Source organism: Chinchilla lanigera, unplaced genomic scaffold, assembly GCF_000276665.1.
Source record: "Chinchilla lanigera isolate Chin_1 unplaced genomic scaffold, ChiLan1.0 scaffold00117, whole genome shotgun sequence".
Classification (NCBI taxonomy): domain Eukaryota; kingdom Metazoa; phylum Chordata; class Mammalia; order Rodentia; family Chinchillidae; genus Chinchilla; species Chinchilla lanigera.
Genome location: NW_004955518.1, coordinates 2,076,619 through 2,204,352, shown reverse-complemented (window position 1 = coordinate 2,204,352; position 127,734 = coordinate 2,076,619). Strand labels below are relative to the sequence as shown.

Below are 127,734 nucleotides of genomic sequence, written 5' to 3'. Positions count from 1 at the left end.
ATATCTATATCTATATCTATATCTATATCTATATTTGCTACTGGGAATTGAACTCAGGACCTTGAGCTTGCCAGGCAGGCACTTGTGCCACTGAACTATATTCCCCTGCTCCTTTACATGTTTTTAATCATATGACCCAGAAATCCTACCCCTGAATTTCCAAACATTGAATAATTTTGAGTAGGGCAACAATAAGAACAGATTTGGTTTAAAAGGAATAGTTAGCAGCACTGAGGATGATAGCTCTGCATATTTAATCTTCATAAATATTAATTTTTATTGTTGGAGAATAGCCCATCACACTTAAATATTATAGCTGAACAATTATTTCCTTATTGTGTATGTCAAGTAATGTTAGATATTTTGTTATTGAACAGAATTCTGAGTGAACTTCAAGCCCGAAACAGTTGTGTTTTTGTTGAGTTCCTTAAAATGAACTCCTAAGACTGGAATCACTGAGTTCTTAAATATTTTTATGCTTTGCTGCCAAGTGCTGCTCTGTTTGCCTAAGGGTTGTACCCATTAACAATAAGGTGCATATTATAAATTACTTTTCATAGATGAGAAAAGAGATGATCAGGCTAGTGAATCAGATAACACAGGTAGGCAAACAAACTGGAGTGATCTGAGATTGGTAGCTATAGTTAACTTGTTACCTTGACCTGTTCTTAGTCTAGTGGTTCTTTATCTCCTGCTTTGCCTATGTCAAACACATTGTTTTTCTTTTTATCCACATTTGTCTTTACTCAGAACCCTGCTCTGTGCCATAGTCTCTGCTGGAGGCTAAAAATACAAAATAAAAAATGAATAGCTCTTTTTAAAGAGTTTCCGGTCTAGGGACTTCATAAGTCCTTCCTGTCTGTCTTATAGATAAAGATAAAATTTCAAGTGAACAGACTGAGCAAGAAAAGCAAGGGGAAAAAGTGTTAAAAACATCTTGAACTATGGCTTGGATAACAATTTTGACCCAGCTTCTAGGACCATGCTGAGAGACAGCCAGGGAATTGCACCCCACACTGCACCAACATTTGGCTGCATCAGCCATGTGCATGGAGGTCTGGAATTAAGTAATCCATCTCAGTGGGGAAACACGAAGAGATTCAGTGTGAGTTTAGGGAGGAGAAAGGATACAGAAGTGCTCAGGGGGAGAATGACAGGTTGGAGCAATAGCTGGGGGAGTATGATGGAAGCATTTTGAATTGAATACATTTTATTGTAAGTGGCTCACATTTCTTGAGTTCTTTCTGTGTGGTTGTCATTGTTCTAGGTGCTGGAGGAAAGTGAAGGAAAAGCTGGGGGCTAGAGATAGGTCACTCAAAAATAATCTGGTACATATCAGTACAGGTAAGGCAGGTGGTAGAGTGGGGATGCATGTGCCTTTTAATGCAATCCAGCTGTTTCTGTCCCTCACACTACCTTTTTTTTTAATTTTAAAGAGTAAAAGAAGGATAACATAATAATAGGGGGGGTTACCAAATTACAGACAAAGTGGTAGGAAACTATCAATGGTTATTGTTTTACATATTGTTATCTACAAGATAGTTTCTCAGGAAAACAAATAGACAAATAATAGTGAGTTACAGACAAAAGAGGTAGGAGATTCTCAATAGTTGTTGTACTACACTTTGGTATCTTCAAAGTGGCTTCTAAAGAAAATAAATAGAGCTATACATGAGTGACCTGTTGAATAATCATTAACTTTTCTCAATGGTTGTTGTAGGAAACACGTAATAATAGGCATGCATCCACTTATGAAATAGGATAGGAACAATACAAACATTACAGAGTTATGGCTAGATTAGTAGGAAAATATCAATGGTTGCTGTAATACATGGTGGTATCTTCAAAGTGGTTTCTCAGGAAGACAGAGATACGCAAGAAGGATATAACAAGTAGTTACAGCCTAAGGGTTGTCAAAAATCAAATGAGCCATCTGGGGCGAAAGCCATTTTTTATAGTGTTTTCTCTCCAGCCTCCCATCGCATTGGGACCCCACAACCAGTTAGTGTCCTGTCCCCAACTGTCAGCACAGGCAGCAGGAATCCTGCTGCACACTTCTCCGGAGCTCCACCACAGCCTGTACTGTCAGGGGAAGAATGGTTTCCAGGGAGTCTCTGCAGGTATTGTGCAAGGTCTTCCTGGTTTACAGCTTCCGAGTGGCTCTCATGACCCCAGTCCACAGGACCTCTGACTCCTCAGGCTTAGTCTGCATTCTCATGTTCTCCGGGTCCTTGTTCAACAGCTGCTCCTCCTCTGACTCTGGACCTTTCTGGTTCTCAATGGCAGGAGCAAGAGTGACCCGTTGCATGGTATATATTCCCAGGGGTTTCTCCATGTTTGAATGATTCACACACGTCCGTGGGTGGGCATTTGCAGCCGGTGCATGGTGGGCCAATTGTGTCATTGTTTCTCTGTGTCATGGTTGTTCTCAATTGAGCGGTGGCAGCCGCCTGGGCCTGAGGGCCAGTGTGCAACAGCGCTTGCCCCGCGTGGCTACCCCTGCGCTGGGGGCCCTCCTTTCGGGCGCTTACGAGGCAGGGAGTGAGCTGGTTGGAAGACTGGCACTCCCCGCCCGAGGCTCCCCGTGTGCCTGGCTCGTCTTTCAGGGCGCTCCCTCACACTATCTTGATACTCTCTTTTTCTGCTGTTCTGCCCACTATACCCCTGAGCCTCCAAATACCAAGCTAGCACTGTGGTGTCATCCCAGCCCCTCCCACCCAGAGGTATCTTATCTGGGCCTGAGCCCCTGCTTTGGAATCATAAGCACAAGCATTTGCAGACCCTGGTCAGGTCGGCCAAGTGAGTGAAGAAAATTGTTGCAGGAATCCAAGGTGATGCTAATGATGCCCATGGAGTGGGCATTAAAAGGTGGCTCAAGATTCCAGGAGGAATGGGAAAACCAGTTTTTATTTGAACTCTCACAATATTAAAATATGGAGATCCAGTGAATTTAAACATTTTTTAATGTTTTTTAAAAATTTGTTTTTAGTTTGTACTGGCCAAATAAAATACCATGGGCTGATTTCACTGGGGGTGGGGGTGGGGCTCTCATTTGTGCCATGCAGAGCCATGCTCCTCTTTCTGTCTTTTTCAAAACCTCTCTTTCCTAAATTCTGTTCCCTTAGGACCCAGGGAGATGACTGGCAAGCTAATTCAATTCTAAGGGAAAACTGATCTACAAAAATGTTCTACCTTCCTTTTGACAAACTGTAGACTTCATAACTAATGTTACGAGTTAACACATGGGGGTGGGTATATCAGTGGAGCTTGGGAGATGCCATAGCTGTGAGTCTTGAGACAGAGGACTCTTTGGAGCCATGGTAATCTGTTGGTCTGGGATCCCTCGTCCTATGGAAGCCTTCCTTTTGTAACTCCAGCACATACATTCATCCTTCCTCTCCTAATCCCAAACACACTCTGTTTTAGAGTAACACCACTGAGTGAATGATTCCTGAGAAAGCATTATTTTATCATCCCAAATAATTTGAAATGAGCTGTTGAGGAGCGGTCAGAGTTTTCCATCAATATGGAGTATCAAGATGAGTGGGGCAAAGGCAGAGTCTTGTCCTTTTCTGGCCAGAAGAAAAAGGAGAGAAAGTACATCTGAAAAAAGCCGCTTTGGTCTCTTCGCCTACTGCTGGAAAAAAGGAAAGTACAGTACGAACCCACAGATGATGATGGGCTTGTGGAAAATAAATAAAATGCTGAGAATGGTCTTGGTGAATGCCAAATACATAACCCCGCCTGCCAAAGAAATGTTTCCAAGAATTTTGTGGGGGAAGAAGGAGGAGTAATGCAGTAACATCAATATCCATGTCTGAAGAGGCAGGAAATACTTTCAGAAAATTAAATTTCAAATCGATATGGATGATTTTAATATTCAGGTGGTTGGACAGAATAAACCCTGGATAAATTTAAAAATTTTGCTTTCTAATATCCATCTTTCCTTCCAGGGAGCAAAATATAAGAACTCTAGAATTTAAATCCAAAGAATTTAGTACTTGGTATGCTGGAAATATCCACTAGCAAATACTTTATTTTAGACTCTAATAAAGATAGTTTGACATATTTACATGGGAGAAAAAAAAGACATCTTTTTATCATTTCACATCTGGCATAGGAAATGCATTTCTTTAGACTTGATGCATTAGGAATGCTTCAACATTTATTTTGCAAAAGGGAAAAATGTACTTTTCTCTCTTAATGTCTGCTTGCTTTGAGAAATCCTTCTTCCCTTCACACACACATAGGAGGCATATATGTAGGGAACATACAGTTTCCAAATTATATCTCCATCCAGATGAATTGCAAAATGGATAATTCAGTTCTCCTGGAAACGGTCAGTCATTCCAATTCAGGGACCAGCTCCAGCAGGGCAGTGCCCTTTCAGAAGTCTGAGTCCAAGCTCCAAATGGCTCCAAAGCATTTAGAAGCTGATGACCCCACACTCTTTCATACTTCCTCTGGTCCCAGAAGTGGCAGTTACATTCTATAGCACTGCTTTTGTTATTCAGGCTTCCCCATTTGCCTTTCAAAGCCCCCTACCCCTGTTTATAACCATTTCCCTATATTAATTTTTCTCTGTTAAAATTGCTAGTGGGGGTTCTGTTTTCTGACCATAACCTGGCAGATACAATACCCTTTGTGGGTTGCTTGATTTTCTATGTGTGAGGGAAATGGTTGGTTCAGAATACGTTTGTCTGCAGAATACTGAATTAAAATCAGAAAGACTTAAATTTGTGTTCTGGCTCTTTCACTTTCTAGCTGAGAAATCTTGGCCAAAATTCTTGGCTTCTTTGAGATTCTACTTTTCTTATTTGTGAGGTGGGATTAACAAGGTTTATATTGTATGGTTACATGTAGTTGAATGAGATAATGTCTAAAAAGTGCCTGGCACCTAACGAATCTTCCAGAGATGTTGGCTATCATATTACCTGCATGTGTCAGAAATACGTTTGCATCTGTCTCTGTCTCATAGATTCCTTTGCTCTTTACTGTTGGGCTTATGAGCTCCTTTGAGCATGCCTAGACTCTAATATCAGGCTCTTGGTTTCACTTACTGTGTTTATTTAGATAAGACTGCAGTTTGGGTGTACAGATTAGCATGAACTAAAATGACTTAAGAATAAAGAAGTCAGCGTTTTGAGTATGAAAGGAGTTGGCTTTAAACTGCGTAATGAAACAGGATGAAAAATAAGACCTGCATTGAGGCACAACACTGGGACACTTCATGGCATAGTGCTTACCATTGTTCACTGCTCACTCTTATGTGGATGAGCTTCAGACTTTAGAATTGCATTTATAAGATGCTATGATATCCTTGGGAGTGAAGGAATGTGAATTAGAAATGAAGCAAATAAGGGCTGACTGGGACCATTTGACTAAAATTTAGTCAAACTTCATTGGAAGCTACTCCTATGTTTAAAGACTCATTCAGTGTCAAAGAATATGATCTGTCAGTAACCAACTATGATGGTTAAACTTGATTGTCAACTTGATTGGTATGAGAGACATCTAGGAGCCATTCTGTGTGTGTCTGGGTTGATGAAGTGGGGGGATCTGGTCTTTGGTCTCTTTCTTTCTTGCTTTTCCCTTGCTCTATGCTTCCTGTCCACCATGAGGTGAGTATCTTTCCTCCACTATGCCTTTCTGCCATGATGTTTCTGCCACAGAGCTGGCCTACCTTCAACAGAACCTCTGAAACCGTAACCCCAAATAAACCTTTTCTTCTTTAAACTGTGTATGTCAGGTATTTTGTTCCAGCAATGAAAAGCTGACTAACATACCAACCATTCTCTAGGCATCTGTGTCAGTAAGGAAGCATTCAGCAGGGCCTGCCAGAATTAAAGGCAAACAAAAACTGGTCTTAGGCCATGATAGATTTCCATTATAATAGGGAGACCAAATTAATAGATCCAAAACAAATATAGTATCTGTGCATGTGATTCTCCTAAGTTCTAGAATTTGATTCCTGAATTGACAGGCACAGAGCCTGGAGCATAGTAATACTGTTGAGAAGTATTGTTTAGAAATTGTTGTGAATGATCCCTCCCATTCTCTTTCCATTCAACCACAGCTGATCCCAATGCCTTGCTGCTACTGTGGGCACACTCCTATCAACACACACAGGCTCAATCTGCTTGGGTCCCGATGACTTCTAGTTCACCATCAAAGTTTATTATCTATACTTTCTTAAAACCCTGGTTTATTTATATTTCTACTTGTGTTTAATACTATGTTGGTTGAAAATTGTATCAGCCTAGATCCACTAAGAGTAGGATTGACTATTGTGAGTTTTGCAGTAGACTCAGACTGGCTAGGGATCTTCAGAGGGGGTTGGGGGAGGCTCCAAGTTTTCTTTAGGGCTTCTGAGTCTCAGTCATTTCTACTGGTGTCATCTTTTTCCATTCTGTTAGACAATGGACATATAATAAATGTGTACCATATAATAATTAGAATGAACTTTAATATATGCATTCTATATAATATACTGTACAATGTATGTTGTATAATGAAAGAATTCAATTATTTACAAGTGTGATGGGATCTTAGTTATATCTGATCTGGAGTTCAGAGTATGTTTGTCTGCAGTATAGATGGGCCATTGACTAGCTAACCTTCCCTCCCTTTTCCCCTCCCATGTGTATCTGTTTCATGAAAACTTTTGTACACATCGTGTTTGTTTCTGGAAGTAAGACTGAAGAAATTTAATGTGTAAGGATCTCAGAGAAATGAGAAAAATATGGATGATGAGAACTGCAGCAATGTCTGCATCTTCAACTTTTTAGTTTGAAAAATTTGAACTCTTTTTGAAGTCACAAGAATAGTATACCATATAATTGTCACATGAATTTATAAATATTAAGTTTGCAATACTTGATTCCTCTCTCTCTAAGTTTTGCTGAATTGCTTTAGAGTTAGTGGTAGGCATCACATTCTTTCTTTCATCTCTAAGTACTTCATCATTTAAGTCTTAAAAGAGAGACGTTATTCTGTATAACTGCAATATAATTTTTATACTACAATTTCTATTTTTATATAACAATATTATTTAATATGCAATTTATGTTCAAATGTCCTTGATGTTTACATTAATGTCTTATTTGTGGGTATTTTTTAAATGCTAAGATTGAACACAGGCCCATTCACTGCATTTAGTTACTATGTCTTATTAGCTTCCTTTGGTATAGAGAGCAATTCTCCAGATTTACGTTTTATTACATTTTCTGAAGGATCCAGGCTAGTTACTGAAGTCTTCAAGTTGAATTTTTCTGGTTGTCCTCTCACTTAGATTCAGGTTCAGCATTTGTGTGAGACTGGACCCTAAGCCTGCTCAGGGTAGGTGGCAGACATGGATAGGGGAGGCCTTTTTGATCAGATATTTCAACCTGGCTTTGGCATGGAAAGGATCAAGTGGGGTTGGTGTGGTTGGCCAGCTCTGAAACTTTAGAAGTTGAGATGTGACAAGGTTCGGTGACTCAGAGCAACCCGGGGATCAGAACCTGCATTGACTATCAAGAGCTTACAAAAGCCCAGGAAGAGGCATAGAAGGGTAGTATAGGTCTTACCACCATGTGGCAGCACTTTTGAAATGGATGTATCTTTAAAATTTTTGTCTTACAAATTCCAGAATCACTTAGAAAGAATTTAATTGGGTAAGAAAGTGTGTGTGTGTGTGTGTGTGTGTGTGTGCATGTGTGTGTGCTTGATGGTGCCCTCCAAAGTGAAGGTTCCTGTACTCTCTCCCTAAATAAACCCTTGTGAATTTCAATAGTTAGGCGAGTGTTCAGCATTTATAATCTGAGATGAGGATAAGGCATAAGTAGATGAGAAAAAAATGAACAACAGAAAAAAACACTAACATTTCCATTTTCCTGACTGCTATAGAGGCCACTGCTGGGGGAGTGGAAATGGAGGTGGAGCTGAAAGTCTATCAGCCCGGGAGGGAGAAATTATGAAACACTTTATAGTCAGAGATCTTAAGTTTATTTTTAGCAGAATTTTTATCATTAGTGGTTTATGAAAAAACAGGAAAGGCGAGCACTCTTCCTCCTAGAAAAGAGATTTCCAGTTCCTGAAATTTTGGGAAGTGTGTGGGAGGCCAAGAGCCTTGTGTCCCTAAAAAAGATACAGGTCACCTTTGCCCTGTTTTCTCCTGACTTTACCTCTCGGTGTTCTGAGCACTCACTGCTTCCTGAGTATGGAAACATATGAAACAGAACTTGCTTGAGGATACAGAGGAGGCAATTTTTGTTGTTTTGTGGAAAGGGCCTCCTTTGGGGGCATTAGGTGAGGCAGATGCAGGCTTGGTTTGTGGACTGCAAAGCCTTTTGATCTTAAATCAGCTCTTTGATCCTGACATGACACAGGCCAGACAGACTGTAGCTGGTGGTTTGGATTAATCATTTACTCACGCTGACCAAATCCTACCCAGTGGGCATGGAAAGCATCAACAAAATATTTCAAAGCAGAAAATTATTTTAATTAACTTTTTTCAAATGAAGTATTGATGCATTTGACTTGTAAAGCATTTTACTGTTTACAAAATATTTTTACACCTCCTACTTGACCATCACACCCCAAATCCAGAACTTCCACCGGGGCTCTCAGCCGGGGGTGTTTGTGAAGAGAACAGACTTTGCTCTTCAGCCTGGGAGCAGTTCTTCATTCACCTGTACAAGGATTTGCTTGGAGGCTTGGGCAGCTGTGGACCTAGAGAGGAAAACACCTCTGTTTTGTCCCCATTTTATGAAAATAAACGTTTTCATGTGGTGTGGGAGAAAGTTGCTTTATTCTGTTGTGAAGCCACTTGAGAGGAACAAAACTGCCCCAAGAGGGTTTATTTTTTGATCAAAAGGTAGTACAACCACATTAAGAGGACTTTCTACATAGCCCTCGAGTTTGGGATGACAGATTTCCAAAGGTCAGGGGGCTATAGATCCTACCTGCATGCACATGTGTGTTTGTGTGTATGTGTGTGTGTGGGCATGTGTGTGTATGTGTACATTTACTTGGGCAGCTATTAGGCAGCAACACTGGATGATCCTCCTTAAAAGACAGCACATTTCAACGTGTCACTCACAAAAAATCTTCAGGATGGAATGACAGACTCTGCCTAAAATTTCAGCTAATTTTGGGCTTTCTTTATTACTTATAAGAGAGACAGTTTCTCCCTTAGCATGTGTGAAATCCTTAAAAGGTGAGCTGGTGAGAGAGGAGCTTCAGGATAGGGTCCTTCTGAGAACAGTGCAGGATGAAACCCTGCAGCTGCCAGCTGAGATTGACCTGATCGGACCTGCTTAGTTCTTCTCCACTGGAGTCGAATCAAAAATTACTTATGCCACTTTACATGTTCCCGGGGATGTTCTAGAGTTAGCCCATTACAACCTGTCTTCCCTGCAAATTTGTGCCCACACCCAAAGTAAAAAGCATGTGGAATTATACAGTGGACACAAAATATCAAGTCTTGAAGGCAAGTTTGTCCACACTGAAATGGAGATTGGAAAATCTAGAAAACTCAGAAGGTAATGTGGTAGAGGTGGGGGCTTTGGCCAGAGGTGTGTATGAGATGGCTGTGCAGAGGTAAGGGGCTTCTGGAGCCATGTGCCCCCAACCTCCCCCAACGTATGGTTAGAGATGCAGAGACAGCCACCGGGGCACAAGTCCAAGCTGCCTCAGATACGTTGCCTTAAGAAATGAGGGCTCTGGCTGTTGCCCTGCTCACATTCTGAATTGTCATTTAGGTTGGTCCCAAGGTCAGTCATTTAACAGACACCCCTGACCTTCCCCTGTTCTTTCCCTGGTTGCACATAAGTTCCTGCCCAAATACCCACCTTTTCTTTTATCCTTGTTGCCTGGTTCTATCAATAAATACCCACAGAGGCTTCAGTTTGGGGCTATCCTTATCAGACTTTCTCATGCTGAGGGGTCTAAGGTAAGGGGGGCCTTCTCAGGGTCTGGACTGGACACTGACTCCAGGTAATCCTTTGTTGTACCTTTTGAACCATGCCACAGTCATAAACTGTGGCAGTAGAACCTGAAGAACCAACCAGTTCGGTAAAACATGAAATAAAATGCACCCATGTTCCTAGCAACTTTATTCAAAAAACCAGAAAAGATGGAAACAACCTAAATGTTCATCAACATATGAATGGATAAAGTTGATATAGACATACAATGGGATAGGATGGAATATTATTCAACCTTTAAAAGGAAGGGAATTTTGACATCTATTACAATGTGGATGAACTGTGAGGACATTATTTTAAGTGAACTAAATAGGTCACAAAAGTAAAAATACTGTATGAGTATATATATATTTGGTACTTGGAATAATCAAACTCATAAACACAGAAAGTAGAAGAGTAGCTGCCAAAGACTAGCAGGTGGGGAGGACAGTTAGCGCTTAACAGGTGTAGAGTTCAGATTTTACAAGATGAAAATGTTCTGGAGACTAATTGCACAACAATATGAACATGCTAAATATTATTGAACTGTACATTTAAAATGATTAAGATGGCCAGTTATGCACATTTCACCACAATTAAAAAATGAAAAAACAGCAAGAAAAAAAAGCCGGTTATAAAAACAATTCACTGATTAACAGAGGTTTATAAACTGATATCTTAGACTTCCTGGGGACACAGTCATATGTGGTCCACCTCAGCAGGGTCAGGGGAGGTGACTTCAAGCTAGACAGAGCAGTTGCCCTGGGGAGGGTTTGCTGAGGAAGGAGTTGGGCTGTTTTCTGACCCTTGCCTTCCTGGGAATTTCTCCCTCCCTCTTCAGCTTATGGAGGAAAACTCACTGTGAAAGGATTCATCATTACGTTGTAAATGCTGATACGATCTGGAAGGTACTGCCTCCTCAAGGTTTCTGGAGAACAGGGGCGGGTCTGCGTCTCCTTGGTCACAGAAATTTATGTGAGTTCATGGACAGATGGGGATTTCTTACAGGGTGGGTGGCTGACCTAACAGAACGTTTCTCAACTGAGAGTCAGAGGATCTTTATGCAAATTTTATAATTTTATGGTGTCCTAAAACTTATAATGTAAGTTTAACAAATTATAAATCTAATTTAATAGCAACTACATGATCAGTTTATCGGTAGTATACACTGGGACGATTTCTGCATTTTCTTTTTATCGTCTGCACTCTAGTGAAGGGCAAATAACACCCAGAAGCTTAGCATGAGTGGAGGTGTAGCTTGAGTGGAGTTAAACTGAGGAAGGAGGTTGGGGATTTGAGTTACTCCACTGTACACTATCAGTGTGGGGAGCCACACTCAGAAATGCCAATGCGGCAAAATTGCTAGCATTACATGCGCATTGCAATCCATTTCAACAAAAATAACATCACTGAAGCTACCAACTTCACATGGTCAAATTGAATTTTATTGACTTTTAAAGTTTTGTTTCCATGTAATTGGTGAGTTTGTGCTGATCTTCAATTTGCGTCAGAGATATGTGTGATGACCTATGTTTGTGTCAGTATGTTTTAAAGTAGCGATTTTAAAAAAGGGTAATTTGTGAATACCGAAGGTCCAGCATGTCTTTTCTCTAAAAGATACCACCACTCGCTGGGTAAGAAACCCTGATAGTTACAGGAGGGGGCCAACAGGATCTCTCTCTCTCTCTCTCTCTCTCTCTCTCATCTATCTATCTATCTATCTATCTATCTAATATCTGTCATCTAGCTATCAGCTATGGTCAGGTCTTCAAGGAGATCTTTAATTAGAAATATATGAGACTAATAACATTTCTTACTGAGAATAACTGAAGACACAGTCAGGATTTTTTTCATTGTCTTCAGCATTAATTCATAAAAATCTATAAATATAAGAATATCTTAATGTCTGGTTTGATAAAAAATCTAGCATGCTGACTTTTAAGTTCCTCTTTCAGGCTGGGCTGAGACATACGCCTTTCTTGTCCTTCCTGCTCACTTCTGAGGTTGACCATTTCTTTTGCCCAGGATGCTTGCTTTAGGTACAAAAATTCCTAGACTGAACATAAGTAAACACTCAGATTTCACGTTAAGTGGAATTCTGGATAGGCAGATTTGGTTGAAATTGGCAGTGGTAGCATACATTCTGCAAACTATTGCCTTCTGATTTTGCTTGTGATCCAAGACTTCCTCTGCATATCTGTTGGGTTTCTCAGCTCTCCTCTCCTTGCCTGCCAGGCTGTGCTCCCTGTTACATTGGGGACCCCGCCTGAGCATAGGAGCAATGTTTGGGACTCTGGGCAGGGAGGCACTTCCTGAGCAGGAGGCCAGTTGAAACTGTATTCCCACTTGGAGCAGAAACTTGGGCATCCAGATACTTTCCTTGTGCAACTACTGGAAATGGGAGCTATTTTTGATTAGCTTTCTGTGACTTTGGTCGTGAGGGCATGATGTCTCCCTCCTCTACATTTGGTTAGTATTTGCTAGATACCATCTATATGACAGCTACTGCTCCAGGTTTTGTCAGTCTAAAAAGAACAAAATACAGCATTTGCTCTTCACTAGTTTGAGGTCTCCTTGGAGAAGACGCATACATCTAAATAGGCTGTAGAGCACTGTAATAAATGCTCAGAGGTACCGTCTAAACACCGTATCTATCGTAAAGCTTCCTGCAGATGGAGGAACCCCCTTCCTCTTTCTCTTCCTCTCTTTCTCTCTCATCCCTTTCATCCTTTTTCATTCATCCCTTTCTCTCCTTTCTTTCTTTTTCTTCCTCTGTCCCTCCTCCTTCTCTCCCTCCTTTCCTTTTTTCTTTAACTTTACAATTAACATACCATACAATCCATCAATTAGTGTACAGTTCAATGGTTTTTAGTATATCTCCAGAGTTGTACAACCATCATCAAATTAATTTGAACATAGCTTCACCACCATAAAAAGAAATCCTATACCCTTGAGGGGTCATCCCTCAAGTCCATATTCTCTTGATCTGAAACATCCACTATTTTACTCTCGTCTCTATGGATTTACCTATCTGGAAATCTCACAGAGGTGGAACCGTACTTCTGGATTCCAATCGGGCATCTTCAGAGCTGGAAGTGTTTACTTTACTATTAAGTAAAAAGCTGAATGAAATTTAAAACAATCAACAGTTCCTTTTAGATACATTCGAGAAGTGGGATTGCAGGGCAAGCCACTGCCCCTGAAATTGGAGAGAAAGACAAGGAGATACAGAAAGTCACAATTTACTAGAGTAGAGAAACTCACGAGAAGAAGCCCCCATGGCAAACTGCAGAGGTAGGAAAACCTAAGCTATAACCACCAAATTACTGCTGGTTCAGTGCAGATAATTTTGGGCCAGGGATATAAGTGGCTGCCTGGCAAGCACAAGGTCATGAGTTTGATTCCTGGTACCCACTCCCCCCCAAAAAAATCTGTGGATAATTTTGAGAGAGAAACACTCCAGAAGAACCTTGACGTGAGGGGGTATTTTTCTGAGTTTTAACCCAGAGGCTCAGTGAACAGTGGAGAAAAATCTCTTCTCCTTTCCAGCATGAGTAGGAAAGAAATTGTTTCAAAGTAACAGAACATTCTGTTCTTTCAACCAGGAGAAGAAATTAGTCTGAGGAGAAATTGTTTCACTGAAGCCTCAATTATTGCCATATCATAAGAGCCTAACTGAACTGGAGGTGAGAAAAATTGCATGCATCCTGTGCCATGTAAGGGGATGGCAGGTGTCTTAGTTATCTTTCCTTACTGCTGAGACAAAATACTTGACATCCAGAATTAAGGAAGGAAAGGTTTATTTAGCTCACAGTTTGTGGAGGTTTCCGTCCATACTCGGCCAGCTCCAAGGCAGGATGGCACATGGCAGAGGGCAACAATTCATGGCTTCATGGCAGTGGAAGACAGAAACAGCAACAAGAGCAAAAGGGAGGAGCAGCAGTGGGAGAGAGCGAGCCTCTTTCCCACCCTTACGTTGTATGCAAACTATGTGCCCCAGGGCCGGTGTAGCTCTCACACCCATAATCCCAGCATTGGACCATGGATCAATCATAAACTCTAGAAGCCCTCCCCGTGACTACATGAGGCTTTGGGGGGGATGTTCAGATGCAAACCATGACAGAAGGTGAGGAGAGTATGTGGTCACTCCCAGTGCAGAGGCACAGGCTCACTGCAACAACAAATTATCACAGTACCAGAGAACACACCCGACTCACCCTCATCACATCATTTAATGCATATTTACAGCACTTTCTTTGACCCAGAACATCTTGTCTAGCTATAGAGAGAATTAAGTTATAAAGTAGAGAAAATTAAGTTATAAAGGAAAGTATTAAGGCATAGTGAAATTCAAGAAAGTTTGAAGAGTCAGAGCAAGCTCAGCACTAGACACAGATGTTGGAACTCTCAGATTGGGAATTTAAAACAACTATGATTGACAGCATAAGGGCCCTAATGGGTAAGTAAAGAGTATGGAAGAACAGATGGACAATTTACAGAAGAAACAAAGATAAGTGCAAGAGATAAGAAACACTGTAACAAAAATGAAGAACATTTTAAGAGACTGGACATTTGTTATGGTTTGTGTCCGCATGTCCCCCCCAAATCCTCATGTAGTCATGAGGGCTTCTAGATTTATGATTGATCCATAGTCCAATGCTGGGATTATGGGTTTGAGTGCTGTACCTACCCATGGGGCAGATAGTTTGCATATGCAAGGGAGAGAAAGAGGCTGCTTGCTGCCACTCTTGCCTTTTGCTCTTGTTGCTTTTGCTATCTTCTGCCCCCGTGAACTATTGCCCTCTGCCATGTGCCATCCTGCCTTGGGGCCAGCTGAGTATGGACTGAAACCTCCACAAACTGTAAGCTAAATACACCTTTCCTTCCTTAATTTTGGGCATCAGGTATTTTGTCTCAGCAACAAGAGAAAAGTAACCAAGACAATATTGCTCAGGAAAGAATTGTTGAGTTGGACGACAACTCAATACAAATTTCCAAACTTGAATAATAAGAGTAAAAAAGAAAACCATAACAGACTATCTGATGGATCAACCATAAAAGTGCAACATATAGATGCAAACATATAATATGGCCTGTTGTGACAGGCTTTTTCCACCTACCATCATATAATTGCTTAGCAGCTGCAGAACGGGCAACAGTTCCATGTCCTCTAAACTTCCAAAGAGATAGTGAGCTCACAGAGAGAAAAAGAAAAGCAGAGTGGTAGAGTATTTGAGGATGTTGAAAAGATGAGGTTTTAAAAAGGTATAAGGCTTCATTTAAAGAAATTTTCTTTCTTGGACTGTGGTTCGCTCCCTAGGTATAAATATTTCTCTCCTCAAAAGCCTTCCTTTTGTTCTGAGTAGTGAATAATTCACCTAGCGCACTGTGGCCTACTGTTCAGGGCTTTCTATATGGGTTGGTAGAGATAATTCTTCCCTTTCCCACTGTTGTGATGGCTTCAGTTCCATTAAAACCAACTTTGGCGTCTCCATTCCTGCTTCTTTATGAGCCTGCGCTTGACAGTGCATAGACGTAAAACTGCTTCACCTCTAGAACAGACTTGGTGGGCTGGCAAGTGATGGTAGCTGTGCCTTGCACTGTTTTCCTAAGTGCAGCTAAGTTTGCACTGGCAAAGTCCATAGAGAGGCTCTTTTCCATTTTGCTGAGTTACTGTGCAGAGGAGCTGAGATCTTGGAAGGTCTGGTTTCTCTCTCTGTGGGCCCGGTTGGCACAGGCTCAAAGACTGCATCAGCTGGTGTGAGCAGCCTGGTCCGTTCTGCCCTTCTCTCTCAGTGCTTATGGGCCCAGAGACAGAGTCTCACAAAGTCTGGCAGCCATTTCGGGCTTCAGTCTAGCAATTCTCTCTCTTTTTCTACATGAAGATTTGATTTTGGATATGCTTGAAAAATGACATGGTTAGCTTCAATCATCTTAAAGTTCAATGTTAAAATAAAACTGGATAGGCGGTAGTTGAATCACACTATTGTCGTTAAACTACTTGTCACCTAATATTACATACGTTTAAGGATGGGTTTACTCAGTAATTTTATGAGGCACGTAGATGCCACAGCACTCTTTCCATTTGTCCTCTTCTTTAATGATGTGTGTCATTATTCACCTCTGCTAGATAGTATTTTAAGAACTTGTCATGTGTAAATCTGCTTTCTCTCTTTCTCTTTTTTCTCTCTTTCTCTCTTTTCTCTTCTTTCTCTGCATCACTCACTCTTATTTATCAAAATATATTTATAAAATATATTTAAATATATAATAAATATATTTATTTAAATATATATTTAAATATATAATAAATATATTTATTGAAACTTCTCCAATATTTCCGATCATCAATTTACACGTTTTGTGAAAGAAACATGGTAACATATACCTTATGAAAGGTATTGTGAGGATGTGTGCATGGGGAGTTCCTGATTCAAGGTTTGTCTGTACCTTAAGGGGACTACGTGTGATGTGATTCATTTGAGAGCACCTGGCCAGTAACTTAGCTGGAAAGGTTGCCTTATCTATTCATTCATTCATTCTGTCATTCACTCATTTGCTTATTCATTCAGTGCCAACCACTAGGTGCATGACAGTGGGAAGGTGCTGGGGATACAACTGTTATGAATTAGATCCTATCCTGTTCCTGCCAGTTTGGTGGAGGTGCTGCCTACAAGCAACAGTTACAATCAAGTGTGGATGAGTACGCATTGGGGAAAGTACTGGTGGTCTGGGAGCGTTTGGAGAATCTGCTGACTTGGCTGGTAGAGTCAAGGAAAATAAAGGCTCCAATGATGATAAGGCAGAAGGCAGGTGAAGGTGAAGCCAAGTAAACTAGCATCACTCACAAATAGAGGTGGAAGAGATGGGGACTATTACTATGTGTAGTTTTCTGGGTATGGCTAGAGGAGTGATTTGAGGGAATTATAAAAATAAATGCAACATGGGGAGATGGAGAGATAACGAGCTGTTGTGCCCGGAAATGTTCTCTTCCCCTCCCTTCCTTCAGAGGCTGATCCCTTTGACTTTGTTTTCACCAAAGGTAGAACACTGAGGCTTTTGCATTTAGAGCTAGAAATTGTAATACATTCTTCATTAGAAATGACATGTTAAATAGTAGTTTTATATACTTAGGACAATGCTGTAAGTAATACCTTCAAGTGCATTTTACTTAAACATATAAAATATAGGAAAATGAAGGACACTCCTGTCTTTTCCTAGGGGTCCTTTTTGCGAGGCAGAGCACTATAAATCTAGATGGGGCATCAGAGCCTGCGGGTGGCTTTGCTTACGTTTAAATCTGAATGTTTTGTTTGATGAGGCTGCATGGTGTTCCCATGGCTCCATCACTCCCTGCTATTTAATATCTGGCTGACTTCCTCATACTGATGTTACTTACTTGGCCCTGGGAGTAACTGGACTTGGAAACCCTTCTGTAGGTTACAGATAGTGTCATTGTTTCTGACTGATTCATCGTCAGGTCCATGTTAGTTCATATACAAGTCAAGCATGCTAGCTGAGGTGGGGTCTGGAAGTGTTCTCTCACTTTCCACCAAACCATGCTTTTTTTCTTCTCTGAATCTTTTTCTTTCTTCCTTTTATTTTGCCTTCTTGGGACTCTCCTTTGCTACCACAATTAAACTCAATTCAGCAAAAGCACATAGGACATCTGCCGTGAGTCTGGCCCTCGGGACAGTGGCTACTTTCAGGGATATATCAGTCTAATCAAAGGCAGCAGGATACAGACAAGAAATGAAGTCAGTTCTATTGTGTGGGACAGATACCCTGATGGGTCCAAAAGGAAGCCAGGAGGAGTACCTAGGCCGGTGACGGTGAACCCTCTAGAGCTTTCAGTGATACAAATAGCCTGCTGTGACATGCATGCCATTGGTTTGCCACCACTGACCAAGGCCATGTGGGAGTAAGGACAAAACAGGCAGGAATTAACCAGAAATGTAGGTACATTCCAGTCAAAGAAAAATACGGGAGCAAAGGATCAGAATGGTGCCTTCAGGCAGTTACAGGATTGAGCACACAGCTTGGGGAGTGGGGCAGAAAGAAAGGGGCCAGAGTGGTGAGAGCTGAGGATGAGAAGGCTTCCACCTTCCCTGTTTGTGTGGCATGTAGGGTGGTGTTGGGCACCTCCTGGCAGCACTCCAAGTTGAGATGGGTACTGACCCCTACCCCTTAGGAGGTCTGTATTTTTCAAAGGTTTCCTTAGAGGAAAGAGTCCCAAGAGAGTAGAGGGCTGACTCTGCACTGGCAGGAAAAATGGATTAAATGCAGGCCAAACCTAAAATAACTCCTGGAGGTTGACCAGATGGAAATTAGATTACTGGTCTGTGTGGGTGTAGCTCTCCGGAGGCCAGTAAAATGATGAGAACAAGGCAGTGATCCATTTAGGGGGCCGGGAGCCAGTGTTTCAAAAGAATATCTTTGAGCCACATCTTTAAAAACATTCAAAGTGCAAAGCAATTTTGAGTGCCTGGGTGTGTGAGTTGGGGAGGCAGTACTACTTACTGGTAGACAGGTATCAGAAAGATTATTGACCTACCTATTTAAAATATTGATCTCTGGACATGTTTGTGAAGTAACAAACCAGAGGCAGCTTTCTGATCTTCCCAAGCTGGGAAGAATCCAGTCATGTTCCTTAGGTAACTGTCATTAGACCTAGGCCATTAGGAAAATGTCTTAGAGAGGAGCCCACTGGTGGTCTTCTCTCTTGTCTATCTGTCTGTCCTTAGTCCTTCTGTGGAAGGCTACTTGTTTAAGAATCCCCAGGGCCAGGTGCCATGTCAACATGTGAGGTCTGTGTGGTTTGGTTTTCTTCTCTCCTCACTGGGTTGTTTGGGGAACTGGGTTCAGGGAAAAGATTGCAGCTATTCAGACAGCAAAGTGTCCCTGAATCCCCAGGGCAGCCTGAGGGCAGGAGTGTCTGGTTTCTTCCTGTCAAAGCCACAGGGAACAAGGGCTGCAGGATGAGTGCGCACCTCAGCCTCCTGAGGAGCCAGCTTCAGGCTGGGAGATTTAGATTTTGTGTAAACAGGAGAGAGGATTTCATAAGCTTCTCGGAAACGTGTGGACAGTTGTAACATTTGTCATCTGCTACCAAATTTGGCCTTTTCATCTTCTTTGCACAGGATATAATGGCAATGGGGCACAAACTCTGGGATGAATTTAGATAAACAGCTTGGTTGCTGAGGATATTTACCTGATATGGGTCCAAGATACATGAAGGGTTTTGAGTGTGACTCAAGACAATTTCACTTAAAATGTCAAGAATAGAAAAAACTCAGCAGTATTGCTGATCACTCTCTTTTTTCCTTTCCTACATTTGTAATTTTTATTATGCTCAGTAAACTGCTGGAAGTGATAATATTTCTGTTGTTTGAGCTTTTACAAAGTGTGTAAGCTGATCCCCACATTTGGGTACTATTGTGGAATGCTTCAGTGTCACTCATAAAAGACTTAATGGATTCCCTACCACCCCCTCTTCCTGGGCAGGTGGAGTCAATCTTTCCCACTTTGAATTTCCAGAGCCCAGAGCACTTGTCTTGTCTTGTGTACGCCTTTGGCACTAGCTGCTCATAGCACATTATTCATCCATGAGTCAGCCCTCCCTTGGCTGTATTTACCCCTGTTAGGGACGTCACTCACTGACTTCTGTATTCTCAGTGTGAACACAGTGCCTGACGCATGGTAGGTACTTATTGCATTCTACTTCTAAGAGATGTTATTATTATTATTTTTTTGGCATCCAAATGACAGTGGGATAGAGAATAAGCCTCAAAGATAGGTAGTTGATAGGGGGATGGGCAAAGGATTTAGAAGCCAAAGATTCTTTTTTTATTTACTAGGTATTTCTGTCACCTTAGGCAATCATCACTTTGACCTTTTGTTATTCATGAAGTGATGACATTGTTTTCCTTCTAGATTTTTGGGAAGGGATTAAAAGACGCAATAGATATGGAAGTGCTCTTTCAACTGTGATGAGCTCTATGAACAGAAGCGTTGTCTTTAGTGATAATGAGCCTCTGAACCCAAAAGTTGGGACAGTCACATTCTTGTGTAGTTTGCTCATTCTTTCTGAATGACTCTGAGCAAGTAAATTACTTGGCCTCTGCAATGGATTTCTTGTGTCAAAGGAGACCAACAGTCCTATTTTCAGGGTCATGGTGAGGATCAAACTATAATACACATGAATAGGGCTTGAAGATTATTGAGGTTTGTAAACAGGAGCCATGATTCTAGATAAGGAAGGCATGGATTTGCCCAAGGTCTCTTTTCTGCCTGGCTTCCTTGCCTTTGTCTTGCCACCCACCCTGGGGATGCACACGCATGTGCTCTTGTGGAGGGCAAGATGGGCAGAGCCTCCAGTTCGCAGCAATAGCAGCCTTGCCCCTGCTTTGCATGAACCCAGGGATCTGACTGTTGGCTGATTCTGCTACCATGCGGGAGGGCATGTGGTGAAGCCACCGCTGCTGAGCTCACACCTTTCGGGGCAATGCACCCAGGTACCTAAACCCTAAACAGACATACTCTAAGCAGATACACATTTTTTATCTATCTGGACCCAGAGTGGGCATCAATAATGTTTGTCACCTGTTTTTTCATATATTAGGGATTGAATCTAAAGCCTTCACAATGAACTACATCCCTTCTATTTTTTGTTTTTTGAAGTTTAGACAATATCTCACTGAGCTGCTCAGTTACCCAGATTGGGTGGGTTGGAATTTCCAATCCTCCTGCCTCGGCCTCCCAAAGTACCAGGATTACGGGCATGAGCCACCACACCTGGCATGAGTTGTTTGTTACTCTTTAATTAATCATCATCTTTTTCTGTGAGTTGGATAATACACAGTTTAAATGTAATATTATATAGCTGGAGAATATATAAAATAGATTTCTAAACTGTGCACTGAAAATAAAGCACTTTGGAGCATGATCAAAACATCCAGGTCATGAAATTTCCTAACATTATGTTGCTGCATTAAGTTTTGTCAAGAAAGATTAACAAGCCAGCACACAGAGCTGCTGCATCAGGATGATGTATTTGATGCTATTTTGTTCTCAGTGCTGTTACAGAATGCAGTTTGGAAAGATCCTGTTGACTTGTATTCCTTGTATCCCACTTATTTCTTTCTAAGAAGGTAGACAGGTCTTTTGGAGTGTGAACTTCTAGGGAAGAAAAGAGAGGTAAGCGCTTTTGGGGTGTCAGATGGGAGCCTGGGGGGCTGGTAGGAGTTGAGAGCATACTGAGTCACAGTACCCTCATCATTTCTCTGTCGACACCCCAGGTTAGCAGCAAGATTTGAATAAAAATGGTCACATCGAGTTCCCAGAGCCACTGAAGCCCAGGGAATGGGGCTCCTGGCCCCAGGAACAATTTGATTCCTCTGCTCCAGCACAGTCTGTGGATCTGTGGTCACCAGCGTTTCAAGAGACATTGTCAGCAGTTTGTATGGCCCTGGCAGGCTTGGAGGCTGCAGGAGGTCCTGAGATTGGACCTTGGAACCATTGCTTGTGAGAATAAATGTGTCGTTTCTTGGACAGCTGAACATGAGGCTGCACACTTAGCCTCACTTCACTGGCAGTGTTTACTTCAGAAATAACAATTTCCAAGGGGCTCTACAGGGTCAGATGACACCCAGCTTGGTTAGCAGCACCTGCATTTTCAGGACTGTAGGGCCTTCAAGAGCTGACAGTGGAACAAGCGAGCGGCAAGTTTCAGAAGTGGGTGTGGTGGAGTGTGGAGGGGCCGGTGACTCACCTGAGCTAGGGCTTTAGTTTGTTCCCCCTCCCCAACCCCACTTCCGCTCAGTGAGAATCCTTGAACACTCTGGAGAGTGTGGCAGTGACAAACCACCGGGAAGGTGCTGTGCTAAATGTGTTACACACTTCAGCTCGTCTGCTCCCCACAGCAATCCCAGGAGGCAGGGACGGTTTTCAGGCTCCCACCTGCGTAGAGAAGTATAGAGATCCCCAAATCACACAGCTACTAAGACACCAAGCTAGGAGTGAGCCGGGGAGCCTGGCTTCAGAATGATGCCCTTAGCAACCACCTTCTTCCCTCACAACCTGTGGGTCAGATGTGGGGTGACACTTTGCATGTTCTTCTGTGGTTGTTAAGAGGTAAAGTGTCTTTTTAGGATAAATTTGTACAAGTACGAGGACAAAGGGGGATTTCTGGAGGATCTTGGTTGTTTCATTTCTGCTGAATGTGATTCTTTTTCCTAGAACATTTGATTAATCTGGATTTTACCTCAACAAATCACTTTCAGTAATTGAGGCAATCTTGAAGTGGATCAGAGAAAATAACAAACCAAAGCTGGTCGGGCCTGTGGGGCTTGTCTTTGGAAACACGGGGAGTGGCAGGATGAAATCATAAAAACATTTTCTTTGCCTTCTGGTAAAAGCACCGGATTCTGGCAGAGCAGATGTGGCAAACAGAGCGAATGGTTTCACCTGGCCCTTTCCATTTAAATGAAATTTGACTGGGGTTTTAGAGAGTATTATTACATCCTGGGGGAATTCCTGTCTGGATGTAAACAGAGCTTACTGTTTGTTTATAGGCAAATGCCCAAAAGATCATCACAGGAGAGAGTTTAGAGGACACAGTGATAATGGCATTTTTAAAAATAAGGACTTTATTGTACATATGAGAACTTTCTATGTAGCACTACTTTCTGATTTTGAAGATGACTTTTTTTGTACTTTCAACTCATAGTTACATCACAGAGGGATCATATAAAATAGATATATTTGTGCTCTATGTGGGTTTAAATTTTGTTGTCACAAAGAGAAAATGACATCCAAGGGACTAGCATCTTCCTTGGTCAGAAGTCTTCTAACCATCCCATCCTTCCTTAGGGGATTGCCACAGGGCTGTTTGTTTCAATTAAAATAGGTCTCAGTCATCTGGGTGGCCCTAACAATCCTTTTATCTTCAATATCTGGCCATTACTTTACATTTATGATCCATCTTGGTTGGACTTGGGCTTCTGCCTCTCTATTGCAAAGCCATCCATTTGTCTATATGTCATCCATCCATCCATCCATCCATCCATCCGTCCGTCCGTCCATCTGTCCACCCATCCTTCTCTTATGTACTATCTATTCCCTGCCTTCTCTATAACAGGCTCCCTCAGTGCCCCGGACTTTCCCATTCTGCTCTCATCTTGAAGGCTGGAGATTCCCAATAGTTCCTTCTCTCACCATGCACTGCTGTGCAGCACACTCTGAGGTCACCCTCAGGATCATTTCCCAGGACTCCTACGTTGACCAGTTTGAGTCTGTTGTCCTGCTGAATTGCTGAATGGCAGTTCTTACCCAGCAAATGCTTGGTTCTGAGTTCGTAGCACAGGATAGGAGGAGAGAAAGCTATGGGGCAAGGGAAACCGAAGTCCCATCTCTGCCCCTGTTTTTCTTGTGGGACAGGAGGTTCCCTCATATCACACTCAACCTTGTATGCCTTACTGGGAAAGCTTTGGTAATTTTACATACAAAAAGAAGGAGAAGGAGAAGGAGAAGGAAGAGGAGGAGAAGACGGGGAGGAGACGTCAAGAAGACGTCAAGAAGAAGAAGAAAGAAGAGGAGGAGGAGGAGGAGGAAAAAGTCTTTGGGAATCCTCATAATATCCTTTCTCTTTGCCTTTAGACTTTAGAACAAAGTACATCTTGACATTCTCAGCAGGCCAGTGGTGTCTTTTCACCAGTTAACATAATCCTTCTAGTGGCTGTAAGTCTCAGCAGCACTGTCCATCCAGTTTTAATGGCAGATAAGCTGAGGAGTCGGGCCAACAAGTGGTCTCTGGGAAAACACACTGGATGGTTGTTTAGAGGACCCCTCAACGTGTGTGAACCTGAGTGGGCCCGATGCTGAAGTGCTTCCATCCTCAGTGACCTTGCCCTGAATGGTGCTCTCTTTCATGTGACATGGAGAAGCTGACTTTGCCTTTATCTTGGGTTCTGAGTTATGTGACAGTTTTACAGATCAAAACTTGAATGAAAGCTGCTGAATTGAAAATCTCTGCCCATGGACCTAAACCTGAGTGCATACGAGGCCTCTTTTGCTGGACACAGCTGTCTTGCTGCATCATCTCTGACCCACTGCCCTAGACAATTTGGCCTTGAGTTCAGAGCTAGCATCGATAGGGTGTGGCCATCTATCAGGCCAGAAACCATGGAAGCTTCCCTAGTGGGGACCCCTCTACTTGCACTGCCCAGACTATAACTGGTCAAATGCAAGCACCTTACAAAACTTAGGGAGCCTCATGATTATTCTTTCCATTGCCCAGATAACAAGGCTACCTTGAAGGCAATTTGGCTTTTGTCCCTGGCTTGTGACTGTGTCCCGCTCATAATGGCTGACATTATGACATCCCTACTAGCAATCTTGGTGGAGGGAGACCCACTGTGTCTTGTAGGTGGCACTTCCTAAGTTTCTTATCATTATGGCCAGAGGATTCCAACATTCCACACTCTGTCTTTCTCCCATGTCCTTACATACAATTGTGAGTCTTCTAACAAGGGAGACACATTCTGAGAGCTGCACTGTTAGGTGACTTCATAGTTTTGCAGACGTCATAGAATATACTATACAAACTATTTGTGACTTCATTAAGTTATATAAGCTTATACATTCCTTGACTAAATTGCTATGTGGTGCATGATTGTACTTTATTCCTTCTTAATACACTTCCTACTCAAGGTCGTTGACTCAATAAATATCCACTGAACTAAGTGGGCGTTTCTCTGGATTCCAAAACTAGCCTATAGCCCAGCATTTTCAGCCTTTTGGCTTAGACCACCTGCACCACACTTGTCCTTTCAGCCAACACGCAATTCTATTTCTTGGAGGTCTGCTCTTACTATTCTCCCTTTCCGCCCTTCCCCTTTTCTTCCTGCACTCTTCCCCCCACAACCCGATGCAGCCTCTGCCAGCCTCCTTTCTAACTCTATTACTTCTTGAAGAGGCAAGGATAGCATTTGCTCCTCTGGGCATTCAGCGGCTGGAGCACTGTCTCTTTGTAGTAGGTGCTCAGTAAATGGATAAATGCATGCTTGTCTTCAAGGCATTTTACAAGTCACACATTGGTGAAGGCTTGGCTAAGAAACTATTTCTGGAACAGGGATGACAAATCAGAGAAGTTCAGTGTGATTTTAATTTTAACATGAACTTAAGGGTCTAGATTGAGTAAACAAGATAAAAAGGTAAAATATTGAACCTCAGAAATGCTAATTTTGTCAATATTTAAAATTTTTAAATTCCATACAATTTTACCCACAGAGAGAAATAAAAAATGTTGCTGTGAGACAGCTACGAATTTCACTTTGTCTCCAGGGTAACAAAGTGAATAATATTTCAGAGAGAAGAAGAGGAATTGGACAGATTCCCACAGACTAGGTCCAGTGTTCCAACTGAAAGTCATTTAAGAACCAAAACAAGCTAAACTTTCCAAAACAGGAGGACAGGTATCAAAACCAGATTCAAAGGAAATGAGACAGAGTCCCTGTGCGTAATCCTCCTGGTGGAGACTGAGAAGAACATGGTGAAATATTGGAAATTTTATGTGTTCAGCTCTGAGACATTGCAGCACAGACTTTTTGGTGTTTACAGCAAGGAAGAACTAGCTGGTGAAAGATGTACGCCTAAGCCATGTCCTGAGGCCAGTAGCAAAATGTGATCAGCCCTGTGGAGTGTAAAGGAATATGGTCACAGGCTTTCTCTGAAAGGGGCTTGTGGAAAACAGAGCTGCTCTGAGGATTGCATCTCACCTCCCCATTGTTCTCTGGCTTGGAGTGTTCTCATTTCAGCTCCATCAGGAGCAAATTTCAGGTCTGATTCTTGGCATGGTTGTTTGCCTCCCGATTCTGGCGTTTTGCAAATCAGCCTGTTGTCATGGGGACAGCCATTTAGACAATTCATTTGAACAAGGCCTTGTTAAGTGGGCAGAAGAGGACGCAAGGAAGTATCGACTTCAGCACAGGAGAGCCTCACTGTGTCACTGCCCAGTAAATAGCCATATCTGGCCGTCACAGGCAGGGCTCTGACCTCCATCCCCTCACCCCTCCCTCCTCTCAGGATACCTGTGCTCGTTGCTTCATATGTGCCCATGAGATGCAACTTCAGCAGTGCTGGGTCTGGCTTCCTAGACTTTTAGCATCATCCCACAGTGCTGGGTTCCTTTGGCCAGCATGCTTCTCACAAAAGGCCGTGACAGTTGCCTCCACACAGACAGTTGTCTTCTACATATTTACAGTGTAGAAGATGTGAGCTTCTTTTACCCACTATCAATAGTATCAATTTTGCAATCTCTAACTGCCCTAGTGTCTTAGCTACTTTTCTTATTGCTGAGACAAAATACCCAACACCCAAATTTAAAGGAGGAAAGGTTTATTTAGCTCACAGTTTGTAGTGGTTTCAGTTCATAGTCGGCTGGCTCCAAGGCAGGGTGGGATTGCAGAGAGCAAACAGTTCATGGGAGACAAAGTAGCAAAGCAACAAGGGACCACCACAGCTCTGTCTATCCCTTGTATTTTATCCAGGCTACTTCAAGCAGGTAGCACTCACACCCTTCATCCTAGTACCCTTGATCCTAACATTGCACCATGAATCAACCCCCGCATCACACACTCTAGATTGAGCCACCTCTAAAAAAGCCCCGCCTATGATTGCACGAGGCTTTGGGGGAGCATCTAGACACAAGTTATAGCATCTGGCTTCTTAGAGCAGTCCCATCTGTAGAAGGACCCATGAGGCAAGCCTAGCACCCCAGACATGGGGTTGGTGAACAGATGCAAGTCTAAAGTACAGCAAAGGTATAAGAGCCATGGAGGCAGCCATAGCTCTCCTCAAAGGGCCCATGCCTGTAATCAATGTGAAGCTGTTCGCAGAGCCTTGCTCTGAGAAGGAAATAAAACACTATGCAAAGATTTGGAGGTAAGTGGTCACGTGCAGCACAGAGAATAGCATCTAGTAGAGCAGTAGGATGGGGCTGTTTAGCAGCTGCCAAATGGCCCTGGAGGCCAAGAGTGTTGCATATCTCGATAGCCACCCAAGGCCTTGCCCTGGTCCTCTGCAGTATAAATGTATTGATTTTCAGGATGACACCAACACAACATCAAGAAATCTAAATATGCAGATGTTCCTCGGTCCATAATGAGGTTATGTCTTGATAAATCCATTGTAAATGCCGGTATCTATGTGAAAATGCTTTCAGTACACCTACCTTACTGAACATCACAGCTTAGCAACACAGTGCACTCTGGAGTGCTGGTTGTTTCCCTTCATAATCACAGGGCTGACAGGAAGCTAGAGCTCCCTGCCTTCGGCCGACATTAACAAAGAGCATAGTAACACCCTTTGCTGACCTAAGAGGTGGCAGTTAGTGTGGGTTTTCAGTTTGATTCATGTAGGAGCCACTCAGGCTTGTGGAGCACACTTCTCCATGTGTGTAGATGGGTCACGGAGGTGTGACCTTGGGTACTGTACATGGTCCTGGCTCCTTCCTTTCTGGCTCCTCCCCTGTCCTGCTTCCCACTGCCAGAAACTAAGCATCTTTGCACTGTAACACCTTCCTACCATGATGATTCTGCCTTGGAGGCAGCTGACCATAGGCTGAATTCTCTGAAACAGTGAGCCAAGTGAGATCTTTCCTCCTTTAAACTGGGGGTGTCAAGTGTTTTGTTCAAGTGATGAGAAGGCTGACTAATACAGAGAAGATCATGTTCAAATTTTGAAATACAATTTCTACTGTCTGTATATTGCTTTTACACCACCACGAAGTAAAAAAGTCATAAGTCAAACTACCATAAGCCAAAGTCACACAGCTCCTGGTCACACAGCTAGGAATCAGCACAGCCAGGGATTAAACCCAGGCTGTCTGGCTCCAGAGTTTGTAATTCCTAATTAGCATACCATCAGGGGTGGAAGGACAACACCCTAAAGAGGAGATGCTTGAGTGTAACTCCTCCCCTAGGCTATGTGTCCTGGATCCATCCATCATCCCTGGTCAGGGCGGGGGCCAGCAAGTGGGGCTGACTTTGCGAAGGGCTGAAGGATAACTGAAATAGGAGGTTTGCCAAGCTGAGAACAGGCATAGACTTGAACCTTCTGCCTCTCCCAACGCCAAGTAATGAAATAAGTGGCCACATTCTTGGCCTGTTCCCAATATCCTGCTTTCTAGTTGGACAAAGACTAGGGTCTCTTGATTTAGGATAACAAGATCAAGGGAGAAGGCAAATTCTATTAAGTCACCTGAGTCCTTTTGGTACCACTGTGCAGGACCATATGGCTAGGAAGCCATTTTAGTACATGGGGGGTCTGTGTGTGATAATGCCCCTTCCTCTTCTTGGGGAACATTTATTCAGTAGTCATCAGGGAGGCCCAGCATGCTAGTTGTCCTACAACTCCAATGCGTTGTCCTGCTATTGAGGTTTCCATCTGGACATTGACAGATGCCAGCCATTCCTAGGGGTACATCTGCTGCTTCTGATTGGCTGCCTCAACCACAGGATGGAGTGAGGATGTGGAAGAGTGGAGATATGCTGGGCTGGCAGGAACGTTTTCCCGCTACTGTATATACAGGCAGTATGGAGGTTGGGAGTCGTACGGACAACAGGGATTCAGTCTTGGTCACTGGATTACTTTAGGGAAGGAACTTCATCTTTCCCAGCTCTAACTTCGTCGCTTACAGAGTGTGACCAATACATCACAAGTTCTTTGGGCTAACATAAGGTGCTCACCATACAGGAAGGGCTCAGCAACTTGAGCTTTCCCCCCAGATACTGTGCTGTTACTGAAGGAAATCCTTCCACTGGGTTAGCTGATGTCATTGTTCTTAGGTGAGTTTTTGATTTGCCTCTGGTTGTGAATCTTTTAAAATCAGAGATGCTTTCATGCTTCTGGGTGAAAGAGACAGTGCTGGGCAAAGAAGACGCAACACCAGAGTTTCCGAATAGACACAGGACGGTGAAGACTACCAAGTGGCAGATATAAACTGCAGTGATTTAAAAGGAAAGAAGAGAATAACATGGGGAAAATAATTGCATAAAAGCTCATTCCATTGTGCTATAGTAAGGTTTGGGGGAGTTTTCAAATTAATGTTTTAAGTCAAGTTCTCAAAGTACAATCTCAACAAAGACTTACTGTCTCCTAGAAAGATTCTACAAAGTGAAACCAGGGAACTGGAAGATCACCTAATAGGAAATAATCACCTGCTAGCAAAACAAGGAACATCTCACAGACTCAGAAACACATTGCAGTCCAGATTCTGCTGGGGTCAATGTTGCCTTACCAGACCTGTCACAGGTGACGAAGGGGGTTAGCAGGAGGAAGAGAATTTAAAGTTGTCTTACTGTTTGTCTCTGCAGAGCTTCATCTTCAGAGACAACTTTCTCGCCAAATTTTTAGTGAAAAGGAGCAGCGATACATATGCTCTTCCTCCCTTACGGGAACATGACTTTGATTGCAGAGACACGGGAAAACATGAAACAAGCATCCAAATGGAATCCACCAGGGTGAAGGATTGCTACTGGCTGAGGAAGAAGGCTAGAAAGTCACCTGTGGAGATGAAGATTTAATCTACTATTGATTTTAGAGGAAAGAAATTGCCTTTGTAGCCAAGTGTTCTGCTGTGCAGAAATCTCTAATTTCATATCTGGCCAGGACCAGTCCCCCAACCCCAGCCACCCGACGTGTAAGAGTCTGTGCTGTGTTCTGTTTACCCAAGGCAGTGCTGTGACAGGGAGCCTCAGGTTTGTCTCTTGCAGGCCAGGTTTGGCAAGGTGTTCTACAGTACTATGCCCTGCTCTCACAGATGATCTTTAACAATAAGCAAGAACTCCAGGTTTGCACCTTTGATACAAAGGGATTTAAAAATAACCCTACCTGGGATCAAACATAAACAGGGTAACTATTGCTCAGCTGTCCCTCTTCTGTTCTGTTTTCCTTTTAAGCCATGAAGAAAATGACATTCAACACCAGAGCTGCCTCTTGTGTCATCTTCCTCTGTGAGCACAAACACCCTTTGCCGCCCAATCACCTGAGAATAGCATGGCTGCCACCTGAACTGTGCCAGGCAAGGGACAGTTGGATTGGCTGAGACTGGGGCCCAGCCAGCCCTCCAATCACAGAAGAAGAAAGCTCTCAGATAAACACCACATGATTTAGTTCCATCTGAGCTAGGAGACATGGTTTTTACAGATACTAATTGTGGCAGCAGCTTGGCATGTATATTAGCGCAGTAAACCTCACGCGTGTCCAGCCCCAGGCTGGCACCTGTGCTATTCTCCTCCCTTTCTTTTCTCTTTCCTTGATATCTCAGTCTCGCTACTTACAGTGACTTCTCCCTCTTCTTTCTGGTGAGTTTATAAACCTCACCATCTGGGCCCATTGATTCCGGTCAATGAACAGATAGAATTTGCGTGTATATATGTGTGGACATATGTGGATATGTTCGAGTGTTCTGTCCTCTGGAATGGCATGACAATTAAGGATAGAAATGGCAGAAGGCCTCATTTATGACAGACAGTGTGGAAATGTATGTGCGAAAGCAATCCAGGTGATTCCCTGCTTTCAAATAGCTGATGATTGGTGGTATGGGTTAAGAAAGATAAGAAAAGGGACAAAAGAAATTTATGTGAACAACTAGCCTTGAGAAAGCATCAGCAGAATGAGGTACAGGCTGTGTGTAATGAGGCAGTAGATGTTTTAATTCTGACAGGAGATCTAGACAGAATCATATTTCCTTCAAGATTACTTTCAGTTTCACCTAAAAACAGAACACTTAGTACTAAATATTAAATGTAATTATGAGTAAGTGAACTCATAATTGCATTTAGTACTTATTTAAGATATCTTAGAGCTAAGTAGTTGCAGAGATTGTTCAATGACTTGGTTATTTTTGCATGCTTTTTCTTTCCTTCATTGTCATTCTGTGTTGCTGGATTCTTGTTCCCATGCTTTGTGGTCTCAAGATGGCTGCTATAGTTCCAGTCATCATATGAGTATCCCAAGCTTAAAGGAAGGAGCAAAGACAAGATAGCTCCTTTTCATTAAGCTGTAGATTTATATTTTTTAAGAAAAGAAAATCTTTCCTGTATTCATCAAGAATCTTTTCTTTTCCTTCTTTTTTTTTTTTTTGTCTTTTTGAGGCAGGGTCTAACTATGCAGTTCAGGCTGGCCTTGAGCTCACTTTGCAGCCCAGGCTGGTCTCAAACTCACAGCGATCCTCCTACCTCACCTTCCCAAGTACTGGAATTATAGGCGAGCGCCACCAGGCCCAGCAAGAATCTTTTCTTTATATTTTTGTGCTTGTCTGTTCAGGTTGCTATAACAAAATACTTTAGACTGCAAAATTTATAAACTACAGAAATGTACCACTGGGAAGGGAAGCTTGGAACTCCAAAGTCCAGGTGAGGGCAGTTTTAGTATCTGATAGGGGCCTGTTTCCTGGTTCATAGACTATGTCTTCTTGCTGTAGCCTGGTGCAGGGGAAGGGTAGGGCAGCTCTGTAGGACTTCTTTTACAAAGGCACTAATGCTATGCATGAGAACTCTGTCCTCAGGAACTAATCACCTCCCAGGCAGCCCACCTTCTAGTGGCATCAGCTCAGTGATTAAGCTGCAACATATGATTTGGAGGTGGCACTCACACTCATTACACAGTAGTGGAACACATCCATCCCGGGCGGGGGGTGGGGTCAGCCTATTGCAACTGAGATTCTGTGAGCAGGGTGAGAAGCAGTCTCAGAAAGGTCAGTCAGGGACTTCTGTCCAAACCTTCCTCCAGTACTTGCAAGACAGAATTCTTTCCCCACCTGACCCTGCGACGACCCTGGTAAGCATCCTGTACGGCCACTGGCCTTGCAGGGGGCCCTGCAGGAACCTTCAACTCTGTCACCACGACACGACACCGCTTCCTCCACTCTGGCTTCTGTGCGGAATTTCCATCTGACAGGCCTGGGCTCATCCCGCCCTCGATGTGCCATTCCACGGCATTGTGCCCTTGAGCAAGTTATTAACTCCCTACCCACCACACACCAGTAAACACACACAGAACAATTTGTATTTACAGACTCATTGTGAGGACTAAACAATGACTGCAAAACACCTAGCAGCACGTCTGGCCCAGAGAGTTGCTCAATGCATGGCAGTTTTAACAACTGGCATTTATTGAGTACTTACTGTATGCTTGACATATGGTAAGGAAATGAATTTGTAATTTCCTACAAATAAACTCATTTAATCTTCACAACAACTCAGTGAGACTCAGATTGGCTTTAGCTTATTTAACAACTCAGGGAATGAGAGAGAAAAGTAAACTCATCCAAGGTCTCAGATACAGTGAGAGGCAGAATTAAGATGGGAGCCAGGCACTAGCCCAAAGCCTGGTCAATTGGCCGCTGTGCAAGTTTGCCTTCCACATGCAATGTTACTCTCCCGGAAGTGGGCTTGTGCCCAGCAAGGACAAATGCTTCCTGGTAGGCAATGGACGGTGGACAACAGGCAGTGGGAGTAACCCCAGCCGGTGTGGCCATGGGAACGGCCAGCTCTCCAAAGGGAGCAGGCTCTGTCCCGTCTGAGCGGCAGCCGTAGGAAAGGCCACAGATGAAGTGAGGCTCTGCCCTACTCCAGGGTTTCTGCCCACCACTGTGGTTTGGTGGCGCTCAGCTGTACTTACAGCAACCCATCCCAGTGTAAAGGGACCACGCAGGAGCACCAGTGCCTGGAAGCCTTCTGATTCCTGCGAAGCTCTTATAGATTATTTTCCAGGTGGGGACCATTGAGATGTTGAAAAAACTCACTGCTGAAACCCAACAACATGAAGTCATTTCGATATTCTTCCTGGAGTTCAGCTTTTCAAAGGAAGTAAGACAGAATGCGCTGCCACTTTTCCTTTGGCTTCCAAAAAGCCCGCACAAGTTGTATCAAATGATTTCCACTGACAGACAGGAAACAGCATCGCAAATTCAGAAGCTCTGTGGAGCCCAGAGCTACAGCCCCTTTTGGTTTGAGATTCCCCCCTCCTTGCCAAAAAAAAGCGCAAGGAAGGAATAGGGAATGAAACTGAATCCTTGCTTCACTGACGGTCCTAAGTTTAAGTAGTTTCAATTTGATTTTTTCTTGGTGACATTCTTTCCTAGTGGAACCATAGATCCAAACACCAATGACTGCATTAGAAGCCATTTCATGAAACAGATGAATCTCAAAGCACGCTGGGAAGGTCTTTTCGAGGACACAATATTTTAATTTTACTTTTCGTGGGGTTGCTCCAGTGTCTGTGGCAGGAGGAGGAGGCTGGTGGGGTAGGAACATGCAGGTGTTTGCCAGTGGTGCTCTAAGGAGATGAACTCTGCACACCCTCACCCTTTGTTTTTGTGTCATTGCCTTTGGATTTTCTCAATTATATCAAAGTGGATATTACAGAAAGACTTGCTCCGCACTGGGTAAAGAATGAGAACCCATAAAAAGGAGCCAGAGAGTGCAGTTACAAGGCTGAGCGTGCGGGCCTGCCTCAGAAGCAGTCTGCACTTCACACAGGATGGGTAGAGCGCGGGTATTTTTTTAGGCCAGGCTTCAAATGTCGCTTCCTTCTGTCCATCTGAATATCGCTGAGACAATGACAGCTTCGCCACTGTAAAAGCATCTTCTTTCACAATATGTCAGAATAACATTGGATGGAACTAAGATGAGGGAGGGTTTGTTTATTTTTTTCCTGGTTTTACAAAAGAAACAAATGCGGGTTCTGAGGGCCCAAATGACTTGTGGAGGAAGGGCTATGGCTGCTGTCTTTGGAATGTACATGTGTCAGGCCGCAGAGCCTTTTCCCCTATAAAGGTTTGTGTGGCAGGAACTGCAGACACACATTGTTTCGGGCACCAACTTGTTGCCTCCATACAGTCTGGGTTTGTTGGACTCTGCTGAGCTTTGGGGATATGCAGGTTGATCAGGAGGGCTGCAGTATGTCTATACACTGGAGTCATGGTGATAGAATTTAAATCCTTGGAGGTGCTTTAGAGGTTTACCCAGCCAGTTATCACAAATGAGGAAAATGAAACTCATACAATTTGACTCACTGACCCAAGCCCATGCCACTAATGCAGCAGACACTGGAACCCAGACCCGTCTCCAGTTTCCCCACCAAGGTACTTTTCTCTGTTGCTTACAGCCTAGCATTTTGGTTTATTTCTGTGGCTGTAATCTGTGGGCCAAACAAGTGATGAAGAGGACGCCAGAGACTGAATGACGGTGAGGGGCAGGGATTTGGGGTTGGTGAGACCTGAGCTTGCACTGCGTCTCACTTGTGAGGTGGCTGCAGCCAAGGACACGTTCAAAGAAAGAGGAGGGGGGTGCAGTGGGTTGTGCCAGCGACACCGCACCTTTCTCTCAAGACAGGGGAATTTATACTGGAAGTAGTGTGTGAAAGTCTCCTGCTTCCATTTCACGGGCCAGGTCAGGTGGTTTGTCCTTGGTTAGCTGGAAGAGAAAGGGACATATTTGGCCTCTCCAGTAGGAGGCAGTGAGGCCAGATTGAGTCCAGAGTTTCAGGGAGCAGGAAGGTGGGACCGAGGCCTCCACATGGCCTATAGGTTGGAACAGACTGTGCAGAGAAGCAGGAGAGCAATGAGAGGAGACTGGCTTGAGTCCTTCACCTGGTGTAACTCTCCCCTACCTGAGCGCTCTGCCTTCATTCCCCAGGGCCACCTGGGAAATAATAGTAAGAGTGTCTCTAAGAGCATGAAGAGATTTGGGAAAGAGAGAACCAGGTCATGGTTATTGAAAGTGCTTGAGTGAAATACAAAAGCTTTTCTAAAATGCAAAGTGGTTTTGCACCATCCCCCACATATCTCACCTTGGCGTCTCCTGCTCCTTAGGAACCAGGTAAGAGCGGTTCAGACTGCCCTTTCTTGGCTCACCAGACCCGTCACATTAGAAGGGATTGTGTTCTGTGGTTATGCTGGCTCACAGCTGCATTTCTGCTGCATTGCTCCACTCAAGGACCACATCCCAGCCTGGGGAGGCTCCTGGTGTCCCCACTTGACCCGGACATCCATCTCAGAGTCTTTCCTCTCTTTCCACCAACCTTGCCAAGCTCCAGGTATATTCACTTTACGAAGAGGTGAGTCAAGAGCCAGGCTCACTGACATGAAAGCCAGGGAAAGTTCAATGGAAGAAAACAAACTGTGTGAGAATTATTTCTTTGAGTTGCAGTTCCCTTTTGAGGCAAGCTGGGTTTGTGTTACAAAGACTCTGTCTGTGCCGCTGTTTGTTGACTCCGGGTTTCTAAAGCAGGATGGCTGTTTCACATGTTTGTTAAGTAAGAGCAGGGAAGGACACTCTCAAACCAGGAAGCAACCTCTCAATGATCTGTGAACTTCTGGGAAAGTCTGAGGAGTGGCAAGTTATCTAGGATTTTACAAGGCATTTTCTTCTTGAATCTTTCACTTTCTCATGTGAAAGTTTTTCTTGCTGTTATCTTTATGGAGAGGACAGGAATTGGTGTGGAAGTCTAGTCACCTCCCCTGGGGTCAGTGAGATTTTGCTGAATATATGTAATATTTAAAGATTTGCCTACAACTTGTATTATTTGTTCCTACCACCCTACCCACCTACTAGGATTCTTTGCAGACTGCATGTTCTGCATTTCTGAGGTTGCCATGGTGATAGAAACTCTAAGATCTTGGGCCATAAATCAGTACACTAAATATTTTCTTTTGTCTGGGGTGGGGGACTTCTCTGGGTCTGGAACATACCCACATACCAAATGTGGCTCAGTTTTCTTATGCAAAGAGTGGAATTGTCAACATTCAGATTACTCTGTACTCTGAAGATTCTCTGATGGGCAATTTCTGGGCAGCAAACACTTCCTGGCCCCAGCCCTAGGATCTCTGGCTGAAACTGTGGAAGGTCCTGAAAGCACATGGAGCACTGAGATAATTTCATTGCCCATGGAAAATACCTGTTTTTATTCCTTGTTACTGTCTTTGATGGTTTGATCAATCTCACATTCTGGTGGACTGAGCAACTTGGTTGAAAATAACAGTATGTAATGTAGCAACCATTGTTAATTCCTATCATTTTGTTTTGAGGTCATGTATCATTTTTGCTGTTTGTATGTTGTTTAAATTTTGTCTTCATTGTTGTTTTGTTAGTTTTTTATCTTTAAAATAGAAAAAAAGAAAATACCTGTTTAGGACCAAAGTGGAAAAGAAGCTGCCTGTGTCAGTCCTGTCTCACTGATTACTTAATCCATCTATCCATTTTATCCATCTAAAAGCCCTGATATAGTTCAGTTTTTTTAAATACTTTCACCTGTGTGACTGTTTCTGCCTCTGAGCTATAACGGGAGATCCCTTCTCAAAGGAATCAGAAGTGGAGACAGTAGTTTGGGTTTGATAGCTCATCTTCCTGTGGTGGTAGCAGAGGGTGACAAGGAGAAATCAAGCTGGGCCACAAGGAAAGTGGAAAAAGCCATTCAAGATGTTCATTACTGTGTGTGAAAAGTCAAGCTGATTCGTAGAAAGTTGCTTTGTTTGATCTATTTGAAGGGTATGTGGAATAGCCCCTTCATTCAAATGATACCCCCAAATAATTTCCATCCATGTGTGATGTGAAACAGATCTCTGCATGACGTGCTTCCTCAAAAAGGAAGAACAGTCCCTCCCACCCCAATCCCATTATGTAGATGAAGGCACTGAGTTTTAAGAAGGCACTTGTTTACCCAGAAGAACAGGAGCGGAAAGAACCACTTACATCATTTTAAGACATGACTGTTGTCCCCACTGGTGTCCTCCTGCCTGAATGGCGCATTGAGGAGGGGTAACACAGCTACACTGATCCTCTTGTGGGTGTTTTATTGAGTGGCCCAGGCCACACCGTTAAAATAGCAGAAGGGACATCTCTCCTTTCCATCTTTCCAGAATAAGTTCTTTCTGCTACACCCCACCCACAATGAACTATGTACCATTCTTCAAACATGGCCTTTTCTGAGCTGTTTTTGTGTCTTTGAGTATTTATTCTGTCTGGAATTCCCTCCCTCATTTCTTCCTTTCTGTGCGCCTACTCACTTACCCTTCTCCGCAGTCACCCTTCCAGGAAGCCTGTGTTGACGGCTTGGCCATTTTGCGATAGCTTAGGCTTCACTCCTTGTAGCTCATCACCTGAATGTCATCAACATCTGATCAGTGTCTTCATCTCCCCAGTCCTGCATGAGGACGGCAGCCTGGGCCTTTTATTCCACAGACTTGTGTCTCAACAGTGCTCGACAAGTACGGTATGCTCATCTAATTCATTACTGGGTGATCCATCCTAACACTCTCAGAGCTCAGACAGGGGACAACAGCTCTTGTCTTACAGAACCTTGTATTAACCCCTCTGGTGATGCCAAACTTCTGGAGGGAGATGTAAGGAGCTTGCTGAAACAAATCCAAGGTGCTGGGTTTACTAAAGAGACCTGAGTCTGCCAGAGCTTTATATTCAGATTCTATTCATGGCTGATTACCCATGTGTATCAGGCCCTCTCCATCTGCCATGCCAGAATGAAATAGGTGTTAATATCTTTGCTCTCTATTTGAGGAACTGAAGCAAAGAGAGATTATGAGCATGGCTCACAATCCCAGACCTCCACAAAACAGGAAAGCCAGAGTTAGATCTCTGTCAACTAAAGTTCAGGGTGGTGCTCTTGATCGCGAGTCATATTGACTCTAATACACTTGTCAGAGCATACATTTAAGAGCTATCGTGATGGTGGAGAGGGCTGGGTGAGGGAGGCTCCACTTAACCAGAACAGCCTTTTTATCTCTAGGCTTAAACTAAGGCTTGGAGGACACCTGGGCTAGTACTGCATACTCAGGTAATCCTTTTGGAAAGGTATCTATGAGCCTCCTGGAGCAGGAGATCTGCAGAATCTACAAACAGCAGTGTTGCTACTGAAGATTAGAAATGATGAGCTACACACACACACACACACACACACACACACACACACACACACACACACAGGAATCCACGCCCCCAAACTCCCCTGACCTTTTACTGAGGACGAGGCGATTGCTAAGGGTAAGTCCTATGTGGGGCCTGGTAAGATGCTGCAGTGACTCGAAAAGAACTCTAGTGAGAGCAAGCCCCAGGGGCCAAATGCTCACCTCCTGCCCTGGGTCACTCAGAGTTCTGGGCAGCAGTCTGAGGCTGAAGGGGAGAGGCTTCCAGCTGTTCCACATGAACCCAGGCAATGGTCAGAGTCTGTGATTTGTCTGGGTTTTGTAGCCCTTGAGGGCTGCATTGCTTGCTGCAGACCAAAGAGCTGCCGGGAGGCCTCCGAAATGCTGGAGAACAAAGAGGCAATAAACACACGCTGAAACCTTTTACCAACTGGCTCTGCCCCAAACCAAAATGAGAAATGAATTGCTGGGGCAAACACGTGTGTGTGTGTGTGTGTGTGTGTGTGTGTGTGTGTGTGTAAGTGTGCTAAATTGCTGGGAAAGAAAACCCTGTGTTAGATAGGAATGTTCAGTTTGGACCATTGAAAACTGTGAGCAAATGAATATAATAGCAAATTTAATTTCTACAGCTGGGTCTACTGAAAAAATTGACCCGACAGGCTGTGAAGCCTGGGCACCTCAAGTTTCACAAGTACAAGTGTTTGCTCAGTTTAAGAATGTTTGAGTAGGGTTGTTCATTCTGCTCCTGAGTGGAATCCTGGCATCATTTCATGGTCAGCATTTATTGAGCATCACTTATGAACTAGGCAAGTGGATCTGATCTTATGGATATTATCTATTATTTTAAAAACAGTGCTACTGGCTTGCTCTTCTTGTCCTCATTTTAAAGAGGAAGAAATTGGTGTTCACATTGCATAAGTCATTTGTTCCAAATCACACTGCTGGAATTTGAATTCAGGTCTTCCAGATTCTTAAAATCCATGCTATTTTTTGCAAATATTTATCATTACTAAAGCAGTCTCAGGTCAGATAAATGTTTATGTGAATACAACTATTTTCTGAATGCATTTTTAAATTTATGATTCTAAATTTTAATTAATGCATATTAGTTATGAAGAATAAGAATAGTAAGTTTCCTTTTGGCATTCTCACATATTGATACATTGAATTTTCACCAAGAATTTCAGGTGCATGTGATGTTATCCAAACACAAGTCCACAAGTCAGGGGTTCTATCCAATTTCTGGTGCTCAATTCCTTTTTCTGTATTCTCTTTGGTAAATAAATATGCTAATGCTCCCTTACCCTCTACGTATTAAGGCTCAGTGAATTCATGTCTATAAGTTGCTTCCAATATCCTAGGCACAAAATATTCATATAGTTTCTAATTGTTGTTTTGTTTATTAAATTTACTAACATTCACTGTTTAAGAAGACTGAGAAGATTAAACCAATAATCTTCAGAACAAATCTGTATTCTTTTCAGGATAAGTTCACTGGGCATAGAGATGTTAAAGGACTTGCCTCAACTCACATACTAGATTGTTCTCCAAGATTCGTGCTTGGTTCATTGTTAAGTCCTTCATTCCTTCAACTGATATTTGTTGGCTGGAATGTTTGGGTGCCAGCTACACACTCAGGCTGCAGCAGTGAACAAAGCCGTGGCAGGTCCCTGTGCCTGTGAGCTCAGTAGGGGGTGACTTCCAAAGTGTAGCTGTCATGTTTAGCACAACATCAATCCTTCTGAAGCTCCTGGCTGGAAAAGTCACATCTCCCACCTGGTAGCAAATGTGGGGCTTGACTTTAGTAAACTGGTTCCACAGAAATGGGATGTTGAATTGTTCTGTTTCACACCTTATGCACATACATATATATGAAGGGATGTTTGAGAGCCATGCTCTCCTTCAAGATGATGAAGCTATTGATCCTTGCTAATTGTTTCCTCTTTTACAAGGTAGAAACTGTCCGTTTCAAGGGTGGAGGCCAGCTCTAGGTGGGCACACCCTGGCGTGATTCTCCTGTGCACACTGCAGCCTGCTTGGCTCCTCCCAGATTCATGCTGCTGTGGTTTGAGTGCATTTAGTGAAAGAAGGGGACAGTGGGGAGAATCTCCAAGCACCCAAAGGCCCCTCTCCCTTTGATGTTAGCTCCAGACAGTTTTACAGTCATAACAATGCAGACCATGCACAAGCCTCTTTCCTTATTCCCAGCTCCTCAAAGAAATGATTTATTTAAATGTTTGCCAAATGCTGAATGAATAAGAAAAATGCCCCAAGAACAAGACTCATACTAACTAGACTTTGATCATGACTTTAAAAATAAGTAGGTGGGATCTCAGTCTGGGACTTGGCATCTCTGAGCCCCCATATTCTTGTCTTAGAAAAGGCAAGACAAGTTCTCAGGCCTACTGTAATGCAGGCCACTGGAGGTGATCTCTCTCGCACCAATTCTTAGTGAAACCCATGGAGAATTTCTATAGAGTGCGAGAGGCTGAAGGCTCTTTGGTTCAGAAAGAAGAGAATTTCATTATTGTTATTATTATTCTTGATTATAGAAAGCCCTTCTGGACCTTGTTGTAGTCCAGAAGAATCCACATTTATAATCCCAAGGAAAAGTTATTGGAATCATAGCAGACTAATTCCAATCTACCACTTGCAGTGAAACCCATGGTGAGAATGAAGACACTAAAGCATATTTGTAGTTATGGGGAGTGAAGGGGTCCCAAGTCCAGTCATAGTGATAGCTAACTGGAACAAAGGTCTTGACCCAAGGCTGAATCTGGGTTTCACTGATTCATGAAGAAGGGAGTGGCTTGAGGATGAGTGACTGTGAGAATCGTGGGAAGTACTGAGTGCTGTGAGCTGGGCAAGGTAGGAGGCCTGAAATCACCTCTGCAATATGCAGAGAGAGAGAGAGAGAGAGAGAGAGAGAGAGAGAGAGAGATTGAGAGATGCAGAAAGAATAATCTGCATATCACAGATTGGGGCAGTAGCTAGTGTTTTGGGGTCCGTGCTTCAGTTTTGATGTGTAATCCACACCCTGAGAATCATAGTCTCTTTTCTCAAGGCTCATTCTCAGCTGATGCGTAGCTTCACTCGGCCTAGCTCACACATGTTACTTGGGAGCGTCCTTGGCATCACTGGCCTGTCACATTGCTTCAAAGACTGCACATCAGCACCTCAACTAGACCTGTTTGCACTGCTTAAAGCCAATTTAGGGGATAAGTAAAAGTCCTAGCCAGATCTGAACATATCAACACATGGAGGGAGGGCCAAATGCTCTTCTTCCATGGAGAGCCATCCACGTGGTCCTCCACACTTGATCATTCATTGGGCACTTACAATATTACAGGCCCTGTGCTAAATGTTTTAGTATGATTTTTTCTTTTAAGCCTTTAACAAAGGTATGATTTGGTCGTTTATTTTTTCTCACTTTATTTTTTTTTATTTTTTGTTTTTTTTCTGGTACCAGGAATTGAACTCACAACCTTGCACTTGGCAGGCAGTTGCTGTGCCACTGAGCTAAATCCCCAGCCCCCTTTTTCTCACTTTATAAACAAGAAAAAGACAGTTCAGAAAGATTAATTACCTTGACCAGTCTCACATGTTAACAAGTGATAGAGACAGGAAACAAAATCAAGTTTGTGTGGTTTCAAAATCTGTATTTTAAAAATTGGTAAATGTTACATAGGTGTCCACACTGCACCTATGCGGCAGGTGTTGCTATCTCAGGTGAGAGTATCTCTTTTGCCTTCCATCTGCCTCAGCTCTGCAGTGGGGACTTCGATCCATTCCCTAGAGGCTGCCAGAGTTTGGCAAAGATCCAAAGATGAAACAAAGCCCCTTCCTGTCAGTCCTGCCTAAGCCAAGCCACCCTGAACCAAGGTGTATAGAAGAGCTAGATGTTTTACAAGAGCAAAAGAAACATGAAAGGTAACTTAGGATCCCAGCTAATTAACTTTTGCAAAACTAGGAACTCATTGATGAGGGCACTGATCATCTGCAGAGAAGGATTTAAAAGTGATTCCCAGGTAGAAAACTGGGATGGTTACAATTTCTGAAAATATTTGTAACTATTAATTCCAATTGCTAGAACACCTTTACAAAACTAAGTAACTAACTAACAAAACCAAAGACAAATCTCACTCAATTCTTCAATCTCAAATTTGCAAGCATTTCAGCTCAGGGTAGGGTGCATATTTAGGCACCCAGGAGATCTTGATTTCAGAAGTGTTTGTCTGGCTTTCTGTTCATGCTAACAAAGCTGCCATTGATGGAAACTAAGGGCATTAATGCCTGAAGCACATCCACCAGCATGGGAAACGAATCGGGTGATACTGCTTTGACACGTGGGCTCTGCGCAGGGATGTGTCGGCTGATCACCTTGGGGCACTCCCCAGACTCTGTTACAAACCGCCAGCCCCACCTTGGACACAGACTTCTCTGCAGGACTCACACAAAATTGCCTCTGCTGGTGAATAGTCTTCTAAGAGTGGATTGGCTGTGCTGTTTCACAGCAAAAACACCATGAGCCAAAGAACTAATGTACATGTCAAAGCCTGGTGGCTGGAACCCCTTGGTGAAGAGGCCCTAGTAAACTGAGAGAAATGCTGTGTTTCTGTTCAGCACGGGCTCCTGTTGTGTACCGTCCATTCCCGGTGCACACTGACTGTCACTGGATAGCATTATTGCAGGTCCATCTACTAACAAAATAGTATGCACTTTTTACTTGGGTTTTCAATGTGTTGTTGTTTACTTCTGCTGGGTATACTGCTGGGTATGCTGCTTTGAATTCTCCTAACCTTTAGTCTCCCTCCCTCTCTGCTGAGCTGGGTGTGAACCACAATCAGACCTCTCAGAACCTCATAGTATACACTGAGAGGACCTGAGAGCTTGACCTATCGTGTTATAGGTGAGCACACAGAGGTCCAGAGGCTTGAGCACCTAGCCAGCATCCCAGTGACCAAGACCAGAAGCCAGCTGTCATGACCTTGGTCTTGGGACCTTTTTATTTATCCATTCAACATCTGGCAAACATTTAAATAAGCCCTTTCTTCAAAGAGCTGGGGTAGAAAGACTGAGGTACTCAGTGCCATCGCGGCTGTAATGGCAAGAGGCACTGAGAAGGTCTTCAGAGGGAGAGAGGCCTGTGGACACTGAAAGAGGGATTCTCCCACAGCCCTGCCTGCCTTCCCCCAAACCCAGCTAAAAGCAAATCAGCACAGAGCCGAGACTCACTAAATAAATCCACAAAAAACAAGGTCAGAATGACAGAGAAGAAGAGAACAGCCACAAGAGCTTTCTTATTCCTCCTGGGAAGCAAGCCGAAGAGCAGCCCCAGGTGACAGAGTGTGAGACTCAAGGCCAGCCCTTGTCCCCTGCTTCATCACAGCCCCGGATGAATCACACACCAGAGAACAACGGGGCTATTTCTCTCAGTCATCTGTCAAGCTGACAACTCTGCCCAGAGTTATTTAGGGCTTTCTAAAGACACTTCTCTCCCTGCCACAGGAAGCACCTGCGCAGCTGTTGCGCTGCAGTTTTGCTCAATAGCACTTTGATATTCCCCAGGGGCATCAATTACTCTTCTGTCCCTGCCTGCGTGGACTTCAGTTTGGAGGATGGAGAGGAAGGGGATGATGAAGTCCCCTGGGGTCTGAAGCCAGACACTGTCTGGAAATGGGCTTCTCACCGACTGCTGTGAGGGCTCCTCTGGGTAAAGACAGCCTGAGTGTGAGATGGGAATGTCCCCAGGAGAGTAAGTCTCCCTCCTGGAGCAGATCTGCACTCCTTTCCAGCCGCTTAGAGGAAAAGCAGGCCTGTCAGATGAGTGTGGCTGGAGCAAATCTGGTCTTCAGATTCAGGTGGATGACATAAGAGAGGGGGAGCTTGGAAAAGGATCAGAAGGAAAAATCAAAAATAATGAGAGGATCTGGATGAATGGATCTCTGAAAGCAGTTAGGGGAATTAGGGTTGTTGAGTCTAGGAAAGGCAAGGGTGAACTACGAATCATCTTTGATTAGGGAGAGAATAATTGTGTGGGGATTAGTGGTCATTTCCATTGAAAATACCATGTGGGTCAGAGATGCCTAAATTGCTGCCTGAGGAGTCTGCTCAGTGCATGCTCGCCTTTCGGTTGTTGTGCACTCTCACTCATGAAGTGGTTGGTCTGCTTCGTGGATATTTGCATGGATGAAAATGACATCCTTCCAGCTGGAAGAGCTTAGGGAAAATCTTAACGATACACAAGTCTCTTCCCTTTGGCTTATACTGCCCAACACCTCAGCTTTACTCTTGTATCTGAAGCTTTTTACTGGTATTTGGATATCCATCACTGCCTCGCTGGATCCACTTTGCATATTGAGATCCTGTTTATCTTCCTTAAATCATCTTGGGTTAGCCAATATCCTGCTCTGAAAAACTGATGCTTGTGTTAGCTTGCTATTAATATAACAAAATATTTGAGGCATTCAACTTACAAAGGAACCAGTGACCTAAAGACCACCCACCAGTCTCTGCCTCTTGTTCCACTGTCCCTTAGCCAAGGAAAGGAAAGAAAATACTCAAATCCATGCAACTGGGCCTGGGCATTTAGCTCAGTGATGTAACACCTGCCTGTCAAGCATGAGATCCTGAGTTCTATTCCTGGTACCATCCGCCCCATCCATGCAATTAGGAATGGAAAGGGTGAAATCACAATGGATACTACAGAAATCCAGAAGATCATTTACACCTACATCCAGAATTTGTATTCTAATAAGATGTAAAATGGAGATTTGGACAGGTTCCTAGATACATATGAATTACCAAAGCTGAATCAAGAACATATAAAAATTCTAAATATCTAAATATCAGTCAATGAAATTGAAAATATAATTAAAAACTTACCAACAACCACAACAAAAAGCCCATGTCCTGATGGATTCACTGTTGAATTCTAAAACAAATTTAGAGAACAACTAATGACACTAATGCTGAAACTCTTTAAAGGAATTGAAAGGGAAATGATATTTCCAAAATCATTCCTGAAAGTAAGCATTGCCCTGATACTAAAACCAGAGAAAGACCCAACCAAGACAAAGAACTATAGGCCAATCTCCTTAATGAACACAGATACAAAAATCTTCAATAAGATACTGGAGAACAGAATGCAGCAAGTCATCAAGAAAATTATATATCATGACCAAATAGGATTCATGCCAGGGATGCAGGGATAGTTCAACCTATGCAAATCAATAAATGTAATACACCACATTAATGGGGCCAAGGGTAACAACCATATGATCAGTTCAGTAGATTCAGAAGAATCATTTGACAAAGTCCAACACCGATTTATGATAAAAACCCTACAGAAAATTTGAGTAGATGATATTTATCTCAATCTGATAAAAGTCATGTATGGCAAACAAACAGCCAATGTATACTAGATGGACAAAAACTGAAATCTTTCATTCTAAAATCAGGAACAAAATGAGGATATCCACTGTCACTACTTTTATTCACTATAATTCTGGAAACATTAACCCAAGCAACTCTACAAAAGGCAAAAGAAAATGAATAAAGATAAGAAAGGAAGAAGTTAAATTATCATTATTTGCAGATGACATGATATTCTACATAAATGACCGTAAAAATTCCACCAGAATTCTTCTAGATTTAGTAACTGATATCTGTAGCATAGCTCGATACAAAATCAACCCTCAAAAATTAATAGCCTTCTTGTACATGAATAACAAACTCATTGAAAGAGAAACTAGAGAAACAACCTCTTTCACAGTAGCATCCAAAAAATGAAATACCTAGGAATCAATCTAACAAAGGAAGTAAAAAACCTCTACACTGAAAACTATAATACTCTGAAAAAGCAGATTGAAGAGGATGGGTAAGAAGAACCAACATAGTAAAAATGGCCATACTTCCAAAATTGTTATAGAGTTAATGCAATTTCAATCATAATTCCAACAGCATATCTCACAGAATTAGACAAAAGAATCCTAAAATTCATTTGGAACCAGAAGAAACCTGGAATAGCAAAGGCAATTCTAGGCAACAAAGGTAAGGCAGGGGGACATCACAATCCCTGACTTGAAACTATAATACAAAACTACTGTGGTGAAAACAGCATGGTACAAGCAAACAAATAAACAACCACCCCAAAACAGACCTGAGGATCAATGGAACAAATTGGAAGATGCACAAACAACTCCAGACATACTCAGCCACCCTTATCTTTTTTTATTTTAAAGAGAGTAGAAAAAAAAAGAACAATAGCAACATATCAAAAGTACACACATAAACAAAACAAAGCGAGAACATTAAGAGTGATACAGGGTTGCAAAACAAAATGATAGGAATTAGCAGTGGTTGCTATATTACATATTGTTATCTTCAACTACATTGCTCAGATTACCAGTGTAAGAATGGAATGGATCCTACAGAAATCCAGAAGATCATTTACACCTACATCCAGAATTTGTATTCTAATAAGATGTAAAATGGAGATTTGGACAGGTTCCTAGATACATATGAATTACCAAAGCTGAATCAAGAACACCCTTATCTTTTTTGAAGATTGTTCAAACCATTAAAGAGAATAAAAAATAATTATTAAAGAAAACATTGAGATAATACAGAGTTTCACTAGACAAGATGGTAGGAATTCACCAATGGTCGTTCCATTGCATACTGTTGTCTCCAAATCAGTTGCTAAGATTCCCAGATATAAGCATGCAAAATTGTTGAAAATACAAAAATTTTAAGCATTAACTGTTCTTGTCAATATACTATCAGACATTAGCAGTACCGTTATCCCAGCTATTCTTCTATATACATAAATATCTATCACATATTATCTATCTATCTAGTGTCATTGTTTTGCTTTTCTTCTTTCTTTTTTCTTCTTTCCCTCATCCCAGTCATTCCTTCCTTTGAGTAATTTTTTTCTCTTTCTTATCATCTATTGTACGTTTTCAGTTTTACTTACTCTTTCAGGTTCCTACACCAGGGAGACAATATGATGTTTACACATGTGTGTCCGATTTATTTCACTTATGAGCATGGTCTCCAGTTGCATCTATTTGCATACAAAAGCCTCAAGTTTATGTTTCTTATAGCTGAGTAACACTCCATTGTATAAGAATACCACATCTTTTTACCCATTCCTCAGTTGATGGGCATTGAGTTGTTTCCAAGATTTAGCTGTAAAAAATTGTGCTGCTATAAACATAGGTGCACATATATCGCTGTGGTGTGATGTTTTTAATTCTTCTGAGAAAATACCCAGAAGGGGAATAGCTGGGTTAAGTGGGACTTCTAATTCTAGTTTTGTGAGGAATTTCCAAACTGATTTCCACAGTGCTTTCATGAAGCTACACCCCCATCAGCAGTAGAGAAGAGTTCCTTTTTCCCCACAGCCTCTCCAGCATTTGTCATTGGTTGATTTCTTGATGATGGCCATTCTTTCTGGGGTGAGATGGAATCTCAGTGTTGTTTTAATTTGCATTTCTCAAAAGACCAGTGATTTTGAATATTTTTCATGTATTTATTTGCCATTAGTATTTCTTCATCTGAGAAATGTGTATTCATCTCAGATGCCCATTTTTGGATTTCGTCTTTGAATTTTGGGGGCCTGATTCTTTTTAATTCTTTCTATGTTCTAGATAGTAGTCCTTTGTCTGAGGGACAGTTGGCTAAAATTTTTTCCCAATTCATGGATTTTCTTTTTACTCTATTGGTGATTCCTTTTGATGTACAAAAACTTTTCAGTAAAATGGGATCCCAGTTGTTGATTCATTGAAGGATTTCCCATGCAGTTTGGTTTTTGTTCATGAACTCTCTGCCTACACCTATGAATTTTTTTTGTTTGTTTGTTGGTTTTGGTACCAGGAATCAAACTCAGGACCCTGCACTTGCCACGTAGACCTTTGTGACACTGGGCTATATCCCCAGCCCTGCCTACCATTATGTCTTCAAGATTTTTACCTACTTTCTCTTCCAATAGATTTAGTGTTTCTGTTTTAATATTTAGATCTTTGATCCATTTTGACTTTAGTTTAATGCATGGTGAAAGATATGGGTCTGGTTTTAGTCTTTGGCATGTGTAAAGCCAGTTTTTCCAGCACCACTTATTAAAGAGGCTGTCTTTCTTCCAGTGAACATATTTAACCCCTTTGTCAAAAGCCACCTTACCTTTGACAAAAGTGCTGAACACCTTCACTGGAAGAAAGACAGCCTCTTTAATAAATGGTGCTGATAAAACTGGCTTTCCACATGCCAAAGATTAAAACTAGACTGATATCTTTCACCATGCACTAAACTAAAATCAAAATGGATCAAATATCTAAATAGTAAAGCAGAAACACTAAATCTGCTGGAAGATAGAATAGGCAGAACTCTTGATGACACTGATGTAGGTGAAGACTTTATGAACAAAGCCCCAATCACACAGGAACTATCACAAAGAATCCACAAGTAGGATCTCATCTTATTAAAAAGCATTTTTTACAGCAAGAGTAACCACCAACAGAGTGAAAAGACAACCCATAAATGCGGTAAAAACTTTTTACCAGCTGTTTCTCAAACAAAGGACTACTGTCTAGAATATATAAAGAACTCAAAAAAAAAATGGAGACCCCAGATTTAAAGATCTAGTCCAAAAATGGGCATCTAAAATAAATAGAGTCTTCTCAGATGAAGAAGTGGAAATGGCAAACAAATACATGAAAAAATACTCAAAATCACTGGTCATTTGAGGAATGCAAATTAAAACAATGCTGAGATTCTATCTCACTCCAGAAAGAATGGCTATCATGAAGAAACCAACCAATAATAAATGCTGAAGAAGCTATGGGAAGAAAAGAACCCTTCTTCATTGTTGGTGGGAGTGAAGACTGGCGCAACCACTGTGGAAATCAGTGTGGAGATTCCTCAGAAAACTAGGACTAGAGGTTCCATATGACTTATCTGTTCCCTTTCTTGGTATCTTCCCTAAGGAAATAAAAACATCACACCATAGTGATATATACACTTCCATGTTTATAGCAGCACAGTTGGTAGTAGTTAAATTTTGGAAACAGCCCACATGTCCATCAAATGATAAATAATAAAGATGTGGTTTTTTTTTTATGCAATGGAATACTACTCTACCACAAAGAAGGATAAGCTTGAGACATTTCTAGGTAAATGGATGCACCTTGAGGCTATACTCTTTAGTGAAATAAATTGGACACACATGCGGAAATACTGCATTGTTTCTCTGCTATGAGAAACCAAAAATGTAAATAAGGACTAAAATATATAGTAGATTATGACATAGGAAGAAAATGTCCAAATGGGAAGGGGAACTAGGAAGGTGGGAGGGAGAAAGGAAGGGAAAAGAAAAGAAGGAGAAAATGGAAACAAAACTTCTGTAAATAAGGAGGGGAAGAGGGGTTGAAAAGAGGGTAGGAGTATAGGAAAAAAAAAGAAGCAAGATATATCATGTTCAGGTAGAAATTCCCTACAATGAATGTGATCATTATATATACCTAAAATGTACCTATAAACTTAATTATAAAAATAAAATAAAGTAAAATGCCCAAGGCTTTGGCTGGAAAAAAAATGTCCCACTATCTCCCAACAGTGCCACCCTGGGGAACAAGCCTTTAACACATGGGGCTTTGTGGACATGGAAGATCCAAACGATAACAATGCCCATTCATTCATTTATTCATTCATTCATTCATTCCACAAAATTCAAGAACACGCTGTGCTGAGCATGTATTGTGCATCTGCCACTATACCTAGCCCTGTGCATACAACAGGGCACAGAATACAGCAAGGCTGCAAGAAGCTCACGCATTCCTCACATTGCTGTCCTGGAACCGTCAAGGCCCCATCATCTTGATATAATGTCTCCTGCACCACAGAAACTTTTCTCCTCCCAGCAGAGTCCACTCACCAAGATGAAGGATTTCTCACCCTTTCTTTTTGCCATGACTTCTGCATAGAATACCCTCATGCAGAGCCCATCTCTCCTTTGCAACCAGCACAAATCCCCCTTTAGGAGCACTCAGGCCACTTGGAGTTTAGCGTTCTCCAGCACCTCAGCCCCCACAGCACTCTCTGAGGTGGCACGGAAAGAACATGCAGGGTGGCCTCCGAGCCTGCCGGGAGCCTCTGTGTCCTTGCTTGCCGGGGACAAGCCCTGAGAGGATGCGGTCTCTGAACCTTCTCTCCCCATCCAAAGTTCTGCTGTGATTCCTGAGAGGCTGGCTCTTTTTTTGGCTGGTGCTGCCAGAGCATCTGATGCCATTGACAACTGAGAGAGGATATTGAATCCCTGGATTTACAGGGAGAAAAGCTTTGGGGATTTTCTTTTGCAAGATGTAGAAACTGAGGACCAAAAAAATCTGACTTATTCAAAGCAGTAGATGCAACTGTAGCAGAGGCAAGTCTCTACACTATCTTGTCTCTGCTCTGCACAGTCCAGCAATGTAAATACTCAAGACCCTGACACTGCAGGACACATACGGAAGAAATAAGAAGTATATTAGTTTCTTGTTGTGGCTATAACAAATAACCACATTTACAGGCTTAAACAATGCAAATTCATTATCTTTATAGTCTGTAGGTCAGAAGTCTGACTCGGGTCTCACCAGGCTAATATCAGAGTGTTAACAGGGCTCTGAGTACCTTTCTGGAAGCTCCACGGGAAAATCTGTTTTTCTGCCTTTACCCTCTGCTAGAAGCTATCAGCATTCTTTCATTTATGAGCCCCTTCTTCCATCTTCAAAGCCAGAAAGTTGACCTGAGTCCTTCTTGCCTGGCGTCACTCTGGCTAACCTCCTCTGCTGCTTACTTCTTCTGTTTAAGGATTGTGTGATTACACTGTAGCCACCTGAGTATTTCATGGTAATCGCCCATTTCAAGTCACCTTAATAAGTGACCTTAATTTCTCTCTGCCGTGTTCTAGGGATTAGGATGTAAACAGTGGGGGTGAGATATGTTCCCTTCTACCACAACAGAAAAAATGGGAAGAAGTACCCTCTTCACCTCGTAATTCTCTGTGATCTGATAAAGTTAATCTGAAAATGTTCTGGTCTCTGCATTCAACTTTACACTTCTCTTATGAGCCATGATCTGGTGAATTTGGTCAAGACACAAAGGAAAATAAAATGCAAAAATGCGCAGAGATGGAGGCTCACAAATGTTGGCTAAAATGGGAAGAACACCAAGAGGCAAGTCCTATAGTTTCTGAGGACTGAAGAGCCCCAAGGCTGTAAGGAGGTGGTCCCGTTTGGACAGGGGAGGTTGACATGATAAAATCTAGATAGAATCTCCAACTTGAAAACCTGTTGGTCACTAAAATCAGTTAATAAGAGGGGGTGAGGAAGGAGTATTCCTGGACAATTCAAGGAAAGAATCAATAATTTTATGTTGGGAAGATTTCACAGACTTATGCTCTCACAGAATGTATAGGACCTTAGGAGTTTCCTAGTCCAACCCCACACCTAATGCAAAACTCCAATAAGACCACCTACCCTCACCCCTTTTTGTAAAGCCCTAAGGAAGGGTAGGAAATTATTTAGATTCTCTTAGATTGTCTCTAAACTTATGATTATTTGTGAATTTCAAATTTCATTTCTAGTTAATTCTTGGTATTGGTAAGAAAAGCAGAATAACTATCATTTTTGATTTTTTCTCCACCAGGATGGTGGGATATTGACTGAGTACCTTTTGGAGGAAGGTCTGATCCCTAGTACACACATAGCATTTAATCCTCACTTATAGGAGGACGATGAAGACAGAAAAAGACCAGAGGAAGGAATTATCTGCCAGTAGTCTCAGTGGCCTCCCATGAGCTTTATTGCTGTCAGATGTTTTATAGTAGACTTTGTGGGAGTACAGGGAATCAAACTCAGGACCTTGCCCCTGCCAGGCAGGCGCTGTGCCGCTGAACTAGATCCTTGGACTAGTGGCTATTTTTTTTTTTTTTAATCTGCCTGGCACCCATCCTCTACTCCTGCAGAACCCTGTTTCCCAGGCTAGAGAAGGGGGCACACGACTCAGCAGAGTCAACTGCACAACTTACACACTTAGCCTCAGTTAATGGGGCAGTCAGCATCCCTCCTCAGGGATTCTCTAGTCCAGGGAGCATGGATGGCAGTGAAGGGCTCCTCTCTGCTTAGATCACGGGCTGGGGGAAGTGGGCTTTGCTGCTGACTGCATCCTCACTCATGGAGAAACAGGTTTGGGAAATGGCAGTAGGATGGAGCAAAGAGGAGAGGGAGTAAGAATCCTAAGAATGTTTTAAGGTTCCTCAATTCATCATCCTTTTATATGGTTTGGTTGTATGAACAAATACATTTCCCCTTTAGGGTTAAGTTGGTTCAAGATGTGTTTCTTCCATTTGCTACTCACAAGTTCTGAATAATGAGGACCTTTTGTTCTTGTTTTTCTCCTTTCTACAGAGTCTGTAAAGCAAATTGAAGACCAGAAACAATCAGTCTCAGAGCCCAGCCTCTCCATGATGGTTTGGGGAAGAATCCACCGGAAAAAAGAGGGTAGGAAATGACCCACATGAGAACCACAAAGGTTCTTATATGCAGAGTCCAGTAGATGAATCATGGAGTCCTTTGCTCCTTTTTGGACCACGGTTCAAATTCACATGGTTTCAGGCCAACCATTGGATGTGTTTCTAATTTTTGTACCCGGTGTTACTTTGCAGTAGGTGTAAATCAGAGGAAGACGCATGACTCCAACAACAAAATAGTGACTGAATATCTCCTACGTGTAAGGCTGTGCTAGTTTAAACTTGTCATTCCAAAGCAACAAGTAGAAATTTTATTTGTGCTGACAGGCGCTGAGCTTTAGGTGTGCTGGTGTAAGCACCCCCAGGTATGACTGGCAAGCGGAAAAGTCAATGGGCAATTACTCATGAGGGCTGGTGAGGAAGGAACAAGAGTGAACGGATCCACATGTAAGCTAGAAGTCCAGTGAAAACACATGGAAATGTTTTCTTGATATTCGCTTAAAGCCTGGAACCGTCAACACAGAGAGGCTGTGGCGTCGCCTTGGAGGGAGACTGTTGAGAACAATTTAGATGGCCTGATGGCTGCTTTGCCAAGCTTGATTACAGGCCTCTGTGACCGCCCGGCACATCTGCTTTTCAGTAACACTGTCGGGGAGGCCAGTCATCCCCTCGGACCTTTAAACATAATCTGTCTATGGGTTTTGCATTTTTTCCTGGCAGAGTTAGTTTTTTGTGTTTGCTTTGTAAAGAAAGGACTTAGTATGTTTCTTTTCTCTCTCTGTTTTTTTGCAAAAAGCAGTCGGACAAAAGGTACACAATTTCACCCAAACTTTTACATGCTCCCGGATTTGGATACAGTGTTTATTTGTGTAGCTTTTAGCAGGGCAGGATGGATTTGAAAGGCCAGAAGAGAGATGAACTTTTGACTCTCCCCCGTAGCACACACACTGTTGTCTGCACATTGTTCTATCTTCAGAATGGGAAACCAGGAACCATTCTTTAGCCGTATCTTGTTCACGGAGCCTTTCCCCCTCTTGTACACTGTGCCACCACCCAAAAGCTTGAAAACACCCCAGGAAACCCCACGTCAGCATGAAAGGACTAATCGCTCCACATCACTTGGTTTTCCTTCCTGGACGTCATGGGCCATGGCCTTGTGGGTCTCACGCTGTTTCTGTCCTCGTCTCTGGGAGTTTAACTCTTGATCCTGAGCCGGAGGAGAAGGACAGCCTGTCTCAGCATGAACTCTTATGTAAGGTGGCTGTGGGGAGAGTTGGCAATAAACAAACATTTTTTCCAACCCTTGTTTTCTCTTCAGCCTTGAAAAATATTTCTCTGGGGCCGCTGCTGCACTCCTGCAACAGGAGGGCAAACGCCCAGCTTAGGAAGGTCTTACACTGCATTTCTAGATGTTAAAATCAGAACGAAATGAAGCAAAATGCTCAAAGTCACTGAAGTAGAGAGAGCTGGAATGTGGAGGTGGGCTTCTCTACAAGGGGTTTTGCAGAAGCATTTCAGAAGGCTGCTTCACATATCTGTGCTGTTGGGTACCAGTCACAAAGTTACAGGTCTCACATGGGAGAAGCAGAAGACACTAGGAACTAACCCAGAAATGGAGAAATTATTTCACAATTACCAGCGCCAAACTCAAACTCACTATAGGAGCAAAGTATATCCACATGTTTGAACACAGTGGGACCATGCATTTCTGGAACCTATTTTTCTGTCGGGCTACTCCATCTTAGAAATTGAAAGGGGGAATAATTTGTAATACCGGCCACAAAACTCTGCCTTCACTCCCGTGACTGAATTTAGTGGCACTCTAGCCACAGTTCCTCCCATCTGAGCAGAGAGTTCCTGTGAGTCTCCTGGGGATTGTCACACGGACAGGATGGTTTCCTGGTTCACTGGAGGGTGGGCATGCCGTAGGGGAACTTCTGGGAGCCGCAGCTGGGGCTGCTTGGCAATCTCCGTGAAAGCTATTGGGAGCGGCTGCTTTTCTGAAGCAGCCATCCTCTGTCCTCACCTGCAGAAGTCATCATCATGAGATCCCAGCCAGAATGACCTTGAGCTCCCAGGTTCCCTGCAGCAGCTGCTGTTCTGGGTCACTCTGTGCCAAAGGCCATGCTGATTTCTCTATCACTCTGAGTGATTTATCTCATAATGCCTTACTAAATGAGTCTGTTATGGGGTGTAGGGTGGTGACAAACATAGGAAGCACATTTAGATTTTATTTTAGTTCACTGAGACCCCTGAAAAAAAGCTTACTATCTATAGCCTGGAAATGTTGCTGCATACCCAGGAAGTTATCGTTTTGTTTGTTGGCAAGCCTGGGTCTGTGACTATATTATTCCCACCTCTTTTGTCATTGTCTCCATGGCATGGAATTAGGAGACAGTCACCTGGAAAGGAAGCAGTCATCCAGGGCCACTTGGCTATTTCTTTGATCACGTGTAACTGGGATCAGCTATATAGTTTGTGGGGCTGTATTAGTCACCTTTCCATGGTTGTAACAAAGTACTTGAGATAATCAACTTAGAATGACAAAAAGCTTGTTTTGGCTCACAGTTGGAGGTTTCAGTGAATGACTGGTCAGTCTCAGTGATTTGGGCCTGCAACTAGACAGGGCATCATGGTGGGGGACTTGTGGTGGAAGGAGCTGCTCACCTATGGCAGCTGGCAAAAGAGAAAAGATTAGCCTCCCACAATCCACTTTGATGGCATGTCCTCGGTACCTGAGAACTCTCACTAGTCCCCACCTCCTAAAAGCCCCACTACCTGCCAATAGCAGCACTGGTTGAGGATCCAGCCTTTAACACAAGGGCCCTTGGGGGACACTTACAAAAACCATAGTGGGGCACAGTGCAAAATAAAAATGAGGGACACTCTGTTGAAAAATTACTAACAACTTCAAGATGGCAACAGTGGAGCATTACACCAGTGTAGGCCCCTGCAGCCACATGGGTCATGCGCTTATCACGCTGCCCTGACTGCAACTTTTATTTGACATTCAGCTTTCAGAGTGGAGTGGCCAGAAAGTAAGTATTCTGAATGTTGTGCAAGAAATTCTAAAGAAGAGAGAGATGACAGCTGGCTTCTTCTAGCAGGGCATTCTTTGTAAGTAGGTAGTGTTTGTGGGTCACTGTGAATTGGGGCACTATTCCAAGCACTTTTCCTAGGTGAAGTCATCTTGTATATTTATACAGTGTGTATGTAATCTATATCTATCTCATCATTAGTTCTCAAAACACTCATATAAGGTAAACATTGTTAATTTCCTCATCTTTCTAAATGGGGAAACTGAGACACAGCAGAGTTTATGGAAATTTTAGTTTAGAGTTTGGTTCTCTGCTTTCTGAAAAAGAACCTCTGTTTCTCAGGTCTACTCAGAGATTGCTAGACCTTAGGGAACTGAATTATGCTAACCTCACAGATAGTTGATTTACAGTCTATAAAACAAATTTACTACTATACAGTGATAGCACTACCATTCCAGTAACTGAGATATTTATTTCCAATAATTTAGGGCACCTCTTTGGGGTACTGAGGCACCAGAGGTGAGTCAAGTAAGAATGAGAAGTTTTCTCCATGAGTGTAGGATCAAAACAAAACTAACTGCAAAATCACGGGGGAGATGTCAACTGGACTAAGGCGGAATCTGGGAGACCATCTTGTGCTTCGTGCACACCTTCCTGCTGAGGGGAGTGCTCTTAGCTGCTGAGCACAACATGTTTCCCAGGTGCAGGGATGGACCAACTCACTCCAGGCCAGTTACACTACACGGAAGGGGGCCTTTATGTGGTATTTTGCTTGGAGATGCAATGCAAATATTATGATCTTGCAGGATCTTGTTCACAAGAACTCTGAAGATACCCCATCCATAAAAAGTCTGTTGATCTCTACAGGTTTCTGCTTCAGAGAATGGACTGAATTTTGGCCACAGTACTGTTTTTAAACACAGCATTTAAGCAGCTCTGAAAAGTAATAGAATGTCTTAAAAATGAGATGATGTTGGTTCCACAAGTTCAGGATAAAGATGCCAGGTTGGCCTCTTGGAGGTAAGTTAACTCCCTGGAAGTGCCTACTGGTGTGGCGTAAGATAATTCAGTAATGAAACTGCAGTTGAATTGGTTTCAAGTGGGGCTGAGGAAACAGACACAAAGTGAATGACTTTTGCATCATTAAGGATTTGGTTTTTTGCTCCCTTTTTTTTGTTTATAATCCTCTACTGCAAAGTTGTCTTCTTCTACCAGTCAAGATGATTCGTAAAGCCATCCTCTACTCATGTGGAGAAAAACTGTTGGAGCTGACTTTGAAGAGCATTGTGGAAGTCAGGATTATAATAATAGTGTCTATATTTAAAATTTTTTACTATGAGGAATGATCAAAATAGATGGCAAATGTTTACATTTTAAAAAAATTATTAGAGTAAAAAATATACTGCCATTAACTCTTCTCAAAAACACCTCCTCTCACTTGGAACACACTTATCCCATTGTCCTTGCCACTTTCTGAAGCTATTCTGGAACTCCTCTTTGCTAATGGTCTTTAACAAAGCATCATAAAAAGTACAGCCAGTGATGGGCTGAGTGTGCTCCAATGAAAGACAGGCTTATAAACACATTTTGGTGTATCCTCATTCAATTTACTCTTGAAATCTGGCACCATATGACTCTGGCTCTTCCACAAAGTCAAAATGATCATGAAATGGAAGTGCTCTAAAGTGATTCAGGACATTGAGGCAGCCACAACAGTGCAACTGAAGATAGTCAGGAAAGAAGACTCCCAGAAATTCTTCAGAAAGTGGCAGAATGGTGAGATAAATATATTCAAGCAAAGTGGGAGTATTTTGAGGAGGATTAATGGCAACGTGTCTTTTTCTGTAATAATTTTTTTAAAAATTTAAACATTCACCATGTTTTTCTATTGCTCTTCATATATGGGTGTTGGGCTTTGTGTTAACTGGATTAAAATATTTTCTTTTAGTAACCCCACAAGATTATTCTCAGTTTACTGAAAGAAGATGGAATTTGGATCAGCAATGATTATAGAGGTAAAAGTAGATTCTTAATCTCCAAACATTGAGAATTGGCCATTACCTCAAACTCATTCTAGTAGAAGGAATGGTTCCACTGTGATGTTGTTGTCCTTAATCACTGTCCCTAATCATTATCCTGAGGGAGTACACCAGCAAAAATTCCAGAAGGAAATAAACAATATTTCAGGGATTCCAATAAGAAAATAATGACAGCCTTGGAGTGCAGCTGCAGTCACTTTCTGGAATTAGGCCTCTGTGCCTCCCCTTGGCCTGAGCCATAGGTTTAGGACTCTATTTGATCCCTAAAGCTCTCCTTCCATCCAGTTCAAGTATCTACTTGCAGACTTCTCCTTGCCTAGCAGACAAACAAACTTTAAAGGACAAAGGGAAACACTGGCTTTGTCTTGTGTTCCAGTGTTCCAAGGCAGGCCCGAGGCAGGGATTTCCCAGAATTTGTTATGACAGGCAAGCTGCTCCCCTAACCAGGTTGAGAGGAGCCAGAACCAAGGTTGGAAAGCCATGAGTCAGGCCAAGAGAATTTCAGTTTCAACACCCTCTCTGCAAGAGGCTGTTTAATCATACCTGTGTCCTTCAGTGAAAAGGTCACCAGCTCTGTAGTAAATGATTACTCGCTGGCTACTTCACTTACTGCTCCGATTCTACATTACATTACATTTTTGTTTAGTTTTGGGAGGAGAACCATGATGTACTTTGGTTTTATGGTATGGTAGCCACAGTGGAGGGTCAGTTTGTGAGCTGGTTCTACTTGATGGACTGTGTGTGATGGCTCCATGGAGGACGGAAGGCAGGGGTGGGCAGCCCAGCATCAATTTGTGGTTCAAGTTCTGGCATAAGTTCTCTCACCCAAGTCAAAGTCTCAATGAATGACTGGAAACTAGTTGAATAATCACCATGGTCTGAGAAGTGAAGGAAGAAAAGACCTGGGCACTGGGCTTTCAGAGAGAACATCCATCTGTGTCACAGTGTGACTGGACTCTGGGTCTGCCAGGTCCTGACTTGCTGTCATCAGCCTCAGAGTGGCTGACCCAGGGAGATTATGTCGGGCTCTCTTAGGCTCCATCAGCCAGCTTCCTTGACTTCATAGAGTCACTTGAGGGCCAGCTGTGCTTGCTGGCTTGCCTCCTTAGTGTCATGACACAGGAGAAAGAGGGGAATTGCTAAATTTGATATCTACCATAACTCAGCTCTTCATTTCCTCAAGAGAGTAAATGTTAAGAGACTAATTTGTTGGAAATTATTTTTAAGCATGATGAGGGTTATGTGGGATTACTTGATGGAAACATCAAATGTATCCTGATCATTTCTTCACCCTTTTCCTGTACTTACTTCATATGGGACTCATTTAATGTCTATTATGAGCTCCAGAATAACTAGTGAAATACTTGAGATGATTAACGTATAAAGAGAAGTTTATTTGGGCTCACAGTTTTGAAGGCTGTGGTCCCCAATCAGTTAGCTCTGTTGTTTGGATCTGTAGCAAGGCTGCATTTCATGGAGGAGCACATGGCCAAGGAACATCATGGCTAAGAAACAAAAGGGAATGAGGTGGGACAAAGTCCCTCAGTTCCCTTTGAATTAACATGCCCAATAACCTAAAGACCTCCATTAGATTCTTCCATCTTCCAGTATTGGGGAACCAAGCTTTGCAAAGACATGAGCATGTGGAGCACATATTTAAGGTCCAAACTATAACACAAATTATCTGCACCTATATCTAGAAGCCTACCCAGTCTCCTAGGGCATGAAACTTAACAAGTGTGTGTGTGCGGGCTCATTTTTAAAAATTAAATTTTTACAGAACAAGGCAGGAAATTAAAATAAATTTTACATTTCAAAATTGTGACACCACATTATACTACAAAAATACAGAAAAATACGATGCTGCTTCTTTTGTTAACTACTTATCATACTGTTGTAACATTGCTATCCTCATATGTTTTTGACTACATACTTTTTGATGGTTTGTTCACATGGCAACAATTTTGAAGAAAAGTAATAGAAAGATAAATGTAGTCTTTCATCTAAAATGACAGATCAAAATTTTTTAAATATAAATTTTAAGGGGAATACATAAACCCGTGGCACTTACCAAGGCATATTTGCTATTTAAAGTATTATATATTTGTATTCTAAAGAGACAGAGAGGATTTCTTTTCTAACTAAATCGCCATAAGGATTGAAATTTGTGCTTGCAGTTTTGAGTGGCTGATGACTGGAGGAATTTCCACGGACCAGCTACTGCTTCCATAATTTCAAGCCTTGGTGACCCCCAATTCCACTGCATTTCCAGGGCTACATTTTGCAGGGAACACTTACGTGCTGAGAGGCTTCCATCTGTGTGCTTCCATATCCCAATGTTGCATGAGGTGGCACTTGGGCAGAGGACTATTTCTACAACCATTTCCACCCCACAATGAATAGCAATGACTTAACTATGTACAGAGGTAAGTGCACCAACAAAATATGTCTCATTAAACCCAAACTAAATAACCCTCCGACTTTACTTCTTCTCAGTAAAGTTTCAAAAATACTTCAGAGACTCCAAAACAACCCTGCACAAGGTGTTCCCAAGTGCGGTGAGGGGAAGTCAGAGTGGAAAAGTCTTAACTCATTACAGATTAAATATGTCACTCTTGCAGAGTTTTGAAAATGTATGTGACCCTGGAATCTGTAGGTTACCCTCCTTTAACTTCACTGCCAATCTGCTCCTGCTTATTCCTCAGAGAATTAGTTCCAGGACTCCGTGGAGACTAAAATCCACAGACTCTCAAGTACCTTACGTAAAATTGAATTTTCTGAATTTTTTTAAAAAAAATCCATGAATGTGGAACTTGCAGGTGCAGGAGATGGACTTTATTGAAACCTAGTGCGGTGGTCACCAATTGCTATTAATTGAGGAAATGGAGAAATTAATCTGTAAAAGACAATGCAGGTTGATGAACGAGGACATGGAAGGCAAGGCTGCCGCTCAGGGTGCCTGTGGGCTGAGGTGGCTATGCCTACCATCAGGCCCTGAGGAAGCAGCCCAGCACTCAGCCACAGCAACCTTCGAGGGGTGCTTGAGACTGTGGGGCATCTGATTTTCAGATCATGATGGTTTTCAAAAGCACAGGGTAGTCTTGGCTGATAGTGAAGGTGAGAGGGCTGCCCGGACATGCTGAAGGAAAAGAGCGAGGGCTGCACAGGGGGCTGGGAGAGAATAACAACAGCACCAGAACTTTTTAATGAGGTTTTCAGTCCTCGCCTGGCCCTGGCAGCTCTGTGTGCAGCTCCTAGAAAGGAACTGCATCAGAGGTCACTCGTGGGTATGTAAAACACAAAGGCTGCTGAAGCAACCCAGTGATGACAGCCAGCTGCTGTCTGAGAAGGAACGCATTCCAGAATCTGAGGGCATCTCTGTTTGTTTCTGGATCTCTGTGATCAGCAATTTTTGTGGATGTGAAAACAGGTTGGTGGAGGGTGAGGAACAGAGTGTGACCCGGAGGTGCATTTGTGTCCCTTGATCAATGCTGAACTGAAGAAGAAGACTTGATATTCTCCGTTTCCTCATCTTCTGGGGCTCTGATACTTTATGTTCATTTACTAGTTCAAAGACTGTACTGAAAGTGTATTGATAACTATACGCTGCCACACTGGTCTGGAGCTGGAAACACAGTGACTGACAAGACTGGCAAAGTTTCTGCCCTCAAGAGCTTCCAGTCTTGCAGGGAACACAGATGTATAAGCAAACAAATGATATCCTCTGGCTCCAAAGGGTCAAAAGAGCCATGAAGGAAAGGGGACAGATGGGATGGGTTGCAGGGAGAGCAACTGCCGGAGTGTGCCGGAGTGTGCCGGAGTGTGCTTCCTTTTGAATAGAGGACACCTGGGGCTGGACTGGTGGGAAAGAGGCAGCTGTGAATATCCAGGCAAGAGAAAGGGGTTACAATTGTGGAGCCCCTGGGGCAGTAGAAGGCCAGTTGATATGGTACTGTGTCTGCACAGCAGTGAGATGCAGAGACAGGCAAGAGATGAGGCTGGAGAGAAATGAGCTTCCAAGAACATGATGAGGATAACGTGGGATAATGAAGTCGCAAAATAAAAAACTCATTGTCCGAGGTGATGGAGATGGATAGCCATCATCTGCTGACTAGGAAAACTCACACTGTACTGTCTTGTAAATGGGAAGAAAATGTTTATGGTGGTAAGCCACTGACATTTAGGGACTTGTTTGTTACAGCAGCTGTGCTATTTTAAGAGGCACAGCCCTGTAATTATGGCAAAAGCAGGAAGAATACAGTGTAAAGCCCACAACCTTCTTGTCTCTTCAGTTTCACTACTGGCTGTCCAACTCTAAATCAAAGCATTCAGCTTCTCTGAACCTTGGTTTTTCTCTCATCTGAAAATAAGATACCTTTGGGAGTGTGTCTTCCAAACACTTAACACTGCACCTCACACGAAGCAATGCGTTGTGACTGAGAACACACATGATCTTCACAGGACAATGATCACCCTTTGGTGTGAGCATGTAATTCTGATGTTGACAGGATACCAACCACCACCATCATTCAAGATGTAAAGAATATGGAAGAAACTGGAAAAATGATAGTTTTGTTGTGTTGAAAAGCAAATAGTCTTAGCTGAGTCCCTTCTCAGGGCAATTACCCTGAGTACTGTGCATTAAGCTTCATTTTTGCATAAAAATGTTTTTCTAACAGAAAGAAAACCTAATACTACTTTTTCAGTTCAAAAAAAGACTGGATTCTGACTTGCAATGCTTCTAACAGACTATACACTCCACGTGAGAGGTGAGGAGAAAATACATTGCTTCCACCAGGAGAGAGAGGGAGAGAGGAAGGGAGTGGCAATATTTGTAGCACTTTCTGCGGTCCATTTCTATATAAATATAAGGTGCTATTATATTTGCCTTTCATAATTAGAAAGAAAAATACTCTTATGAAATTAAAAAAATAAGACTTTGACTCCTGAGTAACTGCTGCCATAGACATTTACCAGAACACAGAGGACAAACTCAAAGAGTAAGAATTTTCCTATCATTTCCTTACTTGGAAAAAGTCTGTGTCCTAAATTTGAAGGCTTCTGGGGCCCCTGACAGCCGTGGTGGAAGTAAAGGAACTGTTCTCTGTTGAGACATTCCTCTTTCTGGAATCTTCAATGGAAAATGTAATGAAAAGTAAGACATAATAGAGTTCACCAGAAGGTAGAAGTTATGTGTTTATAATTTTCCTTGAAGACTCCAGTTTTTCCTACAGGTCCTCAAAGTTGCCTCCTTTCTGATATAGTCTGCTGGGATTGTACATTACTTTGCCAGTTGGTTCCAGAAGTTGGGGCACTGTTTTGATATTTTTCTGAGGGGTTATGTTTGGTTGCTCACAGCTAATACTGCAATTTCTGGACCTCATTGCCAGTGAAATCTCTTTTCAAAAGGCTAAAAGAACTATCAAGGGCACTGTTATCTTGCTTTTAGTGCTTCATGCTTCAGTGGATAAAAGAGAAATTATGGAAAGTGGAACAGGGAGAATTGAAACAGATCTAAGGTAAATGCTAGGGTTACATATCAGTGGACAGGATGTATAGTAGAATGTTTCTCAGTCTAGAAAGGTCATGCAAAGGAACAGTGGATAGTGATGACTATGCTCCTTCCTAGAATTCTCTGGCTTTGACATTAATGCACATGCTAGTTACTATGATAATTATGATAATGCCAATATAATTAAAAATAAATGCTTCATGATTTTAAGTGATCAATACCATAGCAAGCATTTTTTTGTGTTTTCATTTAATCCTCCCAATAATCTAAGAAAAAAACTTATACTACTTTTGTAAATGAAGAGACTAATGATTGAAGAGGCCTAATAACTTTCTGAAATACTAGAAGTTAACACAAAACACTGCTAGTGTTTAAGCTTTATCAGTTGGTATCAAATCCATGCTGTCAGTCACTTTGTTGTGCTATCTTCTTGACACCTTTAAGGTGTCCACAGAGGAAGTACCTGTAGCATCTAGAGCACATCTTATAGTAATTGGTATTGATGCTGAAGATACCCTATTTCATTGATACTTTGTCTTTTTAATTTTCTTTTTTAAGATTAGTATAAATCCTAATTTACTAGCTTTGAAGCATTATGACATTCTCTTTCTTCTTTAAAATTTGTGAAGTTATAATGTCTCTTAATCAACCATCTGCAATCCCTCTTTCTTCTGTAAATGAATCTACTTGGCCTGACCATTTGCCACGTGGGAGATGAACCAAGTCAATCACAGCGGCTGGGCCAGGCACAGGAACAACTCATCCGGGCTGATCCAAGCCCTTTACCTCTCCATTTGGAGGTGGTGGAGAAGTCTTTTTACTTACATGAGCCAAAAATCACTTTTTTAAAAAAAATTCAGATTGGGTTTTTGAAAGAGTCCTGGATAATACAGACCTTTTCCCAATTCTTCTCGAAAATTTTTTATTGTAGGCTCCCAAAGACTTTAACTATAGGTGAAATTGGTCTTCTACTAATATGATTAATTTTACTCTTATTTGAGAGTAAAACCAAAAACGAAATAAAGATGGAAATGGTAATAATAAGGAAAGCCTCAGTTTAAGTGTTAGAGGACATAGTTTCTAGGGAAGTTCTAATACTCCTCAAAATATATGTTCAAATATGGTAAGAAATTTTTTACAAGGAAGAGGTGCTACAGAAGTTGCTGTTCTGTCTGAATTAGGGGAGTCCTGATTTTCTCAATCTAATCTTTACTATTCTATGCCAAGTTTAGGACTCATGATACTTTAGGCTTTACAAAATATTCACCTCTGGGTGTTTCAGTTTGCATAAATTTTCTTTATCCGGTATGCTTTTTTTTCTTGTGGAAACTTTCTCCACTGTACATTTTTTTCACCTATGGACCTATCAGGGAGAAAATCAGCTTGTTTTTCTAAATGGAAGTTTGTGTTAAACAAAAAAATCTAGCTACAAGTAAATTATGCTCTGGTCTTGAGGAATAAAATAAACACGAAGCAATGAAGAGCTATGTTTTGCAGAGCCAAATAGAACATGACGTTCAAAAGTTTCCAATTGAGTTCCAAAATTAGAATGAATCTTGGCAAAATGCATACTCATGTCCCATTAGGAATCTTATCATCTGAACTCTGTTCTGGCTATTTTCATGCCTTTTTCATTCCAGTAGCTCTCAGGAGGCCTGAGGACCTCTCTTCATGTGTTTTGGAGCTACTCCAGGACTGCTGATTTTTCCTTTGCTGTTGGTAAAACTGTGCCCCAGTTAGGATGGAAATAGGGCATCAAAACCCTAGTCGGTGACCTGAGATTTTAAAAACTCATTTCTAGTCTCATTTCTTATGGGAGCTTTTGCTGTTGTATTTATATATTGGGTAGTCATTGTTGGGTTTTACAACTGCAGTGCTTTTGGAAACACTTGGTGGCAGGTGGTGGATCCAGTCCTTTTGACTCATCCTTGGGTTCCAGCTTACAATAAAAGGCTCCCCATTTCTCACATTCTATATGATGTAGTTCATTTCCAGATTAGAATCCTCTTGGACAGATGCTCTGGTTCAGGTGTGAGTGTGGGAGTTCCTATCAGGCACTTGCTAAAGATAGCCATATGGTTGACAATTAGCATCAAGGAAGGAGATAGGTAAATATTTGCTGAGTTATCACCCAAGGGGCAGGATACCCGACTTCATCACCAGTGTGGACTTGAAGTTCCTCTTTCTTTTATTTATATGCCTCTGAGCACAAAATTTCGTCTTATTTCTCCCTACTCATGAATCAAAGTATAGCACTTAAGTCAGCTAATGTCATCTTAATCCCTTAACGTGCTATATTCATTCCAATATCAGAAGTTTGGCCATTTCCTGTTTTTCCACTTAGAATACTTCCCTCTACCTCCAAATGCCATTTACCCCTCCAGCCCATCTCAAATCTTGCATTCTCTGTAAACCATCTCAGTCAACAATTTCAGTTCCCTTTGGTTGTTTGTCTCTCTCTTTTCTCCATCTCTACCATCATGCAAAGACTAGTGCATTAATGTTCAGTCTTTCATTTTTCTGCAGTTGGTTTGATAATTGTGTCAAAGCATACTGAAGTCCCAACACATACAGGCTTTCTTTTTAAAAAATATATCTTGCAATTTGAAGTATAGGCATTTAGTATTTGCTCCAAGTTTAATGTAATCCAATGATTATAAAATATATGCTAAAAATTGGAGAGAATATGACTGAGATAAACTAAAGTAGATCTGAGTAGATTCTAAGTTTTCTTATCACACACACACATACACAGTAGCTGTGAGAAGTGATATGACATGTTCACTAGTCTGACAGTAGCAATCATTTCACAATGTATACATATATCAAAACATCATATTGTATATCTTGAGTGTGTATAATTTTTATTTGTAAATTATACATCAATGAACCTGAAAAAATAAGGCCTAGATAAATAAAAATATAGCTCATGACTGTCCAATGCTATTATGCAAAAATCTTCACAACAGTAGGAAAGACAAGTATTTCATAAATCATACACATAACATATTAAACATAAAGCTGAAAAATTAAGTGCTCTTAAAAATAATCTCTTTATCAAAAGACACAAGATAGAAAACCCATGGATTAGGTAAAGACATTGCAAATCATATATCTGAATAAGGACTTGTACTCAACTATATAAAGATCTACAAATTCATAAAGAAAAGATAGCCCAAGATAAAAATGCACAAAAGACTTGTAGAGGCAGTTTATAAAAGAAGAAATCTTTCAGTAAACAGAGGATAGATGCCTCTAACCTCATTATCCACCAGCAAAATACAAATTAAAATACAAAGATTCGGGGCTGGGGATTTAGCTCAGCAGCAAAAGCGCCTGCCTGGCAAGCGCAAGGTCGTGAGTTCGGTTCCTGGTACCGGAGAAAAACCAAAAAATAAAAAAATAAAAAAAATAAAATCCAAAGATTCAAAAAGTATGACCATTATAATAGTTAAAATGAAAAGGGCGTTTGATACCAAGTGTCAGTGTGGATTTAGGGTATTGGAACTCTTACATACAATTAAGATACAGTGTTAGTATATAGTTGGCAAACTGCTTTTCAAATCTTATCTAGCAGTACCTACTAAAGTAAACATATGTATACCATATGAAATAGCATTTCCATATCTTATCAAAAGACATGAAGGAACAATATTCATAGCAGCATTACACATAATAATAACAAGGCAGAAACAAGCCTACTGTGTAAGAGTAGATTGGGAAAATGATAAAGATGGTATGTCTGTACCATGAAATTCTTTCAGCAACAAGAATATACAGAGTATTATTACATGCAACAATTTAGATAAATTTCAAAGATATATTATTTGTCAAGTAAAAGAAGTCATACACAGAGTTCTATTATATCATTTCATTTGTTTAAAGTTCAAAAAGAAGCAAAATTAACCTATGGTAACCTGAGAGGAGAGATAGAGACCAGGAAAGAATGTTCTTCTTTTGGGTGATGGTTTGGTTTTTTTGTGAAAATTCATGAATTTTATATGTACAGTTAATGCACTTTTTCTGTGCATATGAAGTGTTTATGCTTAAAAGAAAAAGATTATGTCCTAGGGAGATAACTACTCTCAGCAGGGATTTTTCCACAACATCATTTCTCCTTATAAGCTCAGGAGTAGAAAATAAGGAAAGTTTGACTCAACAAGCAGATTCATAAATCATATTTCAAACTTCATTTTGCCCTTGGATAGAATAAAGCACTGGTTTAAGTTACTCAATTCCTCCTGCTTCACCAAATTGACTCATAAAACTGATGTGTAGATGTCATGTTGCCCAGCTTTCAGTGGGGACAGAATCTTTATTAACAACACTCCTGTCCTCATTATCTCTTGATTGTAGTGCATCTCCTGGCTCAAAATTTAGTAAGTTGCATGACTATGATCTTATTGCAGCTTGGATTATAATTGTATATATTCTTTTCTTATTTCATCACTCCCACCTTCTGAAGCTAAAGTAGCCTATGCCACTCAGATGGATTCTTAGAGCTACATTTTTGAAAATTTGATTTAATTGCATTAATTGCAAAAGTCCAGGGGATAAGCTGAGTGAGTAGCTACAGCTACACCTTATTATGCCTTGGATTCCCCCCTGCACGCATGAGGTTGAAGGGCATCACTCTCACCAAAACCCATCACAGTGCTGAAGCCTCTCTGGTCATGCACAGAATCACGGGCTTGATTTGTTAGATTTGTTCTTGGATACTGAAACTGTCTTAGGATATCCCAGCTGAAACATCTACAATACTGAAAGTCAATTGCAAACATATTCTTCTGTTTTTGTGTTAACTGAGTTATACTAAAATAAACTGAGAAAGTATTGGACTTGGAGTCCAGAAGTCCTAAATTTAAAATGTTTACACTTAAGCACTGAATAACTCTGTGACTTTGATGGTGTTGGGAGAAAGGGTGGGCATTTAGCACCTGTTTCCTTATCTTCTTTCAATGGGGCAGTGTCTTAGTTACTCTTCTCTCATTGCTGAAACAAAATACATGGTGCCCAGAGTTAAGGAAGGAAAGCTTTATTTAGCTCAGTTTGTGGAGGTTTCGGTCCATACACAGCTGGCTGCAATGCAGAGTGGCACATGGCAGAGGGCAACAGTTCTTCATGGTGGAAAACAGCAAAAGCATCAAGAGAAAAAAGGGAGCAGCAAGCAAGCCTCTCTCCCTCCCTTACATTGTATGCAGGCTGCCCGCCCCAGGACGGGTGTAGCACTCACACCCATAATCCCAGCATTAGACCATGGATCAATCATAAACTCTAGAAGCCCGCCCCATGACTGCCTGAGGCTTTGAGGGGACATCCAGACAGCAAACACAAGAGGCAGTAACACCGCTTCTCAGGGTGATTGAGAGGACTCCTTCATACACGGATGCTCAGCTTTAACATTTAGCATTTCTTCAAAAAGATTCCATGTGTCAGAGCCTCCACTGGCTCTGGAGATATGCCAAAGGCTCAGTCTGGTGGGTAAGGAAGGTGTATGAACAAACTCCTTTCGTATTTTCAACTTTATTCATTATTTGCCTCCAAGAAGCCTTTTGTGTGCTTTTTATCATCTCTCTCTTACCCATGAAATTTTAATACCACAGACACACTATTTGTTTATGTAAGTATGCATATTGGAGCTTTGAATAAAAAGAACATTTTTCTAGTCTCTCTTGCCAAGAATCACCCTGGCTCCCTTGAAGTTAAGATCTCCGTATTGAGAATGAGCAGAGTTAATGATTACACAAGAGCCTGGAGAGTGCTGGGTTGGTCTCACCCTAGGTACAGAAGAAGAGGCACTGGGCTGGGTGGAGCTAGAAAAGCTTCAGGACAGAGGCAGGACACAGCTGCTCACAAAGGAGGTCTCAACCACTGTGTAGTTGTGAGGAGCTGGTGTGAGGCCAGAAGCCCACAGTGGGGTGGGTGCAGAAGGGTGCCAGGGCATGGCCACACAGGGCCTCGGGTCTGAGCTCAGGAGAGTAGATCTTATGCTAAGGCAGTGGGAACGCATAAAATTTTAACAAGGGGAACAGCTTGCTCAGATTGATACCTTGTCAGTTCCCTCTGGCCTTGTGTGGATGAGCAGAGAAGTGTGGGCAGAGATAAAGGCAGAAATCATGATGTGAATGAAAACAGTTGCCGGCAAGGGTGAACAAGGAGGAACAAGACTTTGAGATAGAATTAAATGGAGCAGTTTCTGTGTAAGTACCTGGCCTGCTTCAAGGCTTGATGGCAGGGCTTCTTATTACAAGGTAGGCTTTGGAGGCTGCTGGCCAGCTTGGTATTGCAGAGGCCACAGGGCCTGATTTCAGAAAGGCCACAGGAGTATGTTACTTGTTAAAGGCAGGTTCTCCTTTGAGTTGGAAGCGAGTAGAGTAAAACTCACCACTGAGCCCCAGGGAATGGCACAGGTGGCTCCTAGGCTGACAAATTACGCAGAAATGCAAGGCAGGACCGTACAGGCTGCAGCATTCTCAGGCCTGGGCAGCACTTTATTCAATAGCTTCAGTGCTCCTTTGCCGTGGCACTAGCCAAATGAGAAGACACTGATGATGCTGGTTGCTGTGCTTTTCACCATTTCTGCCTCTGCTCACTTTTGGGAATCAGCTGATCTGCCCCAAAGATCTTTGAAAGACGACTGTACTGTGCTGTGACTCTTGTTCACAGAAAATGAGACTCCTAGGGGGTGAGCCAACACCAAGTTACTTATTTCAGACGCTTCTAAGCTTCTGGAAGAAGTTAAGAAGGGAGGAGCATAACAGGCAGGAAAGGGGTGGGGAAGCCCTGGTGTGAACGGCTGTTCTGTGAAGTAGAGGGCTGCGGCCAGTGATCTTTCGGCAATCGGAGGCCTGTTTGCTGCTCCTGGGAGTGGGGAGAATTCAGGAGGTGGCCCCCAAGGTGGTTGCTCCTGCTGGTGTCACTCGTCCTCTTCCCCACCAAAGGTGCGTCAGTTCCCACACCCTGCTGGTTCTGCCTCAACCTCTCGAATGTGTGTTCCTCTTGCTTTCCCTTTCATACTATTCACCTAACTTATGATGCTCAGCCTGGGCTGTGTGGTCGTTTCCTAACCAGTCTCCCTAGTTCCAGCCTTGGCCTGCCTCAAACCATTCCCTGTACTCCAACCATGCAATCTCCCTAAATCTGATAATGTCTTTCCATTGCTTAGTACCCTCCCATGCCTCCCCATTACAGTGGTGCAGGTAACTGTCTGTGGTTACAGAGCTCTTCTGGATTGAGCACTTACTGCTTCTCTAACTTCTTCTCTCACCCTTTTTACATGGTACATTCTTCTCCAGACAGTTTAGCTTCATTTAGTTCTAGGAATCCAGTTTGCTTAATTTCTTTACACATGTTATTTCCAGAACATTTTCACTCCTCACCCTCTTTGCTTTAGTTTAAATGTTGTCTTATCCAAGGAGACCCATCCAAATCTCCAGTGCAGGATTAGGGGCAGTGAAGTAGGTGTCCAAAGTATAACACCATTCTAATTCCCAGAACCTGTTTTACCTTAGATAGAAAGTGTCTTTGCAATGTAATTAAAAAACTTGAGATCACCCTGGATTGTCCAGTAGACCCTGAGTGCAGTATCTGTATAGGAGACATATGGAACAGACATGACAGAGAAAAGAAGGATGGAGAGTCACCAGAATTTGGAAGGAAAAAGGAAGGGTTCTTCCTTAGAACCACAGAGAATGTGGCTCTGTTGACACCTTGATTTTGGTTCAGTGACAACTGATTTTGGACGTTTGACCTCCAGAACTGTGAGAAAATATCTGCTATTATAAGCCACCAAGCTTGTAGTAATTTGTTACAGCTATCCTAAGAAATGAATACTTTCTTGCTTTACTTCTATAACACCTCAGTCACACTGGGTTGAAAGGCCTCTTGTTTGCATTCTGAACTGCAGCAGGCTTCATGTAGGCAGGAACGTGTGTGTATAACTTATGCCCCACATTACGTCAGTACTTTGTACAGACTGAGCAATCAGTAATCATTTGATATAAAGATGAGGTAGCATTGGCTGATATACACAGGGCAAGCTTTGTGGAGGAGTCTGGGGCAGGAGCTGGGAAACACTGAGAAAGGGGTGATCACTCCCAGCACCAGAGTCACATTAATGAGGTCCTGCAAATGAGAACTGGAATGATATGTGAACTCATAAAGCTCTATCAGCCTGACTGCCAGAGAAGGTCCTGAAATAAAGCTGACTCACACAAGGTGAACTCATGGGACCTTTCCTGCATGCCTGTATTAGTTAGGGTTTACTAGAGAAGCCGATATAACACAAGATATACAAATGTATAAGAAATTACAAGTTTGGCCTATAATGGTCAGCCACACAGTTGGATGCAGAAGCATGCAGAGGGTGTCTACATGCTGGACACTGAAGAGCCCAGTCCCAGGCCTGGGGCTCACTGCAGTGTCCGTGTAAGTCTGTATTAGGAGGCTGACGGGTCTGTGACAGAGTGCTTAAGAATATATGATGAAGGCCGGAGAGTTTATAGCAGAAGGCTGAAGAATCTCAGGCAGAAGCCAAACAGTCTGCACCAGAAGCCAGGAGACTACCAAGCTGAAGGTGAAGACTGGAGTTCCTCTGAAGAACCAGCAGCTAACCCTTTTTTAATTTCTTTTTTGTATGTAGCCTATCTGCCCTGGGGGGTGGGGGTGGTCCTCTACGCCCACACCCTCTGTATGCCTTTTTTTGTACAGTCTCAGGATGAATATAAAGTAAGCACCTGGCTCTCTGCTGAGTCACATAGTTAAACCTTTAAACTTTTAAAATTGACACAGTGAACATCCCAGAAGGGTAGAACCCTTGAATCACTTAGCCAAACCTCTAGACTCCCCAAGTTGACACAATGTATCAACCATAGCAATGCCACAGCCGACCTTACAGGTGTCCTCAGCAACTTTGTGTGATGCTAGAGGGTCACATTTTGCCATGACAACTGCTTTCTCCCACAGAGCTGGCTGGGTCTGGGACTTCAGTCTAGTATACACGTATTATCATATTCTCTGTGTGTCATTGTTCAGAACAGACTGGGAAATACTACTAAGGTTAGGTGTCATTCAAACTTTTAAAATTGAAATATGAATAAGACTAGCTACATGCTTGTTGACTCCAGTACAAAATAATATGGTGGCCCTATTATTTTTAATGATTATTGTTTCTAATGATCAAAAATCATTAGAAATTTCAATATACAATATTTGAGCATTAAACAAGTGAGGGGGTCTTTTAAAGCAGGGGTCCTCTGTAACTGCACAGACCTTATACCCAAGAAGCTGACCTTGACCACAAGGAAAGATTTGTTTGAGCTAGAGGTGAGGTTGTTGTGTGCAATGGGTTAATGTGGTAGGGAGTAGATTAGAAGGACAAAGCGGGAGGTAACTGCAATACAGCAGTGAGCAATAAGGCAGGAGGGTGGAGACCCTGGCTGGGCTAAAACAGTTTCATAGAAATGTAGATGGAGGAAAAAGGCAAGCCCAGCCAATGACGTGTGCTTGCAGTCAGAGGTGCTTCTGGGTCTTCCCAGACTTTTCGGTCCAGGCAGAGGCACCAGGGAATCTAGGTTAGCACAGTACTGCATCAGGTAGGAATGACTAGAGTTCAACAGGAGTAAGAATGAACAGAGGCAGTTCACCCCACAAAGGACTCATATATGACTATGAGGATGTTGCCTAACAACACGATGACCTACGTGAGGGAGGCGGACGGGAAGGCAGTGAGAGAGAGGGGCCCGTGGAGGTGTGAATGTGAGTGGATGGAGAGTGACGGGAGCCATCATGAACTCCTGATTGTCCAAAATTGACAGACGTTGTGCCGTATCAGCCCATCACAGGCAGGTGAGAATGCAGGAGCAGAATGATCAGGGCTTCAGACTTTTAGACAGAAGCCAAAGATCTAGAACTGTGAAGTATTGTCCAGTATTTAAGTGTTGAACACGAAGTTAAAATTTTAAAACAACGTACAGTGAGTCAAAGCAAACACACTCAAGGTCAAATCTGGCCATGGGATCAGCTCATGGCTTTCGTATGGTGCACAGTGGGTAGAGAACAGGGGCCAGATTCCAATCTTGCCTCTACCCGGACAGTGGTGGTCCTCAGGCAGAGGCCTTCTAAATCCCACTTTTCTGCACAATGGGGGTAGTTTTACCTACAGTTTACTTGTAAGGGGAGTAACGAGGAGTCTTTTGGATAACATACAGATGCCAGGGCCAACCATATAAACACTAAATGAATGTTGATACCATTCTTAAGCATCTCCCACATAGCAGGTGCTTTGCTATGTACTGTATATATTCTGTTTATTTTACGCTCAGAGTTATCCCATCAAGTAAGCTTTATGATAGTTCCTAACCCATTTCTCAAAGGTGGGTTAGAAGTGAGGGTGCAGGGATCTAAAGTTTCTTGTTTCAAATTGTGGACTCTAGGAGGGAATGAGAATTTAAATTTCATTATTTCTGCCTCCAAAGGTTTTGCTTTTGAATAATTTCTTTTTATGTGGTATTGACTCTAGTATTTTCTTTTGGATTTTTCTTGAAAGACTGTTCTAGCAAATGGTATTTTTCAAAGAAAAACTTAATAACAAAACAAGAAGAAAACCACACTTTATATATGCAAACACACGTACTTGCTTGCTCCAAATATAGTAAAGGTGCCAGTAATTTTTTTCCCATCCAATGACCTGTTAAAGAACATTGTTTACACACATTTTTCTTTGTATTTTTTCCCCAATTCATGGGACAATTACTTCATTCCTATTCTGCCTCAGTGGTGGGGAAGTTGACAGTATAATGAACATGGGACTAGGTACAGGCCCCAAGGCAAGAGATTAAGAGGAAGACCCTAACACCATTATTGAGTAGCACAACTCCCTTGAGTTCACTCAGGAATGGTGACAGGGGTCAGAGTCCAGCACGGGGCCTCAGGCCTGTGTTCCCTGAGAGGCAATTAGGTGTTTGCTCAGCAGACTTGCTCTTCTTGTATATCCTGTAGTCCTGCAAATTAATCATCCCATCTTTGCCTTCTCCTCAGGGGCTTTAGACTCTGGAACTGTCTATCTTGGATCTTTCAAAAGTCAGAATTTATTTTTTTCTAAAAAAAAATGAAAAGGAAAGAAAAAGAGACTTGCATTGCTGACAAATTGAAATGAGCAGGAATTTTAACTTGTTCCTGGAACAAATTATAGGGCATTCAGATTGCAAGTGGAATTGCAGTAGTGGTGGGGGAGGAGGACTCCACTCGGCACGCCAGAGTGATGAAATTCATAGCCAGCAGCTTTGTTTGATTCTTTTGACTATGGCCAAGCCAGTAGGGCTGAGAGCATGATGTTCTCAGTAAGAGCCTTGACAATAACATGATTTGTTCCTTTTCCACAGCTGAAAATGGCATCTCAGCCTGTGGAGGGGAGCTTTCCACTGAACCTATGGGATGGGAGGGCTGATTTCATCCTCTAGCATGGGAAACGAAGGCATTAGGCAGAGCAGATGACAATGGAAATATTAACTGGCAATATTTGCTTAAACAGTATGTATTTTTATTTTGGAGGAACATTTTTTTGTTTTGTTTTTTCATTAATAGAATTTCAAACTAATGTGCTCCTCTTTCCCATCATCAGATTCAAACTGAATACCCCCCTCTCTCCTAGGGCTGCCATGCCAGTGCTATTTTGGTGATACACAACTGAAATTACGTCCTGAAGCTTGACCCAAGCTGCCTGATACTTTGAGGCCCTGGGCTTATAGCTGCCTAAGGTATGGTTTATTTTCCTATGCTTTTCTGAATTCATTTGAAAATTAGAAGGATGTAAAGTAAGCTTCAGCTTTCTCAAAGGGGAAAGTTGGAAGCTATGGGGCATTTAGGCCAGTAAGAAAGATGATGGCAGCAGTCACACTGCAATCAGAAGTAAAGTTTCTCTGACCTTCATCAGTGGGAAGCTTGGCTCTGGCCAAAGCATTGCTCTCCTGCTGCAGGGAAACCGCAAGTCACCAAAGAGGAGAACGCTGCCCCTGCTGAACCTGCAGTCTGGAGCAAGAGCAAGGTGAGCTCATGGTCTCTAGGCAAAAACAGGCACTTTGCATCATCCAACTTCATTTCCAAGTTAACAGTCTGCATTCAAATTGAATCTGCTGATCTACGGCATATTATGAGGACTGAGCAGATTTTAGGGCTGGCAAACTGTAATCCATTTTCTTCAGATTTTCTCACCTTTTGAGCCTTTGTTTCTATGGTAGATGTACTGATCCTCATGGTGCTTATAGCAAATCCCATAGGTTCTGTGGCACCATCCTGGTGGAGAAAATTCCCCCTCTTTTCTCCTTTCATAGAGATTCTGCTTTCTTAAATGTTCCAGGGGGACAGCTAGGGGTGAGAGGAGTGATAGCTAAGCGTCTCGTGGGCAGAGACTGCCAGTGAAACCTCCAAGACAGTCACAAAGCTATTCATCTTTACAAACGATTTGAATCTTGGCCATGGTTAACCCTGGGCCTTAGGCAACACCTTTTCCCTGAGTCCCTCTGCTTTTGTGGTGCTGGGAAGCTCAGCTTCCTCATTTGGATAGCAGGAACAGCAGTTGGCTGAAGTGGTGTTGTGAGGATAAGGAAACAGGCACAAGGTAACACCTCGTGTGGTTCTGTCACCCCTTTGGCATGGAGTCTGGATGTGTAGAAGAAATGAGAGCACAATGTGCATGCAAAGCATGAGCAGTGTAAGTACAGTGAACGGAAGTTAAGGATGTAGGGCTGAGAGGGAAGTATTGGCTTGCTCCTGTATCAGGTGATGGTGCTGGTGGGGCAGCAAATAAAGCTATCCAGACCACTCTGGGAAACTTCCACGTACATGACTGGAGTGGGCTGATAACGTGGTTAACTTATAACCCCCAGCTGAACTGAGTGCTGGGTGTTGGAGGCCCACCTGGGGACTGTTGCCAGCAGCATAAGAGGCGGACCTGGAGAAGAAGAAGAAAGGCTTTTGGGAACTAAAGAGGCTGTTGGGAGCAGAGGAAAGGCTGTTGGGAACTAGTGGAATCTGTAAGAAGCTGTTGGTTCTTTTGGAGGAGCTCATCATGCTGGCTTTCCTGATGAACTTGGCTGTTTTCATCCTCTGAAGAGCTCGGGATGTTATTGGCACTGAGAATGGCTTTGGCTCACTTTTGGGGAGCTCTGGTCCTCACATTGAGCAACACTTCCTGGCCCTGGAGAGGAAGATGGTGCACTGCCAGTCTCCTAGAGAAGCTTGCTGCGTTGGCTTTCCTGATGGGAACTTGGCCATCTTGATCACTGGAGGAGCTCAGGACCTCACTGTTGCTGAGGATGGCTGTGGTAACTTTCTGGGGAGCTCTGGTTCTTCTGAGCATCACTTCCTGGCTCCAATGCAGATCCCTCAGCCTGCTAGCACAGAGCATTCATCCTGCTGGCACAGACTTTCTAGATTCCACCACTGACCTTTGGGTCTTCCCAGAGCAGATCCATGAAACAGGACTGCATGAGACGTCGTTAGGAGCTCTAGGTCTTCAGCAGGACTTGTGCAGGACATTTCTGTGGGATCCAGGCCCTCAGCTAGTTTTCTTGGTCTTAGTGTGTGGACAGATTTCCTGTACTCTTTTGTATACTGTTCTTTGGGTGATTATTGTAAATAATCTTACAAACTATGTGTCCTGTATTATATTGTCTCCCCTTGCAAAAATAAGCTCCAAACCAACACAAAATGACCCTCCATGGGCCCGTCCTTTAGCACAGCCAGGCTTGGAGGGCTCTTGGATTTGGCCAGGGCTACCATTCGAGCTCGCCTCTTCCTGCTGATGAAGAGTGAAAGGGAAGGCTCCATTCACTCAGGATTCCAAGATATAACAAGGAAACACACAGGGTGCACAGTTAAGTTTGCATTTCATGTACACAGTGAGTATTGTTTAGCGAGAATGTATCTTACATAATATTTAAGATATTTTCATAATGAAGAAATTCTACTGTTATCTGAAATTAAAATTTAACTGAGTATCTTATATTACATTTGGCAATCTTCTTCCTGTCATTCAGACATCTAAGGGGTTAAGGGTAGAATAGCAGGATGGAGTTCTGGCATCTTGAGAAAAAGGAACTAACAGTGCCTTGGATGGCTGGGTCAGTTCAAGAAAACTGACTCAGATGGTGCATAGTGGTGAAGTTTTTCCATTGTCAAAAAAGCTACATTAGCTCCACTTTCCTCTTAGAATCATGGTCCTTCCTGGCACAGATTCTGAAGTTAATGCCCTGGGCTGTGGTAGCTTTGGAACTTTGGCCCCAGAAGGAGATGCTGCCTGCACTGGCTAAGGACCCAAAGCATATCACATTTGTCCATAGTGCAGGAGTTTTTAGGTTGCAGTCAGTTCCCAGTCTCAAGAGGAAGCCAGGAGTGTAAGAAAATCAAAGAGAGTGTAAAGGAGGTTTGTTCTTTACCTTTTAGAATAGCAAGTTCAAAAAACTTGTAAAAATTTCATAGAGACTAGATTTTGATAGCTATACTGAGGCAACAAACAGTTCCCAGATATTAAAAGTACAGCTTATTTTTTGGCTTAGATCTCATGTGCAGTAGGGTAGGCTTTGTCATGCATCCCCTTGTGTTGTCCCTCCCCACATGATACCAGAAATGGTCTATACAACCACTGGAGCACTGCAGGAATGAGACTATAATAACTTTTGAGAGTAGGTTATAAGAGACACCATGGCTTTGTCTTGGGCATATGTTCTTGGGCACACACTCTCCCTGTCTTTCTGAGACTACTTACTTTGGAGAAAGCTACTGCTGTGGTGAATAGTTGCTCCAGTGGCTACCACATAGGGGAATAGCATCAGGATCCAAGGCAAAGGGTTACTAACCTTGACAAAAAAGCACACAGAAGGAACAGTTGATGCCTTGCCAATGTAAACTCTTCACTCTCCAAAAGATCCTCTTAAGAGGAAGAAAAGAAAAGCTACATACTAGGACAAAGTATTTGCAAGCTATGTATGTAAGAAAGGACTAATATCTGAATTTACAAAGAGTTCCCAAAAACCAAACAGTGCAGACACTAGACAGCCCAATTAGAAAATGGGCAAAATACAATGACATTTCTCCAAGGAAAATATACAAATGGCAATAAGCACATAAAGCAATATGCAAATTGAATAGCCATGGTGGAGATGAAAATTAAAGTCACAATAAAAGAGCTCTGCACACTTATCTGAATTATTTTTTTCTCTCTCTCTCTCTTTTTTTTTTTGTGTCTTTTTGAGACAGGGTCTTGCTATGCAGTTCAGGCTGGCCTTGAGCTCACTTTGTAGCCCAGGTTGGTCTCAAACTCACAACGATCTTCCTACCTTAGCCTCCTGAGTGCTGGGATTACAGGCATGTGCCACCATGCCTGGCACCTATCTGAATGACTAAAATGAAACATAGTGACAACTATGAGTTAAACAAACTATGGTATACCCAAACCATGGAATACTACTCAGTAACAAAGGGGAACAAATTATTAATAAGTGCAATAAATAACTTGGATCAATCTCCAGAGCATTATGTGGAGTGAAACAAAACAAAACAAAACAAAACAAAATCTAAAGGTTACACACTCTATGATTCTATCTATGTAACACTCTTGAAATAACAAAATTATAGAAATGGAGAACAGATTAGTAGTTGCTCAGATGAGGCAAGACAAGAGGGTGGTGGATGAACTGTAAAAATGGGCAAAATGAGCATCAGGCCACTGTTCTGGTTGTGATGTTATACTATCGCTGTGGAAGACATTGCACTTTACCTGCTACCCAGCTGTGGAGGAAACCTGCTAATAGGTAAAGTGGATCTGTCTGTATTATTTCTTAAAATTGTGTGTGAATTAGTTGTCTCAAAAAAGTTAATTAAAGTTTGTGAATTAAAGTTTAATAAGACACCTAAAATAAACTTTAAAAACTGTATTTCTATTACTTAATTAAAATTAAAATCAACAACCTATTTAGAGAAATATATTTAACATGTATGGCAAAGACTAATATTATAATTATAAAAAGATCTTTGCATAATCATTAAAAAAGAAGAGATAACACAATAAAAGTGCTACAGACAAGTTAGTACCAAACTAAGAAATACAAATGTGCAGAAGCAGTGTGGCCATGGGTTCATTTCCTTACCCTCCATTTAATGCCCCAGTTCTTTATTAAAACACTCCACACTGGACAACCAGTTATAGGGTCATCTTACTAATAAACTGATAAAAAGATATTCTCCTTCTCCAGTAGTGAAAAAAAGTTAATTTTTTTCTATAAGCTTGCTAAAGAAGAAAGGCTTGCTACTTCTCATTGTTGGCAGAGGTATAAGAAAGGTACATCCTTACATTCTGCTGGTGAGAGTAAGTTGACTTACCTTTTCCAAAGAGTAATTTATCAATTCATTTTAAAAACCTTTAAAAAGTATATTTCAATGAGTATCAGTTCCACATATAGAAAACTGGGCAAATATACAAAGATAAATAGTCAAGGATTTTCACTGAATGGTTTTATACATTTTGAAAACAAACCAAACAACAAATATTTATTAACTAAGAATCAAGGCTGAGATGCTTACATAAATAATGGTACATACATGCATGTACATTTGATAAAATATTATGAAACTATTATGTATGTATACATACCTATATCCACATATGTATACAAAGTATAGACACAGAGATACTAAGATTACAATGTCTTGGTAAGATACTTGATAATGCTTTTCTTTTATATACTATACTGTGTTTTCTAAATTATTTTCAAAAGGCATATGCTTCTTGAATAATGATAATATAGCAAATATTTTTAAAAGGACACTGAGAAAGTTAGAGGATCAAGGTAGTGTCAAAGAGACGAAGTTAAGCAAAAGAACGCAGACTGTCACTTGGGAGAGTGGCCTTGACAGCCCGTGGGCATGGGTTCCAGCATAAGAATAGCATGAGGGCTGCGCCCATCCAGCCTGAGGAGTATGATCCCACCTTTCTGCTCTTTTTTTTTTTTTTTTTTTTTTTTTTACAATGATCACATTCAAATTAGAACACATGAGATAGGTACTTTATAAACTATGAAATATTAATGAAAATGTTTATTGCACCTGTTAGAAGTGGCCCCTGCATGCTGCTGAGTGATACTTAAGAGCGGCTCTGTAACACTGATAAGCTAGCAAATCCATTAATATGCAACCCTTTGATCTTTCTTGGGCTCCACCTGCGTGGTGTGATGTCAAGAGCAAAGGTTTGAGCATAGTGACACACAGGTTCTAATGGACCCATTCACTGCCTTAGAAAACTGGGGCAAATTACTGTGATTCTCTGAGCTGCTTCATCTATTCAAAGTGAGGAACAATGATGGTATCATTTGTGAAAAACACAGTAGACCTAAATGGCCCAACAGTGTTGATTTTGACTACCTAGAGGTCGTTAGATGGAATCGCTGAGACAAGAGGCTTGAGGAAACAGTACTCCAGGGTGGTTAGCCGCTATGTCAATGGTGCATTAGTATCTGCAGAGGGCTTATCTAGCACTCTTCTTTAGTAAAATCATTTCTTTGGTAGGATGGATAGTGTCAAAACTAGTGATTGGTTGGGAATATTGTATAGTCTCTACTCCCTTCAACAAAAAAGGCATGAGAAGGTAATAAACGGAGACTTACTAGAAGATGACAGTTCTATCTCTTCCTTCACAGAGGAACCTATTGGCTGGTCTGACCTAGAACTGCCAGGCACCATCCTAAGAATGTCATGCTATCTGCCACAACTTGAGTCTGTCATGCACCTGCCACTTCTGGGCTGCCTGGGCTAAGGTGGGCTTTCCTAAAATGCTCAACAAATTGAATTGCTGTTCTTGTGCTTCCTTCTCACTGCATGTGCATATGTCTCCTGGGGTTCAGCTTAACATTTTGGATGGCCTTGGAGAGGAGATTTATAGTTTCCATGTGCCTCCAACTTGAAAAGGCTATTAAGTCACCGCAGAAACCAAAATACTCCCTCTCCCCTTCAGCTTGTAAGGTTCTTTCTCTCTGTCTCTCTCTGTTTCTGTCTCTCTCTGTCTCAGTTTAAAGGAGACCATAAACACCTTTAAAAGCAGGGACTATGACATTTTGTTAGGCTCTTGAATACCTAGTGCTTCATACAAAATAAACATAGGAAGCAAATATGTTTAGTGACTAAACATGTTAGATTTGGAGTAAAACTTCTTGTAGTCAAATCCCGGCTTTGCATATAGTGAAAGACTTTAGGGAAGCTTGGTGTGCATCAGTTTCCTCCTCCATAACACGCAAACAGTACCGTCTTGACTGGGTTCTGGTGTAGCTTAAGTTAATTGATGAGGAGCTCCCAACAGTTCTTGACCTTTAACAAATGTTAGCTACTCTCATTAAATAGGTGTAAAATATTTGTTATGTCAATTAATAGTAGAAGTATGGCGTTCTGGTAATTGCACAAGAACTCTGTTTGGGCCAGACACTATTGTGCAGTCAGTTGCTATAAATATGTTCCCATTTCCAAGAAATGTATTTCTGCCAACAAATCATACTGTACCTCATGCTACACCATGCCTGGTGGGGTTAGAAGCCAGTCCACACAGCCAGTCTCTGGGTCTCCATCTTCTGCTTCTTGACACAACCCAGAAGAGTGCTTTCTATGAAGGGTGCCAGAGATCTGGTTGCAACTCATCCTTAATGGGTCCTCAGTGATCGCCACATCAGGATGTTGATTATGACAGTGGGTAGACATTCCGTCCCATTACTTTACCCTATACTCCTCTTTCCTCACAACTCTAAGTGATTCCCACAGGGTAAACTGGAATGAAAACAGTGTACTTGCCAACCCTTGGAAATAATAACCCATCAGAGTTGGGTTTGGCGATTGTTCTGTGGTTAGGCTAACATGCGTAGTGCTTGTATTGTTTGCAGCATTATGTGGGCTTCCACATGTGTGCCCAGAGGCACTATAACTCACATACAGATCCACATGGGGTAGTGTGTTCATCCACCTGCATGCACACACATTCACAAACACCTTCTCTTTTCCACACAATTTTACTTATTCTGAGAAGATCTGGCATAGGAAGAGGGGTGGGAGGAGAAGGAATCTGTTTTAATTCTCACATCTTGCTTTCTTCATTCTTGTTTTGAAGGACTGGGATCTCTACCTGGATTCTTTTCCTCCACCTTACACCCCGTGGGACACCCACCCCTTCTTTCTCCATCCCTGGGAAAGCTCTACCTTAAGGGTATAGCTGTGGTGTGTAAATACGCATTCAGAGCAGTGACTCATTCAAATGCAAGCTTGAAGGCCCTTTGTCCTCTCACACTGAGCATCCACCCTTTCAGCCTGGGCTGTTGTACTGAGGACAGTCATAGGATAAGGAGCATTCCAACCTGAAGGCTGTGATTCTGTCTTCCCAGCCCTGAAATTGGTTTTCTGGTTACTGCTGGTCTCTCCAGACTTACCCCGATGATCCTGAGTATTTAGAAACTCCTAACAACCACTGTCCCTGAGATGATCTAACTTAGAAGGCAATTCCTTGGACTCTGGTCACACCAACCACTCTATCACTACTGTGGTTTGTCTTGCGTGTCAAATGAACAACAGGAATCTGAGGTTCCTTGGGAAGGAGAAATGTCCAGATGGTGACAACACAGGTTTTACCCTCACATATGAAGGCTATTTAAAGTTAGTGACTATGACCATCTAAGCATGTCTGTATACATACAATTTTCCTGGCAAACTTTCTCACCAGACGCTTACGATGCTGAATGAAAGGGAGAAGTAAGGTTGTATTTGCTTTCTACCAAGAGGTCTAGGGCATGGCTGATCAATGATGTGATTTTAATAGAGTTGAGGAGATGAATTCCCCACCAGAGCACAATGAAGATAAATATTGTTTAAGACCTATGGGCTCTTTCACCAAGCACCTATATTCACACGCACTGGCATTGGCAAGGAGAGTAGTTCACATAGGTAAGAGATGTTTGTGTTCTGGTTGTCAAGGAGACAGGGAATCTGTTTGCTTAGCTCAAAGCACAGGCAAACTTCGTAAGCACAGCCTGCATTGTTTTCCGGACCTTTACCAAATCTCTGCATCTCTGCCCCAAAGCTATGTTGAGTGTATTGATTTCTGGCATGTGTTCTTCTCTCCATATTTGTCTTGTCTCCCCCTCTGCCTGCAAAGCTGTTGACCTAAAAAAAAATCCATGTGGCAAGAGTTTCTGCCCTCAGGAGACAGCTCAATGTTGGGCAGCCTCTGGAGAGACAGACAGCAGCAGGGAAGGAGAATATCCTCAGCCCAACCCCCCACACCCACTCCTCAGGACTGGGAGCACAGCAGAGACTTCCTTAGCCCAGGACACTGGCTGGTCCAAAGGACAGGTGACATAAGTAGAAAAGGGTGGCTGGGAAGATTAGAGTAAAAGCGGTTGGGGACCCAAGAAGAACATGCTGGACCTGAAACATACAGTTGATTTGATCAGAGGGACTTTTGAGGGTTGTCATTGAGATCAGATTTTGACAAAAACAGAATTTTGGCCAAGTTGGGAGAGTGGACAAGATATGAAGAAACATCAACAGTGTGTTTTAGAGCCAGGTGCTGGGATGAGTGTTTGTCTGGCAGGAAGGAGGGGAAGCTTATGGGGCCAGTTGGGTGAGTCACGCCAGCTGTTCTGTTTTTCCTGGGAGCCTTTTCTATGGACCTGTTTCAACTGGTAAATCACCACAGAGCTACAGCTGAACTACGGGCAAAGGAGACTGACAACACTTAGGGCAAGCTTTTGCTTGCTCAAGTGTCCCCCAGGAGGCCTCAATTTTTCCTTCACAATCCGGCCCCTTTGGTGTCTCTGAGAGTCCCAGAGCCAGGTCTCCTTTTGTTCATAACCTCTTTAGCTGTGGAGAAACAGCATTCAGTCTTACAAATCTGATCCTTTAGGAGTCCCACACAAAGTTGTTTTGGGTGATGGAAGTTTTTTAGATCAAAATTGAGTTACATCCACCCTTTCTCTTAGGGACACACCCACACACCACCAAAATGTGTATTCAGGGAGGAATTCCATAACAGTGATACATTTCTCTCATACAGTCTTCTCGGGGCCAGGCACACCTAGAATGGGCACACTATCCTTCCATTGCACTGTCTTCTCTCCCCAGCAGAGGAGAAGGCAATGTTCAAGGAAACTGTTTTGCAGATGAATGGATCAATAAATGCAGATACATGTAGAACAGTCTGATTACATAAATGAGAAAGAAATGCCTCAAGGGAGCATATGAAAGGTTAGGCATAGAAAGCACCTTCTGCCCCCAGGAGAAGAGATTCCAGCCTGGTGTGGAGGGAGCTGAAGGGCGAGAGTACTGGAGATGTGGGAAGTGCACACCCTCCATGCTCACAGAGACCCCCGCTTGCTTCTCAATTGCCTGCCACAATTACATTGCCTTGCAATTGCTCTTTCAGCTGTCTCTCACTATTCTATGAGCTTCAGATGCAAAGCTTTAATCTCTGTATTCCCAGAATGCAGCTCAATTCTTGATGTATGGTAGGTGTTTAAAACACAGAAAAATGACTCGGGCAAAATCTGGAGGCAACACAGACCAGTTGAGAGCCAGGGGCCATGAAAATATTTCTTGATTTAAAACACTGGATACATTTAGGAAAATGACTTTTGTAAGGGAGGGTGATAACTTGAAGTTTACCTTGAATGCTTAGATTTTATTTAACAGTGAGTCAGGGACCTAACTCAATCCTTGAAAGAGTCTTCTTCGGCAGAGCTTTAGAAGTAATTTTGAGAGGCATGTGTGGGCAAGAAAGAGGAGAGGAGAAGGAGGCTGTGGGCTGAGGGACTCACTGGGAAGGTCTTGCAGATAGTCAACATGAGACAAGGGAGGTACTGAAGGGATAGGTGTGAAAATAAAGGGGAGTTGAGGAGCAGGGTGCAGAAGCATAAGTAAAGGCTGGATATTATGAAAGAGTTAGAGCAGATTCATTCATTTTCTTCTCTGTCTTTTTACTTCTAAATTCACACATGCTTTATTCAGCACTGGGGAGTGTTAAGTGCTCTTCTCCGAGAGCTGTCGGGTGACAGTTGTAGGGGACACCATAGTCTGAGAGTGACCATGCAACAGTGTGGACTCCAGATTTCTTCCACATTGGTTCTTGTTCCAGTTCTGCTGATGTGGCTCTCGGGCAATTTAACTTCTCTAAAGCTCATTCTTCTCATGGAATAATGACCGACCTCCTAAGGTTATTTTGAGGACTGCCTGAAATCACACACCAAACTAACAAAGGCTGAGTACTGTATGATAAGTGAATCTTTCTTAAGCACCTACCTTTGTGTTAGGCACTGTGATAGGTACTAGGAAATCAAGACAGAGAAGATCTCATCTCATCCTCCAGTGCCCTAAAGAAAACCTTGTGGGGTGGGGTGCAGTGTAATCTAAAGTGGTAAGTGACCTAATGGAAAGATGAGGTTTGCATCATGGAATTCAGAAATGGGATTAATAGGGTTTGGAGAATTTGGGGAACTGCAAAGGAAATGGAAGTTGAATTGAATGGTTTTGAAAAGCAGTAGAAGTTTAGAAGGTGAAAGGGGAAGAAAACAGAATGTCAGACAAAAGGATCAGCATGCACGAAAAAGGCAAAGAATAATGAAGGCGTGGCACGCAGGTTATAGCAGGGATGAACAGAGACCCCACAGGGGCCACACATGGCTGCTAGGTATGTAGTAAGCACTCAACAAGTCAGCGCAAACCTGTGCTCTCCCTGCCTTCGCTGAATTCCAGCTGTGACTTCCTTATACCACACATGACTTAAACTAAGAAAATGGGAGAACATCTCAAAAAAGGGAAGGAGAGAAGGCAGTCCAGGTCCTGAGACCCAGGTTGCTAAAGCAGGGATGATGTGTGAATGGAGAGAGAACAAAGCCGGTGCCACCCATAACACTGCTGAAGGTCCCTCAGTGTGCAAGGGGCAGAAACAGGAGCATTCACATCACATATGCTGAGGGGGGAAAAGCCCCAAGAATGTGTTTGGTCAGTTAAGTCAAATGTACTAAGAGGTCAAAATGGAAGAACGCAGCAGGGCTGCTTCCAGTGGCCTTCAGCACCCTTCTCAGAGATGTCCATGGTAACAGTGGCAGCTACTTGAGAAAACTGGCTCTCCAATGTCTTCTGCAGCTTGGGCAAAATTTCTTCCTCCCTTCCCTCCCTACTTGTCTTCTGCTTCCCTGGCCCACCGGGTCCGTGATATCTGCAGACTGCAGAGCTGTGGGAGGAAAATAGCACCAAGATTTACCCTGAAGCCACTCCATAGACCAAGCTTCCCAGATGACCTCCCCACCTACCACCTGAGTCTTTTGCTGGGTTTCATTTTCATTTTCATACAGGAGAATCCCACTGTCCTGAAGGGTAACTGCCCACATCCTGGATTCAGCCTCAGGGAAGAATTTGGTAAGACAGAAAAACACAGTCTTGATCTTCACAGTACCTGGTGGTGCATTCTCCCAGGAGATGACCTTAAAGGACTTACACCCCAAATATTTAATGACAAACATACTTTGTTGTCAGGATAAAGTCCCAAGGGACCGGGTTGTTCACAAATGCACTGGGAATTAGTGAGCACACATTAAGTCCCACACTGTCCATCTGTTCAAACCCTGTGCTGACCCTCCAGGTGCTGATGTTCTACATGCTCCAGGTGAACAGGGCTGCCTTTGGCTTAACCGTGCACTAGTGCTTCAGGATGTGGGCTTCCTTTGCTTTATAGCTGAAACCCTGACAATGAAATCACATTTGAAAGAACAGTGATTCAGTGGAGGAGACAAACATGGCTGGCAGGGTGATCCCTTTCATTCTTGCTTCCTCATTTTTGCTCTTCAGATCGTCTCATATTTTCTAAAATTAAAACAGTAACTGTACTCTGAAGAACAACCCTGGATAGCAATATAAACCGACACAATAATACTCAATTCATTTTTGGTTTATCAGTATGTTAACACCTGGAACAAAATGGACTTAAATAAAGATACAAGATGATACTAATCTTAATATAATTTTGTTGGAGAAATAAAGGCAAAAACAAGTGATTAAGGAGAAAGTAGGCTGTTAAGGAAAAACAAGTCTGAGGTAGCATAGAATAGACCCAGGAGAAGCTAAAATCTATGCTTGCATGAGAGAAACTCTTGCTTTTTCCTCACAGATTGGCTTGTGTTCTTATTGTGATTCTTATGCTGCAAGACCTTCCTTACGCTATGTTAAGAAAAGCCATGGAGGTTGATCATCAAATGCCAATTCAGCATCCACTAATCACAAAGCAGAATACTTAGCATGTGCCGGTACAACAAGGAATGCTGCTCTAAAACCCCCATCATCTCCACCAACCTCAGATACCCTTTACTGACCCTCAGGTTAGGTCAGAGCACTATCGTGTGCTTGTGCAACATCCCGCATAGGTCTTTCACAACAGCCGCCGTGGTTGCAGCTATTGGTCAATATCTGTCTCCCCACAAATTGCAGGAAACAAGAATGATGACTCTTGGTGAACTGATTGAAGCTGTACCTGGAGCATCTCCTATAGGGGTCCACACAGACCGTAAGACTTCAAAACATGATGAGTAAATGAAAGAACAAACAGTGGAACAAAGAGATACCCTCCCCAGGCCACTGATTTATTAACAGCAATGGAGGATTGGTTATTTAAACATCAACTCATTTATGGTGCCCTTCCTCCCTTCCTTCCTTCCTCCCTTCCTTCCTTCCTTCCTTCCTTCCTTCCTTCCTTCCTTCCTTCCTTCCTTTCTGCTTCTTGTATTACTGCCATAAGCCTTATACCCTACTTCTCTCACTAGTTCCTCAAATATTAAAACAATATCACCAACAACAGCAAAATGCACTCAAAGTGTATTCATCCTGGAAGAGACAGGGCACCACTCCAGGACTCAGCTCTAAATTATATTTGATAGTGGTGCAAATACATAGCCCCAGTGATCTGCTGTGCCATGTGAGGGTTTTATGTAATAGGAACATGTCAATTGGCATGTTGTCAGTTTGGAAAGAGAAGCCATGCTTTGGTGTGTCTTTGAGTTCAGACAATTTTCTCTTAATCTTTGAATATGACAAGCCCTATAAGCAAAGCATATCTAGAGGAGCCTGGATGCTTCCTGCCTATGCAAGGCAGGAAGAATTCTGTATGGGAATATTGTTTAGAAAGAGACTTGGTGATTGCTGTACTGGAGAGCCGACATTTGCAGAACTCAACTGTGTGGTGTCCGACTGAGTAAGATAGCAAAATAAAGACAGATGGCAATGGATTAGCTCCAACACGCCCACCAGACAATGGCAGCCAATTTGGAGAACCGTGATGTGCTCTAAAAAACACACTTTCTGGGATAGTGCACTAAGTGCCTCAATTAGATGCCATCTAGTGACTCACCAAAACATTGCATCTTCTTGCACACCCATGTGCATTTAGGACAGAGTTTAGGGAGACATAGATTGCTTGGCTTTGTTTGAAAATGAGAGAGAACAAATTATGGAAGGGTTGAACATTTATAGTTTGATAGTTCATTGAGAAATAATGGTTGAATTCTGTGTTCTGAGTTGTATGCTTACAGATAAAGATGTGAGAAAGAAAGGAAGGAAATCAAGCCTATAAGACAGGCATTTAAGTTTCATTCTGAAACACATGATCCAGAGATAGATAAAAGATTTGGGATGGTTTATGCATTTTGATCCTAGTCTTAATACAATTTAAAACTCAACATAGCAACTAATTTCATTTTAAGCTCCAAAGGATGTCAGAGGTGCTAGGGAGGGATTGTGAGGTGGGCCCAAGGCTGAGGGTTGGGACCCCTGTGTTCACTGAGGGTGTCTACTACAGCTGCAGAAAGGACAGAGGTGGGGCCTGGTTCTGTATTGGATAATGATACATCAAGCTATAAAATCTTCGGATTTAGGGGCTGGGGGTTTAGCTCAGCGGCAAAAGCGCCTGCCTGGCAAGCACAAGGTCGTGAGTTCAGTTCCTGGTACCGGAGAAAAACCAAAAAAAAAAAAAAAAAAAAAAAAAAAAAAAAAAAAAAAAAAAAAAAAAAAAAAAAAAAAAAAAATCTTCGGATTTGTTTAATGGTGGGTGTTTAGCTAAAAGTTTCTATTACTCTTAATAGTTTTAGGCTGAAATGACTGATAACACACAGAAAATATGATACGCCTTCTACCTGAAGGAGGGGTGAGAAAGTAATAAGAATTTTGTTATGATCTATCAAACCAGAGTTTTCTTGTATTTGTCTACCCCTTGTGGGAGGCCCTGTTTGCTTGGCAATATGTACCACTATCACATATAATTTAGCTCTTACAGTCTGGAATATATGCCAAGAACTTGGTGATTAGACCTAGACTGCTTCTACTGTAGGAGTTATTTTACATGTGACTGTCTAGACAACCTCAGAAGCTGGTCTAGAGTGCAGAGCTATTGAAGGAATGAGCATTGGTTCTGAGCCTCTCCATCACTGCCTACCACGGCATATTGACACTGTCTTTGTTTTCCCTTGGTGTCGCTTGGCCAGGAGCACTTAACATCTTTTGGTGACTCATAAATAGTGCAAACTATCTGCAGATTGGGGGTGTCTGTTCTTGGAGAGTCAAGCAGTTGTGTGGTTTATGTGAGTGCTCTCAGAAGGGTCTGTGTGTTGAGGTGAGACTCTGGCTGCCAACTATACGACTGCTTTCTTTTGAGACATCTGTGTCTTTCAAGCCCAGGTTATTTCAGTGCAGAAAGTGCACAGACACCAAACTTTACCCAGTCTTTACTTCTTTTAATTCAATTTAACACTCAGTAATTAACTGAATGCTCACCATACACCAGGCATTTTGCTAGGAGTCAAGGCCCAGGGATCACATTGGATTCTGGCTCCTGCACAGAGTCCAGCCCCTCACATAATGGATAAGATTCTCCACTGCCTCAGACCTCCACCTATGGTTTGTTGAATGATAAACTAAACTACAGTAAACCTTCTAAACTGCTTTCTCACTCTCAACCTTGATGGCTTCATGCTGAGAGTGCCTGAGAACTTAAGGCTGGGTTCTCGAATTCCTTACTTAACGTATATATGTGTGCATGTATGTATTTACTCATGCAGAAATTTTTTTGAGCATTGACTAATGTGTCAAGAATTGATCTTTTGCAGTGAATCAGATAATGCCTTGCAGAGTTCAGAGTCTCCCAGAAGGAAACACACAATAAGCAGAACAAATAGTAAATGCAAAATGAAATCATGCCGGGTGGTAAGTGTCATGAAGACATGAAGCAGAGGAAGGAGCGGGGAAGAAGAATCAAACTGGGAGGAGCGGAGCTTCATGAGGTCAAGGGGAGAGATTTCTGGGCAGGGGCAGTTGCAGTGTGAGGACTCTGAGGGAGAGCAGGTTTGGCAAACTGGAAAGAAGGCAGAGAAGCCACGTGGTGAAGTAGTTTATCCATTGCCACATGTGGCCATACTTTGAAGCCTGGAAGGGTGACCTCAAGGAGACTGCTCTTTTCCTATGAGCCTGACCCTGTCCTAGGGTTAGGGGACACAGAGACGGAAAGGGACACCACCTTCATGGGAAGAGCTCATGCTAATAAGTAGTCAGACACATAGATAAAAGGCAGACGTCATGGAAGAGGTGCTATGACGAGGGTCATGGCTGAGGCCCATGGGAGCTTGTAGGGAAGATGACATTTCACCTGGGTTTTACAGGATGAAGAAGACTTGGACGAGTTAGAGTTCAGGGACTAACACATTTGCAAGGACCACATGGAAATGCAAAGTGCAATTGGCAAATAATGAATAGAGGTTCCAGGATGGCAAGGAATAGGGCAGCTAAGAGCCATTGGATAAAACCAGAAAGGCTTTTGCAATTCCTCTGCTTTGATATGAGCTTCACCTTTGGAATTTATTTTGTGGGTTAGTGGTTCAGTGGTACCCCATTCTCAAGGACTTCCTTTTAATAATTTTTCCTTAGATCACATATATTCATAGATTTTAAAGAATTTCCCCCAATACTACAATTATTTGTAACCCTTTCAAAAAGTCATCTAATCCCTATATCTTCCAAGCAGAGCCACTGTTAAGCCTGAGATACAGCATGTTACACCACTGAGTTGAAACTTGTCACATATCTCAACCTGACCACAAAGGACGCTGGAATACACAGGGACATAGTGCAATATTTGTCAACTACTAACTGTCTCTGCCACCAGATATATAAATATGCATTTCTTCCCCTGGATTTGTGGAGTCTGGAAGAGCTTCCAGTCAGAACCATCCCTCTGGCATTAGGAAGCAGAGAAGCGACAGATTTGACTTATTTCCCAGGAAGATCACACAGCTGGTAGCTTGGAATGGACTGTGGTCAGTAGACTGGAGGCAGGGAGGCTGGGTGGGAGCTTCAGCTGTTCCACATGAGAGAGGGCACCAGGTCCTAAATGTTCACAGTTGGATGGGGCCGGGGACGGGTTTTGAAACAGTCTGGCACTCAAATCCCTCAGAGTTGGAGACAGCTCTGAAAGGTGAGGTTGCTTGTTGGGTCCGAAGGTGCATGCTTCAGAGGCTATGACAGCAAGGGTATGAGTTTGAGTGAAAAGCAAGCCCAGGCAGGCAACAACCTCTCCCTGAGGGCTGCAGGTACAATGCTCATCAGTCATTCTTCCTTTCCTTTCTGATTAAATAACTTGTCCTCCTGTCTCTGCTGGAGAAAACATCAGGTCTGAATCACAGCTGTGGGAACTCAGAAGCAGAGACACCAGGCCTGGTTGCACGTTTTGAATGCTCTCCAACCCAAGGATCCCCAGCCACCTTCACTGCACCTGTTTGTTTGTGCCTGGGTGCTCACCATCTGGGGCAAATTGTGGCCCTTCACAGTGTTCCTGTTCTATACACTTTCCCTGGTCAGAAGCTTGTTCCCTCTGTACTCTTCCCATTTAGTACTACTGATCTTGCCAAGCTGCACGAAGCATTACAGCAACCCCCTTAGTCACTCTGCAGATAGTATAATCAAATGTACCTGTGCAGTCCTAGTTCAGAAATTTGATCTGTCCTGTCTCCTATTAGAAAGTAACCTCATGTGGGGAGAGACTGCACCTTCTCCACGGCTATAAATTGGGCAGAATGATATCCTTTTAGAATCTCTGAATAAAGGGGCTGCTTGGTTCAACAAAGCCATCTGAGATGGCAAAACTCAATTTTATTCCCTTGCTGGAAGTATCTTGCTCTTAGCAGGTTCTGTGTGATAGCTTTTCTTTGAACTTTATGCAGACGATTAAAAATTGGAGGAGTTGAAATCCACCTAAGACAAATTCGATTAAGTTTGCACAAAGTCCATTCTGTGTACTCAAGATGAGGATTTGTGAATTACGCTCACTATAACCACAGAGTAAGACCACTATAATGGATGGTGAAAGAGAACAGGATTGGGTGTCAGGAAAATTTGGTGCTTGAATCCTGAATCTGCCATTTATAGCATCTTATAGATCTTCCTTATCCTGATCTGTAAAGCAGGGATGATGAGAGGCCAAAGAGAGTGCTGTGCTAAGGCTGGGCCCACGACATACAGAGTGCGCATCACGGGCCTCTCGTAGACAGAGACAGGCTGACCTTCACTATGGTTATTAGTCTATTTCCCTTCTTAGTACTCTAAATTGAATTGCTCCTTTCTTTCTTTTTATCTAGTATCCTTCACTGGCTCATCATCCTGATTCTCACCTATGCCTCCCAACCAACCCTGACAGATTCATCACTTCTAAGACCTACTATCAATTGCAAAGAGTTCTCTGTATTTTGTTTTCTCAAAAGTTGAACCTAAAAGTATTGTCTGCAACTGTCTGTACACACAACTGGAACTATAAATATTTCCATTTGCTTCTCTGTGAGACCATGCAGACAGTGGAGCAGGGACTTGTCCCTAATTCTTTCAGATCTCCCTGGGGATACTGTCCTGTTGTAGAGGAAGTGAAACCAATTGATGCTTCGTCTACTGGAAGCTGAATAAGCCTTTTCAACAGGAAGAGACTTTTTTTCAGCTTGAAAAGATTATGTTGCTCCGGGACAAATTCTTGTACATGTCAGAATTACCTGTATTTTTGCCACTGACTACAGAAGCTGGAGGCAGATTTGGACAGTCGTTTCCTTGCTGCGCAGTTGCTAGCCCACTGTTCTTTATCTGCTTGTAAATGTGGTAGCAGTGAGTCTAAGACTTGATGTGCTATGGCAGTATTTAAGCTTCTATGGACATATTTGACATATTTCTGATGTGTTTTGAGTGTTCAAAGCTGCGCCACATGACCTTCTGAAGGAATATACCAAATCAAAGAAATAAACAAAAACATTAAGTGCTTTGTATATGTAGATCCACAGGCTCTTCCCTGTGGATCTACATATAGTGTCATGGCATCTTTGTGGTTTCTTAGTGTACAAGAGGTGCAAGGAAACTGATCCCAGGTGCCCTCCAAAACAGACACTCTGAGATATTGGCAGTTAGGATTTCAAGACAGGAATCAGGTGTGAGGTGCAAAATTCAAGCCACACTGGTTTATCTCCTACTCCTTTCTTCTTCTACTATGGGCCCTTTTTCTATTCCAGGTGGCCTCCATCAGATTGCCTCTCCCAAGATACAACATTTTCTGTCTTTTTCATCTTGTATCTTGGCAAAAATACAGGTAATTCTGACATGTACAAGAATTTGTCCCAGAGAAAATATTTATTTGCCATTTGTATTTCTTCATCTGAGAAGTGTGTATTCATCTCAGATGCCCATTTTTGAATTGAGTCTTTGAATTTTGGGGACTTAATTTTTAAAAACTTTTTATATGTTTTAGATAGAAGTTCTTTGTATGACAGATAGTTGTCTAAATTCTTTTTCAATTTCTGGGTTTTCTTTTTACTCTGTTGGTGATTTCTTTTGTTGTGCAAAAAGTTTTCAATAAGATGAGGTCCCAGTTGTTGATTCTTTGAAGTATTTCCCATGCAGTTTGATTTTTGCTTATGAACTCTCTACAGACCCCCATGTCTACAAGATTTCTACCTACTTTCTCTTCTAGTAGATTTAGTATTTCTGTTTTAATATTTAGATATTTGATCCATTTTTACTTTAATTAGGTGCATGGTGATAGACATGGGTCTAGCTTTAGTCTTCCCATCTGGACAGCCAGTTTTTCAAGCACCATTTATTAAAGAGGCTGTCTTTCTTCCAGTGAACATGTTTGGTCCATTTGTCAAAGATAAGGTGGCTGAGTGTGTTTGTAATTGTGCCTGCATCTTCTAGTCTGCTCCATTGATCCTCAGGTCTGTTTTTTTGCCAGTACCATGCTGATTTTATAACAGTAGCTTTGTTGTCCTGCCTTGCTTTTGTTGCCCAGGATTGCTTTTGGTATTCTGGGTCTTTTCTGGTTCCAGATGAATTTTAGGAATGTTTTCTCTAGATTTGTGAGGTATACTAATGGTATTTGGTATAGATGGTAGTCAGTGGTAGATTGCATTGACTCCGTATAACAATTTTGGGAGTATGGCCATTTTCACAATGGTGGTTTTTCCTATCTATGAGCAAGGAGTATCTTTTCATTTTCTGAAATCCTCTTCAATCTCTTTTCTCAGAGTACTGTAATTTTCACTGTATAGATCTTTTACTTCTTTTATTAGATTGATTCCTAAGTATTTCATTTTTTTGTATGCTACTGTGAAGGATATGGTTTCCCTAATTTCTCTCTCACTGTGTCTGTTGTTTGTGTACAGGAATGCTATTGATTTTTCAGTGTCAATTTTGTATCCCACTATGCTATTAATTTGTTTATTAATTCTAGAAGACTTTTGGTAGAGTTTTTGGGGTCTTCTATGTAAAGTATCATGTCATCTGTTAATAAGGAAAATTTCACTTCTTCCTTTCCTGTCCTTACTCTTTTTATTTCTCTCTCTTATCTAATTGCTCTGGCTAAAGTTTCCAGACCTATGTTGAATAGGGGTGGTGACAGTGAACATCCTGTCTTGTTCCTGATTTTAAAGTGAGAGATTTCAGTATTTGTCCATTTAGTATGATGCTGGCTGCTCATTTGTCATAGATGGCTTTGATCAGATTGCGGCAAAGACCATCTATTTCTATTTTCTGTAGGGTTTTTATCATGAATTAGTGTTGGACTTTATCAAAACCTTTTTCTGCATCTATTGAGATGATCATGTGATTCTTGTCTTTGGTTCTGTTGATATGGTGTGTTACATTTATGGATTTGCATATATTGAACCATCCCTGCATTCCTAGGATGAATCACTCTTGGTCACGGCCTGTAATATTCTTGATGATTTGCTGTATTCTATTTGTTTGTATTTTACTGAGAATTTTTGCATCTATGTTCATTAGGGAGATTGGTCTGTAGTTCTCTTTTTTGTTTGGGTCTTTCTCTGGTTTGTTATCAGGGTAATACTTGCCTCCAGGAATGAATGAGGGAGAACTGCTTCCCTTTTCATTTCATTAAAGAGTTTGAGAAGAACTGGCATTAAGTCTTCTCTAAATTTCCTTTAGAATTTGGCTATGAATCCATTAGGACATGGGCTTTGCTTTGTTGGTAAGTTTTTTATTACATTTTCAATTTCATTGACTGATATTGGGTTATTCAGGATTTTTATATCTTCTTGGTCCAGTTGAAGTAATTTATATGTATCTAGGAATCTGTCTGTTTCTTCTGTATTTTCCACCCTATCAGAGTAAAGATTTTTGAAGTAAGTATTGATTATCTTCTGAATTTCTACAGGATCTGTAGTGATTTCACCCTTTTAATTCTTCATTGCATAGTTTAACTTTTTTCTTTGCTTTTTTGATAAGGTTGGCTAGGGGGTTATCAATTTTATTTATTATTTCCAAGAACCAACTCTTTTATTCATTAATTCTTTGTATTGTTTTCTTAATCTCCATTGCATTCATGTTGCTCTAATCTTTATAATTTCCTCCCTTCTTTGGGCTTTGGGCTTGACTTGCTCTTCTTTTTCTAGAAGCTTGAGATGCAGCATAAGGTTGTTTATTTGTGCTCAATCTGTTTTCCTGATGTGAGAATTCACTGTTATGAATTTCCACCTAAGGACTGCTTTCATTGTGTACCACAGGTTCCAATAAGTTGTATCTACATTTTCATTTGATTGTAAATATTGTTTAATTTCTTCTGTGATCCACTGGTTGTTTAGGAGGGAATCATTTAATTTCCATGTGTTTATGGAATTTTTACAATTTCTTTTGTCAATTATTTCCAATTCATTCCACTATGGTTGGATAATATGCATGGGATAATTTCAATTCCTTTGCATTTACTTAAGCATGTTCTGTGTGCTAGGATATGGTCTATTTTAGAGAATGTCTTTTATGCAGCTGAGAAGAATATGTCCTCTGAAGTTGTTGGGTGGAACACTCTGTAAAGGTCTACTAAGTCCATTTGTCCACAAGTTTGGTATAGTTCTGTTATTTCTTTGCTGATGTTTTGTCTAGTTGATCTAGCTCTTTGTGCCAGTGAGGTGTTAAAGTCCCCTGTTACTATTTTGTTATTGCTTATTTGATTTTTCATGTCTGCTAAAATTTGTCTTATATAGTTGGATGCTCCTGAATTTGGTGCCTATATATTTATGACTGTTATCTCTTCTTCTTGCACTGTTCCCCTAACAGGTATGTAGTGATCGTCTTTATCTCTTTTGACCATTCTTGGTTTGAAGTTCACATTGTCTGCAATCAGAATAGTTACCCCTGCTTTTTTCTGGGTTCTTGTCACATGGAGTATTGTGTTACATCCTTTGACTTTCAGTCTATAATTTTCCTTTTGAGTTAGATGTGTTTGTTTTACACAGCATATTGTTGGATTTTGTTTCTCGATCCACTCTGCCAGTCTGTTCCTTTTGACTGGTGAATTGAGGCTATTTACATTAATGGTTAGTACTGATATATATATTGGTTTATTTTTGTCATGTTATTTTCCTGCTGTTGGTTCCCTAATTTCCCCTGCTGTTTAATTGCTTGCCCTACTTGGTAAGTCCTTTCCATTGTTCTTCTTGGCATTATGTCATTTTTATATCTTTCTAGAATATCTTTCAGTACTCTTTGTAGGGTTGGTTTGCTGGTCATGAATTTCTTCAGCTGTTCTTTGTCATGGAAGTATCTTATTTCTCCATTAATTTTGAAAGATAGTTTTGCAGGGTACACCAATCTGGGTTGGAAGTTGTTTACTTTCAGTACCTGAAATACTTCACTCCAAGCTCTTCTTGACTTGATAGTTTGTGTTGAGAAATCTGCCATGATTCTGATAGATTTTCCTTCATAGATGATCTGTTTCTTTTGTCTAACAGATTTTAATATTTTGTTCTTTGGTCAATTTCTGGGATCTTTATTATTATATGTCTGGGTGTAGATTTATTTTGGCTATGGATAATTGGAGTTCTATATGCCTCACCTGTATGTCAGATTCTTTTCCCATGTGTTATGGTTGATACATTGTGTCAACTTGGGGAGTCTAGAGGTTTGGCTAAGTGACTCAGCAGGAAGCCAGGGTGCTTACTTTGTATACATCCTGAGCCTGTGGAAGAGGAGGGCATGGAGATTATGTGAGAGCTACATGCCCCTCAGGTGGGGGTAGCCTGTTTACAATGTAAGGGAGGGAAAGAAGCTGCTTGCTGCCATTCCTCCCTTTTGCTCTGGCTGTCTGCCGTTCGGCTGCCATTCCCCCCTTGCTCTTGTTGCTTTGTTATCTTCTGCCTCGGAGCCAGCCAAGTATGGACTGAAACCTCCACAAACTGTAAGCTAAATAAACCTTTCCTTCCTCAATTTTGGACATTGGGTATTTTGTCTCAGCAACGAGAGAAAAGTAACCAAGACACCATGTTTCAGAAATTTTCTGCTATTTCTTTTGCAAATAGTCTTTTTATGTCATTCATTCTGACTCCTGCTTTTTCATCTGCACCTATCAGTCTTATATTGTTTTTCTTTGTGTCATCTTGTAGCTATTGAATAGTTATTTCCTGGTTTTGTTATTTTTAAGAGATCTTTCCTTTCACAATTGCTAGCTGCAATGCTGTCTTCAAGGTTGAAGGTCAACTGAAGGTCTGTCTTCAATTTTATTCTAGTAGTTTTGCTAACTTTCAATGGAAGTTTTTATTTCCTGGATATCTCTTTGAATCCATTTCATGCATTCTAATGCTTTCCTATATTGTTCATTCAAGGTTTCCATCATTTTTCTGTGCTCCTGTATTTTTTATCTATGTCTTCTTTTGATATGCTCAGCAATTCTTTCATTATGTTTGTCATTTCTTTATTTGAGATTATTTCTGATCTTATTTCTTCTATGGCCTAACATAGTTGTTTCTTTACTTCAGTTGCTATCATTTCAGAAATTTCTGGTGTGTGACTTTCATGTTCTTCTATGTCAATGTCTCCTGGACTTGTTCTGGGTGGGGTGGAGGTCTGAGATTGCATTTTCCTCCTTTGTTTTGTCATTTTAGAAGCTCTCAGTATTCGCTGAGGCTCAAGGTCATTTCTGTGAGGGTGGGGGCAGGGTAGCGTGCAGTGTCTCCCCTCCTGGGCAGCTCACTGAAGCTTCCAATTTTCTCTGGGACTCAGTATTTTTCCCATGATGGTGGGGGCTAAATTGTTGCATCTTGAGATCCATTTTACTCAGAATCATTCTTTCAAAGAGAAGAGACATTAGACATTAGAAGTGTAATACTCAAACTCTTCCTTCCAGGCATTCCTAAAAGCAGCTAAGAAAGAAGGAATACATCAGAGAATTCACCTTAGAAAGAAGACTGAAGTAACTTGAACTTTCTTAAAATTAGGTTTATGGTGATGTAATTATATCAAGTAAAACTCACCCAAGATTGCACACTTGGCTGAATGTTTACAGATATATTCAGTCATGTAGCCATCATCACATTCACTGTATGCAACACTTCTGTCATCCCCAAATTTCCTCATACTTATTTGCAGTTAATTCCCTTCAGCCTCCCAGGCCATGGTAATCACTAATGTTTTATCCCTATAGTTTTACCTTTTCAGAATATAAATGGATTCAGACAACAAGCAGGATTTTGTGTCTGGCTTCTTTTATGTTTTTGAGGTTTATGTTTTGATTTTAAAATTATTTGAATTCTACATTCAAAACTGACACACACATATATGTACATATGTATGAATAATATATCCACCTTTGTAGGGATGTATTTAAACCTTACATGTAAACCTTATTCAGTTAAGTTACTGAAGTGTATCCTAATAATAATTGGATAAAATTAATACTACCTGAAGATGTGCCATATTCAAATATAAACATATCACTCATAATTATAAAGATGTTGGGTTGGAAGACATTTCCAAGAAAAGTCAAAGAAATATTCACTTAAGTACTGAAAAATACAGTACAGAGAACAATAAGCCATATCCTTCTCACTTCTACCAGAGGTTGAGAGCATGCCTGTCTTCCTGGGGTTTGAGACACAACAATATTACATGTAAAATAAATGAAAAACATTTTAATAATAAATAATCTAAATAGGTCCCATAATATGTTCAATAATGATGAATCATTGAGATAGGCTGACTTCCTGAAGTTTATTACTTTATTTAGTAAGGCAATACATTACCACTGATAGTAGTGGTTGTGGCCCCTGATATTCACTTCATACCCACCAAACTGTTCTTACAAATGGAGTCCTTTCCAGTTGGTTTTATACCTGGGATAGGATATGTTTAATATTTGTTTTTATATTCCTGTCCAAAATAATTCTGTATAAATGTGCTTTTCACCTAAAGTCTGGGGTATGGATGAGACAAATGAAAAAAATGGGCAGCAGATGGAAGTTTAGGATAGTTAGCTGGACAGATCACTTTCTGGACTGTACTGTTCAACTACTGTATTTAGCTCTTCAAGATTCACCTCTAGGGCCCTTGTCATGACCTGTTTCCTAGCCCAAAGTTGAACGAGTTCTTCTCTCCATGGACCTTCTTTAGTGCTATGCACATACAGTTATCAAGTTTGCCACAATTAATTCTCTGCATGTATGGGTCCTTTCTTATATATTCATCTACTTAAGACAAGTATTGTCCTATCTCTGTCTCCCTAGATCCTGGTACCTAGTGAATCTTTGATAAATACATGCTAAAGTTAGGTGGTCCTTGCAATCCATAATAAGCCACATGTCACAGATCCACCCCAGTCAGACCTAGAGGAACCCAGAGCTGACCTGTGCAGATGCAAGGGAAGTCTCTATTTTCATTGTGCATCAGCACTCATGTTCCCTGCCAGTCTGCCAAGCTTCTGACACAGATTCCTTTTCTGAGCCTGTTTGCTTTGGCCAACTATAAACATAATTCTTGCCCTGATCCAGATCCACTACCTCTACTTGTTCCAGCTTTCCAGGGTCTCCTATTTTGAATCCATCTATGAAACCTGATGTGTGCCCAAGGCAACCCTGGTGAAGAGTCAGACAAGGCAAGCTGGCACTGCCATGCCCCAGGGTGACATCTGATTCTCCTGACTCTCTGCAGGGAAACTTGGAGGGCCAAATAGAATAATCATTCAGAAGAGTAAAGCTCATGTATTCAATGTGTGGCCCTGTTATAGTTGATACATTGTGTCAACTTGGGGAGTCTAGAGGTTTGGCTAAGTGACTCAGCAGGAAGCCAGGGTGCTTACTTTGTATACATCCTGAGCCTGTGGAAGAGGAGGGCATGGAGATTATGTGAGAGCTACACTCCCCTTAGGTCGGGGTAGCCTGTTTACAAAGTAAGGCAGGGAAAAAGAAGCTGCTTGCCACCATTCCTCCAGGTTTGCTCTGGCTGCTTTGCTGTTCGGCTGCCATTCCCCCCTTTGCTCTTGTTGCTTTACTATCTTCTGCCTCGGAGCCAGCCAAGTATGGACTGAAACCTCTACAAACTGTAAGCTAAATAAACCTTTCCTTCCTTCATTTTGGACGTTGGGTATTTTGTCTCAGCAACGAGAGAAAAGTAACCAAGACAGGCCCACAGCAAGTTCCAAGACAGTAAGCAGGTACAGACATGAGCCAGAGTGGAGCCAGGAAGGAACAGATGGCTTAGACATGATGTCTGGCTATCCCCTTGGCTAGGACCAACCTATCTCAGCAAGATAGGCAAGATTGGAACAAGTGTTTGAGTAAAAGTGGAAAAGGGAAAGGAGATACAGATAGGCCCAAATAAGGAAAAGGGATTCATTCTATATAGACTCAGTGATAGGTCATGCTACTCTCTTAGAGTGGGTTAAATAGTTGGCCCCAAGTGATACCACCTGTTTCTAGTCTCTGGCATCTGTGAATATGAATCTAGATGGAAAAAGTATCTTTTCAGGTATTATTAAGTTAAGGATCTTGAAATGATAGTATCTAGAATTTATAGTTGATACTAAATCCAGTGACAGGTGTCCTTATAAGGTAAAAGCACAGGGAGATTCAGGACAAAAACACATGGAGGAGGAAAGGCCATGTAAAGGCAAAAACAGAGATTGGAGTTATGCTGCCAAAAGTCAAGGAATGCCCGGGGCCACCAGGAGCTGGAGGAGGCAAGCAGGGATACTTTGTTAGAGCCTTCAAAGGGAGAGGTTGGGTCTGCTGACACTTTGATTACACTTTCATAACCAGAACTGGGAGAAAACATATTTGTAGGATTTTTGCTTTGAGTTTTTTTTTTAGTATTGGAGATCAATCCCAGGGGCACTCTACCATTAAGTTATGTCCCTGCACCTTCTCTCATGGAGACAGGGTCTCAGTAAGTGGCTAAGTTACTCAGACTGGGCTCAAACTTGCAATTGCCCTGCTTCAGCCTCCCTGAGGGTGGAGATTATAAGTTTGCACAAACATGTGTTGGTGCATTCCTGTTGTTTCAACCCCCAGATTTGTGGTACTTTGTGAGTGTAGGTCCAGGAAACTAGGTTTACTTCATTTGCTCATCTGGCAGAGAAATAGGTATGAATTATAACGTTTAGGTCCATGAAGGTTTTCTGAGCCTTAGGGAAAAAGACAAAGCCAAGGGAAGTGGATGCCCCAGAAACCCACAGAAACATCTCCTGTTCCTCCAACATTGCCAAGAGAGACCAGAAAGGTCCACAGGAAGCTGTCTAATATTTAAATTCACTTCAAGTACTTTTCACTTGACCAGAGAAGTAATAATAATTGAAATGTAATAATGAAAATTAATAGTGCTCCATATATGAGCTAATTGACCAAGAAATTCCACATTTTCTCTGATAAGAAAACTGAGGCTCAGAATGATTTATTAATACATTGGGTTTCATAGGAGTTGAGCAATTGTTATAAAACTTCCTGTTTGCAGTCTCAGAATTTCAGTGACCCAAGCTGTAGTAATGGTGAGGAAGGTATCCTGATGATTACACCTCACTGTCATTAAGACCAAGCCTGAGCTAATACTCACAAGAACATTCAACTGGTAGGAAATAAATTAATTGGGTTATATTTACTGATCATTCTCACATATGTTATTTCTTTGTTTATTTGAAGTTCCTATTAGGAAGAAAATACACAAACTTGAATTTCACAAGTGTGAATTAATAAGCATGATAGCTACTCCCTCCCTCTACTGGGAATTGAACACTCAAGGCCTTTGCAGTGAGCTACATCCTAAGCCCTTTTTTATTTTGAGATGAAGTCTTATTAAGTTTTTTAATTGCCTGGGCTGGGATTGAACTCGCAATCTTTCTCCCTGAGGCTCCCAGGGTTCTGGGATTACGGTGTGAACAGTGTGGTGTTTCTTTAGCAAAAACAAAGCTTTATCTGCTTTCAGTCATTGTTCTTAGTGAGCATGGAGTCTGGGTCAAGGAATGTTAAATTTTTATGCCACAAATGCACACTGAACAATTAATTCATGAATTCAATAATAATTATTACCTGTTTCTTTTCAAAATCTAAATCATGTACATAATAAACTCTATTATTAGGCTTAGTAAAAATATGGGATTATTTAGGCAAGCCAATATTCTGATAGACTTGTCACATTTCTATACATGTTTCACCAATTTTTAATGAATCTAAAAACAGTAACATATATTTAACACTAAAAGTTTGACGCACACAATTTAATTTTATTTTTGGTAATTCTAAAGCCATTTGAGATTTGAGTGATGATCCACGCATCACAAATGTGCAGAGATAACAGTTACTAGAGAATGACAGATAAAGCCAGTTTTAGTCTGGATCTATCTATGATTATGATGTACACAGTCACCCATATCTGCATACATTAACTCTATTGAATGTAAATATGAGAGCTGTTGTAAAAATTGGCAGCTGGAGTGCAGGAAGGAGTTCATTGATTAAAATAAGATTGGATGGGTAGAAAGATTGACATTTAAGTAAAAATAAAATATACTACATTAGGTATATAATCTGATGGATGTTGAAATCTGTATATATATCCATGCAACTGACATATTGTTCCAAGACAGAACATTTTCAAAGCAAGGGTTATCTGGTGTGACCATTAATCCTAATATGACAACTCCATGGATGGAAGAAACACTTAGCAGATTAACAGAGCACCCTTCTGGGCATGTCTGGATGGGGGTGTGGCTTGGGTACTGTGAATGGTCCCTCACAGCACGATTCCTTTGCTCTGTTTCTCAGCTACCATAAACTAAGCCACTTTGCTCTGCCATGTCCTTTTGCCATGATGTTTGTGGCTTGGAGCTTGCTGACCATGGACTGACTCTCTTGAAAGCATGAGCTGAATTAAGCCTTCCCTCCTTTAAGTTACACGTGCTGGGTGTGTGTCTCAGCAATAGGAAAGATAACTAGTACACCTGGGAAAGGTTTTTTGTAGTTTGGGCTTTCCCAGAAAGTGTGTTCAACTTCCTGACAGGGATCGTGGGTGCTGGATCCTGGGGTGGCTTCACCCTCTTCTCATTGCCATAACTTCTAGCAGCCTTCATTGCCAAGCATGGCTCCTTTCTTCGCTGATCCCACCCCGTACAATTTGGGGTAGATACAAGGTGAATTTTTCAGTGTTCCAGAAAGGGGATATTTCCATCTTTTTCTTCCAGGGGGTGGCTGTTGGCTTCAAATGATCCTTCCTCATAATGAACACACACAATGAACACACAGAATCCTCTTCCACTCCCATCAGAACCACTTCAGAAAACTTTGTTCATAAGTCTCCCCAACACCTTCCTGAGTCATAACAAAAAGCAAGGCATAAGCTTTGCTTTTATAGATGGAAATCTTGAAGCAAAGTGTAGTTCAATGGCTTCCTGGCCAATGAATCTGATACCAACACAGAATTATTTTGACTCAGTTCATACTATGGTTTTGAGTATGTTTTTCCCCTCCACCAGGAGGTAAAATATGGTGGAGTTGAGGAAGGAGTTATGTTTTTAAACCTCACAATTCTTCCTTTCCTATTTGAGGGTCTACTCAGGAGTCCAGATATGAGGAAGTGAAAGCTGAGAGCAAAATGCCCCAGGAAGAGACACTAGTAGATTTGGTATGCAAAGCCTTAGGTCTTGGTGATGTTTTTGGAAATTAGGAACAAGGAAGAGAGAACAGATAGCCAAAAGTGACAAAAACTAGTCCAAATAGCACTTCTTCATAATTTTTACAGTTTTATCTTCATGCTTCTTACGTTTTGAAGTACAGTTCAAACTTCAGTAAATTAGTAGTTTAATACAAATACAGATTGATGCTTTCAGCTAAACTCAGCATTAAGAGCATAGTGGTGAAAAAGTTAAAAGAAGACACTGAATATTCTGGGAAGCCCTCTCTTTCCCCTCTAAATATTGTCTGTTGAGTTAGTTGATTTGCTTTGTTGAAATAGTCACATTTACTTGTTAGGGGAAATACGTATTTAGAGGTCTAGGAAATTACACAAAGGATTTTCCATACTTTCAGCAATGAGAAGTATAGCCCAGTGTGTTAAATTTGGTGAAAGGAATTGTGGGGCTGAGCAAGTCAGGAGACAAGGGCAAGGAGAAATGGTCCCACTCTTCAGCTGTTCCTATTGGCTGGCTCACAGTTTACCTCATCTCCTTAGCATAATGACTGTGCTGTGGGATTTGACAGTTGCAACATCTAATCTGCCTGAAAAGCTCTTTCTTGCTTCCACAAAGTTCCACTGTCCTCCAACCACAACTTTAATTACTAGTCTTCTCAAGAGAACCAGGAAGATGATATTCCACTCACTATGGTTCCATCCATTCAGCAATGAATGAACAATCAAGCTCTTTAAGGTTAACTCACCAAACAAGCACCAAACCCCAAAGCATGAGTAAAACGCTCATCATACAATCAAGCTGGGCACGCCACTCCTTTTTTGCTCCTTATGCAATATTTTACGCTCATACAAACCTTGACTAAAACTTTCTCTGATGTCTTCTTCTGACTCACAAGAACACGCATTTACTCCTCTCTCAATAATCAAGGGTTTTATTTGGCTGCAATTGTGGAAGAAGCATCATCAGGGTGACTTAGCAGCAGAATGATTTATTAGAAACAATTTTCTGTGAAGAAGGCATCCCTTATTCTCCTAAGAATTCATGTCTTTTGGTTGACTTTCTAACTGTATTATACTAAAGATTTTCTTCTTGCACCTGGGTGAAGACTGGGAGAGATAAGTGATGCAAAAGATTTGATGTTAGAAAGCAGATGAGACACACTTAAGCAACCAGGGGACCAAGTTTCTACCATCCAGAAACCTCTAATTAGGAAATCTGACACTTGTTTGGCTGTGTGTCCTTTGGTCTGCTGTTGAGTTTCATGATGAGGTCTGGCAGGACAAGGAAGAAGTTCATGTCATGCTGGTGGTGGGGCCAAGTCAGCTCAGGAAACAATGTGGACTTGAGCTATCACCTACTGACTTAACCTATCACAATTACCAAAAGCATTTATTTGAACTATCTAGATTAGCAGTTATGCTTATGGAACCAGGAAGGTAAAAAGTATAGCAAAGCCACCTATGTGGTTGGGGGTTGGTGACAGCCATCAATATATTTATTAAATGATTATGTGTTAGTCACTGTTTCAAAAAATATAAAATTACACTAAAATAAACAGTATAAGTTTATCTCATGCTGTCTTTAAACATGGAACAAAAACTGAGTTAAATTCATGACCACCATTATCTGTAAGGAGTAAAGATGGGATTTGAACCCTATCTGTCAACAAACCCATCAACTGTACTGTTCTGGATCAGTCTCATGTGACTGTGAACTTGGGGGACTTACAGTCCCAAACGCTGTGTTTTCTCCCCCTCTTTTTCTGAAGAGTCAGTTAAACTGTATTTTTTGAGAAAATTATGAATTTTTACACTGTTGGTGATATTTGTTTAAAATTTTTTTGAAAGAACCGGAACACTATAGGTCAATTGCATGTGGGCTGAATGTGGTCAGGGATTATTTCCTTTTCAACCAAGGCCATTCAGTTATTATTCAACCTGCAATTCTGTGTGAGTTGGGGGCAAATCTAGGCCAAGGAATTGCAAATGGCAACAGGAACCCATACCAATTCTATTTTGGGAAATGCCTTCAGAAGAAGCTTTGTTTTATTGTGTCATTCATAGGGTTTGCAAGTTTTATCAGAAACCTCTGGATAATGTAGATTAAGACTAGATTTATTAAGGAGCCTAGACTTGTACTGTAGTAATACAGAAAAAATACTCTCAAGTGGTGTAGTGTTGTGTAGTTCAACGTGAAATGACGTATTGCCTGCTTAATCCTCAGACTGAGGCATTTTCTGGCCATAAGAAGCTTCTCTCTTCAGTTTAATCTTGTGTCACAGACAGTGTGTGTGTGTGTGTGTGTGTGTGTGTGGCTTACTATATGTCGTAAAGTTTAAACAATCAGGAAGCATCGTTATGCTCTGTTTCTTATATTACATGAATTTCTCTGACCTAGTATCAAGCCTTCCTCTTTTTGATGAATGGGATATACACCCTTACACTAATCTTTTAAGTTTTCTGCTCTTCCCTTCATCAGATTATTCATGGATCTTTTCATTAATGACAAATTAGTACCTTATCCATTCCAGTTCTCTTTTTGACCTCCAATCTCTCATAGCAGTTTAGTTAAATTTTGATTTCAATTCATTCAATCATGATTTGTTATTTGTTTGGAAAGCTTCCTGGGAAGAGGGCATAGGGACTACTGGAGTGACCCACTTGTCCTATTCTGCCTGGAACATTCCCAATTTTAGCATCAGAAGTCTTGTGTCCCAGGAATCCCCGCAGACCTGAGAAAAACAGAATGGTTGATCACCTTAGACCCAGCACAAGTACAGTTGTCTGTCACAGGCAGAATGAAGACTCTTCTTCACACGGGTAAGTATGATGGACAGGAAGGTCAGAGATGGTGCTTGGTTTCATATGGGTAGGTAGGTGTAAGGGTGGGAAAAGGGAGGATTTCTTATAAAGTTACCTCAGCATTTCTACTAGGTAAGTATAAGGTCATCTGCTGAAAGGAAGGTGAGTGGTGGTGGAAGAATTATCACTCAAAGAATCCTAGTTCCCTCTTTGTTCTATCATAATTTGACAACAACTTATTTTAGGTGCATCTGTGCTTTGCCTAAATGTAATCTGTCCTTTCTGGGAAAATGGAAATTAACAAAAAAGATAACTACAAAATTTAAGTAATTATGTATTTAATTTTCAGAACTAAAAGGCACAGTCTGACGTTGTAGTCTGTGAAGATGAGGCACCATGACCATCGAAGTGCCTATCTCCGTAACTGCCCTTTTATAACCCCTGCCTCAGCCATCCTCCTGATCTCCCATCCATATTCTCAACAACACACTGAGCCTAACAGTCACTCAAAAGGAGGGAAATGTGCCTGTTAGGCAGGGGAAAAAAGTACTTCAAATCTGCACCATCCAAGGTTTCCAGACAAAGTCCTCTCTTCGCCTATCTACCTATGCATCTTCCTAGCAATTGATTGATCAATCATTGATATATAGATCTATAGATCTACAAAGAGATCTTTATGGGAATTGGTTCATACAATTATGCCGGCTGAGAAGCCCCACAGTGTGTCACCTGCAAGCTGGAGGAGCAGGAGAGTGGCAGAGGACATCAGTCTAAGGCCAAAGGCTGAGAAGCTGGGGAGCTATGGATGTGTCCCTGGAGTCCAAGGTCTGAGAGCCTGGAGCTCTGGTGTCCAGGAGAAAATGGATGTCTCAAGCAGACTGAATTTGAGCTGTGGCCTTAGAAAGCTCACTGGAGAACAAATGCCACCAGGCTAGGAGAAGAACCAAGGACAAGATGAGTGACACTCGATAGATGACCTTTGACAAATGCCCAACCTTTCTTCCTCGGTGCTTCCATATGCAAAGCTAAAGGGAGATCTATGGGAACTGAAAGATTCCTCATGCGTTCTAGAGCTCCAGCCCTTTCTGAGGAACCATGTGAGAAGAGAACAGTTACAGGAAGACTATCAGTAAATGTCAGAAGTCTTTGGTATGTGATATCAAGGAAATGGCCAGGGGTAACAAAAAATTCGGATTATAAATAGGATGGAACAAACCCCACAGCACTGAAGACCAGGCAACACCTCAAAATTATGCAACACAGGAAATTTCACAGCTCAGATAAGAAGCAAACCTCTCATTGGATGTTTTTATAACTTATAAAACATTGTCACCTAGAACAATAGCTTTCAGACTGAGAAGCACTTGAACATAATAATGTCCCATTTGATCCTGACACAATCTTGAGTGGCAGAAAGCATTGGTTCTACTGTCCCTATTTTATGGCTGAGAAAACTGAGTTTCCAAGTAATTAAGGTCATGGACTCTTTTTTCCTAAATCTCTACAATTTCTAGAGACAGTGGGGTCAGTGGAGTTTTACTGCTGAGCATCCATGTCAGAAGTAGGAGCCCTGGGTGGAAGGTGGTGGGACCCATGGAACACACTGTGCCCCACAGGCTGGAGTAGAGGCCTGTGGTTGTGGTTGGCCTGCTTGGGAAAGGGCATCCCTTGGCATCACCAAAGAGATGGCACAGTAGATTTGCAGGTAGCCTGCTGTCTGTGTGCTGACTCTGCTAGGACTGTGTCCTAATCTAGTCTCTTTCTAAATGTTCCAATGCCAGGTTTTGGCCTGGGAGGCTGTGGGGTACAAATAATAGGGGAGTCTATGAGGACTTGTGCTTTCTTGCTGTATGCTGTTATGTGCAGCTGGGTGTTACTGTACCATTTTTTGTTGCTGTTCAGAGATTTTTGTACCCTATGCATTATTATTTCAAAAATAGACCTGTAATATATTCTTGCATGCTTGAATTTAATTATGACCATTTTCACTGAAATGGATGTGGTTTTTTTATTTCTGGCCAGGCCAGATGAGAATCCCTAAAGATAGATTTTTGAGTGATGTCTAAGCCAATTTCTTTGATCTTTTTAATATTTATAACCAAGGAGCTCTTCTCTAGGATGGTGATTTATGACTTTGACATACTTTCCCTGGCATTCTCTGGGCACAAGGAAACATGTGGAACCTCACAGAAGTAACTGTTCTGAGGAATCCAGGTGGAGCCACACTGCCTCCTCCAATCTCACTAGCATCCCAGCAGGATTCGGAAAGGTCACATGTTTAGAATTCTAGGGCTGTCTTAGGATCACCCAGAACCCTACATAATCATTTCATAACTTGGAGGTTGTGGCAGGAGTAAACCATCCATACTGTGGCCTGCTCCTGTCTTATTTGACCGGTTCAGCTTCCAAGGACATTGTGGGCTCTGTATTTTGTGTCTCAGCAGGACTTAGAACAACAGCTCATATGCCATTCTGTCCTGCAGTGTTTCTGTTTAGCAACACCTCATCATCGTAATGCTGCTGCCTAAAGTACAAGAGAAGTTTCAGGAACACAAACAATAGCATATCTGTGCCCTCTGTTTGCCTCACTGTGACTCCCTTACCAGCTGCACCTGAGCAGGCAGAGCCCATGCCCTCTGCTCACCTGTGGGTACTCGCCCAACTGTGGGCTCGGACTTAATCATGCCACCAGAAGACCTTACCTCTTTGGTGTATGCTGTGGTTAGGAAAAGGATGCCTCTCTTTGGATTTGGAGCTCACTGCATTTAGGGTGGAATGTTTGGGTAGCACTGATGGTGGATGAGACTGCAGTATTCATTCATTCGTTTACATCTCTCTCCAGTCTTCTCTGACATAGAAACTGAGTGCCCATACTAGGCATCCAGTGGTCAGCATAGAAGATAATAGTTCAGAGGAGAGCTTCTGGTTCTGTGGAACAGCTCAAGGAACTTCATCTATTTCATCTTCAGTGGGTTAGTGACTGCCAACAGCCTGTTGCTGTTCAAGGGTCCTCACTAAATTTAGGAAGCTCTGGCCCTGTCCCCTCTTCTCTTTGGAGCCTGGACCTGGGTGGCCTTGAGTGAAGAGCAAGACCCTCCCAGAACCACTGTTCATGCTCCCTGGCTAAGTATTACACATGGGAGGAGCTTGGGCGTGGAGCACTCTGAAGGCTGTGTCACCCTGCACTCCAGCCACAGAGGTTTCATCACCAAAGGAAAGCTGAGCTGTGAGCTTGTTGCTAGGCGGTGCTGTTTATTTTTATAAACAAGCCTTGTGCTTAATTTAGAATTCTGCTTTTGCTTTTTCTTTCTTCTTTCCAGCATCATCTGGGTGTCTGGCACCATCAAAGATTTCTGACCCAACAAGAGCTTATGGGAGAGGGGAGGGGAGGAAGAAGGTTTGAGAGAGGATTGATGCCAGCCAGGCTGCCTCAAGAGGAGGTGGAACATGAGGCCATGCCATTAGCGTCCTGTTTGGCTTCGGCATGAGATTCATCTGTGACACCTACATCGTCCTTGCTTGGAACAGCAGGACAGAAAGCAGCCCTGGTGCTTGCTCCTGTGCTGACGAGCCCACACTGAAGTACAGCAGAACAGAAGGCAAGGCCACAGAAAAGAGGACCCAAGTCAGGAGCAGAAGCAGGTGACATCTGGACTCTCCATTCTTTGGAAACAGCTATTTTAATAGCTCCACTTTACTGCAGCTATTTTGACAGGGAGATATTTTTGTTTGGCCCCAAAATTTAGCTGAGAAATGATCAGCTTTTCAAAAAAGTGATAAATAAAGTGGATGTTTCATACTCCATCCATAAGTAACACCAAACTCTGATCTCACACCATTGTCAGTCCCACATGGGGCATGAAGGACATATAGATGGGGGCTGGTGAAATAAAGGGTTGGTAGAAAATGGGAGAAATATCAGGAACCGGTAATGCTCAGGAATGCAGTGTCAGGAATAAGGTGACCATCAGAATTAGGAGCAGTCAGGAGTACAGGAGGATTAGGAGGCCTCTAAAGTAAAAACAAGGTTAATCAAATATATAGGCAGGATAAGAGTCACAGATGGCAAGACAGGCAGAAAGTGGGTACATAAAGCACAGTGGGTATACACTTTGGCTCACCCTGTTTACAGGGTACTGTGTCAAAACAGTTGTGTCAGAACAGCTGCATGAAACTGTTTTTACACGAATAGTCCCATAGGGTCCAGAAGAGCTCATTTATCTTGGCTCTTCTACGGACAGTGTCTGATACATAAATGTCTACACATTTCATATTAGGAGCCATCTGAGCCTCAGTTGCCCATATAAAATGCAAAGGATTACTCCCCTGCTCCTTTCCTCGCCTTTTCCTCTACCTCCAGCAGCAAGATGAGGGGTGAGCAAGCAGCTCGTAAAACTATTCTGGGCCACCTGAGAAGGTGCTGTGTAAATGGTAAGTGTTGGTATAGATGAGTCCTCTGTGAGTCAAGGATTTCAGAGTTTGGCAAGTGTGGGTGTCCCTACTTGGTGATTCACGTGTCGTGGTGCCTTTGGCTGGAAAGGATGCCATGTGATGACTTTGTTCCTGCCTCTGAGGAGAACTGAGTTCTTAAGCAAATGCAGTATATTGAGGATCTTGGGCAAGGGGATTACATTTGAAAAGAGTTGGAAAGAACCCAACATTTCAGCCTGTAATCTAGTTTCATTCTACAACCACATGCAGCAGCATATTTGTGCCCAGTCATCAGCCTACAGAGAAACTTCTGAATTGTTTTCCCATTTGTCAAACTTGCCAAAGTCCTCTGGAGTTTCAGCGTTAAAGGTTGAGAGAAGAATGCCATACCAGATTCCAGTACTTTCTGTGTTGGCTGCTGTCTTTGTTACTTTTCTCATTTGCTCCCTACAAGTTAAGGGAGCAAAGGTTTACTTTGCTTCACAGTTTGTAGCGGTTTCAGCCCATAGTTGGCTGGCTTCAAGGCAGGGGGCATGGCAAAGGGGAAACAGTTCATGGCAAAGCAGCAGCAGTCATCCTCCTTTTCCTTTTATCCCATTCAGACTACAAGCCTTTTGGGTAGTGCCAGCCACACTCAGGGTGGGGCTTCCATTATCCACACACAGAACTATGCTAAACCAATCTAGTTATCACACACCCATGATCCAACCACCTCCCCAAGCCTTACCTATATTATCAGGGTATGAGGCTTAGGGAGGATATCTAGACACAAACCATACCGGTTGTTCTCACAGGGAGAGTTTTTGCATCACAAGATAAGCCCCCGCTGCTTTGGATAGAGTATCCTAGGACGATATGTGCAAGGAGGGAGCAGAACCAGGGCCTCCACTTCCAGCCCTCATGCTGAATCCACCTTGCAGCTCAGCAAATTCCTTTCCTGGAGTCCTCAGAGTGAAGATGAAGGACACACGTGCCTGCTACTCAGCAGCTCCAGCCACACTTCCGACTTCCACCCACTCCTGTTTTAAGAACCAAAGCACCACCTCCTCTGGCACAGTTCATCTTTGTTCTTACCGCCTATCCATTTTTCTTTGTTATTTCTCACCATGTCCCTGCCTTCAGATTTCTTATGAATTTCTTTCTCAGGCATCATGTTTAGATTCCCTCCTCACATTGACTTCCAAATGCCAAGAACGACTCTGTTCCGGCAGGATAGTATTTAGCTTTAAAGAGAGGACAAGCGGTAGCTTCTCTCCATTAGTATTCTTTGGGTTTATGTGGGAATCTATTTTGGGAACTGTGCAGCACTTCCCCAAGCCTCTCCCCCACCTACTGTCTGTCCCAGAGAGTCACTCTGTGTTCACTGTGTACAACTGGAGGATGATAAGAGCTTTTCTTTTTGAGCCTCTGCAGAAGAGCTCAACATCCCTCTTCCAGCATTTCTCCCTCAGGATGTATAGGCTGGGCCCACAGAGAATATTACAATGGCCATTGTTACCATATTTATGGACTTTAGAGGGACTTGAATATTATTCCTAGTATCTGATTATGTGATAAATCTGTAGTCCATTTTCAGAACAAGTAGTTTTCTTTTTAAACCCTTGGGCTTCATGTTCAGCCTTTATCATTTCCCATATTACTGACAAGTACACCTGGATTTAGCTAGAGGGGTCAGACCTAGCCAACACTTGCTTCTCTGTTGACATCACAGAGTTTAATGACACATACTAAGCACGGTTGCTGGTGCCCTCACTCCCCCTATTAATATTTTAAGGAAGTAGTATTGCTCCATCCAATATTTTGTATAGTGATTCAGAAATTTGCTGTTTAAGCAACGTAAGAGAGTAGGGGTTCTGGCCTATCCTAGGCAGCAAGAAATCCTGATGGGTGTGCCATCCCAAGAGGACTTCCTGTGTGGCTCCAGGTGGCCTGGTCCCAGCCTGGTCTGCCTGGACCTATTGCTAAGAAAAACTTAGATCAGAGGACATCCTGTGCTCCTAGGACAGAATGGTGGATGAAGCAACATAACTCCCATATATTAGCAGGGATCAGTGATGGCCCTAGCTTGGAGTGGAGGGAAGGAAGACTTTTAGAGGCAAGCAGCAAGACACCTACTTCCCTAAATACAATGTAAGTAGGCTCAGGCTGATCCTGGTCAGGCTCCGCAGTGTATCTTTTACTTGTGAAGTTGCTTCTAGGGACATGAATTAGTTCCTCTGAATGTCTGTTCAACTCAAAGTATGTAGGGCAGGTGTTGTTATTCTAATTTCACCAACAGCAAAATTAAGTTCCAGAAAGTTTAGCTAACTTCTTTAGAGGCAACTAAATAAATTATGGGTAAGCTTGAGATACGAAACCTCAAATTCCTTATGTCTGCTCCAGTTTTTTCAATTATTCCATGTTGCTTTTCAGCAAGGCTTAAATAAAACAGCCAAAGCAAGTCTCAGCCCTTTCAGCAGGGCAGAAGTCAAGAGCTGGCCTGGATTTACAATGAGTAGCCAGGCACTGGGAGGCTGCAGGTGCTGCTTCCAGCTGCTTGGATGGCAAGGCAAGGCTGCCTGGCTCAGCAGGGATGAGGCTCTCTAGGAGCTTACTGCTTATGAGGCTGTGAGAGGGCAGCGCAAATGAGGGAGGTGGGGCAGTATGTGAGCATGTGTAGGTGCACTTGTGCACACACATGCCTAGGCACGGGGCAGGAGGAGTTGTTCTTACCACCAAGGATAGGTGGATGACAGGTGGCTGGGTGGACAAGCGAATGGGTGAGTGGTGCAGATTTTCTTGGAGAGCATCTGCAGCTTCATGGACACGTCATCCAGCTTTAACATCTCAGCCTGGGGGTTCTCTCTGGCCACAAGAAATTTGTTGAGGCTCTATAGGGGGCAGCCCAGAGGAGATTCAAAGTTAAAGATGCTTGGAGCAACTCTTAACCAGTGAGGAATGGGGTTGGTGAAAAAAATGTCTCAGAGTTTTTGGCCCACTTGTAGGACAACTGCAGCATGTTTGACAGTATCTTTAGTCTCCATGCTCTCAGCCATATCCTGCCCATTAACATACCTTTTATTGGCTTTCCCTCTCTGTCTTGCTTCTTCAGTCTACACTTTGTTCCCTATGATCATATCCTCAAGAAACATGTGCATTCTGATTCCCTCTTCAGGAATCAAAATTAAGACCATGGTCCAGTTCCCACCTCCACAGAGTACCTCTTACATAGTGGATTCAGTACAGCCAGGTCCCTACTAAGACCAGCAGCTGTGATTTTGTAGGCTGGGCTTTGCCCCTTTGGACCATTGGCCCAGGAGACTGAATCTGGCAGCAGTCATGAGAGTGTTCTTCAGATTGGAAGCATCTAGCCTCCTGTAATCCCAGGAAGGCCCTGCAGCAGGACAGCATAGGTAAAGAATAGAGAACAGGACTCAGTGTCTTTAAAAACAATGCCAAGTTGAAGAAGCTCGGAGTTTTCCTGTGCACTACAGAGACTTCTGAGCAAGTGCGGGCCTGACTCCTCATCACCTCTCAGCCAGTCAAACCCTGTCCTTGGGTTCACTCTGGGATCACTTGCATTGGGCAGTCTGGACTGACTTGTTCTCCAAGCAGCTCTTGCTGAAGCTGCAGGAGAGCCTGCTAAAACATGGGAGGGTGGTGGGAGAATTCCGTGGAGTGGAATCAGACTCCTGGATGTTGTGTTCTTATCAGTTCTCCTGGGTTCCAGCAGGCTGCAGATTGGAATTGCAACAAGCAGACACATGAGAGCCAATGTGTGCTTCTAACATTTCATAACCTGCCTCCCACAAAACAGAAGGCTCCCTTCCCCTCACATTCTTCCCTGCCTTGTTTTTGACATTTTTAACGTGGTGAGTATACAGCCGACTTTGCATTTCCGACACCTCCCACTTGAATTGGCTCCTGATCCCTCCAGGCCTGAGAAGCCCAGTTGTGTGTTCTACCCAGAGAATATCTGGGCTCTCTTCCAAGCAGGCTACTCTCCTCCTGCCTTGACCTTTAGTGCTGCCATTTCTTTTTCTCCTCTGTTCTAATAAATCAGCATCAGTCAAGATTCACTGCTTCCTGAGCAGAGTTGGAGAAGCTGGTGCTAGGCTGGGAAACTTTTCCTGTATGCATTGGGTGAAAAGCAAGCACCACCCTTCTGTTACTGCTCCTTGGCTTTGTAGCAGTGTGAAGGAAACTAGAGCTGGAGCCCAGCCTCTGTTCCCAGGCCTCTTATGGAACCTGCACAAAGCTGAGCATGGGGTTAGTTTTTCTGCTTAAACCAGAAAAAGCAATGATGTCCCTTTTCTGGGTCCTTCCTTGTTTGTGTCCTACACCTGAGTTACTGGTTCAGTTCAAATGGTGTGGAACGGGGCAATAAGTAGCAGAGGAACACAGAAGCTGTCCTTCCTGCCTCTTCTCCACGCTACACTCTGGAATCTGGCTTTAATCCAGCCAGGGAACAAAAGGGGAACAAAGCTTTCTGGAGCCTAGTGGCAGATGCTAAGCAATGGCAAAAGCTATGCTTGTAGGAAGGGGTAAAGTCAACAGAAAGAGGGGACGGGAATGGTGAAAAAACAAGGGAGAGAGGAGAAAGAGAAATGCACACACAGAGGAGTAGTTACGCCGAGGAGTGGCTGACTGCCACTTACAACTTTTTGAGCGGCACTGCTGCCATTTGTCACCCATTCCTGTTTCAAAGTGGAGTCAGGAGCTGGCGAATGTTGTTCTGGCTCCCAAGGAGACACAGAGCTTGGATTTTAGAATTATGTCTCTTCCCAGTTCCCTAGATAGAAATCGGTGTGGCTCTCCTTACTCAGCCATGAGAATGCTTGACCAAACAGTTTTCTTTTCTTAAAAACTACTTGTGTTTTTCTCCAATTTACCCCACAATTTGAAAGCACAGTCTCGATATTTCCCACAAAGGCAATGTTAAGACACTAGTTTAGATGGTTAAGAGAAGAAACTATGGCAGGTGACAGATCATAATTCTTGACACATAATTGGTGTTCAATAAATATCTGAGATACAATTAGTGAATGAATCAAAATGAGAGATATAAGAAAAAATATTTTGACAGGAAGGTACTAGAGCATCCAACACAGATTGCTTTCAGAACATTTCATTGTTTCTGTTCTAGACACTGGAGATGCAAGGATGAGTGAACTCTCCAGGGAGATCTCACTGTTTGTCCTGTGATCACACGCATGCTCCAAGATGTAAGGGCAAGGAAGATGAGTGTAGGAAACAGTGAGGGAAGAGGCCCAGTCTGCCCAGAGGTCTCTAGAGAAGTGAGTTCTGAAGCTGTTGAGGAGGTATCCTCAGGTAGACCAGGCCCTGGTAGACACAGCACCACAACAACATAAGTAGAAATAACTTGGTGTGTTAAAGAGCTGCAATGTTGGGTATGATTGTGACACATGAAAGGACCGGGGGTGTGGAGCTTGGGAGAAGGCAGGGGCCTTGCTAACCACTAGCTTTTGCTGGTCCCTATAGGTTTGGGAATCCCTTCTCTGAGACCAAACACGGGCAGCAGAAGATTTCATTTAATTGATCTTCCTGGAAAGCTGCACCACATATACAGCTGTTGCTTTGTCCCTGGGAAGTGTGTATCTCCATGTCTCCTTAGGGCTCCTGATTGATAGCGGAGAGGAGTAATCCTTTACCTTCTAGGCACCTCACCTTGTTTCTAGTCTGTATTTCTTCTCTTTCCTGTGAGCCATTTCAGGGCAAAATCCCTGAGCAGAGTGAGCACAAGAGGACTTTACTGTGTGAATGGATGGATGGGTGTTCAGGAGTCTTACAAAAACCCCAAAGCCTCACTGTTCTCTCCTAAGAGGGAAAAATTGATTTTTTTCTTGAATACTCTTTGTTTATTTCACCTTGCAAGTCTCCCACAGGGGCAGAGCCCAGAAGAAAATCAGCCTGGAATGTAGGAGACAGGGCTGGTGCACCCAAGAACTTAGCGAGAATGTCAGGCAGGACTGTATCCAAAAAGTTGCTATTGCAGGCTTTGCGGTCCTGAGGGGGCAGGGTGGGAGGCCTGCATCCCCTCCCACCACCACTCCACCCTGCAGTGAAGGCAGAAACGCACTGCAGTGCAGGGCTCTGTGCACACTCCTGCTACAGGATGCCTCGGGAGCCAAAAGATTTGATAAAGCCTGAATCAGAGGAAATAAAAGGCAATTATGTTCCCGAATCCTGGCTTCTGCCACCCTGTGGCTCCCTGAGGATACACTTGTGGCACTTGCATGTTTCTCTCACAAAGGCCTACAGGGAGAAAAACAGCCACTCAACATTTAATAAATTATCCACCAGGTCACCGCTTCTGCTGGCCTCGTTCTGACATTTCTCCCCCTGATGTAGACATAATTATCCTCTAATTGCATAGACGATCTTGCTCATGGAGCTACAGCAGCAATGCAAAGCTGTAGTCTATTACTGTTTGTTCTGAATGCTGATTTGAGCTGAATTATGCTTCAATTGCACGAATGATTCTATTCTGAAGAGCAGGGCCCTTCCCCATGTGATATCCCCAAGGAGGTCTTTGGAGGCCTGGCAGGGGTATCACAGCATGTTTCTTGCTTTCCTCTTGGCCTGGGAGCTGCACCTGACTTCAGGGTGGTCACTAATCAGGCCCTTCCCAAACAGGGCCCTGCAGTGGAGTGCTTGTGCGTCTGAGGGCCACCCACCACTAATGGGGGTGGACAATGACTACAGGAAGGAGTGAACAGATTCATGGCCCTGCCACTCTAACAAGTGGATTTCCTGGGAATTCAGGCCAGCCTTTGACCTTGTGGACCATAATCTCTTTTTTAAAAACAGAGAATTGAAGTGCAGAAATTTATCGTAAGTTATCAACTAAATGAAACAATACCTAGTAGATACTTTATATTCATTGCTTGGCTCTAGGTGCTATACAATTTGAGGAGGTTATCCCTTCAACACGAGGGTTGAGGCTGTTGCAAGTCTCATGACACCCATGGAACTCTGAGGCAATGGTGTTGGGCATACTAATGTGCATGATTTTCAGATGGCATCAAATGGAGAACACATAAGAGCAATACCTGAGTGGGAACTGGAGGTCAGGCTTGGAGATGCAAGTCTAGCTGATTGGTTGATTCATTCATCCAACTCCATTTATTGAGCACCTACTAAATAACAATACCCAAACAGATACCTGAGGTTTTTAAAAAAGAAAAAACCATTGCATGCTGTTTTGAGAAGCTCACAGTTTGATGAGAATTAAAGTCTGAATGCACTACACAAGTAATGAGAATATAATTGTTCCTAGGCTCACGGAGAGGAGGGATGTGGAGAGGAGGGATGTGGAGAGGAGGCCATGTGGAGAGGAGGGATTAAGGGAAGGTGAGGGGCAGTATTAATGGGGCTGGAAGAGAAATTTCCATGAAATGCATGTGATGGAGTCATCTCCATCCTTATGTTTCCCTTTTTCTCTCTTCAGTACTTTTTAGGTTATACTACACACAGTTGATATTTAATTTGATTTTCTTAATCTTCTTACTCTAACCCACGCATGTCCCTCAGGCTGCACTCTATTTTGCACTTCTGAGATGTCAGGCTGCATAGCTTCTTCTGTCCTTGGCTGAAGATGAGGGAAGCCATGTTAAGTAAGTTTAGTGGAAGTTTTCCATCACAAGCTGGACTCAACTTGAATCTTCTCCTTTGTGACCTAAACAAGCTACTTATGTTTTCCCTTGGCAAGCTGGCAGACTCTGACCCAAAGTTTAAGGATCTTGACTTGCTTGTGGACCTTGACCTCATCCCACTTTCTCCATCAAGAGTGTTAAAAATTCAGGGGCCCAGAGTTAGCTCGCCTATGAACTCAGATTTTTTTGGACACTTGCTGTTTACATATCACATCAAATCACCACGTCAGGTTGTGTTCAAGAGTCTGAACTGTGAGTCTCAGCAAAAGTCTTTTTTAGTCCCCCCAGCTGCCAACAATGCTTGCTGCTGGGACAGGCTGCCTACGTGCAGTTGTGAAAATGAATCTCTTTTAAAATGCTTGCAAAGCCTGATGCACATCAGTCATCTGGACTCCCAGCAACCTACCAAAGAATACAAACAATAGAAAGGCTAGTTTCTACAATGCTTTCCAGATAATAAATCTTCAGCCATCCTAAGGAAGCAGACTTTTCCTTGGAGATGGTAAATCCATTTGCTTAAAAACACACAAACATACATTGCTCTGAGCCAGTTTCCCAGTTTTCAGTAGTAACACTATGGAGAAGGAATAAAGGAAAATAATAGATTGATTCATCACATCTTATAAATGTGCTTCTCCGTTGAACGTCATACTGAGTGCTAAAGAGTTGCAAACAAAGCAAGACTTCCTCTTCCCTCATGGAGCTTACATTCTACTGGGATCTGCAGAGCTAGATTAGGAATTTAAGAAGCACTACCTGAGATTATAGTCTTTCCCACCCATGCCCAGATAAAAATAAAAAACACAGATCTCATCTGTAGGTAAAAAATCACAGTTTTTCTGGTTGCAAAAGTCTAGATAAGTTCATTGAATTTAAGATGAACTTATCTCACATTTTTGTGCCTTGCTTTACTGATGCCTTAGGCAAGGCTTTGTCTGCCTACTAGCAATCAAGAGAAGATATAACTAAACACATCAGAAGATATAAGACAAAAGCCACATGGTAAGTCCCTGCGTCACTTGAGGTTCCCTGAAGAGACAGAACCAGAAAGAAATATCTACATCTATCCTTACAAATATATAGATCTATAGAGAAAAAGGTTTTTGGGAGATTTAGTTCAGGAAACTGGCATAAGTACTTGCAGGGGTGGCTGGCAAGTCTGAGATGGAGAGAGCGGGCAAGCAGCCTGAAAGCGCTCATGCTGGAGCTGAAGCCGAAAGCCAGGGGTGGGATTTTTTCTTCCTCAGAGAAACCTCAGTTTTGCTTCTAAGGCTTTTCACTAATTGAATGAGTCACATTCAAATTATTGAGGATAATAACACGAAGTCAATAATATACAAAATACACATATCTCACAACACCTACTTTAGCATTTGATTGAGTAACTGGCTATTGATGAGCCGAAGTGAGACACAAAATGGGCCACCAGTCTCCAAATAGGTACAGCCATGAGCAGTGTTGGACAGATGGTCGGGAGCAGCAAGCCTAGGATGTGACCCCAGGGGGAGAAATTAAAGATCATCAAATTCAATCCCCTCCATGCAAGGGGAAAGGGCCTGCAGGTGGTTTGTACAAGATATCTGGAATAGATTTTCCTAGGCCAGTGATGATTTTATGTGACAAATTCAAGAGGAGTCTTGCAGAGCTACGAAGTCTGGGCACTTTTCCTGATCAAGCATCTGCTGGATCAGAATGTACACAGAAGGTATCCAAACAATATTTTTGATCGGGCCACACTGGATAATTAGATCTGAGTCTGAAGCTTACAGTCACATTCTTTGAGGGCAGGGTTCAAGCAGTCCAAGAGTGGTGCTTCACTAACATACACCATACACCTAAGGTGATATGTCATAGGTGCACACAGTAAATCCCTTGAACAGGAGTCCTTGTCGCAGGCTCTGCTTCCAGGGAATGTACTTTAGACAGAGTTCCAGAGAGCTCCTTTTCTCTGCCTGTACAATAATGAGTCATTTTGCTCAGTAGGATTCGGATGTTCAGACCACTAAATTAGTTTCTAAAATGTGACTTTCCTAACTAGCAGAAGAAAATTACCTCGATTCACAGCTGGTACCAGGTACCTACTCATACACAACAGACTTCTTCCATCAGAGAGGCTGGTGTGTGGAGTTTTTATCTTACATGCCTCCTAACTCTGACTGGCCAAGTCTATTCAATAAACCAAATAATTATACTTTTACCACCAATGCTTGAATTTCAGGGAAAACATTGGCTCATCTATTCATTCATCCAACAGTTACTGAGTGCAGTCCTTGTCATAGGTACTGCACTAGGTGCTTGGGACATGGCTGCAAACAGACAAGACACAGTACCTGCCCTCCAAGAACTCACTGTCCAGAGAGGGAAATGGGAATTGTTTGCAATTGCAGTGAAGTTTGTGATCCATGCCATATATCATGCTATGAGAACGGAGAGGAAAGGTCTCTAAATGAAGGTGAAGGTAAAAACTACTTTTGCTTGATTGTGGTTGATCTAAACAGAATGGACATCCTCTAGTACATTGCAAACCAGAGCTTTTCTTTCAAAGGATGAGGTGTTACCGTGTGCAAGCTGTGTAGGTTTGAGCACAAAGAATGGTTGCCTAGTAATAGGCAGAATAAAAAGATATAAAAGCAAAGGACTGTGCCTGCTGTGTTATTACTGCTGCAGCTTTCCTCCCACTCAAACTCACTTCCTGGGGCCCAAAGAAAGAACAGCTGAATTAGGCAGTATTTGGCTGGGGACTGGCTAGCTCAGTGGCAATCAAAACCATGTTCTCCCACAATCATCCCACTCAATATCATGGCTGATGCCCCGCAGTTATGGTTAGAATGCAGCAGGCTCATTAGCACTGCTTTATTGTTGCTCATTTCTCCCATGCCACGCATTCACCTAGTCCTACAAGACCACGGAGGTTATAGCCTAGCCATGAGTTTAGGAATGTTAATTGTTCTATGTCGGCGTTAGTGTAGCTGGTGCTAATGGGAAAATAATTACTACCCCGTGCCTTTACAACCATTTTCATTGCCCTCTTGTGGTTATGTAGTTTCTTGGCTATAGATGGTAATGATTTAATACACTGTGGCTATTATTGCTTCTATTATGTAGTTGGGAGTAGGTATTTGGGAGAGTCTGTGACCCCCCTTTTATTTTTCTTGAGTTTTTTTCCTCACAAAAGGACCTCTTGGGCTATTGGAATGTGAAATACTAAGAGTACCAGTAATTTGGTGATTCAAGAAGCCCAGGGTCTTACTCATAAGTCAGCTTTGTTGGTGACTATGTGCTACAGTAGAAACAAGAAGTGCCCTTGCTCTCCCTGAGAACCACTTGCTGCCCATTTCCCTGAGTTGTAGGCCTTGGGGCCAGTGGAGCTCTCTCCCTTTCACTTATTGTCTCGGTCCATTCTGGTCACTCTCAAAGCCCTCCAGTGGACCCTCTGAGCATCTTTCTTGTGTTGCTTTCTCTCTGGTCCTGATCACAGCTCTGCATATGTATCATATCTCTTCTCTGAATGGCTAATTGGTGACTGCTACTTGATTGGTCTCCACACTTCTAGTTTCAGACTATGCCAGTCCCTCAGTCGTGTCAGTTCCTCACTCAGCTTTCTCCAATGGTCCTCAGTGACTATGGAATAATATACACTTCTCTGCACACTGCTTTGTGTCTGGCCCTTGCCCACTTTATGATTCCATCTCCTTCCAAAGTTATTTTCTGTCCCCAGTATCTCTGTGGATGTCACTATTTGTACTTTCTAAGTGCGTGGTGCTTCTCAGGCCTCCATGCCTTTGCCAACTGTGCTCTTCCTCCCGCGGATAGCCTCATCTGGGGTCTCACAGACTCACCAGCCAGCGTGACTACGTCACTGCCCGCACTGCATGCTCAGCTCTGCACAGAGCCCCCACACTAGGAAGATGTATCATTGCCTTGCCTGCTTCCTCAGAGGACTGTGAATGCTAGGGGCTCATGAGGCTCTCTTCAATTTCCTGGCCCAGTGTCAGGTATATAGCATTTATTAAATAAATAAATATTTAATATTAGGTTGGAAAAAATGCAGGAAGTGGTTTTTTTCCTCATTTGGTAGGATATTCTGGATAAAAATGAGAGATAAGTCGATTACATTTTCTGAGGATCCTCATGGATATCAACTTACAGTCACAGTTCCACAGCTAACAGTTACACTGTTAGGAGCCCAGCTGTCCTTTCTCAATATCCTCATGTGTGCTGTTTCCTCCTCTTAGAACACCTTTTGGTCCTGTTCATATAATTCCAGTTGACAAAAGTATCCCCCAGAGAAGCTTGGATCAAGCACCCTTCCAATTCCTGTCAGGAGGGGAGGGCCCCTGTACCTATTTGCATGGCACCTGCATTGGGTTTTTCATCTTATTTATCCCCATTATATTTTTCTATTTATATGTTACATATAACAAATTAACAAATAATAACTGCTTTACTTACTAGATGAAGTCAGGGGCTATATTTGTCTCATTCATCCCTGTGTTATATGCCTGCTATATCACCAGGCTTATAGGAAATATATTATAAATATTCAAAATATTTCCTCAAGGCAAAACGTACTTTTGACATCTACTTACACACACATTAAAAGAGTGCATGACTACATCCTTCCGGAGATAGGCTGAAACCACATCAATTCAAACTAATGGATGTAGGGGAGAACAGGCTTTTGTCTTTGTTTTTGGGATAGGGTCTCACTAAGTTGCTCAGTCTGGCTGGAACTTACCATCCTCCTGTCCCAACCTCCCAGGTAGCTGGAATTACAGGCATGGATTACTATGTCTGCCTTGAAAGTAATTCTTTTAAGTTTGTGGTGTATTTCAATTTCAGGCTTTTCCTTCACAGGTCAATTTAATTCGACCTACTGAGCACCTGCTATGTGCCAGGGACTGTCCCAACACTGGCTCGATGAACATGTGTATGATACAGTCTCTGACTTTGAAACACAGCCCTTTGAAAAATGTCTTCCTGCAGATTTAATAAACCTATATTCACACTTAATATAATCTGTTTCTTTCAATCATGTGGTCATCTCTGCCTGGTTCTGTCTGAAACGTCATGCCTGACCATTTGGTTCATTATTGCTTATGTGTCCTACATCAAAACTTTCTTTAAGTAAAGCCACATCCTTCCTTCCCTTCTCTCTCTTCTTTCTTCCCTACAGTCCTACTCTCATGGCACCTTCTCCCCCCTTCTCTTATGTTCCCCTTGAGTCTCTCCCCACTGCACCATCTCACTCCTTTACTCCTGTTCTGTGTTGCTCCTTCAGGCAGGGACCGCTGCTTCATTCGGTTGCTAGCACAGTTACTGATATGTAGGAGATATTCAATGACTTTTGTTGCTGTTACAATGAATGAGTAAATGTTAGGGTTTTTTTTAACAGGAGATTCAGTGAGCCTTTTTAATGGATTACTTCCATTTGGATTGCTCAGTGCTAGAGAACTAAGTTGCTAGTTCTGTCTTGCCAATCAACAAGTTAAACATTCCTGGCATAGCTCATTAATCTTAGAAGTCCAATATATTTGGCCACATGAAATTGCCATTTTTGAGTCTAAAAATGATCACATATCAGTTCATATGGCTCAGCCTAACAGCTAATCTGCTATTGATGATTCTGATAAGGTAAACATCAAGGTATCCATATTCAAGTGATCCAGGTTCCAAATGAGAGGACTGGTTTTCTGATCTCATTCTGATCTCTGGGTTATGTCTGTAAGGCTATTGAGAAGGGTTTGCTAAGCCAGCTGTTTTTCTTACACTCCCTGGTGGGGCCCACAAATACCTACAGTACTGTGGAGAAATCATAATTTTGGGGTTACTCTGAAAGATTGGCATTTATAGCCAATTACTCCAGGCTCAGCACAAATAACAAATGTCTTGGATACCTAGCAAGACGACACCTATTATTCATACCATGGAAAGAATATCTACTGGTTGAATGGAGGGGCTTGTGGGATGGTAGTTGGGTGATGTCCTATTTTTTCTTTTCATGAAGAGGGTCACACTTTTTCACTGCTTTTCCCTTCACCCTGCTGCCTTCCTCATGTCACATGTGGCCTACATCCTAGAACCAAGCTCTCATAAACTGTCTAATTGACAGCCTATGCCAGAGACTTTACTCCATTTCCCAAGCAAAAGTATCACTGGCCTCCAGCCTCTTGCTTCATCGCTCACCTAGGTGCACACTTTCACCCCTTAAATTTCACAGCCAATATTTCTCTATAGGGATCACTCTAGTCTTCCCTCCTTATCGGAGACTGCATGTTCTTTAGTTACTCAAAATACCATCTTGGAATATTGACAGGGCACTTAGGACTCAAGCCCCAGTACTGCTTTTCTTGTCTGATATCATCTGTTGCCCTTCTCTGCTTTTTATCAGTCTCAGAGACAGGGATGGACCCCCCCCACACACACACACACGCCACACACTCTAAGAGCTAACTAACCTAAAAGGGCAGGGAAAAAGGGCTGGAACACAGGTCTTTCTCCCAGAAGTTCTTCCTTTTGCCGCCACTCACATTCAACTGTCACATAATATTCATCGAAACAGCCTCCGCACAGCTCCCTCCGTATGTGTCACATGTCCCAGGCCTACTCAGAAAGGTGGAACAAGAGAAGGCAGAGGGGAAGGCTGAAGCCTAACAGCTTGGGCGTTTTCCTCAGGCAAGAATCAGAACTGCTCTCCATGCAGAAGCTCTGTATGGAAGTGTGCCCTGTGGTACCAGGTCACCAGAGCTGCAGAGGTCAATGGACCTTAACAGGGCCTCTAACCTGGATCCCAGGGAGAGCTGCTTCCAGTTTGTTTGCTCCTGCAGGTATTATCTCTCTTCACCGCCACACCAGCCAGGTAAGTAAGTTCCATGCACATCTCCCATGATTTAACCTTCAGTGTAAGTCCTTGGTCTCCCCTGGTTTACTGGCCCTGCTCTCGCCTTCCTCTCAATCTTTCTTTTCCCTTATTCTACAACACCTGTCAACAGATGTACACAGTATTTGCACTCACTGTGCTGATTATGAGTGTGGGGGTAACTGAATAATATTACCACTTTTTCAGAGAGTCTTCAAAATTACCACACAGAGGCGAGGCATTCATCTCCTGGGTGGTGTCTGTGTGGTCAGATAAGATGACGGCTACATCCTGCTCCAGTCCTGTCATCCAACCTCTCTCCCATGGGGCCACTGAAGGAACGACAGCCAAGGATTGCACTAAAATGGAATTCCAAGCACAGCAAACAACGTGGGTTTCTAAGAATCAGTCTATAAGTAATGTGTTTATAATTTAGGACTTGGGGTCATCTCCTGTTTTTTTCTTTTTCTTCTCCTGCCTTGCCTTTAAAAAAAATGTCACAGGCATCATGTAGATTGTACCACTATCAAAGAGGACTCGCATAAAGTACATTTTTGCCATAATGTGACACAGAAATATTAATATGTGTAGCTTTAACAACTAGGTTGCTTGGATACATTTCACTATTTCAACTTGGATAGGTCATTCAATGGTCTGTCCCTCAGTTTCCCTATGTGCAAGATGGGACTTCCGTAACAAATGTATCTCACAGGTCACTGCAAAGATTAAATGACTTAATGCATGTGAAGCACTTAGTGTCTGACAAACAGTTAACAAAAAATCCACTGCACCACGTATCTGCAGCAGCCCTGGTAGAAATAATATTTATTACCGCCAAGGACCTCTTGCTTTGCTTCTCCTCTGAGAACTCTTCAACTCCTCACGTATGTCCCCGGATTCCTGGAAGTCTTTCGACTTCAGAGAATCAGTAGTTTAGCCCAGAGTGCCAGCAGGAGGTCAGAAGACCTGGGAATTTTTGCAGCCACACACACCCTGTTCATGAGACCGGTCAGCCCTAATGCCAGGGTCTCCTGTTACTCTATAAATTCTACACCAGTTCTGCGAGCTGCCCTCATTTCACGCATAAGAGAATAAGTGCTGACCGGCGTGAGCGAATTAATGCTAGGAAGTACGGAAAACACGGGTCTGTGTGCAGCCACTGTGACATCCCCATTCACAACACACACAGCTCTACACAAAGTTCTGCGGAGTCATTCGGCCTGTTCCCGCTGTGACGGTGGCGAACTCCTGCCTTGCCTGCCTCACGGGGTGACTCCACCGAGAAGGGTGGCCGCGAAGGGGCCGCGGCGCCGGGGTCGTGGGCGTCCGCACCCGGAAGCCTTCGCAGAGCCAGGGAGCAGGGCCTGACGCGGGCAGGGGGGAAACACGGATCGAGGCGGGCGGTCGGCGGAGTGGCAGGAACCTTGGCCAATCGGGTTACGGGGCCGGCGGGGGCGGGGCTTCCGTCCGCGCCCTAGGCTGCGGGCTCCGGGCGTCCGCGGGCTGGGCGTC

The 127,734-nt window shown here is 42.4% G+C and overlaps 1 protein-coding gene and 1 long non-coding RNA gene across 9 annotated transcripts; both read left to right on the top strand.

Annotated features, from left to right (window-relative positions):
- The first annotated feature begins 34,694 nt into the window (after positions 1-34,694).
- Positions 34,695-110,585, top strand: LOC102010513. 8 transcript variants are annotated; one of them, XR_001231848.1, is made up of 9 exons: positions 34,695-35,069; positions 52,338-52,430; positions 56,305-56,457; positions 57,386-57,452; positions 59,749-59,902; positions 74,639-74,744; positions 74,964-75,031; positions 107,172-107,295; positions 107,627-110,585. It is a non-coding gene; the product is annotated as an uncharacterized LOC102010513 (long non-coding RNA). The 8 variants fall into 8 exon arrangements; XR_001231842.1 differs by having other exon boundaries at positions 34,696-35,069; positions 59,654-59,902; XR_001231845.1 differs by lacking the exon at positions 74,964-75,031 and having other exon boundaries at positions 34,696-35,069; positions 59,654-59,902.
- Positions 110,586-110,683: 98 nt separating this feature from the next.
- Positions 110,684-111,081, top strand: Smim2 (small integral membrane protein 2; the record flags this gene model as incomplete). Its single annotated transcript, XM_013506951.1, is given in 2 exon segments — positions 110,684-110,849; positions 110,852-111,081. Coding segments are annotated over 2 exon segments (276 nt in total), but the record flags the coding sequence as incomplete, so codon positions are not given.
- Between the last annotated feature and the right edge of the window lie 16,653 nt (positions 111,082-127,734).